At 44.3% G+C, this 139,468-nt stretch overlaps 1 protein-coding gene across 2 annotated transcripts; it reads right to left on the bottom strand.

Annotated features, from left to right (window-relative positions):
- Positions 1-17,931: 17,931 nt before the first annotated feature.
- KCNIP3 (potassium voltage-gated channel interacting protein 3) lies at positions 17,932-131,748 on the bottom strand. Of its 2 annotated transcripts, none has more exons than XM_075858550.1 (9): positions 131,605-131,748; positions 112,229-112,403; positions 38,952-39,076; positions 30,852-30,921; positions 28,293-28,363; positions 26,214-26,321; positions 25,176-25,280; positions 25,022-25,081; positions 17,932-22,591 (listed from the first exon to the last, which is right to left on the bottom strand). In XM_075858550.1, exons 1-9 carry the CDS (start codon positions 131,608-131,610, stop codon positions 22,544-22,546), a joined length of 768 nt encoding a protein of 255 aa, XP_075714665.1. In that variant the 5' UTR covers positions 131,611-131,748; the 3' UTR covers positions 17,932-22,543. The 2 variants fall into 2 exon arrangements, with proteins under 2 accessions (XP_075714665.1, XP_075714664.1); XM_075858549.1 differs by having other exon boundaries at positions 25,022-25,084; positions 131,605-131,744.
- Between the last annotated feature and the right edge of the window lie 7,720 nt (positions 131,749-139,468).

Here is a 139,468-nt window from a genome sequence, read left to right as displayed (position 1 = left end):
GATCCTGGGTTAGGGTAAGCAGGGGAGCGGCGGGTTCGGACGCCTGAGAGGATTCGGGGCGTGCCTCCTCTTGCGAGTCGTCAAGATTGTCGCTAGTTCTATAATAATACAAACGTTTGATGAGTAACACATTTTACAGAAGGAAAACACAGCCTCTTTGGCCTAGATTACATTTCAGCGAGGTAACTTTTTAAAATAGGTGAAAGGTCGATTACTTACTGTCGCATGTCCATTATGTCTCGCAATAACATCAGCTGGTCGTAGTACATGTACCGACACTTCTTGCTGGCACCATCACCACTGCGACCACTGGAGCCATTTTCCCTGCGGAACTGGTCGCGTGTGCTACGCCACCGTGTCTTTACATCATCAACTGTAGAAGGAACCCAAAACAAAATGGTTACACATTCTGTTACTGCACACACAGGCACTGTTTTAAACGAGAGGAATACACCTACACAGAAGAACAGACATTACTGAAGTTGCTAAAGCTGCGACAGAACTGAAACGTTGGGCATGTGAGGAAATGTTACCACAGGGACACACTAGTGAATATGGATGACATTACATATATCTAAAGACATCGACTCACCAATCCGTTTACGGTCGCGGTTGCTGCTCTTCGACCAATCCTGCTGGAAGAGCGCCTCCTCAATCTGATCCCATGCCAACTCTTTCGATGTCCGGTCATGGTATGACTCCGCGCGGGTGTCCCAGACCTCAGGCCTCTCCTGCACTAAAGAGATCAGTTGCTGTACATCCATGTTGCGTGGCATGTCTGCAACTTCTGCTTCTGGAGTACTTTAAGCTGGCTTTAAACTAGGGCTATAAACCACTTCCTGGTTTGTTCTTGTTTGGACAAGTTTGCTCAAACTCATTAACATAGAGTCAACCAGTCTGGCGTGAAAAACGCGCGTTCCATGGAGGTGCCTCCGTGTGGCATGCGTGATTGTCACGCACCCATTGACTTCAATGGGTGCGTGATGCACGAAAAACGCTCAAATATAGAACATGTCGTGAGTTTTACGCAGCGGACTCACGCTGCGCAAAAATCACGGACAGTGTGCACGGCCCTATAGACTTTCATAGGTGTGAATCCCCCCTCACTCTAGGTCTCTCTAGCACTGTTTAATAGGGGGTACGTTATTGGGGGTGACCAGTATATGAGGATGACAATTCTGTACACAAAAACACACTACAGACTTCAGGGAGTTCTCAAGAGTGATAGCTCAACACAGTCTTCAGCCATGAAGAAGACACCAGTGAATCTCAAGAGTGGAACGTCTCAGGGTTGTTTGAAATTAGAAAAAAAATGGTCTCCTTTTCTTTTCCAGAAACAGCGCCACTTTTGTCAATGGGCTGTGTATGGTACTGCAGCTCAGACCCATAACATTTGACCACAAACCTTTTGTTATTACTAAGACAACGCCTTTTAAATTAAACTCAGGAATTATATAAGGGGCTATAACTTGGTAAAAGGTGAATTTTCACTTATTTTTACACTTTAAGCAATAGTCATAATGGGTATTGATTAGGGATGCACGATGTATCGAAACTTCGATACTGTGCATCCCCAAACTGTTCGATACCGTTATTTAATGTATTTCGATACTTAGCTGTGCGGCCACACAGCTCAGTATTGTAACACATGAATGTATGACAGCTGGGCTGCGTCTGTTGCCCCGCTCCTGAGTCCTGACAAGTGCGCGCCGTCAGGATGATGCGATGCGGCCAGCGCTGTACTAATAAGCGGTGGCACTGAAGTCAGAACATGGCGGGCGCACTGCAAAACACCCCCATGATCTGTCCTCAGTGCCTGAACCGCCGCTCATTAGTGCAGCGCCGGCCGCATCACCTCATGCTGACCGCGCACGCACTTCCTGTCAGGAGCGGGGCAATGGCTGTATTACACAACCGAAGCCCCGCTCTATAATGGTGGAGATCAGAGAAACCTCTCATCTCCGCCGCTATTCCCCTGAATGCTGCGATCAAAGCTGACTGCAGCATTCAGGGGAGAATGAGAAAGGGGATGCCCCTTGGTTCGCATCACAGGAATCCCTGTGACGCGATTGAGGGACATGCCATATATGGGCAGACAGCCCAGAGTCCATTGAAGGACCCCAGGGCTGTCTGACCAGATTTCCTGTTAGGGCATACTTAGGTATGTCCTAACAACTGCCTGTGTACTATCAGTACACTGGCTAATGTACTGGCATATATCTGATATATGCCAGTACATTAAAGTTTAAAAATAAAGTAAAAACATAAAGTAATATTAAATAAAAACAATACACATACACATTTTTTACAATAAACATTAAAATAAGTCTCAATACATAAAATATACACATATTCGGTATTGGCGCGGCCGTTAAACCTGCACAACTGTTTTTTTTGCATAATTTATGATGTGTACGCTGTAAAAAAATTAAATAAAAACTGCTTTCTTTCACTTATTGTGAGGCACGAGGTGTGATGAATTTAACCTCCATGTGCCTCGCATTAATAGTAATTAACCCCATCATGTACCTCACACATTAAAACATTATGACTGAGAAACATGATGGGGTTAATTACTATTAATGTGAGGACTATTCAAAATTCATCATCACACCTCGCACCTCACATCAGAAAATGAACTTTTTTTTTTATTACTGTTGGTAAAGTATCGAATTAGTATCGAAATCGCAATACTACACGAAGTATCGGTATCGAAGTCCAAATTCTGGTATCGTGGCATCCCTAGTATTGATTAAAAGTAGCACAGCCGGATCGAGATAAATATTGGGCCTCCCTGCCACAAACAGCTGGGTGGTTGATTGAATGAAATGTAATGGCGCTCTATTTAGAGGGCTATGTGGGAGATTGTCAATGTTGGAAAACCCTGGATGTTATACACTGAATGGCCACTTTATTAGAGACATCTGTCCTTTCACGACTGGAGCTTCCCTATATCATACCTCCCGACTTTTGAATTTGGAAAAGAGGGACATTTTAAGCCACGCCCCTAACCACGCCCAAATCACAACCAGATCCTTCTGCAAATAACGCACGCACATTGTCATTGCGGATCTCTAGACTGTCTTGATATCACAGATACTATGGATCCAGTTATGTCGTCTTTATGTTACTTTTCCTCATCTTAGGTATAACATTCGCTCATCACGGCAGCAGCTGCAGGACAAACCAAAAGGCTGAGAACAATGAAAGTCAAGAGGGAGACCCTGTGGTGGATGACTTTTCAATTGACAGGTAACAGAGTTACATGATGGGGATTTTTTTTTTCCAGTTGTGTAACTCTTCTACCGGTCAATGGAAAAATTATGCACCAGAGCCCCCACTGTAGTTCGCTCCACACACAGCCCCCTGTAGATAGCTACACACACAGCCCCCCTGTAGATAGCTCCACACACAGCCCCCCTGTAGATAGCACCACACACAGCCCCCCTGTAGATAGCTCCACACACAGCCCCCCTGTACATAGTGCCACACACAGCCCCCTGTAGATAGCTCCACACACAGTCCCCCTGTAGATAGCTCCACACACAGTCCCCCTGTACATAGTGCCACACACAGCCCCCTGTAGATAGCTCCAGATACAGCCCCCCTGTAGGTAGCTCCAGATACAGCCCCCCTGTAGGTAGCTCCAGATACAGCCCCCCTGTAGATAGCTCCAGACACAGCCCTATGTACATAGCACCAGATACAGCCCCCTGTAGATAGCTCCACACACAGCCCCCCTGTAGATAGCTCCAGATACAGCCCCCTGTAAATAGTGCCACACACAGCCCCCCTGTAGATAGCTCCAGACACAGCCCCCCTGTACATAGCGCCAGATACAGCCCCCTGTAGATAGCTCCAGATACAGCCCCCCTGTAGATAGCTCCAGACACAGCCCCCCTGTACATAGCGCCAGATACAGCCCCCTGTAGATAGCTCCAGATACAGCCCCCCTGTAGATAGCTCCAGACACAGCCCCCCTGTACATAGCGCCAGATACAGCCCTCTGTAGATAGCTCCACACACGGTCCCCCTGTAGATAGCTCCAGATACAGCCCCCCTGTAGATAGCACCACACAAAGCCCCCTGTACATAGCACCAGATACAGCCCCCTGTAGATAGCTCAAGATACAGCCCCCCTGTAGATAGCACCAGATACAGCCCCCCTGTAGATAGCGCCAGATACAGCCCCCTGTAGATAGCGCCAGATACAGTCCCCCTGTAGATAGCTCCAGACACAGCCCCCTGTACATAGCGCCATATACAGCCCCCCTGTAGGTAGTGTAACACACAGCCCCTTATACTTTGAGCGGAGAGCAGTAAAGGTAGCCGGCCCTACTGCTGCCACTCTCCGCTCTGCTTTGACGTCACTCACCGTCAGAAGAAGGCAGGAGTCTTGCAGCAGCGTTCTCACTGGAGTCGATGCTGGCCCGGAAGTGTACCAGTCCAGTCACCTGACAGGTGAGGTCAGATGACAGGTCAGGTGACTGGACTGGTCCACTCCCGGGCCGGCATCAATCCCAGTGAGAACACCTCCGCAAGACTGCTGCCTTGTTCTGATCGCTGCTGCAGTCAGCAGCGATCAGCTGTTTTGATGCAGCGCCCAGCGGGACATTTTGAAGAACCTCCGGGACAGTGGTGAGAAACCGGGACTGTCCCGCCGGAATGGGGACGGTTGGGAGGTATGCTATACGGAAATTAGACAGGTGACCCAGGAGCGCAGCATAAAATCAAGTCAGCAAGTTTTCTGTGGGTCACGTTCGAACAAGGCATGATCATCGGTGTTAGACTAGCCGGGGCCAGTATTTCAAACTTGTGGGGTTTTCTTCTGCAACAATGTCGAAAGTATATCGAGCATGGTGTGATCGCGAAGAAACATCCAGCAAAAGAGGATCCTGCGGACGTAAACAACTCGTCGATGAAAGGAATAGGAGGATGTCAAGAATCGTTCTGACAAACGGGGTGCACAGTCAAGTCGCCATCATTCCTTAGAATGGACGGGTTATAACAGCAGACGACCAGTTCAAGTGCCATTGCTGTCTAAGGGAAAAAGAAAGGCAAGAGTCCAAAAAATTTTATTCAGTGCGATTGGTGAGCAGTGGAAAAACATTGCCTGGTAAGATGAATCAAGATTTCTGTTGCACCATGCTGGTGGGAGAGTCAGAATTTGGCGCAGGCAGCATAAATCGATGAACCCTTCCTGTCAGGTGTCAACAGTTCAGGCTGGTAGAGGTGGCGTAATCGTGTGGGGAATGTTTTCTTGGCACGCCCTGGGACCTGATTCCTGTGGATTGACTTTTGAACCGCAGGGCTAGCCTAAGCATTGTGCCTGACCAAGTTCATCCCTTCATGGCAGCTGTTTACCCTATGGCAGAAGGACACTTTAGCGGAAATTGCGAGAAGCTATTCTACATGGGCCAATATTCCTACAGAATAATATCAACACCTAGTGGAATCTATGCCACGACAAATTGCTGCGGTTCTGAAGGCCAAAAGAGGTCCAATGTGCTTCTAGATGGATCTCTAATAAAGTGTCCATTCGGTGTATCCAATAATCCTGAATATTTTATATTTGTCATATGTCAGATTCCATTAATTCAAGGCATTGAAAGTTAGTCTTACTTCAAGATGACTGTCACGGGGCATCGTGAGTGACATCGTCTTACAATAATTCGTAACTTGTTTCTGTAATGATAGGCCATCTAATTCTAAGATGGCTCTAAACCCTTTAAGAGTTATTCCAATTTTGTATCACTCATTTAAAAAATAAAATTTGAATAATCAAAAACAAGATTAGCATGAAAAATTCCTGTTCTGAGGTCACTTGCACATGGGGGTCATATGCACATTCTGTAAATCCGAAACAACATCCACATCAATGTCACCATTTACACACACAACTGCTATTATCCAAGCCATTTAGGTAGCAGATATTGAAATGGTTGAAGATTTGGATCCACACAATAAAAATTATCCAGTAGTAAAAACTTTGACCAGTCCATGTAAATCATGGTAAGGGTGGATTCACACACACACACACACACAGCGTTTTTAGTGGGGTTTTCCTGTTGTTTTTTGTTACGTGTTTGAGGCAAAAAAACATCTGCAGTCAGATGTTAGCTGAAATATAAAACGCACTACAAACATAGCGGTTCTTAAAGTGGTTGTCTGTTCTTTTGGCTTGCATTTTTGGCTCAGTGGCGTTTTTAAAAAATCGCAGCAAGGCTGAGTTTGGTGTTTTTTCCAGTGTTTCTCTATCATAGACTTCCATAGAGTTTTGTACTTCAATGGTAATGTGTTTTGCGTTTTTTTATAGCGTTTTTGGTGGCGGTTTTTCAGAAAAAAGCATGATTGCACAGAGAAATCTTAGCATCCTTGAATCACATAATTTGCAATGTGAAAAATGCCTCCTTAAAAAAAACGTTTTCTTTTTCCTGAGTTGCGATTTTTTTCAGCAGAATTGCAGCTTTTCCACTGCAAAAATCGCAAACATCCGTGGTTCGCGCAACAGCTGTCAAACTCTGAATGTAAACAGAAAAGCACCACGTGCTTTTCTGTTTACAAACATCCAAACGGAGTGTCAAAATGATGGCGGCTGCGAGAAAATCTCGCAGCCGCGCATCATACACTGATGACACACGCAGCTGTTAAGTGCCTTTTGCGCACGCAAAATGCCGCATTTTTTGCGTGCGCAAAACGCACACGCTCGTGTAAATCAGGCAAAAGTGTGTATGAAGGAGGCCTAAAATAGAGTCACTCTCGGTACTAAGGGTCTGTTCCAGTGGAGTAACTACACCGGTAGCAGCTGTAGCGACTGCTACGGGGCCCGCGGCTTGAGGGGGCCCATGCCGCCAGCTGACATGCCCCCCCATATGCCCGGTGGCGCCGCTTGCAGCTGTTACGGCTGCTACAGCGGTAGCGATGCTACTACGGGGCCCACGCCACCGAGCCCCTAACTTGTATGGGCCGGGCGACACAGGCCCTCTCTTTCCCGGGGGCGTCCCTAGCACCGGAGGGGGCCCCGGTGCTAGCGACAGTCACCCCCTCTTGCAGTAATTGTACCTGCGTCTATAGCACGCAGGTACAAATACATGCATTAGCACTGGATAGCCGGGCACGTTCTGTGCCCGAACATTCAGCGCCTTACAAGGATGCTGCTTGGCGGCGCAAAATGACTTGCCCCGCCAATCAGCGCCTTTCAGCGATGCTAGCGTTGCGATGACGTCATCGCGCCACTTCCGTGCTTGAAAGGCGCTGATGGACAGGGCAAGTCATTCTGCCCTGATAATCAGCACCTTTGAACGACGCGAAGGCTTGCGTCGTTAGCTCCAGCAGGCCTGCTCAGAAGAGAGCAGATGTGCATTGCCACCGGACAGCGTGGGAACGGGATCAGGGTGAGTATGTAATATTTTTTTTTTTCTACTAAAACTGAGTGGCGTTATCTACAGTGGGGGCTCATATATGTATGAGTTTGGTTCTGGAGCTGTAATTATACAGGATATATTTATAATAACAAAATTGCAGGGCAGATGGAATTGTTCTCAATTCATTGTATATTTCATGGGAATCTGTCTGGTAGTTTTAACCCATTAAACCGCAACCATGCGGTAATACATGACCTGACAATATTTCCAAATATATGTTTTTTTCAGATGCAGCAAAATCTTTAAAATCCACTTTTAAAACGGCGCACACTATATGCTAATTACTCATTAAAGGGTCATGGGGCGGTGCCGCTATCCTGAAGAGTCACATAGTCCTGCCTCCAAACCCACCTTTCCATGTTTGATTGACAACCCCCTGGCTGATACAACTTTCTCGGATGCGCCATTGCCTTGTGGCACTATACACAAGGGGTGGGGCTGTGTGGCACTATACACAAGGGGGAGCTGTGTGGCACTATACACAAGGGGGAGCTGTGTGGCACTGTACACAAGGGGGAACTGTGTGGCACTATATACAAGGGGCTGTGTGGCACTACTAAGGGGGGTGCTGTGTGGCACTATCTACTAGGGGGCTGTATGGCACTATTTACATGGGGAGTGCTGTGGCTCTATCTATAGGGGACTTTGTGTGGCACAATCTACAGGGCGCTTTGTATGGCACTATCTACTAAGGGGGGGCTGTGTGGTACTATCTCCTAAGGGGGGCGGTGTGGCAATATATACAAGGGAGGGGGCTGTGTGGCACTATATACAAGGGAGGTGTAATGATGGGGTAGGGAGACAGACAGGTGAGCCCTAATCTACCCACCACTCAGTCTCTGCCTACTTGCAACGACCCGCCCTAGGCGACGGGATACAACTGGGCGACGGTCCCTACACTCAATAGGTGCACGACAGACAAACAGACAAGGGTACAAAGAAGCCGGGGAAATGGGGAAGTTGCCCACGGGAACACCGTGAGCAACAAGCGAGCTGAACGAGCCGAGTCAAAGCAGGAGATGAGCGAGGTACAAAACGCAGAGCAGAAGAGTGGTCAGTAAAGCCAAGGTCAATAACAAGCAGGGGGTCAGTAGTTCAAGAAGCTGCAGCAGGGCCAGTAAACCAGCAGAGAAGAATCACATGCAAAGGAGGAACAGGAAAGGCAGGTATAAATAGACAGAGGGCGGGAGCTAGCTCCGTCTGGCCAGGCTGTGAAAGGCTCTCCCACTCCTAAGCCTGCCATCCTGAGTGGTGGAAGATGGAGTCAGTCTCTCAGACATAGAAGCAGGTGCAGACTGATTACCTATGGGCGTTGACACAGAAGCTGTGTCTGGCAGATCCTTTACAGTACCCCCCTTTTATGAGGGGCCACCGGACCCTTTCTAGGTGGACCTGGTTTATTGGGGAAACGAAGGTGGAACCTCCTGACCAATACCCCAGCGTGAACATCCCAGGCGGGAACCCAAGTCCTCTCCTCAGGCCCGTATCCTCTCCAATGGACCAGGTACTGGAGGGAGCCTTGGACCATCCTGCTGTCCACAATCTTGGCCACCTTGAATTCTACCCCCTCAGGGGTGAGAACAGGGGCCGGAGGTTTCCTCGAGGGAGCCAAAGACGGGGAGCAGCGTTTAAGGAGGGAGGCATGAAACACGTTGTGTACTCGAAAAGACGGGGGCAACTCCAGTCGGAAGGAGACAGGGTTGAGGACTTCAATTACCTTGTACGGCCCTATAAACCGGGGAGCAAACTTCTTGGACGGGACTTTAAGGCGCAAATTTTTTGACGATAGCCACACCAGATCCCCGACCGCAAACAAGGGGTTAGCAGAACGTCTTCTATCTGCCTGAGTCTTTTGTATGCTCTGGGACGCCTCTAGGTTCTTCTGAACCTGGGCCCAGACTGTGCACAGTTCCCGATGAACGACCTCTACCTCGGGGTTGTTGGAACTACCAGGTGAAATGGAGAAGAACCATGGATTAAACCCAAAATTACAGAAAAAGGGGGAGACCCCTGACGAGTTACTGACCCGGTTATTAAGGGAAAATTCGGCGAGGGGAATGAATGAGACCCAATCATATTGACAGTCAGAGATAAAATACCTTAAATATTATTCTAGAGACTGATTAGTCCTCTCAGTTTGGCCATTAGTTTCAGGATGGAAGGCAGAGGAGAAGGACAGATCAATCTCCAACTTTTTACAGAAGGCTCTCCAAAACAATGAAACAAATTGTACCCCTCTGTCAGAAACAATATTGACAGGGACCCCATGGAGACGCAGGATGTGTTTGACAAACAAGGTAGCTAACGTCTTAGCATTGGGTAGTTTCTTGAGGGGCACAAAGTGGCACATGTTACTGAAGCGGTCTACTACAACCCACACCACCGACTTGCCTTGAGATGGAGGCAAATCGGTGATAAAATCCATGGAGATATGGGTCCAAGGTCTCTGGGGAATGGACAAAGAACATAGTAAGCCCGCTGGTCGGGACCTGGGAGTCTTGGACCTAGCACAAACTTCACAAGCGGCGACGTAGGCCTTAACGTCTTTAAGCAACCCAGGCCACCAGCACTGGCGTAGCTATAGGGGTCACAGCGGTCGCAATTTCGACCGGGCCCGAAGCCAGGGGGGCCCACAGCCCCCCCGCACCACATCAATAAAAAGTTACTATAGTAACTCGGGCCGCGGGCCCCTGTTACTATAGTAACAGACTGCACTTACCTTCTTGGTTCCGGATCGCAGCGAAGGTCCTGACGTCAAGCACTGTGCACAGCATCGAGACGACAGAACTACCGCCGCGGCTGAAGAGGAAGGTAAGAGTAGCCCTGACTGGCGGGGTCTGACTCCCGGGACCCGCCAATCAGCTGTTTTGAAGGGGCCGCAGCACTCGTACGAGAGCTGCTCCCCTTCATTCCGGTCACTTCATTCCGGTCACACAGATTGTGTGATCCTATCTGCTGGGCCCTGTATCTAAGCCAATCACATGGTAGGCTTAGATACATGGCCCATGCGTGATCCTGTCTGCTGGGCCCTGTATTTAAGCCAATCACATGGTAGGCTTAGATACATGGCCCATGTGTGATCCTGTCTGATGGGCCCTGTATATAAGCCTACCACACTGTAGGTTTAGATACAGGGCCCCAGCACACAGTAATCTTATACTATATAAGATTACGGTCTGCTGGACCCTGTATCTAAGCCTACGTTGTGGCAGGCTTAGATACAGGGTCCCACAGACAGTATCACACATGGGCCCTGTATCTAAGCCTAACACATGTGTTACTAATCGTTTTTTTTGTGTTTTCTTACAGGTTCGGTCGTTGGACTACGTCGGATTCCAGGACTACTTCGATGACGGCTTTTTTTTTATTATCAATAAAATGGTTAATGAGGGTTGTGGGTTTTTTTTTTTTATTTCAATAAAATATTTTTTCTATGTATTTGTGTTGTTTTTTTTTAAACTATATTACTACCGCCTTAGTAATGGCCGCCGGCTGATTGACAGCGTCCATTGCTAAGGCGGGGCTTAGTGTTAGCCGGTGCAGAGGCCAACACTAACCCCCATTATTACCCCGGTACCCACCGCCACCAGGGGTGCTGGGAAGAGCCGGGTACGATCCAGTACCTGACCATCTGTAGTGATGGTCGGCCACTGGGGCGGCCGCAGGCTAGTATTATCAGGAGGGGAAAGGCCAGATACAGTGGCCCTTCCCACCCTGGTAATGCTAGGCTGCTGCTGCTTTATTGTATCTGGCTGGTTATGAAAAATGGGGGGGGGCCCCACCTAATTTAAAAAAAATAATAATAATTAATTGGAAAGAACGATGTGTGGTCCCCCCCAATTTTCATAACCAGCCAGATACAACACAGCAGCAGCAGGCAGCATTACCAGGGTGGGAAGGGCCACTGTTTTTGGCCTTCGCCAGCCTAATACTACCAGCCTGCGGCCGCCCCGGTGCCTGCCCGTCACTACAGATGGACGGCTACTGGTTCGTACACGGCTCTTCCCAGTACCCCTGGTGGCGGTGGGTACCGGGGTAATAATGGGGGTTAGTGTTGGCCTCTGCACCTGCTAACATTAAGCCCCACCTTAGTACTGGAGGTTGTCAATCAACCAGCGGCCATTACTGAGGCGGTGATAATAAAGTTTAAAAAGATACAAGCACATAGAAAAAATATTTTATTGAAATAAAAAAACACAACCCTCATTAACCATTTTATTGAGAATAAAAAAAACGCCGTCATTGAAGTCCTCGAATCCGAAGTCCAACAACCGAACCTGTAAAAAAACACAAACACACAAAAATAATCAGTAACACATAAAGAAGCAAAATTATTATTCTTACCTTTCCTGGGTGCAGCTCTGGAGCCGCAATGTCAGCGAGCTGGGCCATGTATCTAATCCTATGATGTGTGATACTGCCTTCTGAGCCACTGTCTCTAATCCTATCATGTGTAATACTGTCTGCCGAGCTGTGTATCTAATCCAATCATATGTGATACTGTCTGCTGAGCCGGTGTATCTAATCCTATCATGTGTGATACTGTCTGCTGGGCCCTATATCTAATCCAATCATGTGTGATACTGTCTGCTGGGCCCTATCTCTAATCCTATCATGTGTGATACGGTCTGCTGAGCCGCTGTATCTAATCCTATCATGTGTGATACTGCCTTCCGAGCCACTGTATCTAATCCGATCATGTGTGATACTGTCTGCTCAGCCGCTGTATCTAATCCTATCATGTGTGATACTGCCTTCTGAGCCACTGTATCTAATCCTATCATGTGTGGTACTGTCTGCTGAGCCACTGTATCTAATCCTATCATGTGTGATGCTGTCTGCTGAGTCATTGTATCTAATCCTATCATGTGTGATACTGTCTGCTGGGCCACTGCATCTAATCCTATCATGTGTGATACTGTCTGCTCAGCCACTGTATCTAATCCTATCATGTGTGATACTGTCTGCTCAGCCACTGTATCTAATCCTATCATGTGTGATACTGTCTACTCAACCACTGTATCTAATCCTATCATGTGTGATACTGTCTGCTGAGCTACTGTATCTAATCCTATCCATAGTTGATAGGGTCGTAGTGCTATAGATATGCTGTCTCCTATACACACATTTGTTTTGGGCGGACACATATGTATTGGGGCTATTTCCCCTGACATTTTAAGCCCTGAGGGTATGTTCACACGGCAGCGTCCATTACGGCTGAAATTACGGTGCTGTTTTCAGGAGAAAACAGCACCGTAATTTCAGCCGTAAAGGCATGTGCAGGCGTCTTTCGCTGCGTCCATTACGGACGTAATTGGAGCTGTTTTTCCATGGAGTCCATGGAAAACGGCTCAGTTTACGTCTGAAGAAGTGACAGGCACTTCTTTGACGTGGGCGTCTTTTTTACGCGCCGCCTTTTGACAGCGGCGCGTAAAAAAAATGACCGTCGGCACAGAACATCGTAAGACCCATTCAAATGAATGGGCAGATGTTTGCCAACGCTTTTGAGCCGCATTTTCGGACGTAATTCAATGCTAAAACGCCGAATTACGTCCGTAAATAGGGTGTGTGAACCCAGCCTTTGTGACGCCCCCGGCTGTTAGTGCTGCATTGTTGGGTCACTTAGGAGACCCAGTGATGCAGCTGAAAGCTGCGGAGCGTCGGCCATGAGGAGTTTGCAAGGGGGGGGGGGGGTTGCCCATTAAGAACTTTTGCATCGGGGCCCATTAGCCTTTAGCTACGCCCCTGGCCACCAGTAGTTTCTGGCAATGAGGTGCTTGGTACCCAGGATGCCTGGATGACCAAATAGTGCGGAGTCATGATTTTCCCTAAGTACCCTTAGCCGGAATTGCAGGGGAACAAACAGCTTGTTCTCAGGAAGGTTCCCGGAAGCTGAACCTTGATCAGCCGCAATTTCAGAGACTAAATCAGAATCAATAGAGGAAATGATTATACCTGGAGGCAAAACACAAGCAGGATCTTCCTCCAAAGGAGGGCTGCCTATGAAGCTACGCGACAGTGCATCAGCCTTAATATTTTTAGACCCAGCCCTACCCTTAGGGAGCTTAGCTCCTGGTACCAAATCAATTGCGCAATCGTATTCTCTATGAGGAGGTAACACTTCGGAGGCCTCTTTAGAGAAAATATCAGCGAAGTCCTGAACAAACTCAGGTAGAGTGTTCTCCTCCTCAGGGGGAGAAATAGAATTAACAGAAAAACATGACGTCATGCATTCATTACCCCATTTGCTAAGATCCCCAGTATTCCAGTCAAACGTGGGATTATGGAAGGCCTAAAACCAAATCGGACGATAATTCCTGCCTCACCAGTACAGAGCACTGCTCCAAATGCATGGAGCCAACAAGGAGTTCAAAAACAGGGGCATGCTGTGTAAAATAGCCATTAGCAAGAGGAGTGGAGTCGATACCCACTACCGGGACAGGTTTAGGCAAATAAATCAATGGCATAGCTAGAGACATAGCAAATTCCACAGACATAATATTAGCAGAAGACCCTGAATCCACGAAGGCACTGCCGGTAGCAGACCTACCAACAAAAGAGACCTGAAAGGGAAGCAAGATTTTATTACGTTTCATATTTACGGGAAATACCTGTGCGCCCAAGTAACCTCCCCGATGGTCACTTAGGCGCGGAAGTTCCTCCGACTGGTTATTCTTATGCCTAGGACATTTATTCACTTGATGCTTGTCATCCCCACAGTAGAAGCAGAGACCATTCTTCCTGCGGAACTCTCTACGTTGTTGGGGGGACACGGAGGCCCCGAGTTGCATAGGTACCTCCGAGTCTTCCGTGGAAGAACGAAGCAACGGAACCTCGGGAGGCATCATGGGGGAGTCAGAAAACACAAAAACGTTCAAGTCGTCGTTCCCTGAGACGTCGGTCAAGTCGTACCGCTAAAGCCATAACCTGATCTAGGGAGTCAGAAGAGGGATAGCTAACTAGCAGGTCTTTCAGGGCGTTCGACAGACCCAATCTAAACTGGCACCTTAAGGCAGGGTCATTCCACCGAGAAGCTACACACACCTCCTAAAGTCAGAACAATACTCCTCAACAGGTCTCTCACCCTGACGTAAGGTCACCAGCTTTCTCTCGGCAAAGGCAGTCTTGTCACTCTCGTCATAAATGAGCCCGAGAGCAGAAAAGAAAAGATCAACGGAGGAAAGTTCAGGGGCGTCAGGAGCCAAGGAGAAGGCCCATTCTTGGGGCCCATCCTGGAGCCGGGACATAATTATACCCACCCGCTGGCTCTCAGAACCAGAGGAGTGGGGCTTTAAGCGAAAATAGAGCCTACAACTCTCCCGAAAGGAGAAAAAAGTCTTCCGGTCCCGTGAGAACCGGTCAGGCAACTTGAGGTGGGGTTCAAGAGGTGAGGTGAGGGGCACTATCAGGGTAGCATCAGGCTGGTTGTCCCTCTGAGCCAGGGCCTGGACCTGTAGGGAGAGGCCCTGCATTTGCTGAGCCAGGGTCTCAAGGGGGTCCATAGAGTGTCAGGGACCAGGGTAGACTAGGTATATGGGCTTGTGATTATGTAATGATGGGTTTGGGAGACAGACAGGTTAGCCCTAATCTACCCGCCACTCAGTCTCTGCCTACTTGCAACGACCCGCCCTAGGCAACGGGGTACAACTGGGCGACGGTCCCTACACTCAATAGGTGCACGACAGACAAACAGACAAGGGTACAAAGAAGCCGGGGAAATGGGGAAGTTGCCCACGGGAACACCGTGAGCAACAAGCGAGGTGAACGAGCCGAGTCAAACCAGGAGATGAGCGAGGTACAAAACGTAGAGCAGAAGAGTGGTCAGTAAAGCCAAGGTCAATAACAAGCAGAGCGTCAGTAGTTCAAGAAGCTGCAGCAGGGCCAGGAAACCAGCAGAGAAGAATCACAAGCAAAGGAGGAACAGGAAAGGCAGGTATAAATAGACAGAGGGCGGGAGCTAGCTCCGTCTGGCCAGGCTGTGAAAGGCTCTCCCACTCCTAAGCCTGCCATCCTGAGTGGTGGAAGATGGAGTCAGTCTCTCAGACATAGAAGCAGGTGCAGACTGATTACCTATGGGCGTTGACACAGAAGCTGTGTCTGGCAGATCCTTTACAGGAGGGGGCTGTGTGGCACTATATACAGTGGGAGCTGTATAGCTTTATATACAGGGGGGGGGGGCTTTATGGCGATATCAACCAGGGGGGGCTGTACTATCTACAAGGGGGAGGTGGGGGCGCTATCTACAAGTGTGGTGTCACACTGTCTATAGGCGGGGCTGTATAGCACTGTCTACAGGGGGCTGTATGGCACATTCTGCAGGGGGCACCATCTATAAGGGGCTGCTTGTGGGGCCCCAGTCAAGAGTTTGCTATGGGGCCCAGTTTTTCCTAGTTACACCCCTGTTCTGTTCACATCACTTTTGGCTATCCTGTTAACAGATCCATTGGTTTTCAATGAGGCTTCTGTAATGTCAAAAGTGTCCATTTGACTTGATTCTGTCAGCATCCATTTTTTTCACAGGAAAGAAAAATGGAGACTGTCCTATATTTCTGTCCTTTTTATTTTTATTTTTTTACAATAGAACTCTATGGCAATAAAATGCTGCAGTATGGAAATCCTGTTGCACCCTCCTGTTTAACATTCAGGTATTGGAGAAATTCACATTACCATAAATAAAATGTGTTTTTTTTAATACTTTGTAGAGAATTCTTTTCAGGCAATGACTGACTGAAGTCTGGAACCCATGGACATCACCAAACACTGGGTTCCCTCTTTTGTGATGCTTTGCCCGGCCTTTACTGCAGCTGTCTTTAGTTGTTGCTGGTTTGTGGGTCTTTCTGCCTTAAGTGAAATGCAGCTTGATCAGGTTGAGATTTGGTGATTGACTTGGCCATTACGGAATATTCCACTTCTATGCCTTAAAAACTCTTGGGTTGCTTTCGCAGTCTGTTTTGGGTCATTGTCCATCTGTACTGTGAAGCGACGTCCAATCAACCTTGCTGCATTTTGTTGAATCTGAGCAGAAAGTATATCCCTGAAAACTTCAGAATTCATCCGGCTGCTTCTGTCTTCAGTCAGATCATCATTAAATGCTAGTGACCCGGTGCCTTTGGCAGCCATGCATGACCATGCCATCACACTGCCTCCACCATGTTTTACAGAGGATGTGGTGTGCTTTGGATCATGAGCCGTTCTAAGCCTTCTCCATACTTTCTTCCTCCCATCATTCTGGTACAGGTTGATCTTAGTTTCATGCTGTTCCAGAACTGGGCGGCTTTTTTAGATGTTGTTTTTCAAAGTCTAATCTGGCCTTTTTATTTTTGAGGTTGATTAATGGTTTGCACCTTGTGGTGAACCCTCTGTATTTGCTCTCATGAAGTCTTCTCTTTATGGTAGACTTAGATATTGATACACATACTTCCAGGAGAGTGTTCTTCACTTGGGTAGATGTTGCGAATGGTTTTTCTTCACCATGGAAAGGATTCTGCGATCATCCACCACTGTTGTCTTCCGTGGACGTCCAGGACTTTTGGAGTTCACGTGATCACCGGTGCGTGTTTTTTTTTCAAGAACGTACCAAACTGTTGATTTGGCCACTCCTAACGTTTGTGCTATCTCTCTAATGGATTTCTTCATGTTTTTCAGCCTAACAATGATCTGTTTCACTTGCATTGAGAGCTCCTTTGACCTCATGTTGTGGGTTCACAGCAACAGCTTCCAAATGCAAATGCCACACCTGGAATCAACTTCAGACCTTTTACCTGCTTAATTGATGATAGATTAACGAGGGAATAACCCATGCAGTCCATTAAATAGCTTTTCATATAATTGTCCAATTACCTTTGGACCCTTGAAAAAGAGGCAGCTACATATTAAAGAGCTGTAATTCCTAAACCCTTCCTCAAATTAGGATGTGAATACCCTCAAATTAGAGCTGAGAGTCTGCACTCATTGATTATATAACTGTATATTCAATATGTTTTGGTAAACAGCTAAAATGGCAAAACTTGTGTCACTGTCCAAATAATTCTGGAGCTAACTATATTTGACTGCGACGTGTGAACCCAGTCTAATAGAAAAAAGGCAAACCTGTTAAAACTCTAGCTGGAAATGTAACCCTAACTTGCCTTCACTGCTGTGGGGTGGTTCCTTCTTCTAAGATTAGCCAAGTTCTTCAGGTGTAAGCCTTTGGTCTTCCACTGTTACTGACCAGGTTGCAAAGGTCATGGTTTTCGTACCCAACTTCAGCAGTCCTGTTTTGCAACCACTAGCTTACCTGTACAGCCCAAACTGGCACTGTAACTTTTTTCACCTTCAATCCCCAGCAAAACTAGTTTAGTTTTTAGTGGACACCTGTACATTGCTGGATGATTGCAGTCATTGCCTATGAAACCTGTGGTCCAGTAAGGATTATAGAACTGGTTAGTAATACAGTTTTTTCCTCATTTTTACATAGGCACATCTATGTACATAACGTTTTGAACCAAGTACAATTTTATAATTTTTTTATTTAAAATATACAGTGATGAGCCATCAGGTGCTGCCATACACAGACACATCATGTAGTAGTGAGGTGAGTGCATATAAGAGAGAAGACTCCCCTTTTAACATGCATTCATTCTTATACATGCCTCTCTGATCTAGTGCAAATTTTTAGCAATCCCAGGATGAGGGAAGGTTCCTGGAGCCTGTCAGGAGAGCACCTGCTAATACATGCGATGAGAAAGAGTTTGTGATCATTGTATGGTCCCTGTCCTATCAGGGATGACAGAAGATTCATACACACTACACAAATTCTTAAAAAAAAGTGTGACAAAGCATAGATATGGGAAGCGAGCCGTTAGAGAATAACCCAAAATGCAATTGTAGTAAAAGAGGATCTGTCAGATCTCCTGACATGTCTGTTTAATTCTAAATAGTTGTATTCCCCATGAAATAACAATTATGAAGCCTCTTTTCTTAGAACTCTATGTTGGGCCGTTCCTCTGTAATTCCTCCTAGAAATGTATGAATAAATTGACAACTAGGTGTTACCAGTTGGGGGTGTGTCCCTACACAGACTGACTATGTCCAATCAGTGCTGATAGTCTTAGGCCTTATTCAGACGAATGCGGGGAAACTCGGACGTGAAAAACGGTAGTTTTTCACATCCGAGTTGCCCCCATGCGGGTCCTGTTTTCACTGATCCCCATAGACTTGAGTCTATGGAGGGATCCGTGAAAATGGAAGAAAATAGGACATATTTTTTAAACATACCTTTCACACCGTCCGTTGAAACAACGGCCGTGTGAATGGCCCCATTCAAATACATGCGTCCGTGTTATGGCCGTTGTTTTAATGGCTGTCACACGGACGTATTCTATATACGTCTGAATAAGCCCTTAGGCCTAATTCAGACTATTGTTGTATACGTCTATGTGCTGTCTGTTAAAACAACGGATAGCACACTGACCTATGCAATTCAATGGGGCCTTTCAGACTTGTGTGATTTTTGACGCAGCCTGTTTCCGCTGCGTGAAACTCACAGCATGCCCTATTCTAGTCTGTTTTTGCAGACTGTGCACCCATTGAAGTGTATGGGTGCATGAAAATCATGGACAGCACACGGATGTCATGCGTGTGCTGTCCGTGTTTCACGCAACAGTTGCTAAAGAAAGGCTGAGAAAGAAAAAATAAAAAATGTGCACTAACACTGACAAAAAACTGATGCCACACGGAACAAACTCTGAAGGCAGACGGAACTGTAACGCATGAAAAACACCGTTTTTTTATGCATGCAAAATGGACGCTTTGGTCTGAATAAGGCCTTAGACTGTACACACCCCATGGCAAAGGGAATAGTAACACCCGGTTGTCTGTATATTCATACATTTCTGGGAGGATTAAAAGAGGAATAGCACAACAAAGAGTACTAAGAAAATATGTTCCAAAATTGTTATTTCATGGGAGAATGCAAGTATTGACAAAAATAGACATGTCAGGAGAGGCAACGGGTGCTCTTGTACCATAGAGAGAAGTTAAATTCCAATAAGGAGAAGACCTAGCTATAAAGGAAAGTCACATTAAGTAGGACCAAATTTAGGAAGAAGAGCTTATAAAGAACAACTACAATCATTTTTTGCTTAGTAGACCCAACCAAGACGACCAAGGGGAAGAAAGCTTCATGAACAATCTCCACAGACAGAAATTTACTTGGAACTTTGAGCTGTGGTACAGCCTAGTACAGTTGTTGGCATTGATGGGTTTCTCTAAGCTGTAAGGACCCTGGTCGGATAAATGGTTTACTTACAAAGAGTAAACTGAACTGAAGTTCAAGAGGAACTCTAACCATAGACTGTACGTCATTGAATAGGGACTATGTAAGGACTGCAATTATATATTCAGAATAAATATTTAGGTGGCCAGTGGGTGAGGAGAGAATGCAGAAAGGGCATATAAATCACAAAGATAGAGCTGCTATGGCAGTCCTGGAGAGAGGGGGCCCATTCCAGGTTGGTCTTGTTCCCATTTTAATCGGTGGTGAGAACTTGCACTGAGCTGTAATATCCAAAGATGCTGTACTGTTGGCAGAGAAGGAAGTAGAAAATGTACCAGAGTCATGAAAATGGGATGAGGACAACAGCAAATGTCCCAGTTTGGAGAGTGATAGTGTCAATCAGCACCTAAAAAAAGGCCCTCATTTTTATCTTTGCTATGAGGCCTGTCCTTATGTACAGTATATCACCACTTAAATGATGTACAGTCCAGGTGTGTGTATATAGTATATATTTTATGCATGAAAAGTAAAATATGAGTTGTAAGGTGCACAGTTATATTTGGAATCAAATAAAGAATTAAAGGTTTTTATAGAACAAGAGGAAATGTATTGGGAAATGCCAAAAGCAATATCATAAGAGGGAACTAAAAGGCCTTTGGTAATGAATATCTCATGACATAACTGGTTTGCGATGTCTGTAGCAGGCTCCATTGTGCCTTCCACTCTCTCAGGATGTCCCATGCCTTTATCAAGAATTGTGCTTTTGCTTAAGAAGAGGGTGACGGTAACCCCCAACTCATTATTCAGTGATGCTACATTTGACATCATGTGTTTGCACCAAAAAGTACAAATAAAACTTGTACAATTCAAGAAAGTAAGGTTTTTGAAATCATTATACAATATCCTACAATTTATAATCTCCCTCATCCTCAGAATAAACATGTGTGCATGTTCTTTACAAGAAACGCGTGGCGATGGTAGTAAGTGGGGACCTGTTAGCGTGAAGGACAGTACAATGGGGAGAGTTATCAAACAAATTAAGGATAAAGATGACCAACAAGCGATGTAGTCAAACGGAGAAACATTTCTGGGCTGTCTTGCTTGTCGACCTCATTTTAGATTGTAGGTCCTCCCAAGATCAGCTGAATGTTGGGGCGTCCCATTGCTGGGTGCCCCCGTGATCACATTTTATCATTGTACATTGCTCATATTCTCTACAGTGCAGAAGAATAAAATGCAGAATAGAATAAGGATGTGGAAACAACTCTGAGCCGGTGAACTATGGGGTCTAGATTTACATACAGGTTGCGATTACCATAATAGGTGAGTGAATACAGTACAATATGACTAAGGTTTTGAAAAGATAAATACTTTAATGAGTACAAGAAGTGAAGTGGTGGCTTACCAGGGAAGATCTATTCAGAGTGTGACCGGCCCCATAGTACAAACTATGTTCTTATTACATTGTCTTACCTGGTCTTTGATTTTGCAAACCTCTATGCCTGTATTATAGCCTAGTCTATTGTAGGGGCACAACATTGCACTCTCATAACTCTTTTTATTCGGGCACATACAGCCATTCATATGTCTGTTGGGTAATAGAATTGTAGCTACCTACATTTATTTCCCATTCGTTTGGGTTACCACTGGTATTATTGCATCATCTCCCATTTTCATCCTTTTTTAATATTCTACATTCATTAGGATTATATATCCAATAAGCGGTTACGGCATTGATCTTGCACTATCAGAGTGTTCACTGGCTCAGAGTTGTTTCCACATCATTATTCTATTCTGCATTTTTAATTTATTCAATAAAATGTATATTTTAATTCATAATATTCTGCTCTTTGTGCATTTGTGGGTTGCTTGACTTCTATCTTTTTCAATTGGGTTTATATATATGTATAAAGTTGTTTAAAACCACTTTCAAATATCTTGGGACCATTGTGTAAGTAGTGCAGAAGAATAGCATGTTTCTGGGGATTTGGAAGTATTTCAAATGATACGATGGTGAGGGCTGATATTTTTATGGACTTTCAGAAATCCCTTTGAAGATCCCTATAGTCAGCCTTTCCGCAGCCACTGCTTTTACATTGTCATATCTAGACATAGGTCCCAATTTCTGATCCAAATACAAGATAAGGCTCAAGATTGCCTGTAAAAGGTTGAGTTAGCACCGGGTCATGAATGCTCTATTGGTATTCCTGCTCGGGGTCTTGTAGAGAACATGCACTCAAATACTTATAGGTTGTTCCACCAAAAAAACACAAAAAAACAAGAAGAACAAAGTAATGGAATGCTTATGCATAACAACCATGATATTTGTATCTGGTCTAAGCTCTTCTAGAACCGGTAAGTTACATTGCTACCAACCGGCAGAGGAAGACACCATCATATTTCTATGACAGGCGAATTTGGCAGGTTTTCAGGAAGCACATAACGCATATCTGTAAAGAATTCATTGTTTGTTCTTAAAACCATCAAATATATTTCTTCTTTTTGTTTTGTGGGGTGGGGTGGGTGGGTCATATGTTCTCATATCTGACACAGGCAAGAGCGGTTTTCTGTAGAAATCCCTGATTTAAGAATCCTGGCTCTTGCAGAGACAAATGTGCTTTTTTTCTGTAATAATATAAAACGTCCTTATAAAGGTGAGTTTGTAACGGTGAGGAGTAGGAAGGGATCAGTGCAAACAGGCAGGCAGTAAGTAGGATTGTCTGTTCCCTGGGAGAAAGATTACACCATCCATGGACTGTTGGTGACACAAGGAAGAAGGGCGGTGGATGTGATCCAGTCTTGGGCATACTCCGTCGAATGAGTCCTTTCTAGTGCTGGCATGGGTGGAATGCAATATTCTCTTCTAGATCACATTTTCAAAGAGCTGCATGGATCTCATAATATTTTCATCCTAAATGAAAAAAAAGAGGGAACTTCGTGATAATTTCCATAGAGTTATCCCTATTCTCCTAAATGATAACTACTGCTGGTAGCCATTGCAGTGCCCATGTATGTTTTTACCAAGCTTCCCACAGACCCTTAATAGTTTATAAGTCTGCATGGTTGTACCCCTGAGGCTGGGTTCACACGACCACATTAACGTCCGTAATGGACGGACGTATTTCGGCCGGAAGTCCCGGACCGAACTCAGTGCAGGGAGCCGGGCTCCTAGCATCATAGTTATGTACGATGCTAGGAGTCCCTGCCTCTCCGTGGAACTATTGTCCCGTACTGAAAACATGATTACAGTACGGGACAGTTGTCCTGCAGAGAGGCAGGGACTCCTAGCATCGTACATAACTATGATGCTAGGAGCCCGGCTCCCTGCACTGAGTTCGGTCCGGGACTTCCGGCCGAAATACGTCCGTCCATTACGGACGTTAATGTGGTCGTGTGAACCCAGCCTCACTGTGACATCTCTGCTCTATCTCCTATGTCAGTCGTCACTGTATTTCTGGCTTTTTAAGAGCCAGGAAGATCAGTATGTACAGAACTACAGTTCATGCCCAGATATATTGGACAACAATACACCAAATCTGAGGTGGACATAAATTATCAGATCTATTGTGACTTCTGGAGTAGCTCTGCCCAGTGTAATTATTTACTAGTCTATACAGTATACATTAAATAGCCTACACCAAAAGATTGAGACTTTGGGCGCCTCATTCTTGACAAGTGTTTTTCCTATTTTGCTTGCTTATGTTTTTCGTGTTTTTTTGTTTGTCTTAAAGGGAACCTGTCACCAGCATTTAAAAACAAAGAAAAGGGAGGACCCCTAGTGGTTGGCAGGGATATATTAACAATAAAGAATAGAGTGCCTAGGCACAGAGTCCCAATTTCCCAACCACCATAGGAATAGTATCGGTTAAAATGTAACTTTTATTAATGTATCAAATGAAGACAAACAACAAACAAGCAAAAGTTAAAATTGTTTTCAAAGGACGGCCAGTGTGTATCACAGAGGATAGAACAAATGTATGCAGCACATCGCTGTGCACTGTGTGAGAAACTGATTCGGCAGCTGCAGACTGCCGTAACAAGAATACAGTCCCACACTAGTAGAGGGGATCACTGGACCGTCGGTGAATTATTAAAATGGCGATAGCCCCCCCGACATGTTTCGCTGCACAAGCAGCGTCCTCAGGGGATAATTCGGGGCTAATGAGAAATTAGCCCCGAATTATCCCCTGAGGACGCTGCTTGTGCAGCGAAACATGTCGGGGGGGCTATCGCCATTTTAATAATTCACCGACGGTCCAGTGATCCCCTCTACTAGTGTGGGACTGTATTCTTGTTACGGCAGTCTGCAGCTGCCGAATCAGTTTCTCACACAGTGCACAGCGATGTGCTGCATACATTTGTTCTATCCTCTGTGATACACACTGGCCGTCCTTTGAAAACAATTTTAACTTTTGCTTATTTGTTGTTTGTCTTCATTTGATACATTAATAAAAGTTACATTTTAACCGATACTATTCCTATGGTGGTTGGGAAATTGGGACTCTGTGCCTAGGCACTCTATTCTTTATTGTCACCAGCATTTCACCTATTGAACTTTACTTATCCCTCACTGGCCACTGCTATCAAAAGATCATTGCCATTATCCCCTCTCCTAAACTCCTCCTCCGACTGTAAATAACGGTCTGCAAACATTTTGCGCCCTTTTATCGTAATAATCCGGTTTCCCTTTGTGCGCACACACCAGAAGAGGACATCAATGCACAAGTGCGGGATTTAGTGTGCTGGGGAAGGCGCGGAGCTGTCAATCAAAAGTAAGGAGGCGGGGTAAACTCTGAAAGACTCGAGGAATGAAGATATGACTCTTTTCAAATGAAGATTTGACTCTTTTATGCTCATTTGTATACGTTGTGTGGAAACACTAAAAAGCTGAATACTAAAGCTACAGAGCCGACTCAGGCCCCATGCACACGACAGCAAAAAAACTCTGTTTTTGCGGACCGCAATTGCGGTCCGCAAAAACGGAGCCATTCACTTTCATTGAACACTGACACCTTTCCGTAGCACTACGGAAGGGTGTCAGTGCCGTGGAAATGTTCCGGGAATTATGGAACATGTCCGTTCTTTCGCATTTTGCGGGCCGTGTTCCCATACTTTGTATGGGAGCACGGCCCGAAAATGCGGCTGTCAGTCAGCGGCCGGCCGTGCCCGCAATCACGGGCCGTGATTGCGGGCACGGTCGTGTGCATGGGGCCTAAGAAGACAATTATAGGTTATATAGAAATTATTTTTCACCCACTACCACCAGGTATTGCTGTTTTAATAGCTGAAATGCTGGTGACAGGTTCCCTTTAACGATAGAGAAGAGTTTTTCTTAACTCACCTTTTGACAAGTCTCCAAAAATTCATCAATGGTTACTACTCCATCATGATTTCTGTCCATCTTCTGTAAGATAGATCAAAATGAAAGCAGCCTAGCATCAAGTGTCATGTAGGGAAAGCAGCTGCTACTAATGTGGTTGAAACTTTAATATTACCTGGAAGAACCTCTCCACATGCTCGATGGGGGCATCATCTTGTAGCATGGGGTATGTGTAACGTCCCATCATGTCATAGATGGATTTCATTATTGCCAGCATCTCCTAAATTTAGATGAAACAGTTCACCTTAAAACATCTGCTTACTTATTTCCAGCTTCGCTAGAATGTTCAACACAAAATTAATTCCTCCTATATTCCTTGGTTTACATTTACCGTTACTTCAAATTGTACTCATCCATCCAGTTTTTAACAGTGACAACAGTCTTTTTGTCACCCCCGATACAAAAATTATCCTTTGACAAGACATCTATCAGAATATTGTGGTGGAACTGTCCACGCGTTGCAGACTATTTTCACTACAGATTCCATAGCAAGTCCGCAACAAATCTGTAACCAGATCCGCATGTGTTTTTCTATGCAGATTTTACCCTAAGCATTCCAAAGGGTGAAATCTGCGACAAATTCGTGATAGAATTGACATGCTCTGAAATTGAAAATACGCAGCACACCCTAAATTCCATGCTAATTTTTTCCACTACATGTTGAGGGAGTTTTTAAAACCCAATCCACACGTATTGTACAATAAATTCATCCAGATTTTTAAGTCGGAATTCACACTGAAAGTCTGCAGCAATTCCGAAGCATGTGAATTCACCCTTATATAATGTCATTTCTGTTTATACATCTATAAATACATATAATACATCACGCCCATATGTGCTTGCTGAGCATTATTGTGTAGAGTTTTAGTGAGGCCGGACACTGATGTTGAACGCTCTCATCGGACCCACACAGCTGCCCGTCAGCCAGGGAGCCTAAGATCTTGAAGAGGTCATTGACCGTAAGTGTTAGTAAGACATCTGACCTTGTATGGCCAGTTTTAGTGACTTCATTACACATTAGAAGACAGGTAGCTGGTGGTTGGAGAAGCGAGTCCAAAAATGTGATCCAGTCTAGAGCCTCTCTTTGTCATGATCAATCTCTATGGGGTGGGTAGCGTTATCCAATTCACATTACCCATAATGACTGACTCACCTCCTTGGTGATGTATCCATCCTTATTTATATCGTACAGGTTAAAAGCCCATTTTAATTTTTCATGGACAGTTCCCCGTAGTAGAATAGACAGTCCAATCACAAAATCCTGTGAATCAGAAGGGGGGTGGGGAATTAATCCTTTGCTATGGGTGACATCTTCATGCCCTTTCTGTATGTACAGTGTGGGGTGCAGATGAAATGTATTACATAACTTCTACACTTGTCTGACAAATATGTGACCCCCACAGCTTAGCTCTGTTTACCTGTCACCTGAGCTCCCACAATGCACTGCTTCCTAGTTACAGCAAATCATCATAAGTCTGAATTTAGTTTTGGATGTGAATGGAAAACGTTATGTTATTTCAAATTAGTATAAGAAAAGTAACATTTAGAGGTGTGACTTGAAGCTCCTGGGCCCCAATGCAAAATCTGCAACAGGACCCCCGACTTATCATGTGCCATTTATAATACTGGAGTCTTCTTATATAGTATAGGGGCCCTTGGACCCCATTAGCACCAGACCCAGGTGCGACTGTTACCACTACATCCATGATAGCTACTCCTCTGGTAACATTATTTTGTTGAGATTTACAGTATGTTGTGAATTGTTGTTAAAAGTATAGGTATGTCTTAAAGGGTACCTATCACTGTAATTGTTTTGTTTTTGTTATTTTTGCATAAATCCGTAGTACATGTGGATGCAAGAAACGTTATAATATGCAGTATCTTATAAGGGGAATGCAGCATAATCCTCGCCTTACAGCAGCCTGTTGTCTCCCGTTCCCTGTTTACAGGTTCTCAGTAAATATTCACAAACCTCCTCAGTCCCCCCATAAATTGTCAACAGTAACAAAATAAAGTAGACAGGGAGGAGGGGATTCAGCTGCAGATTCTCTGTCTCAGTATTTTAGTAAAACAGCAAAAGAGGAAGAAGGGAGGTGAGCAGCAGGAGGGAGACATCTGATAGGCTAAGAGCTTGTCCACACACAACGGAATTGCTGCAGAAGATTTCTGAAGCAATTCCGTTGAAAGTCATAGGCTTTCCGCTGCGGCAAAACCGCACCATTTCCTGCGTTTTTCACAATGTTAGGAGATATAGACATCTCCCCTGAAAAACACAGCAATTCTGGACTCTTTCCGTAGCAGGAATTGACATGCTGCGGTCCAAAAAAATAAGCACCGCAGGTCAATTTAGGCTCGGAAATCGTACGCAGCATGTGGATGAGATTTGTTAAATCTCATCCACTATGCTGCTACTGTATTCTGTAGCGTTTTTTCCGTCCGAAATTCCGTCTGGAAAAAACGCTGCAAATCCGGAGCGTGTGGACGAGCCCTAAGGCTGGGTTCACACGAGCATGTTACGTCCGTAATGGACGGAACGTATTTCGGCCGGAAGTCCCGGACCGAACACAGTGCAGGGAGCCGGGCTCCTAGCATCATAGTTATGTACGATGCTAGGAGTCCCTGCCTCTCCGTGGAACTACTGTCCCGTACTGAAAACATGATTACAGTACGGGACAGTTGTCCGGCAGCGAGGCAGGGACTCCTAGCGTCGTACATAACTATGATGCTAGGAGCCCGTCTCCCTGCACTGTGTTCGGTCCGGGACTTCCGGCTGAAATACGTTCCGTCCATTACAGACGTAACATGGTCGTGTGAACCCAGCCTTACAGTGCGGCGGAGCACAGCTCAAGCATCACGACCAGAAAGAGCTTAACCTACTCTCCACATATGAAAAGATAAAATAGGCAAAGGTTTCCGATATGTTTACTACAATAGAAAAACAGTGATTGCTGGCACTTCTACTATAAAAAAATAATTCTTCATTAAATTATATATTTTTTTAAATCCTGAATTGCTGGTGACACATTTTGTGATGTTTTTATTATATTGTATGCCTACATTTTTTTTTTATACATGAGTAAAATTACAATTACGGTTTTTAGTGGTTATGGTCCTGCACCCTCAAAGAGCCATGAGACAGTGCTGGATAAACACAGTTAACTTTCTGGCTATGTATACTAGACAGGAATAAATCATTTTCTTTTTTCTCTTTTTTAAACGGTTAGTGTCTTACCTCAAAGCGGATTGCACCACTTCTCTCCATATCAAAGGCATTAAATAGAAAGTGTGCATACATTGTTGCATCTGCAAGGATAGGACAATTAGTCATTGTTACAGAAATAAAGTGGTATTCCCAATTTAGACATTTATGGCATATCCTGCCTTGGGACCCGCACCTATATTGAGAACGGGCATTACCCATCACCTATTTTGCCTGGTGAGGCGGCCACTGGGTGTGGAGACTAGTGTAGAGGGGCTGTGCATACGCGTGGCTCTCTCCATTCTGTTTTATGGAAGTTACGGAAACAGCGAGCAAGTGGTGCTCGGCTGTTTCCATTATTTCCATAGAACAGAACGGAGAGAGTCCTCTTCATTAGTCCACGCCTGGAATCGGCACCCAGTGGCCGCCTTACCACACAAAACAGGGGTTACTCTTGACATACAGTAGGTGCGGGTCCCAGAGCTGTGGGTATCATTGGACTATGCATCTATCAGACATTTATGGCATATCCTGTGGGTATGCCATAGATGTCTAATTTGGGAATACCCCTTTAAATTCTAGACATTACTGACTTGTATAAATCACAGGTTTGAAGGGCCTGTCCGCTTTTAAAAATCCCTTTTTGTTAGAATGGCCCCCACAAAATAAGCTGATCACAGGTTGTCTTGCTGCTGGGACTCCCGACGATCTGCTGTAATCTGTGGGGGAAACTGGAAGCAAGTGCTAAATTCCCCTGCAGCGCCGTCACAGTTAAAATGTAGCATTACATGGTTCCTATTAAAATCAATGGGGACACTAACTTTCATCTGAAACCATATTTGGTCTGCAGTTATCCCGTTTTTTCAGGTGCAATGTATCTCCTAACCACATTTCCAGCCATATATTATCAGAAATATTAGACTCTCTCTGCCAGGTGCCTCAGAGAGTAAGGGTATGTTCACAAACAGTGTTTTCAGACGTAATTCAGGCTTTCAATGGGTTTTACGGTGTTCTGTTCCCACGAGCCTTAATTTATACGCGTCGCTGTCAAAATATGGCGCGTAAAATGACGCCTGCGAAAAAGAAGTGCATGTCACTGCGAAAAACGAAAAAAGCGAAAAATGCGAGATGCTACAAAAAACTTCTGAAAATCAGGAGCTGTTTTTGCCTGAAAACAGCTCCGTATTTTCAGACGTTTTTGATCACTGCGTGTGAACATACCCTTAGACCCAAAAACACAAACTGAATATTAGTTTGTGACCAATAGTTTTGAGTCCCTTCACCAGCTAAAGGGCCTAAGTCTACATAAAAGCATTCTTCATTTACCAGGACTTCCACAGGAAATGATTTAGATAAAAAATGATTACCTTCCAAGAGGTCAGGAGCCAAATCCCACAAGTACATTAAATGAATCTTTTACAAAAAATACTGTTCCTTCTAGATTCAGTGCTCCACAATGTCCTGCTTCATGCATCTCACCTTATTGATCTGATCTTGAATTTATGAAGTAAAGTGCTTTTCTCTATTTTATACCAAAGTCAAGGAACATTCCACATTTTTTTTTTATGCTTTGAGGGTCAGTAGGATGGAAGTTAATGTCAAAGGGTCTCTTTTAGGGTGAAGACACAAGCATTTTCTATACAAACATTGGGGGAAAAAAGATGCGAAAATGTTCTATATGTGTCCTAGGAGGAATCCATTTTGTCTACTGCTACTAACGTTATTAGAAAGAAGCCTGCAGCTGCAGGAGTCTGCTCCCTCCCACTGTGATATGTTATCAGGACTAAAACCAGTCCCTTTAGCCTAGAGATTTCAATTTGATCCCATATGAAATGGAGGGGAGATTGGCTTTTCTTCACCCTCCCAAGAGACCTGACTAATGGTAAAATATTTAAAAAATTATATGTAAAGTGTAGCTCCACATTTCAAGCCATTTGCTTATGTTTTAGTCAACGGCTTAAATAGCGATTATTTTACGGCTTCAAAGAACAAAAGAGCGACTTTCTGTGTCATACACTTCCACCTCAGGCCCTATACTAGATGTAACACATTGGTTGCTACTGAAGTTAAAGAAACAAAGACCCACCGTGGACCAAGTGCCTATTAGGTAATCCATTTTGAGACTATGTTTGTCTCATACTTGATTATCAAGATTTCTGGACTATAAGGGCTGCAATTAAAAACAGTTAATTACATCTCATAGCGGTGCCCCATAGTATTGCATCTTTATGTTGTCCATAGACAAAACAATGTAATGCCACTATGACAAGCTGTAGGGTACTGCAGCCTAGTTTCCGTCCTCCGCAATACTACAGGACAACCTGAAAGAATAGGTAGGTTCAACGACATTGATGTGTCACCCCAGTCTAATAAACAAGTTCTAAGATTATACAGATGTTAATAAAATTTACAGAGACAAGCCAATAATTTAATCAAAAGTAGATACAGTAAAATCCCTTGAAATGGGCATGATCTAAAAAGTATTTTTCTGGTCGACATATATTCTGCAGCTTCTACGGTGGTGTAAGGAACGTCCTCCTAAAATGATAGTTGCTGAGACTGGACCTAAGGGAATAATGATAAGCTACTGACCTCCTTGAGGGAAGAACTGTGAGTAGATAAGCTTGAAGGTATCCTCATCCACCAATCCACTAGGACACTCCTGAAAAGAAATGAAGGCTGCAATGAGATGGCTGATGATCAATACACAAAATTACACCGTGGTTGAGAATTGCCACCTGGTACTATAGACTGTCTCTACCCAACAGAATATAAACTGATTTAACTTGATACTTGGGTGAATTTCATCCAATGTTACTGTCTAGATGATTCTTATTACTGGATTGACCAATGAACTGTTACTATTAATGTATTCATTGAATTTCATCAGCATATACTTCTGACTAGGAAATAAGTCATCACTACAAATATATTGTCTCAGTTTCCACCACTAAAGTCAATGTTATTAAACATCTCCAAACTGACACTCCGCCACTAGAAATAGAGGATAGAAGGGCCGGATCCAGACCGCAGGACAAAGGAGGAGGCCACATGACCGGGTTGATAGCAGGGGAGAGGTTATGGGGCGGAGCCTGAGGATTATGGTGGCGTGAAGGCAGTGCCGGCACCATTAGGAGGAGAAGCACACGCAGGGGAAGTTTGTTTTGCTGTGACTCTGCGCACTCCTTCGGTAATGGTGGACGTGGAAGCGGTTTTCGAGAGACTCCGGTTTCTGGCTGGTGAACGGGGCACGGACTGGCTTCATGAGCAGCTGGCCTGCAGTTGCGGTATTCCCGCCTGGGGAGACTGATCCGGCAGCTCAGGTAGTGGCTGCACAGGAGGTCTCGCAGGTCCTACACGGCCGCCTTAGCCCTGATGCTACACTTAGAGTCCAGCACAGGGACCATGCAGGGCGGGGTCCTGCGTCCTCTGCAACTGGGCGCAGGTCCCGGTCTGGCAGGAATCCCGCCTCCTGGCCGAACTCTGCGGAGCTGGGGGGGTCGTTCCCCCTGCCTCGGGGGTCGCCCCCTGGCTCTAGTTAATGGATTCCTGGCATTGCGGTGGGTCGTCCTGGTGATATCCCAGTCGGGCATCCCACCAGAGAACGTGATGACGGGCCGGTCGGGGCCGAGAGGACTGCTTTCGGTAGTGGTGCAGAGTGTCGGTGGTCGGCGACGCCCCACTGACCCAGGGGGTGTGGTGTCGTTGTCCAGGCTGCGGGTGAGGGACGAAGGCTCCTGGGATCTTGCTTGTGATGTCCCTCCTGTGGTACCAGCTCTGATTTTCCCATTAGTGAGTAGTGGGATGGCGATTGGAGGGTCGTCGCGAGTCACAGGCTTGGCGGTTTTGGTTCAGACTAATAAGGATGGGGATGTGGATAGGGGTCGATTAGACGATAAAGTGAAAGTGAAGTTTATGTGTGCTTAGAGGGCCCGTTGTGTGCCCATCTGAAGCAGGAGGTGCGTGACAATATATGGAAGGACGAGTAAGTGGAAATTTTCTCCCTCCTCCCACTTGAAAAGTTCAATCTGGATAAGAGCAAGCGGTTGGAGAGCAAGAAGAAGGAGGAGGAGGTAAAGCTGAGGTACAGGTTGAATCTGCAGACCTTCCAGAACTGGCTTCAAGTATTTGCCATTCTGGCAAATGTTGTTAGTAAGAAGGCACCGTTAAGTTGTTCAGCCCTTTTCTGCTATATGGATGCCATAGGGAGGTGTACGGGGGTTTGACAAGGCTCAGATATGACGAGCAGTTCAGACAGAGGAAGGTGGTCTGTCCTAGCATCAGATGGGATCAGAAGGATATCGGGCTCTGGTTGCGAGTTATGGCTCTGGCACGATTCGGTCAGTCCTTTCCAGGGGGGGGACCCAGCAAATCGGGTCAGGCAGGTCACAGGGGTTCCCAGGCCGGCGGTAAGGCGGGACTGTGTTGGCAATTCAATGAGGGCCAATGCAAATTTGGGGCAGGTTGCAAATTTAAGCATACCTGTTCCACCTGTAATGGAACTTCACATGGTGCGGCCAAGTGTTTTAAAAAAGGGAAGGGCAGGGTCGGAGGTGCGGGTTGCCAAGGGTGTGACTCCGTTGATACTGTCAGATATGCTGCCGTACCTAAGTAGATTTCCTGACCGTGATAGGGCTTTATTGTTGGAGGAGGGTTTCAGGGATGGTTTTCGTATCCCTTGCCCCCTCATGTAGTCCCTTTTTCCCTTCGTAATTTGAAGTCTGCTCACCAATTCCCATTGGTCGTGTCGGAAAAGCTAGTAAAAGAGGTTTCCAAGGTAGGATGGTGGGTCCTTTTTCATTCTCTGCCGTTTATTGATTTTGTGGTTTCCCTTGCGGGTGGGGTCTCCAAGAAGGTGCAGAATAAGTTCCGGCTCATTCACCATCTCTCTCATCCTAAGGGTTTGTCGGTTAACGATGGTATCGACCCTGAGCTGTGTTCGGTGGTTTATACCTCGTTTGATGCGGCAGTGGAATGGTCGACATTTAGTCTCCTCCCCATGCACCCGGACAGCATTCGTCTGTTGGGATGTTTCTGGGACAGGGCTGATAGGTGTTTCCCAAAGGGCTGCTCGATCTCCTGCACCTATTTTGAGGCTTTTAGCTCGTTACTTGAGTGGGTAGTGCGTGACACGGCTGGTGTTGCGTCTCTTATCCACTACTTGGATGTTTTTCTCTGTGTTGGCCCTGCGGGCTCCTCGGTTTGTTCCCTACAGCTGGTTACTGTGAAATGGGTGACACGGCATTTCAATGTCCCTTTAGCCCTGGAAAAAACAGAAGGTCTGGCATCTGAGTTAGTGGTTTTGGGAATCCTGATTGATTCCAATAGGATGGAATGTAGGCTACCAGCAGACAAGCTGTCGGATCTGCGGGAGGTGGTGTCTCGGGTCACGGGGCGTAAGGTTTGTTTGAGGGACCTGCAGTCCCTGCTTGGGAAGCTGATCTTTGCCTGCCACATCATGCCATGGGTAGGGTTTTTTGCCGACACCTGGCTGGTGTTATGGCGGGCTTTAGGTCTCCCCATCATTTTGTGTGGTTGACGAGGGATCACAGGAACAATTTGGGGGGTTGGGAGGAGTTTTTGGAGAATTACAATGGTCGGTCGCTCATCTTGGCCCCGGTGTTGGACAATTTTGATTGGGAGTTGTTCCCGAATACATCTGGGAGCATAGGGTACGGTGTGTACTGTCAGGGACAATGGTGCGCATCACGCTGGCCTCAGGAGTGGTTTGGGGAAGGTCTTGTCAGGAATCTTGCTCTTCTGGAACTGTTCCCATCTTGGTGGCAGTGACTATTTGGGGGGGATCGGTTCCGAGACAGGAGGATTCGCTTTCATTGTCACAACATTGGGGTGGTGCTGGCGATTAATAATGTGTTGGCGTCCTACCCCTGTTATTCGGTTATTGAGATGCTTTGTGCTTCTCTACCTGTCCCTGAATGCATGGGTGGTGGCTGTTCACGTTCCAGGAGTTAAGAATTCTATAGCCGTTTCCGTTGCTTGGCCCCAGACGCGGACGCAGTTGGAAACTATTGCCCTCCAAAGCTCAGGGACTTGGTCTACGGCGGGTTTGATTCGCTCGTCCCTGGCGCCTGGGACTTGGCGTTCTTATGACTTGGCATGGCGCGAGTGGGTTGACTGGCTGTCTTTTTTGGATGATGTGTGTTCGGATGCTAATCATGTGGTTGCCTTGTTGTTTTTTTCCGGTCATGTGTCGTTTGCGGGCTGGTCGATTTAAAAGGTTAATCACTTTGTGGCGGCCCTGGCCTTTGGTTTTAAATTGGTCGGGGTCCGGGACATTACAAAGTATTTTCTGGTCGGCCAGGCCCTGAGGGGATACCGGAGGGGTAGGTCGTCTCCTGACAGTCGTTGGCCTGTGTCTTTTGCTTTGCTTGAACGGCTGGGGGTAGTGTCGAATGTGGTTTGCAGTTCCCAGTTCGAGGTTCTGTTGTTTCAGTTGGATTTCTCATGGACATTCTTTGGCGCATTGCGGATTGGTGAGTTAGTTGTGCCCAATGGTAAGAGACAAGGGGGTTTGCTCTCTGAGGGCGTTGTGGTGCTGGGAGACAGGGTGGAATTTTGAATCTAATGTTCAAAAACTGATCAGCTGGGAAGGGGAGACGGGTCATATTGGGTGTTTCTCCTGGGGCAATGATGTGCCCCATGGATTGCGCTTGTCTTTATTATGTCGGGCGCTCGTTGGCGCCCAATCAATTGTTGCGTCATGTGGATGAGTCTTTTCTCTCCTGTTACTAGTTTACGTGGGTTTTTTTGCAAATGTTTGCAGGAACTTGGGCTCGATGGTTCAGTTTTTTCACACCACTCGTTTCGCATTGGCGCTGCTACGAAGGCTGCTGGTTTGGGTCTTGGTCCGGATGTAGTGCGGCGGATTGTTAGATAGGAATCTAGACGTTATATGTCCTACGTTCGCCCCCTCCTTAGTGTTTAAGGGGGGGGTTATGGTTACATTGCTTGGGGATTCATTAGTTGTGTGGGATGTTTGTGGATGTATTAGCTGATTGTGCTAGTTATTTTCATTTTGAGCTTACTTTCCTTACCCCACCTCTCTGTTTTCTTCTTTTTTATGTTCTGTCCTTTTTTTTTGCTTTGGTTTGTGTCTTTTATATAGGTGGATCTCCTTGGCTGGTGTGGATCCTGGTACATTCTTATGTCTACTGGGGAGCCCTTCATGCGGACGTTCGCCCGGATGGCAGACAACTGGGTTTACCCAGGGATGTGGTGGTGCGGCGGTGGTTGGGGCATAGGAGGTTGACATGGAATCGCCTCCTGTCAGAGTTTTAACGTTGTGTTGGCTTGTATAGGGTGCCGGAGATATGGGTCTTGCATGTGGGGGTAACTATCTGGTAGTTCGGCCGTTTATGGAGCTTATCAGGGACATTAGTTACGACCTGCTACGATTGTGGGCCCAGTATCCTGACGTGGTGCTGGTACGGTCGGAAATTGTGCCTCGTAAAATGTGGCAGTTGGCTCGCTCGGTGGCTAGCCTCAGGGGCATAGTTAAAGTCTCATGGGCCCTGGTGCAAGAATTCAGCTTGGGCCCCCTACCCCTCTCCAACACCACCAGACCCCTGCGCACACCTATACCCAGCAGCCTTGCCCAACAGCCCCTATAGTATAATGCCCCCCCATAACTGCCTCCACACAGCATAATGCCCCCCATAGCTGCCCCCATGCAGTATAATGCCCTTATAGCTGCCCCCACACAGTATAATGCCCCCATAGCTGTCCCCACTGTATAATGCTACCCATATCTGCCTCCACACAGTATAATGCCCCATAGCTGCCCCCATACAGTATATTTCTCCCCATAGCTGCCTCCACACAGTATAATGCCCCTCATAACTGCCCCTACACAATGTAATGCCCTCCATAAATGCCCACACACAGTATAATGCCCTCATAGTTGCCAACACACAGTATAATGCCCCCATAGCTGCCCCCACACAGTATAATTCCCCCCATAGCTGCCTCCACACAGTGTAATGCCCCCATAGCTGCCCCCACACAGTATAATGCCCCCCATAGCTGCCCCCATGCAGTATAATGCCCTTATAGCTGCCCCACACAGTATATTTCCCCCCCATAGCTGCCCCCATACAGTATATTGCTCCCCATAGCTGCCCCCACAGTATAATGCCTCCCATAGCTCCCCCCAGTATAATGCCCCCATAGCTGCCCCCACACAGTATAATGCCCCCATAGCTGCCCTCACACAGTATAATGCCCCGATAGCTGCCCTCACACAGTATAATGCCCCCATATCAGCCCCCCACAGTATACTGCCCCATAGCTGCCCCTATACAGTATAATGCCCCCTCCATACAGTATAATGTCCCCCATAGCTGCCCCCATACAGTATAATGCCCCTCATATCAGCTCCTCATACAGTATACTGTCCCCCATATCGAATAATGCCCCCCACATTAGCCCCCCCATACATTATAATAGCCCCACATACAATATAATGCCCCCCATCATATCAGCCCCCCATACAGTATAAGCCCCCCTCATGTCAGCCCCCCATACAGTATAATGCACCCCATATGTGCATAATAGAAAAATAATAAAATTACTTACCTATCCCTGTTCTCACGCCGGGTGGAGGAACCTCCTCCTCCTTTGGTCCATGCTATGTGTGAGTCGGCGCAGACTGGAGCGATGATGTCACTACATCGTGCCTGTCTGCGCCGAGCCGCTCATGGCTCAGGGCACAGTAAATGCTGGAGCAAGGAGTCGTCAGCTCCTTGCTTCAGCATTGCATTAAACAGGATGTCCTCACATGACCCCCCAGGGGGTGGCGACCCACAGTTTGTATTGTATTGTATTGTGCAGTTTGAAGTGGAGAGAGGAGGGGTGGGGGCTGTGATTTAATAGCCCCCCTCTCCTCTCTCCACCGAGAACACAGACAGTACAATACTTACACATTTTGGCCCCCCTCTGCAGTTCACCTGTAGTGTTCCAGTATCTTCCGCACCGGCTATTCCATGATGGCTGGAACACCCCTCACATGACATCACAGTCACATGGTACACTGAGTGTACCATGTGTCCGTGACGTCTAAGAAGCCCAGACCATTACTAGGAAGTGCCGGCGTCATGGCACAGAGAATGTATTTAATCATTAGCGCGCTGTGTGGCAATTGCGACCGCTGCAACCCCTATAGGTACGCCACTGGCCAGCCTGAACCGGGCCAGAGGGAAGGTCAACAGGGTGCTTTGTTGTTCAGCGCGGTGGTGTTTTTGTGCGTCACTATGACTTTGAAGACGGTCAATGCCAATTCTGGTTGACAGATGGCGTGCACTTGAATGCGGTGGGCATTGGCCTTTGGGCGCTCAGGATACAGGAGGGCATTGACCGTGCGTTGTTGGTGTGGGGTAGCTCGCATACTTGAAGGTGTTCAGAGTACACTTGTTGTGGCAGTTTGGAGGTCCTTGGAGTTGGTGTTAAATTGGTGGGGGAGGGACTCATCCTCGGTATGGTCCTTCCCAAATTGTGCAATATGGAGGCTTTGGCTATTTTTGGCCTCCTGTTGGGTGGTGTCCTGGGGAGCAAGGATGAATTATAGGCCATCTGCAGTTGGATACGCTGCCCCTGAGCTTGTGGGGAATTGGCTGGGGGTAAATACTGCACTTATGGGAAGATTGGCTGAGCAGACCTCCTGCTTAGCTCCAAGGATCTCTTTCCTCTGAATATTTGTCATTAATGCTGTTTATTTATATTTGATGGTAATATTTTTATTTGTGGTTATTGTTTGTCAATAAAATGGCTGCTGTGGCCAACTTTATCCAATCATGAGTCTGTCCTTATTGGGGGAAATAGGAGTACAAGAATGGGATTGTCTGGTTGGCCTCCATAGGGGGTTTGGAAGGGTTACTAGGACCGAACTCTATCATCCCTCAGTCATGTGACCACTAGGGCAAACTCCTCCAAATGTTACTGACAAATGTGGACCTAAATGATGCCAGGTAAGAACTTCAGCTCAGGTGACACGTTTCCATGCAGAGGGCAGTATTTTGGTAGATCTAAAACCCATCCCTGCACCTTTAGATCCCCAATTTAGAGAGGTGGGGTCTCATTTCACTTTTCATCTCAAGTAGAAAATGCTTTGGAAGGACCTCTGGTTACTTGAAAAGCATTTACTATCACCACCACTTTAGATAGTGACCACCAATAAACCACCAATTCGTTCATCAGACTATGATCACTTGTCACCGACCAGATATTTCTTCTACATGGCATGATAACACCAGCAGAAATATATTTAATCCCGTATAGAACACTATAACCTGAACTTTCTGCTTAGAGAAACAATAGATTGCAGTCAACAGTAAATGTAGACGTGATAGACTTTATGTTTAGCGTTCATTTAAATAAGATCTTTCACAGAAGAACAACTTTACTCTGGAGCTCTTTCAACCATCACTGACATACTGACCATGAAAAATATCTCCCGAACTTGTGGCGCCAGGTTTCCACCAGATCACATATCTGTATGGTCATCATTCCAGCATGGTCTAGCCAGTATTAGGTTAGACTTCAGCCTAATATAGATGATTACTAGAGATAAAACAACCAAGAGGTTGAACTCTATATGACCGATCTGTCTTAGGGTTATGGCAGATTTGTAAAATGTCAGACAATGTGTGGTGGCATCATCATGGACAACGTGCTCACATTTTTAAATCCTCTGTATAAAGACTGAAGCTCCTTCTTAGTGAATTTGGTGACAGATTGAAGCTGCTCCAGTCCCTCTGGCTGGTGGCGCACTGTCGATAGCTCCAACTCACTGTCACTGCTATCTGCAAAACAGGATCACAGTGTCACACCCTAGACAGTTTACCTTCAATATTAACCATTTAAAGGGGTTTTCATTATGTATATTTTAATTCAGGATACATTCAGATTAACTGTTACCTACAATTATTTCTTACCATGCACCTTTTGCAGGTACTTTACAATTAACCATTTTATTTTTGACCCTCTTCATATTAAAAACTCAATAACTGATCCTTGAGTTATGATACAATTGTGGCATTACCGTGACTTCAATATTATCCTATGGGAAAAAAATAAGGTGCAAAAAATTTGACCATGCTGGATTTTCTAAAATGGTCGCAAGGCTGCTTGCAACTTTGTTCCCTATAGGGCAACGTTACCATGATGTACAGCCGACACCATGGAGCTCTGGTATAAGGCCTAATGTACATGACCATAGTGGTTTTGTGGGCTGCAAAACCAATGATCCGTTGCGGTCCATTTGTCCACATAGAAACCTTCCGTAGTGCATCCGTGTGTCAGCAGTATCCACGGATCCACAAAAAAAATAATTATGTTACCAGTTTGTCAAGCCGCTTTTTTGTAAGTTTGCCCACTGTCAAAGACATGAACAGTCTAGAATTTTTAGGCTAGGTTAATTTTACCAGTGAGAGATAGATTATATTAAAAAAAACAACTAAAAATCACATTGTCACAATTATATATATTTATTTGCATTGTGCACAGAGAAATAAGTATTTGATCCCCTACCAACCATTAAGAGTTCAGCCTCCTCCAGACCAGTTACACGCTCCAAATCAACTTGGTGCCTGCATTAAAGACAGCTGTCTTACATGGTCACCTGTATAAAAGACTCCTGTCAACAGACTCAATTAATCAGTCTGACTCTAACCTCTACAACATGGGCAAGACCAAAGAGCTTTCTAAGGATGTCAGGGACAAGATCATAGACCTGCACAAGGCTGGAATGGGCTACAAAACCATAAGTAAGACGCTGGGTGAGAAGGAGACAACTGTTGGTGCAATAGTAAGAAAATGGAAGACATACAAAATGACTGTCAATCGACATCGATCTGGGGCTCCATGCAAAATCTCACATCGTGAGGTATCCTTGATCCTGAGGAAGGTGAGAGCTCAGCCGAAAACTACACGGGGGGAACTTGTTAATGATCTCAAGGCAGCTGGGACAACAGTCACCAAGAAAACCATTGGTAACACATTACGCCGTAATGGATTAAAATCCTGCAGTGCCCGCAAGGTTCCCCTGCTCAAGAAGGTACATGTACAGGCCCGTCTGAAGTTTGCAAATGAACATCTGGATGATTCTGAGAGTGATTGGCAGAAGGTGCTGTGGTCAGATGAGACTAAAATTGAGCTCTTTGGCATTAACTCAACTCGCCGTGTTTGGAGGAAGAGAAATGCTGCCTATGACACAAATAACACCGTCCCCACTGTCAAGCATGGAGGTGGAAACATTATGTTTTGGGGGTGTTTCTCTGCTAAGGGCACAGGACTACTTCACCGCATCAATGGGAGAATGGATGGAGCCATGTACCGTCAAATCCTGAGTGACAACCTCCTTCCCTCCACCAGGACATTAAAAATGGCTCGTGGCTGGGTCTTCCAGCACGACAATGACCCGAAACATACAGCCAAGGCAACAAAGGAGTGGCTCAAAAAGAAGCACATTAAGGTCATGGAGTGGCCTAGCAAGTCTCCAGACCTTAATCCCATTGAAAACATATGGAGGGAGCTGAAGATCCGAGTTGCCAAGCGACAGCCTCGAAATCTTAATGATTTACAGATGATCTGCAAAGAGGAGTGGGCCAAAATTCCATCTAACATGTGTGCAAACCTTATCATCAACTACAAAAAACGTCTGACTGCTGTGCTTGCCAACAAGGGTTTTGCCACCAAGTATTAAGTCTTGTTTGCCAAAGGGATCAAATACTTATTTCTCTGTGCACAATGCAAATAAATATATATAATTGTGACAATGTGATTTTCTTTTCTTTTTTTTAATATAATCTATCTCTCACTGGTAAAATTAACCTAGCCTAAAAATTCTAGACTGTTCATGTCTTTCGGTTCTCAATGCACACTGTCTCAGACACTGTCGCCGACAATGTGCATCGCGAACGGCAGTGACGTCCTGTGACTCTGACAGGAGTCTATCAGGAGGCTGGTCCTGATAGGCTTCCGTACATGACAGACACGGAGGCCATTACTTGGCCTCCGGTCGCCATGCTAGCCATCTGCAAACCTCACGATTTCATTGTGAGGTCTGCCGATGTGCTAGAAACCCCTAAATTGCGGCGATTGCAATCAATCACCGCAATTAAGGGGTTAATTGCCAAAATCAGCGGAAATAAGCCGCTGATCGGCATACAGTGGAGTGTCAGCTGACAGGGTCATCAGGCCTCCCGATTCCCAGTGCACACTATCGCCAACAGTGTGCACCGGGAACTGCGCAGTAACTGTACGTCCCCGTGCGCTAAGACACTGGCCACCCGGATGTACAGTTGCGTCGTGGTGCGCCTAGGGGTTAATCTAAGTTTCGTAGGACTCTGGTCTTAGCAAAAGATACAGCTGCTTTCTATACAGAACACAGAATTTGTGTTGTGCTGTGGGACTGGCAAAGAAGCAGCCGTTGCAGAGAGCACCGAACAACGGTTGTTACTCCGATCGCTCGTCCCCATCCATTATTATCATGTCGGCAGCCCGTCTCCCTGTTTACACAGGGAGATGAGCTGCCGACAACGATAAGCTTTTACTTTTTTTAAACGATACAACCGGCAGATGAAATGGTGTTTGATAGTTCATCTGCTGATCATTCCCGTTTACACAGGACAATTATCGGCAACGAGCGTTATATTAACGCTCGTCTGCCCGATGATCGTCCCGTGTAAAACCCCCTTTAGACATTGCCTGGTTAATAGATAAGGAGTTTCCAGCTCTGGAATTCCCTGTATAAGCTTAAAGCCGAGAGCAACATCCAACATGACTCTTGTTTTTCAGGGACTCCGACTTCGAGCACTCACTCCAAAAAATAAATGTGATGGACGTCAGTGATTTCAGAGGGCACCCTCTCCTGCATAGTTTTAAAAAATAAACCCATACATTGGGGTTCTCCCAATAAAACTAGCTGATTTTGAGGGCTCCCAGTAGTAAGGCTCTTGCTATTGGCTTCTAGTTGGGGAGGGGGGGGGGGATCACCAATTGTTCTAATTTGTAAAATTACACATTACAGTTGACTATACGACTTGTTTTATTGTGAAACACTCCTCAAAGTCTATACACTGTGTGATACCTAGTTCAGAGCTTGAGACGATGCTATTGATTTGTGAGAATTTATGATTTTGGGAATACTCCTTTAATGGAGATCTGTACTAGTAAATTCATGACTACCATCCAAAAGGTGCTACTTTTGTCATGGGCCGTGTTAACAGTAAGCTACATAGCAATCTATAGTTCACTATAATGGAGAGTGACTACATCTATGTTGACGATATTAAAGGGGTGACAGCGGTTTTAAAGGGGTTGTCTGGGAATTTTATATTGATGGCCTATCCTTGGGATTATGGAAGTGTATTAAGGAAAAGCCCCTAGTAATTTATAGGAAAATTTAAATTTATAGGAACTGGTTCTATGTGGCAAAACATAGCATTACAGTAGTAATGAATGACCAAAAACGTAGATAGCAAAATACTTATTTAATCTAGAGTGACAAAACAATCGATTTGTATCAGTATAGCAACAACTGACTTTCGTGTGACTTCTAATGCAATCAAATACATTTTTGCTAGGAGTCGAATGACTTTCTGTAAGAAAAATGTATATCTTTGCATGTGTGCTGTATTTAGGTGAAGATTTTGACATAAATCAACTTTAGAACCTTAAGGCCTCATGTACATGACCGTGTGCTATTCGCAAATTCGAGGCTAGCACATGGACAAAAAAACTACGAACCCATTCATTTACAGTGAAGGAAATAAGTATTTGATCCCTTGCTGATTTTGTAAGTTTGCCCACTGTCAAAGACATGAACAGTCTAGAATTTTTAGGCTAGGTTAATTTTACCAGTGAGAGATAGATTATATTAAAAAAAAGAAAAGAAAATCACATTGTCACAATTATATATATTTATTTGCATTGTGCACAGAGAAATAAGTATTTGATCCCTTTGGCAAACAAGACTTAATACTTGGTGGCAAAACCCTTGTTGGCAAGCACAGCAGTGAGACGTTTTTTGTAGTTGATGATGAGGTTTGCACACATGTTAGATGGAATTTTGGCCCACTCCTCTTTGCAGATCATCTGTAAATCATTAAGATTTCGAGGCTGTCGCTTGGCAACTCGGATCTTCAGCTCCCTCCATAAGTTTTCGATGGGATTAAGGTCTGGAGACTTGCTAGGCCACTCCATGACCTTAATGTGCTTCTTTTTGAGCCACTCCTTTGTTGCCTTAGCTGTATGTTTCGGGTCATTGTCGTGCTGGAAGACCCAGCCACGAGCCATTTTTAATGTCCTGGTGGAGGGAAGGAGGTTGTCACTCAGGATTTGACGGTACATGCATCCATCCATTCTCCCATTGATGCGGTGAAGTAGTCCTGTGCCCTTAGCAGAGAAACACCCCCAAAACATAATGTTTCCACCTCCATGCTTGACAGTGGGGACGGTGTTCTTTGGGTCATAATAGGCAGCATTTCTCTTCCTCCAAACACGGCGAGTTGAGTTTATGCCAAAGAGCTCAATTTTATTCTCATCTGACCACAGCACCTTCTCCCAATCACTCTCAGAGTCATCCAGATGTTCATTTGCAAACTTCAGACGGGCCTGTACATGTACCTTCTTGAGCAGGGGGACCTTGCGGGCACTGCAGCATTTTAATCCATTACGGCGTAATGTGTTACCAATGGTTTTCTTGGTGACTGTGGTCCCAGCTGCCTTGAGATCATTAACAAGTTCCCCCCGTGTAGTTTTCGGCTGAGCTCTCACCTTCCTCAAGATCAAGGATACCTCACGAGGTAAGATTTTGCATGGAGCCCCAGATCGATGTCGATTGACAGTCATTTTGTATGTCTTCCATTTTCTTACTATTGCACCAACAGTTGTCTCCTTCTCACCCAGCGTCTTACTTATGGTTTTGTAGCCCATTCCAGCCTCGTGCAGATCTATGATCTTGTCCCTGACATCCTTAGAAAGCTCTTTGGTCTTGCCCATGTTGTAGAGGTTAGAGTCAGACTGATTAATTGAGTCTGTGGACAGGAGTATTTTATACAGGTGACCATTTAAGACAGCTGTCTTTAATGCAGGCACCAAGTTGATTTGGAGCGTGTAACTGGTCTGGAGGAGGCTGAACTCTTAATGGCTGGTAGGGGATCAAATACTTATTTCTCTGTGCACAATGCAAATAGATATATATAATTTTGACAATGTGATTTTCAGTTTTTTTTTTTTTATATAATCTATCTCTCACTGGTAAAATTAACCTAGCCTAAAAATTCTAGACTGTTCATGCCTTTGACAGTGGGCAAACTTACAAAATCAGCAAGGGATCAAATACTTATTTCCTTCACTGTAAATGAATGGGTTCGTAGTTTTTTTGTCCATGTGCTAGCCTCGAATTTGCGAATAGCACACGGTCATGTACATGAGGCCTTAAGGTTCTAAAGTTGATTTATGTCAAAATCTTCACCTAAATACAGCACACATGCAAAGATATACATTTTTCTTACCGAAAGTCATTCGACTCCAAGCAAAAATTTATTTGATTGCATTAGAAGTCACACGAAAGTTAGTTGTTGCTATACTGATACAAATCGATTGTTTTGTCACTCTAGATTAAATAAGTATTTTGCTATCTACGTTTTTGGTCATTCATTACTACTGTAATGCTATGTTTTGCCACATAGAACCAGTTTCTATAAATTTAAATTTTCCTATAAATTACTAGGGGCTTTTCCTTAATACACTTCCATAATCCCAAGGATAGGCCATCAATATAAAATTCCCAGAGAACCCCTTTAAAACCGCTGTGACCCCTATAATATCTTCAACATAGGTGTAGTCACTCTCCTTTATAGTGAACTATAGATTGCTATGTAGCTTACTGTTAACACGGCCCATGACAAAAGTGGCACCTTTTGGATGGTAGTCATGAATTTACTAGTACAGATCTCCATTAAAGGAGTATTCCCAAAATCATAAATTCTCACAAATCCATAGCATCGTCTCAAGCTCTGAACTAGGTATCACACAGTGTATAGACTTTGAGGAGTGTTTCTCTTAGAAACCGTTGTGCCTGAAACTTTCATATTGACAATGAAACAAGTCGTATAGTCAACTGTAATGTGTAATTTTACAAATTAGAACAATTAGTGATCCCCCCCAACTAGAAGCCAATAGCAAGAGCCTTACTACTGGGAGCCCTCAAAATCAGCTGGTTTTATTGGGAGAACCCCAATGTATGGGTTCATTTTTGAAAACTATGCAGGAGAGGGTGCCCTCTGAAATCACTGACGTCCATCACATTTATTTTTTGGAGTGAGTGCTCGAAGTCAGAGTCCCTGAAAAACAAGAGTCATGTTGGATGTTGCTCTCGGCTTTAAGCTTATACAGGGAATTCCAGAGCTGTAAACTCCTTATCTATTAACCAGGCAATGTCTAAAGGGGGTTTTACACGGTACGATCATCGGGCAGACGAGCGTTAATATAACGCTCGTTGCCGATAATTGTCCTGTGTAAACGGGAACGATCCGCAGATGAACGAGCAAACACCATTTCATCTGCCGGTCGTATAGTTTAAAAAAAGTAAAAGATTATCGTTGTCGGCAGCTCATCTCCCTGTGTAAACAGGGAGACGGGCTGCCGACATGATAATAATGGATGGGGACGAGCGATTGGAGTAACAACCGCTCATCCCCATCCATAGATCTGTGTGACAGAAACAAGCGAGCTCCGATCACCGATGTCTCGTTGTTCGGTGCTCGCTGCAACGGCTGCTTCTTTGCCAGTCCCACAGCACAACACAAATTCTGTATTCTGTATAGAGAGTAGCTGTATCTTTTGCTAAGACCTGAGTCCTACGAAACTTAGATTAAGCCCTAGGCGCACCACGACGCAACTGTACGTCCGGGTGGCCAGTGTCTTAGCGCACGGGGACGCACAATTACTGCGCAGTTCCCGGTGCACACTGTCGGCAATAGTGTGCACTGGGAATCGGGAGGCCTGCTGTACCTGACAACTGACACTCCACTGTATGCCGATCAGTGGCTTATTTCCGCTGATTTTGGCAATTAACCCCTTAATTGCGGTGATCGATTGCAATCGCCGCAATTTAGGGGTTTCTAGCACATCGGCAGACCTCACAATGAAATCGTGAGGTTTGCAGATGGCTAGCATGGCGACCGGAGGCCAAGTAATGGCCTCCGTGTCTGTCATGTACGGAAGCCTATCAGGACCAGCCTCCTGATAGACTTCCTGTCAGAGCCACAGGACGTCACTGCCGTTTGCGATGCACATTGTCGGCGACAGTGTCTGAGACAGTGTGCATTGGCAACCGGGACATCAGCTGTCCCTGACAGCTGACACTCCATTGTTGTCGATCAGCGGCTCATTGCCGCTGATTTCGGCAATTAACCCGTTAAATGTGGAGCTCGATTGCGAACACCGCATGTAGGGGGTTTGCAGCACATCAGCAGCCCCCATGCAATAGTGGGGGCTGCTGATGCTTGTGATGGCACCCAGGGGCCAGGCAACGGCCTCCGGGTCCGCCATGTATGGAAGCCTATGAGGACCAGCCTCTGGATGGTCCTCGTAGACTCGTCAGAGTGACTGTGACGTCACAATGACAGTTGGAATACGTTACACTACCTAGGTAGTGTAATGTATTCTAGCAGCGATCAGATACAGCTGCTCTCTATACAGAATACAGAGAAGCTGTATCTCAAAAAGTAAAAATAATTTTTAATAAAAAACTAATTTGAAAGCTGCACAAAACACACTGACTGACATTTTTTAAGAAAAACAAAATAATACCCATAGTGTAGGTAATACATTTTACAGCGCTGGTAGCCCCACTGCTGGGGCCCCCACCCAATGAAAAAATGGGTTATAAACCCCCGAGATCCTCCTCACTACACCCATTGCAGTGAGGAGAAGCTAGAATACAGCGGTGGTCGAGCATGTGCATGTCGCTCCATTCAATGTCTATAAGAATGATGGAAACAACAGAGCGCTGTACTCGGCTGTTTCCATAATTTCCATAGACTTTGATTAGAGCGGCGGCATCGCCCATGCTCGACCGCTGCTCCATTCAATGTCCCCCTCACTGCAGTCGAGCCCCAGTTCTGGGACCCCCAGTTCTCACGATCGGTGGGGTCCCAGTGGTGGGTCTCCCAAGATCATCCTACCCCATGGAGCTAGAATGGATATTCCAGACCTCTGTCATAGAGTCCTTTGTATCCATTTCTCTCTGCTAACTTAAAGAAAAGCTGTCATCTATCCTTATGTTTTCAGAAATACTTACATTCTATATAAATAACAATTCCGGAGCAAACTTTATTAGAACTCTGTGTTATTTAGTTTGTATGTTAATCCTCCTGGAAATGTATTAATAAATTGCCCCCCTGCCATGTAAATATAGATAGAACAATGACCTTAATGGCTTAATCCACATGGTTTCAGTCTATTCAAACATAGAAGATCGAACCTTAAAATTTATAGAATTTAAGGATTCTTTAGTCTATTTACAATGAACCATTATCTATTATTGGATGTCACCACGATTTCCAACGCTGAATGAAAGAACGGCCGGAGCTGAGCCCTGGGCGTAAGAGGAGGCCACATGACCGGGGGAAACAGGAAGGGGAGGAGCTTCTGACACGAGTTTTGAGCACCAGTCTGTCCGGAAACACAGTGAGGAGCAGTTGTCTCCTCTGCTCTCTCCGTCCTCCGGCTTCCGTGGACATCTAGGTAATCCTGGATCAGCTGCGTTCTATGGCCGGCGAGCGTGGGTCCGATTGGCTAAGGACCCAGCTCGTTGGTCTAGTCGATGGCCCGGCTGGGGGAGGAGGAGATTGCGGGGGGGGGGGGAAATCGCAGGATTGCGTTTCCGATGGCGGGAGGCAGCGTCGGCCGCCGTCCCATTTCAGCCCGGACGTTACTCCCCAGGTCCGGCGCAGGGTTGGGAGCCCCTCCAAGGACCCTGCAGGCCGCAGGCCCCAGTCTGGCAGGAATCCCGCTTCCCGGCCGGATCCATCGGCAGCAGGTGGTTCTGTTGTTTATAGGTCCTTTGACGAAACGGTTGAGTGGGTTCAGCAGTATGGTCGGGGAGCTCTCATGGCAAAAACGGACGTGAAGTCAGCTTTTCGTTTGCTTCCAGTGCATCCCGAGAGTGTTCGGTTGTTGGGCTGTTACTGGGAGGGTTTGTTTTTTGTGGACAGATGTTTTCCGATGGGCTGCTCCATTTCCTATTTTGAAGCCTTCAGTTAATTCTTGGAATGGGTAATTTGAGAGGTGGCGGAGGTTGTATCCGTCATCCATTACTTGTATGATTGATTTCATTTGTGTGAGGCCGGCGGGCTCACCTGTTTGCGGGAACTTGTTGGCAAAGGTGGAGTGGGTGGCTGGTCGTTTTGGAGTGCCGATCCCGCCAGCCAAAACATAGGTTCCGAGGTCGGTCCTAGTGTTTGTAGGAATCACGATTGATTCCGAGAGCATGGAATGCAAGCTCCCCCAGGAGAAATTGGAGGATTTGAAGTTGTTAGTAGGCAGGGCGTGCCACTTGAGGAAGATTAAGTTGCAGGGTTTGCAATCTCTCCTGGGGAAGCTTAACTTCGCTTGCCGCATCATGCCTATGGGGAGGATTTTCTGTAGACGTTTGGCGAGGGCTACGGCGGGAGGGAAGGCCCCACATAATTTTATTCGGTTGGGGAAGGAAGATCTGGAGGATCGGAGAGTGTGGTGTGACTTCCTGGGGCAGTATAATGGGAGGTCAATTATCATGGCCCTGGTGGTTGAGAATGTTGATTGGGATTTGTTCACGGATGCTTGAGGGAGCGTGGGCTTCGGGGCCTAATGTGGGGGGCAGTGGTGCGTGTGTCAATGGCCTGTTAAGTGGGTGGAAGTGGGTTTAGTACGTAACCTGGCATTTGTTCCCTATTGTGATGGCGGTGGCTGTTTGGGGGGACAGGTTTAGGAATAAGAAGGTACGTTTGCATTGTGATAACATGGGGGTGGTGATGGCAATTAATAATGTTTCGGCATCATCTCCCCCTGTTGTTTGTTTATTAAGACATTTGGTCCTACTTTGTCTGTCATTGAATGCTTGGGTTACAGCTGTTCACGTCCCGGGAGTGGATAACTCAATTGCGGATTCTCTTTCTCGCCTGCAGTGGGATCGGTTTCACCAGTTGGTCCCGGAGGCAGATGCGATAGGGTTCACATGCCCTCAGCACTTGTGGGAGCTAGCCTAGGGGGAGCGAATCGACTGATCTGGTCTTAATTGGCTCCGGGGACGTGGACCGCTTATGAGACGGCCTGGCGCGAATGGGAGCCTTCGCTGGATGTGTTGGATGGAGTGGTTTCTTATGAGGATCATGTGGCGGTGGTGGTGTTGGCATTTTTGGGTCATGTGTCTGCTGCGGGCTGGTCGGTGGCGAAGGTTAATTGCTTTGTGGCAGCCCTAGCATTTGGTTTTAAATGGAGAGGTTTACGGGATGCCACTAAGGAATTTTTGGTAGGCCAGGCCCTGAGGGGGTTTAGGCGGGGGTGGGTGGCACCTAATAGGAGTCGCCCGGTATTATTTCGGCTGTTGGAGAAATTGGGGATGGCAGCGAATGTGGTGTGCATATCGGTGTATGAATCTGTGTTATTTCAGTTGGCGTTTTCTTGGGCCTTTTTTTGGTGCGCTACCGGTAGGGGAAGTAGTGTCACCCAGTGTGGTTCAGCCGTGGGAGTTGTTGACGGACGACATGGTGCACTTGGGGGATCGGGTGGAGTTTTGGATTTGTCGTTCCAAAACGGATCAGAGGGGGAGGGGGCGGCGAGTGTTATTGAAGGAGGTCGTGGGCGCGGTTATGTGTCCGGTTCACTCGTTGGGGGTTTATTTCTGGTATGGCCGGTTTAGGGGTGGGTCTTTGTTATGTCATGAAGATTGTAAGTTTTTGTCGCAGTATCAATTCACCATGGTGTTCCGCAAATGTTTGTCATGCGTGGGTCTGGATGAGAAGGCTTTTGCGCCGCATTCGTTTCGGATAGGGCGAGTGCCTGATGCAGTGCGTCGTATAGGGAGGTGGGAGACCCACCGGATCAGGCTGTATGTTCGCCCCCATCTTGTTTGATCTTAGGGGAGGGGGGAGTGTCGTTGCGTGGGTGTTAGGTTTAGTTAGGATTGCGTGGGACAATGCTTGGGGGTTATAATTGCGTATATATTAACGGCTGCTGATTTTTCTTTCAGATTCCTCCCCGTGTCTGATTTGGATTTTTGGGCATTCTTATGTCCATTGGGGCGCGTTGCGGGCCGACGTTCGTCCAGAAGGGTGGCAGCTGTGGTTTTCCATGGCGATGGCTGTTGTGCGCTGGCTTGGTTTCCGTTGTACGTCTTGGGGGAGGGTTCTTCCAGAGTTTCATCGCTGTGTGATGTTGTACCGTGCTCCTGATGTATTGGTTCTGCATATTGGGGGGAATGATCTGGGGGTACGGCCATTTCGGGAATTGATCCGGGACATAAAGAACGATCTCCTGCGGTTGTGGGCTGTTTTCCCTCGGGTGACTGTAGTGTGGTCGGAGATGGTGCATCGACAAACGTGGAAATTGGTGAGGTCGGTGGGGGGTATTAACATGGCTCGTGTGAAAGGAAACAGGACTGTGTCTGCATTTGTGGTGCAGAATGGTGGAGTGTTCGTGAGACATTATAATTTTGAGGAAGGTACGGGCAATTTTTGGCTGGCTGATTGGGTGCATTTGACTGCGGTGGAAATTGACCTGTGGGCATTACGGATTCAGGAGGGAATTGAACGTGCCAATTTGTTGAGGGGGAACTTTCATACTTGAGGTGGTCAAGGTATGCTCGTCGTGGCGGGTTTTGGGGTTCTGTCGAGTTGGTTAAAATTGGTGGGGTAGGGATTCATACTGGTGATGGTCCCTCCCAGATTATACATGGTTGGGGATCTGGCTTATATGGGCTCCTGCTGGGTGGGGTCCCGGGGAGCAAAATGGAAATGCTTCAGCCATCTGCGGTTTGCACGGTGCCCCTGAGCCTGTAGCAGGACAGCTGGGAGTAAAAAATACAGATATGGGCAGAATGGCGCCAGATCCTTCTTATTAGCTCCAAGGACCTTCCCAATTTTCCGTATGGGGGTGTATGGTTTTCACGTGAATGATGTTTGTATGGGGGGGTTTGCGTGGAAAGGTAATTAAGTTATGGTTATTTATTTGGTATTTGTTACTGGTATTTATTAATGTGTTGTTTTTCTGTTTTTGTTAATACAATGGCTGCTGTGGCCAATTCATTCCAGCTCTAAGTCTCAGTGTCATCATTTGGTGAAAGAGAGGTAAAGGGGTAGCTTAAGGGAGTTGGGAATGTCACACGCAGTTAACGTTTTAAGGGTTACAGAACCGTACTCTGTTTATCCCACGGTCATGGAAACAGGGTTATGGAGAATGTATTAACCCCTTCCCGCTCCTGGATGGTTCTATAGAGATCGCGGCTTTTTAGGGGTTAAGCTGCCATCGCCGGCCTGCTACACGATAGCGGCCGGCGATGGTGACTATGGCAACCGGACACCAAACAATGGCGTCCGGCTATAACATAGACGGAAGCCTAGTGGGTCCTGACAACGTCAGGACCCACTATGCTTGATGTCAGTGAGTAGCTGACAGCTCCAATACACTGCACTACGCATGTAGTGCAGTGTATTAGAATAGCGATCAGGGCCTCTTGCCCTCAAGTCCCCTAGTGGGACAAAGTAATAAAGTTAAAAAAAAGTAAAAAAAAGATGTGTAAATATAAGAAAATTAAAGTTTTAAAAGTATTAAAAGTAAAAATCCTCCTTTTTACCTTATCAGTCATTTATTATTAATAAAAATATATAAACAAACAAATAAATTTATTTTAGGGTAAGTTCACATGTGGCGTAAACACTGCAGATTTTCTGCAACGGATTTCATTGTGAAAAATCTGCAGTGCCATACAGTAGCAGCAAAGTAGATAGAATTTGAAAAAAATCTCATCTTCACGCTAAATTAAAAAAAACAGTCAAACTGTCCATAAATTGACCTGTGGTGCATTTTTTTTTAATCCGCAGCATGTCAATTTATGCTGTGGGATCATTGGTTTTCTGTTTCAGGTTTTCCCCATTGAATTAATTAGGGATGTAATACCCGCATTAGCACATGTTTTAATTTTTGTAGCGGAAAAGCTGCGTTATTGGTGGCGTCAGCACTAAATGTGCCTAGTGCAGCACCAACTCCAAATATAGCCCTGTTTAGGTGGGTTAGTAGATGGTGGAAAAACAAGGAGCTCAGTTTTAGAAAAATTCAGTTTCAGACAGAGAGAGGACATGATATTAGAGACAATCACTGGTGTTTTGTATTAAAGCAGTAGTGATGTCATGGGAAGAGGTATATAATTGGGTGTCATCAGCATAGAGATGGTACTGGAAGCCAAATCTGCTGATAGTTTTTCCAATAGGGGCTGTATAGTAAGAAAAAAAAAAAAAAGGAGTGGACCAAGGACAGAAACCTGAGGTACCCCGAACAGCAAGGGGAACAGGAGAAGAAATAGAACCAGCAAATGACACACTGAATGAGCGGTCAGAGAAATAGAAAGAAGAAGCACAGTGCCCATAATGCCAATAGAGTAGGAGTGGGTGGTCTACAGTGTCAAACGCTCAGAGAGATCCGGAAGAATCAATAGAGAGTAGTTGTTGTTAGATTTAGCCATCGGGATATCATTTGAGACTTTAGTACAGCGCAGTTTCTGTAGAGCGTAGAGTGCGGAAACCAGATTGTAAGGGGTCAAGAAGAGAGTTAGCAGAAAGAGAGCAGGTTAGGCAGAAGTAGACCAAGCATTCCTGGAGTTTAGAGATGAAGGGGGAGATTAGAGACAGGTCGGTAGTTAGTAGTGCAGGACAGGTCAAGAGTTGTTTTTTTTAGTAATGGGCTGTCAAATCTCCCTGCTCTCAGCTGCCAGACGTAGCTGAGGGCTGGGAGCGTCCCTGCTCTGCCGTGTGAGATCGATATTAGTATCGATCTCACCCATTTAACCCCTCAGATGCGGTGCTCAATAGCGAGCACCGCATCTGAGTGGTTTTGGAGAGAGGGAGGGAGCTCCCTCTCTCTCCCACCGACACCCGGCGATACGATCGCCGAGTGTCTGTGTCTCCGATGGCAGCTGGGGGCCTAATAAAGGCCCCCAGGTCTGCCTGTAATGAATGCCTGCTAGGTCATGCCGCAGACATGACCTAGCAGATGCCTGTCCGTTTTAAACGGACAGGCAGTAATACACTGCAATACAGAAGTATTGCAGTGTATTATAATGAGGATCGCATAGTGAAGTCCCCTAGTGGGACTAGTATAAAAGTAAAAAAAAGTTGAATAAAGTTAATTAAAAAAAAATGTGAAAAAAAAATAATGAAAAACCCACTTTTTCCCCTTACAAACTGCTTTACTATTAAAAAAAAAACCACAATAAAGCAAAAAAGTTGCACATATTTGGTATTGCCGCGTCCGTAACGACCCCGACTATAAATCGATTACATTATTTAACCTGCACGGTGAACGCCGTAAAAAATAAAATAAAAAACTTTGGAAGAATTGCTGTTTTCTGTTAATCATGACTTTAAAAAAATGTGATAAAAATTGATCAAAAAGTCGCATCTTCTCCAAAATGGTACCAATAAAAACTACAAGACGTGTCGCAAAAAACAAGACCTTAAACAGCTATGTCGACGCAAAAATAAAAAAGTTATAGCTCTTCGAATGTGACAATGGAAAAATTTAGAAAATGGCTTGGTCATTAGGGCCCAGAATGCAAGCAGGGGGAAGGGGTTAAAGGAGAAGAGAGAGATCCCAGAATAAAAATAAAAAAAAAGGTTAAATATTTTAGTCAGGTGACTAGCGACAGCTGTGGAGAGGAACTGGACGAGGGGCACTGAGAGATAATATCATGGGGATGTTGTCAATTTTAACTTTAAAATAGGTAGCCAGATCTTCAGCGCTAAGATCCGTGATTGGTTTCTGCACTTTAGGACTAAGGAGGGGACGAAAAGCATCAAAGAGTGGTTTTGAATTATTAGAGAGCATGGAGATGAAAGAGCTTAAATAGACATGTTGGGCACGGTGAAAGGAAGAGCTGTAAGTTTTGAGCATGAATTAGAAATGGAGGAAATCTGCTGACATATGCAATTTTCCCCACAGCCGTTTGGCACATCTTGAGCACTGCTGACGAAAGAGATTGAGGAGTGTGGCAAGGTTGTCGCCGTCTGTGTCGAAGGTTCGGCGTGTAGGAGGCGTTGCTTCATCCAAGGCATTTTTGAGAGTTACCTTGTAATGTTTAGCAGCCTGATGGAGACAGGAGAGGAAATAGATAGGGGATAATGAGGACTGTAGACTGTCTGAGAGGTTGAGTGTTGGTGGCATGTAGATTTCTGTATGTCCCGAGGAGGCAGAACATTTTTGATAGTAAAGGAGAGAAGGTTTGTGGTCAGAGAGCGGGAGAGGAGAGTTAATAGTCAGAAACTGATCAGAGCCGGAAGAAGACCAGGTCAAGTGAATACCCATATTTATGTGTAGGAGAATTAGTAAGTTGTGTCAGACCTAGGGAGGAGGTTAAAGATAGAAACTGGGATGCAGATGAGTAGATTGGGTTATTAATGGGGATGTTAAATTCACCCAAGATGAGAGTGGGTATTTAAGAGGATAGAAAATGTGGGAGCCAGGCAGCAAAGTGATCAGGAACTGGCTGGGTGAACCAGTGGGGAAGTAGTCAACTGCCAATTTGAGCGAGAATGGGCAGAAGAGTCTGAGGGTTGTTGACCTCAAAGTAGGGGAATGTGAGTGAGGGTACCGGGGAGAACAACCTGGAATGTGCAGTGCGATTAAAGAAGTTTGCCTACTCCACCACCCTGCCTGTTCTCAGGCCTGGGGGCATGACAGAAGTGGAGACCACCATAAGATAGAGCAGCAGGGGAAGCAGTGTCAGACTGGTGCATCTATGTTTTTGTTAGAGCCAGAAGATTGAGAGAGTTAGAAAGGAATAAGTCATGAATAAAGGGGAGTTTGTTGGACCGAAAGTTCCAGGGAGCACAGTTAAAAGAGACAGGAGAAGACATACAATGAATGATAAGAAGATTAGCAGGTTTTGTACACGTGGCAGGTACGGGGTTGAGCTCTGTGGGGTGAAGATGGTCAGCTACGTCTTATTGAAAAAAACGTTTTTTTATTTTATTTTCACTGCCCAATTCTAATAAAAACTATGAAACACCTGCTCACTACACCCCTGGATGAATTCCTCAGAGATTATGTCCCCTGCAGATGTCCCCTGCAGCTAATAGCAGGAGAATAGAGAGAGACAGCAGATTGTTCAGTGATTTATGAGATCAATTTATGTGTTGCCCAGTGGAATCAGATGGCTTACAGACAGTGACTAGTGCATGTGTATATATATATATATATATATATCTCAACTTAAAAAATACAATATAATGTAATACATGTCTCCTATAAAGCCCTGTCTCTGGCATTAGGCCCCAGGCTGCCATGGCAAACATTGCCACCCTGCGATCGCGTCGTGGGGGAGCTGATGGACTGTCTGAGGGGGCCGTCTCTCTTTCTAACAGCTTAGATGCCGCGGCCGTTACTGACCGCGGCAACTAAGGAGTTAAACAAGCAGAATCAGAGTTATCTTCGATTCCACTAGTTACTTTGAAGTGTCAACTGTAACGACAGCCTAGACCCGCTTACTATGGAGCTACGTCAAATGTCGGCAAGGGGTTTAACCCATTAGAAATAGAAACTAAAGGCAAAAGATTGGCTCCAAAGTCAACTGCTGCCCGACATTTTGGGTCTATTATGTGTCAGAGCCTGGGTCTACTGGAGGATCCCCTAGTACTTTGGTGAGTTAGTCTGACTGGTCAAAATCACAGAAAAAAATGGCACAAAACCATCATGTGTATCCGAAAGCTGACTAGCATTTTTGGATAGAAAAGGTGGCAACCCTATAATGCACTATCTATCTATCTATCTATCTATCTATCTATCTATCTATCTATCTATCTATCTATCTATCTATCTATCTATCTATCTATCTATCTATCTATCTATCTATCTATCTATCATGACGGGGTAGGGAGACGGACAGGTGAGCCCTAATCTACCCGCCACTCAGTCCCTGCCTACTTGCAACGACCCGTCCTAAGCGACGGGGTACAACTGGGCGACGGTCCCTACGCTCAGTAAGTGCAAGACAGACAAACAGACAAGGGTACACAGAAGCTAGGGAAACGGGGCAGCTGCCCACGGAGACACCGTGAGCAAAGAGAGTAGTGAACAAGCCGAGTCAAACCAGGAGAGAACGAGGTACAAAACGCTGAGCAGGAGAGTGGTCAGAAAGCCAAGGTCAATAACAAGCAGATGATGAGTGGTACAAGCAGCAGCAGCAGCAAGCCAGGAAACAAGCATAGAAGAATCACAGGCAAAGGAGGAACAGGAAAGGCAGGTATAAATAGACAGTGGGCGGGAGCTAGCTCCATCTGGCCAGGCTGTGATAGGCTCTCCCGCTCCTAAGCCTGCCATCATGAGTGGTGGAAGATGGAGTCAGTCTCACAGACATAGGAGCAGGTGCAGACTGATTGCCCACGGGCGTCGACACAGAAGCTGTGTCTGGCAAATCCTTTACACTATCTATCTATCTATCTATCTATCTATCTATCTATCTATCTATCTATCTATCTATCTATCTATCTATCTATCTATCTATCTATCTATCTATCTATCTATCTATCGTCCTGATAATATTTTACGACCTTACTTATATACCTTTCTCTGTTCCACCCCATACAGATTTTTTAATCCAACTTTTCTCCCAAGACCTCAGCTCAGAAATGAGTGACGTCCCCGCTCTCGGATTTTAAGATGACCATTCATGACCAAAAGCATACAACGTTATCGTCATGTTTTGGGATAGCCTATAAACACCATTATAATCAGACATAGCCAGAGCCGGACTGCAGTGTCATCTTTCAATGATCTGTCTTTCTGAAATCTCTACCAACTAACCCCCCCTCCCTCCTAAATATAGACTAAGCTGCAGGCAGGGAATTGAAATATGCAGCACATAGATATGGATAGAGTTTCCGGAGTGGAATGACGCATTGTTAGGGGAGGTTTTTATGAAGGGGGATACCCTATAGTGTTTAACTGCATCCTTGCCATGCGTCATTTACCTTTTGAATCAGTGGAACCCAAACTGCTGTGAAACTTACAAAATTGTACCAAATATGTAGGACATTTGTAATGGAATGAATTACCACGGAAGTTAAAGAGGCTCTGTCACCAGATTTTGCAGCCCCTATCTGCTATTGCAGCAGATCGGCGCTGCAATGTAGATTACAGTAACGTTTTTATTTTGAAAAAACGAGCATTTTTGGCCAAGTTATGACCATTTTCGTATTTATGCAAATGAGGCTTGCAAAAGTACAACTGGGCGTGTTGAAAAGTAAAAGTACAACTGGGCGTGTATTATGTGTGTACATCGGGGCGTGTTTACTACTTTTACTAGCTGGGCGTTGTGTATAGAAGTGTCATCCACTTCTCTTCACAACGTCCAGCTTCTGGCAGTGCAGACACAGCCGTGTTCTCCAGAGATCACGCTGTGTCGTCACTCACAGGTCCTGCATCGTGTCGGCACCAGAGGCTACAGATGATTCTGCAGCAGCATCAGCGTTTGCAGGTAAGTCGATGTAGCTACTTACCTGCAAATGCTGATGCTGCTGCAGAATCAACTGTAGCCTCTGGTGCCGACACGATGCAGGACCTGTGAGTGACGTCACAGATCTGCACTGCCAGAAGCTGGGCGTTCTGAAGAGAAGTGGATGATACTTCTCATCAGAACGCCCAGCTAGTAAAAGAAGTAAACACGCCCCGATGTACGCACATAATACACGCCCAGTTGTACTTTTACTTTTCAACACGCCCAGTTGTACTTTTGCAAGCCTCATTTGCATAAATACGAAAATGGTCATAACTTGGCCAAAAATGCTCGTTTTTTAAAAATAAAAACGTTACTGTAATCTACATTGCAGCGCCTATCTGCTGCAATAGCAGATAGGGGCTGCAAAATCTGGTGACAGAGCCTCTTTAAGCAAGTTTGGTAGCTTGATACATAACATGACAATATGGCCCTGTTATTGGTGTTTTTTTGGCTGCCACTGTTATGAGAATAATGGGAATGTCACTGTAATGGGGGAACTTCTGGCTGGTGGGCAATTTGGTGATATAGACGCAGTAGCATCTGAAAATATTGTCTGTCCCATTTCTTTAAATGGGTTTCCCCTTCATTAAATGGGTTAAGCACAGGCCATCTATGTGTGATTGTGGGGGTCTGACAATGTGCACTGAAAGTGTAAAGTTAACAACATATTTAAAGGGGTTTTCCCATCAGAGACATTTATCACATATCCACAGGATACGCCATAAATGTCAGATAGATGCAGGTCCCACCTCTGGAACCAGCACCTTTCTCTAGAACGGGGCCCCCTAAACCTCGTTCTACTGCTCTGTGTTGTGGTTGAACACTTTTTAATAAACCACTCTTAGCCATGCCTCCTTTTCTAGACATTTTTCGAAACAGTCTAGTGAGGAGCAAAAAGTATCTAAAACACATAATAAAATATGTCACACAACATTTTTTTGTCACATTTTGTGCCAGAATTCAAGCAGATTTTACTTTGTAGATCTCCCCCATTATGTGTTAACATGATATAAACACGTTTTTCACCTTCCACGACAGTTTTATAAAGTGTCTAGAAAAAAAGGACGTAATATGTACCAGATTTATTAGGGCCATACACCATTTCTTTGGAGAAAAATATTGGTGTAAAGTACATCAGGCAAGAGGCAGTGTACGAAAAAAAATAAAAAAGTGCATAACATGTCTAGCAAGATGCATCAAATTTATCATACCGCATGTGCCACTGAGATAAATTAGGCACCGTTTCTGCCTGTTTTGTCTAGTTTTAGGACAAAATTAATACTCTGCGCCAATCTGCCACAAATGTTTTTTTTTTTTTCGTTTTTCACTTCTGCAGCTTCTATGTATCTCAATACATAGAAGCTAAAAAGAAGAAATAGTCACGACCATGTAATTTAAAAAATACAAAAAATCCTTTATTAATGTCAATTACATGCAGGTAGACAAAACTAGACAAGATAAAATAACATAACCCTCGCAGGATAAAAGGATGGAATCAGAACACTAAAGCAGCAGGACACCCAGATAGTAATCCGGTCACAAGATCACCCAGAGTGCTATAGTGCATAAATAGTAAGTTTTAAACAGGTAAAAGGTATGGTACGTTTGCACAGGTTGATACATAGACATAAATAAATGTAAGTACAATCAAAAGAATAACGTCTAAACGGCAGTATACCTACACCTGCAAAGTACGAGAATAGCCGGGAGATCAAGGCCGGGGGACCACTGCTGGACCCGACGCGCGTTTCACTGATTCTTCGTCAGGGATTGATGTCCAACTCACCCACGAAGCCCTAAACAGTCCCTCCTCTCAAGTGGTTTCATGTGGAGCATAAGTTGGTGGTAAGTGCCAACCGTTTCCCATAGGGTGGCTCGGTGTTCAGCGGCGGTCACCAATGACAGCCGCCGATACCCCCCGCCAGCCCACGATAGCGTCCTATCGTATAGCTCCGTGGTATAAGCCCCCTCCTCTCGTGCACGCCCCCAGCAGCCGAGCCGCGCAGGGCAGACAGGGAGCAAAAGAGTACTCCCCCGTCCCACGTGGCGCCGGCCTATACCACTGAGGCCAATTGTGGCTATTGATGCTTAGTTACTGGTATTCTCTCATACACGTTTGTTATCTTTCAGTATGGCTCCCTTTACACCATCCAACATGGAGTTTCCAGCTTTGCATCCCATGAGGTCTCTACCACAAATCCAGACCTATATCCCGTGGTTGCATCCATGACCAGTATCGATGTTGGCCCCCCTTTTTTGGTCACCTTCGCATTTGATCGGGGATGGCCTGTGTCCATCATTACCCACTAGACAGCAGTATATGACCACATATGGGGTATTTCCGTACTCCAGAGAAGTTGCTTTACAAATCTTGGGGTTCTTTTTTTCCTTATTTGTTGAGAAAATTAAAAATTGAGCTAAATCTATAACTTATTTAAGAAAAAGGATTGTTTTTATTTTCACTGCCCAATTCTAATAACGTTTATGAAACCCATGTGGGGTCAAAATGCTCACTACACCCGTAGATGAATTCCTCAAGGGATGTAGTTTCCTAAATGGAGTCACTTTTTGACTCTGTTTCCTGCTAAATTTGAGCTCCAAAAGCCAAATGGCGCTCTTTCCCTTCTAAGCCGTGTGTCTAAACAGCCGTTTATGACAACATGTGAGGTATTGTTTTAATCGGGAGAAATTCCTTTACAAATATTGTGGTGCTTTTTCTCCTTTAGTCCTTGTAGAAATGAGAAACAATTAGCTAAACCTACATTTTCTTTGAAAAAATGCTGATTTAAATTTTCACGTCCTACTTCCAATGATATCTGCAATAAACCCGTGGGGTCAAAATGCTCACTATACCCCTAGATAAATACCTTGAGGTGTGTAGTATCCCAAATTGGGTCACTTTTGGGGGATTTTCACTGTTTTGGCACTGCAAGAGCCCATCAAACCCTGCATGGTGCCTAAAATATATTCTTATAAAAAGGAGGCCCAAAATCCACTAGGTGCTCCTTTGCTTCTAGGGCCGGTGCTTCCGTCCATTAGCACACTAGGGCCACATGTGGGATATTTCTAAAAACTGCAGAATCTGGGCAATAATTATTGAGTTGTGTTTCTCTGGTAAAACTCTCTGTGTTACAAAAGAAAATAAAAAATGAATTTCTGCAAAAAAAAAAAATTTTTTTTTGTAAATTTCACCTCTACATTGCTTTAATTCCTGTGAAACGTCTAAAGGGTTAAGAAACTTTCTAAATGCTGTTTTGAATACTTTGAGGGGTGAAGTTTTTATAATGGGGTGACTTATTGGGGGTTTCTAATAGATAAGGCCCTAAAAGCCACTTCACAACTGAACTGGTCCCTGAAAAAATAGCCTTTTGAAATTTTCTTGAAAATGTGAGAAATTGCTGCTAAGGTTCTAAGCCTTGTAATATCCTAGAAAATAAAAGGATGTTCAAAAAACAATGCTGATCTAAAGTAGACAAATGGGGGATGTTAATTAGCAACAATTTAGATTTTGTGTGGTATAACTGCCTGTATTACAAGCAGATACATTTAAAATTAGAAAAATGCAAATTTTTGCTATTTTTTGCCAAATTTTTGTGTTTTTCACAATTAAATACTGAATGTATCGGGCAAATTTTGCCAGTAAAATAAAGTCCAATGTGTCACGAGAAAACATTTTCCTAATCGCTTGGATAGGTAAAAGCACTCCAGAGTTATTACCACCTAAAGTAAAACATGTCAGATTTGAAAAATGAGGCTCTGTCAGGAAGGTCAAAAGCGGCCAAAGCGGTAAGGGGTCCTCAGGATAGGTCATTAATAGCTGATGGGTCAGGGTCCGACTCCCGGGACCTCCGCCAATCAGCTGTTTTGAAGGGGCCACAGCACTCATACGAGCGCTGCTTCCCCCTCATTTCCCTTACTTGCTCACACTGTGAATCGCCGACATGTCAGTGTCGGCGATTCACAGTGTGAGCAAGTGACTGCAATGAAGGGGAGGTAGCCCCTACAAAACAGCTGATTGGCGGGGGGTCCCGGGAGTCGGATCCAACCTATCAGCTCCAGCAGACAGTGATATTAAACGTACCCTACTCTTCGGCCTGCAGTGGAGGTCCTGACTCCATCCAGGTTCGGGATGTTGTGCGCGCCGCACAGCGTCATAACGTAATGTGCTGCGCACAGCGTTGTGACGTCAGGAACTCCGCTTCGCTCCGGAACGAGGAGGGTGAGTACTATCAGTTACTATAATAACAGGAGCCCGTGTAGTTTTAAATAGGCCCCATTTACTATAGTAACTTTTTATTGATGTGGTGCGCGGGGGGCCACGGGCACCCCTGGCTTCGGGACCCGGTCACAATTGTGACCCCTATAGTTACGCCACTGCATACCTGTCTGGAATTTGCAGAAGTACCCATAGAAGTCTATGGGCGAGTCCGGTACGGACACACATCCGTAAATATACAGAGAGATGTCCGTGACCAATAGAAATGAATGGGTCCGCATTTGCATTCGTAATTACCAATCCGTAAATTTCATCTGTAAATGGGGCCTAAGGAATATGGTTTATAATGACCCAGGATCTTAGTATTTACTGCTGACTATAATAACGTAATTCTCTGGTGGCTTATACTGGCATTGTATCAAGGGCTGTCCTGCTTTGCGCAGTTCTCAGCTTCTAAGTGTTGTGGGTAAACATTGTCCCATAGGTGGTGCTGAACATCTCAAATACATTGACTATTTTCTGATGGAAGAGCAAAAACAAGAGCAGTATTAAATACAATACATGTGATCCCACTTACTAGACTTGTACTGGTAAACTGTATATAATCTGTATATAATCTCTGTATATAAACTTGTATATGTAGGCTAATATCATTGAATAATGTAGTCAGTGAGGAAAATTATTCTATACCTGATATGGGCAGGTGTACATTGACGCCAACATTTGCACCATTTTCTTCTAGTCTACATAAATGTGGCCTAAACTACAACTGCTTTGGAGACGAAACTTCCTTTTTAAGTCGCTCCCCACATTTGGCCATCAGTGGGGAAAGTCGCACATTTTGCTGATAAAAAGGAGCACATCATCACTTAAAAAAACATGGTGTAAACTGCCTAATAAACGTGCGCCATAATGTCCATTGTGCTTAAGTAGCTCCACACTATACACATCATGTTCATTTTTGTACATAGCATGACAAACCTCCCATGTCCACTGTACCAAAATAACATCACATGAAATAAGTTTAAAGCTCGATATTAGTGTTAGGTACCCTTCACGTGCCCTACGTTTAGCATGTATGTCGGGCTGGTATACATCAGTATACTTTTTTATTTTTTAGGATATCAGCAGACTAGGCTATTTAATACTGAGGGATCCCACAAAAAAAACAAAAAACGTACAGTATACCGGTATACGTTTTTTTTTTTTTAACATGGGAGCCTATGGGTGACTTATGCCACTATAAGGCATATGTCACAGGTATACATATACTGGGTAGATAACCCAGGGTCAGAGTTTCTGGAAGAGCATGAGGTAGAGCTCTGCCTGGGGAAGCTCCTGACGTCACTGTCCATTTATGGACAGTGATGTCAGGGGCTTCCACAGGGCCGGAGTACCTGGCCAGAGAAATTCTGGCATTGTAAAGCTTTGACATCACTGTTCATATATAGACAGTGACGTCAGGAGATTCCCTGAGCACAGCACTTCAGGTAGTGCTCTGCCCGGGGATTTCACTTTATGCCTATACAGTGGGATAAGTTATAGCCTTCCGTCAGAGATATACGTCGTAAGTCCCAACATATGCTTTAGATGGAAGGAAAATACGTGATGCGAAGGGGCCCTTACTTGAGAACTAATCTAATTAGATGGATCATTGAGATGGCACATGGTAGGTGGTGGCCGTTACACACTTCGCTTTGTTGCCCAGGAGCTTCAAGTTATGCTTCTAATATTAGTTGTATGTTAAAGTAAGTTCTGGGTCATTCAGAACGCCAGCACTGTTCTTTATGAAGCAGTGATTTTCTGACCACAAAGGCCTAGCCATGCAGCAATGTGAATAAGCTGTGATACCTTGCAGCCTTGTAACCTAAGATTAATGCTAGAGCGATGCCTCTACGTCTTACCACAGAAACTCGGCACCACATATTTGTACAGGTAGAGGTTTACCAGCAGCGTTGCTATGGAATGATGGGGAGGGCAATGCCACCTTTCCCTAATGTTGAATAACTGACTATTCATGCTTTAGAATATATGGACCTCATTTAGCAGAACGGTCTCGACAGAAAAGATGGCCTTCTTGCTGATGGAAACCAATCACAGTGCAGCTTTCATTTTCCCAGAATAGTTTAAAAAAAGAAAGCTGAGCTCTGATTGGTTGTTATGTGCAACAAGGCCATTTTTTCTTATTAGACATTTTAGATAAACAAGGCGCAATTGAGAAATTTATCAATAAATACATGCATTTAGGAGTCAGTGAAAATATATCATAAGGGGGATTCCCATTTTAGACAATTTTGGCATATCCTCAGGATATGCATATATGTCTGATAGATATGGGTCCCAGAAGTAAAACCCTCACCTATATGGAGAATGGGGGTCCCCGTATTCTGCTATTTCTGAAACTCCCAAAGAAGAAAATGGAGACCAACACCATCAGACATTTATAGCATATCCTATGGATATGCCATGTCTGAGATGGAGATACCCCTTAAAAGGGTAATGGTGGAAATGTAAACTATTTTACTTTTAAAGGGAGCAATCCCAAAAATGAGATACAATCTTTTGTCGGTTATATTTGTTCCTGAAAAATCTTGGTGACAAGAAAAATGGCATTACAGCTTCCTACAGGGTTGTCACCCATGCCCCATGCTCCTTAATGGCAAATCTAGCATGTTATGTAGTGTAAGAAAGAATATAGACAAATTTTATCCAATAAGATTTTCCTAAAAAATGCAATACATATTGCACGGTGCCATTTCCAGAAACATAACAATGTTATGTAGTGTGCCGATATTTCTGCATGACCAAGCAGATTTACCTTTGAGGACTTTGGAAAAGCCGGGTGACAATCCCTGTGGCAGCTGTAATGGCCACCATAGTGGACGTGATCACCAAGGTTTAGCAGGAGCGGATGTAGAGACACCTGACTATCATTTTTAATAAAGGAAGGGCTTACATTTACCAGGGAGTTTTATTATTTATTAAGAAGTGATTTTGTAATGTAAGACTATTATGTGGGCAGTTGGTTGCGGATAAGGGTTCCCTTATAGGGTATCACATGTGCCACACTAGCGCAGACCTTTTGGCAATGAATAATTCATTTGCCTGTGGACCACACTCTCAGTTGAGGATAACAGCCCTGTGGTATAGCCCTTTTCCTACCCTTTAGCAGCTGATGCACATCTCTCATCCTCGCAGATTGATTTACATAAAAGCTGTATCACAGATGCCAGTTCTCAGTGTTTCCTGCCCGTGCCACACAGGAGTAGTTATTATTTGAGTGCATCTGAGAACTCAAGTTCACATTCTAGAATTCCTTCGGGCAGTGGGCAAGACCCTACAAATCTTTTTCTACAGAAAACTTATTGAATCTATTCTCTCTTTCATGTGCAATTAATTTACTATTTTTACAGACGAAGTTTAGTTATACAGCTGTAGCAGAGCTAAGTTTATCAGACTTAACTGAGCTGGAGTTCTCATTTTCCATATTACAATGCATTATCTGTGGTTTTACATAGGACTGCAAGTAAATAGAATACATTATCTCAAATTAGAGAGAGTTATCACAATACATAAACTGGACAGTCTAAAGAGTTAAATGACAAATTCAGCTCTGCTATATTTGTAAAAAGTATTAAAAACACCCAAAAATACTGCATTAAAACATAATTTCGCCTGATTAATGACCCAGTCTTAACATATTTATATAAGGAAACATAGAATTGGTGATTAATTACCTTCCATAGACATAGGTTCCAGTACTCCAAATTGCTTGAGAACAGCTACAAATAGTAAAATAACCACAGCAATTGCAAACAGTTCCATTCCCTGTATCCCCATAATAGGCCAGTTTTAACCAATACGGGGTCGGTGGCACCAAGCATACAAATCAACCTGGCCTCCAGGTCTTCTTTTTCTTGATTTAGAATCCCTTATGATGCATCTGAAATCATACTTCCAGATATGACCAGTGAAAAATATCCTGATGGGGTAAAAAGGCTCCAGGATGGGTAACTAGACCCCTAAAACACCCTAAGCAGTAACCAAAATACACCAAAATGCAAGCCTAGAACTTGATAAAGTACGGAGGTGGGTTCAGGTCAGCATCGTTTTAGGTGGAGCAACTTGCAGCATCTAGAGAATCTTCTCAAGTGATCAAAAGTGGTCTCTTGTTTTGGGTCCCAAAGAAGCAGCGGGTCATCTGTACCTATAATGTTGTTGTGCAGTGGGTGTTAGCCCAATAACGTCCCATTAGAAGCTGAGAAACTAGCCGGCTCTTATCAACTCCCCCCTCCCTTCCCTATCATCCTCTCTCCAGTATGGGATGGGGAGGAGCGTGAGAGGAGTACCACTCTCTCGTTACATACATTGATTGAGATAAAGGTTTCCATAGAGACAACAGAGTGATGGTCTTCAGGAAGAAAAAGACTTACCTCAGCAAGCCCGCGGTTTTGAAAAGTGAGCTACAGGAATTTTCAGCCATGCACGTGAAGTAATGTGTACGAGTAGACGTGAAACAGGAGAGAGATATAGAGGCAGAGAAGGAGGGAGGGAAGGAAAGAGAAGAGCTGCTTGTGAATCCTTCTGTAAAGTTTAACCCAGAGAGTGATGCGGCTGCCCCTAAACATTGTATTATTGCGCTCAATTTATAATGTGTAACACGTTCCTTGGTGATTACATGCAAAGATGTTTCTTGAAGCTCCTGGACTACATTAAGGCCTTATTCACATGAGCGTTGAATACGTCCGTGTGGTGTCCGTTAAAACAACGGCCGTCAAATGGGACAAATGTTTTTCAATAGGGCCGTTCCCACGGCTGTTGTTTCAACGGACTGTGCAGAGGGTCAGTTGAAAAATAGAACCTGTCCTATTATCTTCCGTTTTCACAGATCCCTCTATAGGCTCAAGTCTATGGGGATCCGTGAAAACAGGACCCGCACGGGGGCACCTCGGACGTGAAAAAGTCACGCTTTTCACATCAGAGTTTCTCTACACTCGTGCGAATCTAGCCTAATAGTGTCTTATTTTGTGGGAGAGGGGCATTTGGATTCGTTTATGCATCAGGGCCTGGGTGCAACTTCTAACTCTTCACTTCATATAACTACGCCCCTGCTTACATGTATTACTCAGGCTCTGTTCACACGCCATCGGCACCCCTATTAGCAGTCCGAAACACGACGGACCCCATTGTAAGTCAACAGGGTCCGTTGGGTGGTGACAGATCTGACAATGCGCCGTGGTTTCTTTAATAAATGGAGACCCCGGTGCAAGTGTGAACATTGCCATACAAGTATTTTCAAGGAGCAACACCCAATATATTTGTTGAATGACCCAATATCGGCACCCCTGTCAGCAGTACAGTCAGATTTGATGGCAAGTGTATTGCTGCACGCACAGCAATTCTGTCAAAAAAACCAGCACCCGAACGAAACGCGACAGACCCCATTGTAAGTCAACAGGGTCCGTTGGGTGCTGGCAGATCTGACAATGCGCCGTAGTTTCTTTAATAAATGGAGACCCGGCGCAAGTGTGAACATTGCCATACAAGTATTTTTAAGGAGCAACACCCAATATATTTCTTAAATGACTGCAACCAAATATTTGTGGTCACATTTACTGGTATATTTAGTTATGATTATTATTTTGTTCATGACTTTTGGATATGGGATATCAAAGAGCAACATCAATCGCAGACAACAAGTCAATGAGACTTTGGAAACACCTCAAATAAGTCAACGATCATTGTGATACAAAGGCCGAAGTATAAAAAAAACAATCTAAAATGTATTACATCAATAGCTAAAGTAAAACATAGGTCCAATAGGTCTCACAGATAGAAGAAAAAACCCCAAAATATGAACAGATGTTAGGGATCCTTCGCAGCTAGACCAGACCCCGATCAGAGCAGAGTGCCGCCATATAGGACTGCTGTCTCAGTGACTTGTGTGATTGTTGCCATATGAGTTTGTTTGCATACTTGTCTATTTTTAACATCAGGACCATGGACTAATACTTTTTGTTTTGGGGATTTCCAGGGTGTTGCACCTGAGTGGGGTCACTCTTTTCGGGGCAGTCACCCGCATAACCTAGGAGGCCTTATAGGGTAACTAGGGATAGTAATGGATATTTACAATGCATCTCTAGATGTCTCTTTACATATTTAAATCTAGCTGCAGAAAATCCTTGACACCAATTAATATATTTGCAACTTTTTGGACCAGTGTGTCATTTTAGCTATTGATATACATTTTTGGGTGTCAAAGATCAAGTTCTGGTGCCTTCCACATTTTAAAGGGTTTGTCTCAGAAACCCATGACGATCAGCTCTTCTGATCAGGGAAAGCTGCAACCTGCCATATATTTCCTCTGCAGCGGCCGTGCAAGGGGAAATGCAGTATTACATGCTATTCATGTATATACATGTAAATACATGGATGGGCTGGGTGGGTCTGTCATGGGCTGGGTGGGTCTGTCAGAGTTGCTCTTTGTGAGTGGGTCTCTGCTCTGGCTCATAGAGGGGATGCTGTGTAATATTAGAAGTTCCCTAAAATAAAATTGTGAGTGCCCGCCACTTTACTTGGCAATAACAAATGATCATTGGGAAGAGGGACTACTGCATTTGAAAGGAAGTTGGAAAACTCCTTTACAGTCCAATGGGTCTATCAGAATAGAGCGTTGAGTGACTAGAACAACAGGTTGGAAGCAGTAGAGTGGATATCAAATCCCTATCAAAGACCAGGGCAATGTTTCAGGAAAGTAAAAATGTATAAAATGGTAGCATTAACTGGCACCATTAGCCTTGTACACCATATAAATTGATGACTTAACACTTTGCACAAGGGAAATGAATAAAGGCTCTTTTACACGGGCCAATTATCGGTCAAACGAGCGTTCGCAGAAGGCTGTTCACGATAATTGCCCTGTGTAAACAGGGCAACAATCAGCCAACGAACAAGCAAATGCTTGTTGCCCTGTTTGCAAAGTGGAACGATCGGGAACCAGCGTTCATATTAACACTTGTTTGCCCAATCAATGGCCTGGATCCTTGTCTTCAAGCCTTTGGGATCAGTCCTATTACCCTCTACAGTTCATTGTCTTTTACTTTCATTGTCTATACATCTCATGCATGCTTTGTCTCTGTATTTGTTTGACAACCTTAGAGTAAGCTCCGGTCGGTCTCTTATAAAGTTGGCTAAAGTTGTACTCTCTGCTGTTATATAGTTAAAAACCCTTAACTCTACCCCTTTTAAAATTGTGCTCAGAGCAAACCCCACTTTGTGACAGTAACTAAACTGGGGACTCCTCCTTCTGCGGGTTCAGACCACCACATCTTCCATCATACTACGAATACCCTTGATTAAATCCCTGTAATCCCAAATGATACAGAAGGGCAGTGGATCCTCAAACCAATTTCCCTTTAATTATTTGCAAACGTTGTGCTGCTTATTCTAGAATTCATGGTCTTCATGTAATTTTTGCTCTTTTGTTCTGTCTGTTTATTCTAATCTGCATTTTCCCATCTTTTCTTATATCTCCCTACATTTCCTCAGTGTTTGGAGAAAGTCTCAGACTCAACCCTAACCTCCCCCTCCCCATCAGGCCTATCATATACAGTATTTGCCTCCTCTGATTCTCTCTCTCAGCATTTCTGCCAGTGCTGTTATATGAGCCCCAGAATGAGAGCTAAGATACAGCGGAGATTGATTCCTCTTTCTTTCAATGTAAAATATTAAAGATGTTTAAATGGATAAAAGCTCTAGACAGTGGAATCTATTCTGCATTATACAAATAGGATCCCTGCTCCATTAAAAGCAAGACATTTAAGTCTTAATGCTGAGGAAGGGAAATAGTTTGTAGGGGACACTCCTGTTTACACATTACACAGCATGATAACTGTAGTGATTTATCTGAGAAAGCAGAAAGGAAATAGAAGAGCAGCATCATCTTAGGACAGCAAAAATAGAAAGGGAGGAAGTATGGGTAAGACTCTGTTCACATCTAGTTTTTCCAGGCACGTCAGACGTATACGCCGGGAGTATTCCCGATGTGCCCAAAGGTCTTCATGTGCCTGGCGTACTCCAGTAGAGTATCCTTTCGGCATACACTGGGCTGTTATGTGCATATCTTTTTTTTCACTGTATAGAAAAGCATGGTCTTTTATTATGCAGTGGGGCACAAGTTATACGTTTTTTGACAATGGCAATCAATGGCAGACGTATGCCATACGATGGCATACGTCAGAGGCATACGTCACAGGCATACGTCAGGGAATACTTCCTGTGTATACATTCGACGTACTAGAAATACGACATGTGAACAAAAAGTAAGATACCAAGCGGAGATAAATGGAAATAGTGATGACTTAGAAGCTGGCGAGAACTACTTAGGCTGTGATATATATATATATTGCTCATAGAAAAGCCACACAAGGTTCCCATGAGGCAGTGGCCATGAAAGGCGAACACATTCTCTAAAGGCCCTTTCACACGGGCTAATGATCAGCGTACGAGCATTTATACAAACACTTCATCCTGATCACTGTGTAAACAAAGCAACGATCAGCCGATGAAATCGTTTGTTCATCGGCTGATCGGATCTTTTATGCAGCCAAAAAAAATGGTCGGCAGTCAGCAGCACATTTCCCTGTGTAAACAGGGGATATGCTACCAACATGATGCAAGTGCATGGGGGGGGGGACGATTGTATTAACGATCGTTTGTCCACATACATTAATGATAGTTGCTCCATGTGAATTGAGCTAAGGAGTGCTGATCGAAGTGCTGTTTTTCTGGCCAGTATTACGCCTTGTAAAAGCCTCTTAAGTTACGTATTCGAAACCTGAGGAAAGTTGCATCATGTAACTAGAGTTGTGTGGCTCTGGGAGTTGCACATCTAAAGTAGCCATGTAATTCAGGCCAAACCCTCAGACATTCTCAATCTTTCTTTCTTTCTTTCTTTCTTTCTTTCTTTCTTTCTTTCTTTCTTTCTTTCTTTCTTTCTTTCTTTCTTTCTTTCTTTCTTTCTTTCTTTCTTTCTTTCTTTCTTTCTTTCTTTCTTTCTTTCTTTCGTCAGCGTTGCCATCAGTACCAAGCAAACCCAGGTAAAATGATTTTAAGATTCGGATTGGTGTTTGCAAGGGAGCTTGTGACTGCCTGCCTCACCATTCTTCAGGTAGGCCGCAAGCATCTTTTGTCCTGTGTTATGCATGGTCGCATGTACTTAGACTAGAAAAGCTATAGTCATACGGATACAACATGTCACAGAAAACAGGTAAGTTAGAGGTGCACTGTGTGAGGCACTATAAGTATAGGCGCTGTGTGGCACTATTTATATTGACACCATTTAGCTCTATTTATATAAGCACTGAATAAAAACACTCATAAAGAGACTGCATGCCACTATCTATGGGAGAACTGTACAGCACTATTTATATGGGCACTGTATTGCACTATTTATGCCGGTAGGATGTAGCATTATCTAGCGGTTAGATGTCCTTTTATTTCTTGGAACTCTATTTCACTATGTTTTCTGGGTATTCATTTCCTGTCGAGGCACTGTATGGCACTATTTATCTGGGCACTCTACTACTTCTATTATTTATAATTTAGGGTAAATTTTACTCACATTTTGCTCACCTGCTTTAATAAATACTGTATATGGTTTTACATGTAGTATCACAAGTGTTGATATTGAAGGGACCACTTTTGCTGCATATTAATACAAACATATATACTAATGTGCTAAACTTTACATAAACGCTTTAAATTACTATTTGGTGAGTGAGAGTCATTGTATTAATGACAACAGCCACTATTGACAAGAATGGGAAACATGCTCAGACCTGAAAATATGCGAGATAAAGTTATGATTATAAGTATATATGTTGGTAGTCCTATTGAAAAACACATTGTCAAGGCAAAAATACAGAAGAGAATTTTTCCTTAAAATAAAAGTATTAGTAGTGTGTTCGCCAGTAGACAAAAAAGCTAAAAATTGAGAGTCCTCAGTAGTTGATACCTTTCAATGGCTAATTTGAGCACTCTCAATTGTTATCTTCCCTACAATGAAAGACCCACTTGAGTTGTCCTCTTCTTTCAAGTTGTAAAATATTCTATTCATCAGTTTTTGGTAAAGCGAAGTGACAACCTGTATGGCTGCTAGTACAGCTCCAATGGACGTTGTCACCCAGCCTTACCAAACTACTGAACAGAATTCAAATCGGCCCAATTCCTATTTGGTATAGCGCACACGCGGTGTAAAGGATCTGCCAGACACAGCTTCTGTGTCGACTCCCGTGGTTAGTCAGTCTGCACCTGCTCCTAAGTCTGATCAAGTGACCCCTCCTTCTACCAATCAGGCTGGGAGGCTGAGGAGTGGGAGAGCCTATCACAGCCTGGCCAGACGGAGCTAGCTCCCGCCCTCTGTCTATTTATACCTTCACTTCCTGCTCCTCCTTTGCCTGTGATTCTCCTGTTTCCTGGCTCTGCTGCTGCTGCTTGAACTATTTGTCCCTGCTTCATATTGACCCTGGCTTACTACTCTCCTGCTCTGTGTTTGGTACCTCGTACACTCCTGGTTTGACTCGGTTCGTTCACTACTCTTGTTGCTCACAGTGTTGCCGTGGGCAACTGCCCCATTTCCCTTAGCTTCTGTGTACCCATGTCTGTTTGTCTGTCGTGCACTTATTGAGCGTAGGGACCGTCGCCCAGTTGTACGCCGTTGCCTAGGATGGGCTGTTGCAAGTAGGCAGGGACTGAGTGGCGGGTAGATTACGGCTCACCTGTCTGTCTCCCTTCCCCGTCATTACATAATCACAGGCCCATATACCTTTTCTACCCTGGTCCCTGACACAACTATGGACCCCCTTGAGACCCTGGCTCAGCAAATGCAGGGCCTCTCCCTACAGGTCCAAGCCCTGGCTCAGAGGGGCAACCTGCATGATGCTACCCTGGTAGCCAGGTCAATGTAGAAAAAAAAGGGGTAGCCAGGTTAGAGAGGGGTCAGACTATATTGGTGGGGGGAGAAACAGAATGTGGGGAGAGGACTAGACAACAAGATAAGGAGATCCTTTCGTTACAAAACATCAGTGTAAATAAAAAGGACCGATTAATGTCAAATCACATTTCTGATAATAAAAGTGAAAAACTGACAGGCAAGTTAAAGTGTATGTTCACAAATGCCAGAAGTCTAGCAAGCAAAATGGGGGAGCTGGAGGCTTTGATACTAGAAGAAAATATAGATATAGTTGGTGTTGCTGAAACATGGCTGGACTCTTCACATGACTGGGCTGTAAATCTACAGGGTTTTACACTTTTTCGTAAAGACAGGACAAATAGGAAAGGTGGTGGTGTATGTCTGTATGTGAGAAGTGATATGAAGGCGAGTGTGAAAGAGACAATAGTGGGTGAAGACTGTGAGGAGGTTGAAACCTTGTGGGTGGAACTAGAAAGGGAGGTAAACACTGAAAAAATTACTTTTGGTGTAATCTATAGACCCCCCAATATAACTGAGGAGATGGAAGGTCAGATATATAAACAGATGGAGCGGGCTGCACAGGCGGGTACTGTAGTGATAATGGGAGATTTTAATTTCCGGGATATTAATTGGTGTCATGGTTCGGCTTCAACTGCAAAGGGGAGACATTTCCTCAACCTGTTGCAGGAAAATTTTATGGGCCAGTTTGTGGAAGACCCGACTAGAGGTGAAGCTCTGTTGGATCTGGTCATTTCTAATAATGCAGATCTTGTTGGGAATGTCAATGTTCGTGAAAACCTCGGTAACAGTGATCATAATATAGTTACATTTTACCTATACTGTAAAAAACAAACGCAGGCTGGGAGGGCAAAAACATTTAATTTTAAGAAAGCCAATTTCCCCAGGATGAGGGCTGCAATTCAGGATATGGACTGGGAAGAACTAATGTCAAATAATGGAACAAATGATAAATGGGAGATTTTCAAATCTACTTTGAGTTATTATAGTGCAAAATTTATTCCTACAGGTAATAAGTATAAACGACTTAAATTAAACCCCACATGGCTTACACCTTCTGTGAAAGGGGCAATACATGACAAAAAAAGGGCATTTAAAAAATACAAATCTGAGGGTACAGCTGTAGCCTTTGTAAAATATAAAGAGCTTAATAAAATCTGTAAAAATGTAATAAAATTAGAAAAAATACAAAATGAAAGGCAGGTGGCCAAGGATAGTAAAACAAATCCTAAAAAATTCTTCAAGCATATAAATGCAAAAAAGCCAAGGTCTGAACATGTAGGACCCCTAGATAATGGTAATGGGGAGTTGATCACAGGGGATCAAGAGAAGGCAGAGTTACTAAATGGGTTCTTTAGCTCTGTATATACAACAGAAGAAAGAGCAGCTGATGTAGCCGGTGCCAGTGCTGTTAATATATCAGTTGATATACTGAATTGGATGAATGTAGAGATGGTCCAAGCTAAATTAAATAAAATAAATGTGCACAAGGCCCCGGGACCAGATGGGTTACACCCTAGAATTCTTAAAGAGCTTAGTTCAGTTATTTCTGTCCCCCTTTTCATAATATTCAGAGAATCTCTAGTGACTGGTATAGTGCCAAGGGACTGGCGCAGGGCAAATGTGGTGCCTATTTTCAAAAAGGGCTCTAGGTCTTCCCCGGGTAATTATAGACCAGTAAGCTTAACATCCATCGTGGGGAAAATGTTTGAGGGGCTATTGAGGGACTATATACAGGATTATGTGACAAAAAATAGCATTATAAGTGACAGCCAGCACGGTTTTACTAAGGACAGAAGTTGTCAAACTAACCTAATCTGTTTTTATGAAGAGGTGAGCAGAAGTCTAGACAGAGGGGCCGCTGTGGATTTAGTGTTTTTGGACTTTGCAAAGGCATTTGACACTGTCCCCCATAGACGCCTAATGGGTAAATTAAGGACTATAGGTTTAGAAAATATAGTTTGTAATTGGATTGAGAATTGGCTCAAGGACCGTATCCAGAGGGTTGTGGTCAATGATTCCTTCTCTGAATGGTCCCCGGTTATAAGCGGTGTACCCCAGGGTTCAGTGCTGGGACCGCTATTATTCAACTTATTTATTAATGATATAGAGGAAGGGATTAATAGCACTATTTCTATTTTTGCAGATGACACCAAGCTATGTAATATAGTTCAGACTATGGAAGATGTTCATGAATTACAGGCAGATTTAAACAAACTAAGTGTTTGGGCGTCCACTTGGCAAATGAAGTTTAATGTAGATAAATGTAAAGTTATGCATCTTGGTACCAACAACCTGCATGCATCATATGTCCTAGGGGGCGCTACACTGGCGGATTCACTTGTTGAGAAGGATCTGGGTGTACTTGTAAATCATAAACTCAATAACAGCATGCAGTGTCAATCAGCTGCTTCAAAGGCCAGCAGGATATTGTCGTGTATTAAAAGAGGCATGGACTCACGGGACAGGGATGTAATAATGCCACTTTACAAAGCATTAGTGAGGCCTCATCTAGAATATGCAGTTCAGTTCTGGGCTCCAGTTCATAGAAAGGATGCCCTGGAGTTGGAAAAAATACAAAGAAGAGCAACGAAGCTAATAAGGGGCATGGAGAATTTAAGTTATGAGGAAAGATTGAAAGAATTAAACCTATTTAGCCTTGAAAAAAGACGACTAAGGGGGGACATGATTAACTTATATAAATATATTAATGGCACATACAAAAAATATGGTGAAATCCTGTTCCTTGTAAAACCCCCTCAAAAAACAAGGGGGCACTCCCTCCGTCTGGAGAAAAAAAGGTTCAAGCTGCAGAGGCGACAAGGCTTCTTTACAGTGAGAACTGTGAATCTATGGAATAGCCTACCGCAGGAGCTGGTCACAGCAGGGACAGTAGATGGCTTTAAAAAAGGGTTAGATAATTTCCTAGAACAAAAAAATATTAGCTCCTATGTGTAGAAATTTTTCCTTCCCTTTTCCCTTCCCTTGGTTGAACTTGATGGACATGTGTCTTTTTTCAGCCGTACTAACTATGTAACTATGTAACTATGTAACCTCTTGAACCCCACCTCAAGTTGCCTGACCGGTTCTCAGGGGACCGGAAGACCTTTTTCTCCTTTCGGGAGAGTTGTAGGCTCTATTTCCGTTTAAAGCCCCACTCCTCAGGTTCTGAGAGCCAGCGAGTGGGTATAATTATGTCCCGGCTCCAGGACGGGCCCCAAGAATGGGCCTTTTCCTTGGCTCCTGACGCCCCTGAACTTTCCTCTGTTGATCTTTTTTTTTCTGCTCTTGGGCTCATATATGACGAGACTGACAAGACTGCCTTTGCCGAGAGTCAGCTGGTGACCTTACGTCAGGGAAAGAGACCCGTTGAGGAGTACGGTTCTGATTTTAGGAAGTGGTGTGTAGCTTTTCGGTGGAATGACCCTGCCTTGAGGTGCCAGTTTAGATTGGGTCTGTCGAACGCCCTGAAAGACCTGTTAGTTAGCTATCCCTCTTCTGACTCCCTAGATCAGGTTATGGCTTTAGCGGTACGTCTTGACCGACGTCTCAGGGAACGACAACTTGAACGTTTTGGTGCCTTCTCCTCTGACCCCCCCATGATGGCTCCCGAGGTTCCGTTGCTTCGTTCTTCCACGGAAAACTCGGATGAACCTATGCAACTCGGGGCCTCCGTGTCTCCCCAACAACGTAGAGAGTTCCACAGGAAGAATGGTCTCTGCTTCTACTGTGGGGATGACAAGCATCAAGTGAACAACTGTCCTAGGCGTAAGAATAAGCAGCCGGAAAACTTCCGCGCCTAAGTGATCATTGGGGAGGTCACTTGGGCGCACAGGTATTTCCCGTAAATATGAAACCTAATAAAATCTTGCTTCCCTTTCAAGTCTCTTTTGGGGGTAGGTCTGCTACCGGCAGTACCTTTGTGGATTCAGGGTATTCTGCTAATATTATGTCTGTGGAATTTGCTATGTCTCTAGCTATGCCATTGATTGACTTGCCTAAACCTGTCCCGGTAGTGGGTATCGACTCCACTCCTCTTGCTAATGGTTGTTTTACGCAGCATACCCCTGTTTTTGAACTCCTTGTTGGCTCCATGCATTTGGAGCAGTGCTCTGTGCTGGTGATGCAGGGATTATCGTCAGATTTGGTCTTAGGCCTTCCCTGGTTGCAGATGCATAATCCCACATTTAATTGGAATATTGGGGATCTTACCAAATGGGGTAATGAATGCATGTTTTTCTGTTAATTTAATTTCTCTCCCTGAGGAGGTGAACACTCTACCTGAGTTTATTCAGGACTTCGCTGATGTTTTTTCTAAAAAGGCCTCAGAAGTGTTACCTCCTCATAGAGAATACGATTGCGCAATCGATTTGGTACCAGGAGCTAAACTCCCTAAGGGTAGGATATTTAATCTCTCTTGTCCCGAACGTGAGGCCATGAGAGAGTATATCCAAGAATGCCTGGCCAAGGGTTACATTCGCCCCTCTACTTCTCTGGTAGGTGCTGGCTTCTTCTTCGTAGGGAAGAAGGATGGTGGTCTTAGGCCGTGCATTGACTACCGAAACTTGAATAAGGTCAATGTAAGGAACCAGTATCCCCTTCCTTTGACTCCTGATCTCTTCAATCAGGTTCAGGGGGCCCAATGGTTCTCTAAGTTTGATCTACGGGGGGCTTATAACCTTATCCGCATCAAAGAGGGGGATGAGTGGAAGACTGCGTTTAACACGCCCGAAGGTCATTTCGAATACCTCGTCATGCCCTTTGGGTTGTGTAATGCTCCCGCGGTCTTCCAGAATTTTATAAATTAGATTTTAAGAGACTACCTGGGGGTATTTCTTGTAGTTTACCTTGATGACATACTTGTGTTTTCCAAGGACTGGTCCTCCCACATTGAGCATGTCAGGAAGGTGCTCCAGGCCCTTCGGGAAAACAAACTGTTTGCTAAAACCGAAAAATGTGTGTTTGGGGTGCAGGAGATAACATTTTTGGGTCAAATCCTCACTCCTCATGAATTCCGCATGGACCCTGCCAAGGTTCAGGCTGTGGCTGAATGGGTGCAACCTGCCTCCCTGAAGGTGCTTCCTGGAGTTTGCTAATTATTACAGGTGATTTATTGCTAACTTCTCAGTCATCGCTAAGCCTCTTACGGATCTTACTCGCAAAGGTGCTGATCTCCTCCACTGGCCTCCAGAGTCGGTCCAGGCATTTGAGGTCCTTAAGAAGTGCTTTATCTCGGCCCCAGTGCTGATTCAGCCTAACCAAATGGAGCCATTTATCGTGGAGGTTGACGCCTCCGAGGTGGGAGTGGGTGCTGTCTTGTCCCAGGGTACCAGGTCCCTCACCCATCTCCGTCCCTGTGCATACTTCTCCAGGAAGTTCTCGCCCACTGAGAGTAATTATGATATTGGCAACCGCGAACTCTTAGCCATTAAATGGGCATTTGAAGAGTGGCGCCACTTCCTGGAGGGGGCTAGGCACCAGGTAACGGTCCTTACCGACCACAAGAATCTGGTTTTCCTAGAATCTTCCCGGAGGCTTAACTCGAGACAAGCTCGATGGGCGTTATTTTTTACTAGATTCAACTTTTTGGTCACCTATAGGACTGGGTCTAAAAATATTAAGGCTGATGCACTGTCGCGTAGCTTCATGGCCAGCCCTCCTTCGGAGGAAGATCCTGCTTGTGTTTTGCCCCCAGGTATAATCATTTCCTCTGTTGATTCTGACCTAGTCTCCGAAATTGCGGCTGATCAAGGTTCAGCTCCCGGGAACCTTCCTGAGAACAAGCTGTTTGTTCCCCTACAATTCCGGCTAAGGGTACTCAGGGAAAATCATGACTCTGCACTATCTGGCCATCCAGGCATCCTGGGTACCAAGCATCTCATTGCCAGAAACTATTGGTGGCCTGCGTTGCTTAGAGACATTAAGGCCTACGTCGCCGCTTGTGAAATTTGTGCTAGGTCCAAGACTCCCAGGTCCCGACCAGTGGGCTTACTATGTTCTTTGCCCATTCCTCAGAAACCTTTGACCCATATCGCCATGGATTTTATCACCGATTTGCCTCCATCTCAAGGCAAGTCGGTGGTGTGGGTTGTAGTAGACCGCTTCAGTAAGATGTGCCATTTTGTGCCCCTCAAGAAACTACCCAATGCTAAGACGTTAGCTACCTTGTTTGTCAAACACATCCTGCGTCTCCATGGGGTTCCTGTCAATATTGTTTCTGACAGAGGGGTACAATTTGTCTCATTGTTTTGGAGAGCCTTCTGTAAAAAGTTGAAGATTGATCTCTCCTTCTCCTCAGCCTTACATCCTGAAACTAATGGCCAAACGGAGAGGACTAATCAGTCTCTAGAACAATATTTAAGGTGTTTTATCTCTGACTGTAAATATGATTGGGTCTCCTTCATTTCCCTCGCCAAATTTTCCCTTAATAACCGGGTCAGTAACTCGTCAGGGGTCTCCCCCTTTTTCTGTAATTTTGGGTTTAATCCACGGTTTTCCTCCATTTCACCTGGTGGTTCCAACAATCCTGAGGTAGATGTCGTACATCGGGAACTGTGCACAGTCTGGGCCCAGGTTCAGGAGAACCTAGAGGCGTCCCAGAGCATACAAAAGACTCAGGCAGATAGAAGACGTTCTGCTAACCCCTTGTTTGTGGTCGGGGATCTGGTGTGGCTGTCTTCAAAACTTTGCGCCTTAAAGTCCCGTCCAAAAAGTTTGCTCCCCGGTATATAGGGCTGTACAAGGTCATTGAAGTCCTTAACCCTGTCTCCTTCCGACTGGAGTTACCCCCGTCTTTTCGAATACACAACGTGTTTCATACCTCCCTCCTGAAACGCTGCTCCCCGTCCTTGGCTCCCTCGAGGAAACCTCTGGTCCCTGTTCTCACCCCTGAAGGGGTAGAATTCGAGGTGGCCAAGATTGTGGACAGCAGGATGGTCCAAGGCTCTCTCCAGTATCTGGTCCATTGGGGAGGATACGGGCCTGAGGAGAGGACTTGGGTACCCGCCCGGGATGTTCACGCTGTAGTATTGCTCAGGAGGTTCCATCTTCGGTTCCCCAATAAGCCAGGTCCACTTAGAAAGGGTCCAGTGGCCCCTCATAAAAGGGGGGTACTGTAAAGGATATGCCAGACACAGCTTCTGTGTCGACGCACGTGGTTAGTCAGTCTGCACCTGCTCCTAAGTCTGATCGAGTGACCCCTCCTTCTACCAATCAGGCTGGGAGGCTGAGGAGTGGGAGAGCCTATCACAGCCTGGCCAGACGGAGCTAGCTCCCACCCTCTGTCTATTTATACCTTCAATTCCTGCTCCTCCTTTGCCTGTGATTCTCCTGTTTCCTGGCTCTGCTGCTGCTGCTTGAACTATTTGTCCCTGCTTCATATTGACCCTGGCTTACTGACTACTCTCCTGCTCTACGTTTGGTACCTCGTACACTCCTGGTTTGACTCGGCTCGTTCACTACTCTCCTGCTCTGCGTTTGGTACCTCGTACACTCCTGGTTTGACTCGACTCGTTCACTTCTCTTGTTGCTCACGGTGTTGCCGTGGGCAACTGCCCCATTTCCCTTAGCTTCTGTGTACCCATGTCTGTTTGTCTGTCGTGCACTTATTGAGCGTAGGGGCTGTCGCCCAGTTGTACGCCGTCGCCTAGGATGGGCCGTTGCAAGTAGGCGGGGACTGAGTGGCGGGTAGATTAGGGCTCACCTGTCTGTCTCCCTTCCCCGTCATTACACGCGGCACACCATATTTGCGCTAAAGTTTGTGACTTTTCTCTCCTCACCGATTTTGAAAACTGTAGTGGAAAGTAGGCGAGATTAACTGTGAGGGGCGGTACCAGCAGGTTTGACAGATTTAAGATTTTTAGACAGAAAATGGCTGAAATTGTAGCACAAATCTTTGCCTGCTCATAGAGTAGATTTCATTTTCTATCTTTAGGACTTTCTAGCCACACCTAATTTATTAAGAGGCTGCACACTCTGTAGGCGTGTGTAGAGGTTAATATAGTACTATATCGTTGTTAATCTGGCTAGATGTTTACCCCCTCCATTACATATATTGACAGTCTAGTCTAAAAATTTGGGCACCCATTTTCAAAACCTTTGTCATTTATTTTTACAAATGTCACATATACTGTATTTGGTGTTGCCATACCAATATCATACACTGTATACAGCTCTCCCAAGGTTTCAGTCATACTCCAGTTACCCATCCCTGAACACCCACTCATATCTTTATGTTCACAAGTACTTTCTCAGATTATAATTTTATTAAGCCTTATGAACATAACGTATTGTGGATCCCCATAGTGTGAATCTATACTACACTGCCCATAGAATACTATGGACACATAGAGTACCACCAAAGTGTAAAATTGGTGGCACATGGAAATGCCAACGCATGCAGCATTACAGAGGTATTGCTTGAAGAGGAGAATACAGTGCCTCATTGAGGCGCCACACAGAGGTCCTATTATGAACCCTTAGGGAGTTTGTGTGCTATGGTACAATGTTCAGGCAATTGCTGTGCGCATGAACCCTTTAAGGGGTTGTACAGGATTAAAAAGGGGTCTGCTTTTTCCAGAAACAGCAGCATGCCTGTCAATGAGCTGTGTCTAGTATTTCAGGTGAAATGGGACTAAATTGCAATACTAGATGCAACCCATGGACAGGAGTGGTGATTCACTGAAAACTATGGGTTGTGCAAGGGGCCATGCACTTCCTGACTGCAGGGACGGGTTAAAAAGGGGTCAAGGTGAAGGGAGTCAATGGTAGTCAAGGGTTTAAAATGGTTAATAAAGGGAGGGGATAGTTACGATTGGTGATTCGAGGTCAGGTGCCCCTTTCTGAATTGTATGAAAGCCTCTTCTCATAAGCCTTATTGCCGCCCGAGTCCCGTACATGACTGGTGGAAAGATAGAACTATCATGTGCCACTCGGATGCTGTGAAAAAACAGCCCGAGTAGCACTCGGTCGTGTACAAGAGGGCTAAGGGGTGGGCCTCTTTCAACCCTGGTGTGTGGAGAAGAGTGATGTGTCCCGTCCTCCGGCCCCATTTGTATGATTGAAAATAACTAGTGTTTCTTTTCTTTATATTGTTTGAAGTCACACTGGCAGTTTTATGGTATTGTGGTGGTTAAACCATTGAGTGTCTCACGCTGCTGGGCGACTGGCTACGGGCGTATATGACTCTGTTTACTGCAGTTGCTGCGGAAAATGTTCCAAAATAAATGCTGTGGGCGACCCCCACCCACTAAAAGGTAAATGGTGTCCGTGTCTTTATTCCAAGGAAATTGGGCCTATGATAGTTCGCAAGTGGCAAAAGGCTCCCTACATCCTTGTTTTGTTTGTCATTTGGTTAAACCAGTACGTTTTAGGTTTTCTGCTCAAGTCTTGTGTTATGTTTACCTGTACCAACGGACCTGAAAATCCATTATGTGCCTCCAACACCCTTTTTGCAAAGTCGTTAAAACACATGCCCTCATTTCTAATTATATAAACCTTTCCCCTTCTTGTCTTATAATCTCTGCTCCTTCCCTTGTCCTCAGAAAGCAATATGATACAGTTCTTTATCCCTTGCGCTGGTAGAGTGAGAGTTTAGAAACCGCAGTTTGAGGTCATTTAGCCAATGATTTATATAGTTATTTTGGGACTGCTAAGTGATGAGTGTCCCTTTAAATACCCTGGATCATTCAGTGATACACGTGGCATGGGTATGCAGAGCAGATTGGACCACAGATCAATGACAATGGATGGATAATTAGGGTTGGTGAAGAGGGAGGAGGCTGATGTCCATTAATAAAGTTAGAGGCACTTGTGCAATGGTCTTTCACAGGCAGATTTCCGGGACAGAGAACATAAATACTACAGAGGGAATCCCACAGATTGGATTCTCTTGATATCCTAAATGATTATTAATCAAGTCAATGTCTTATTGTTTCATTTATAGCAGCAAATAAAAATTACTGATTGCATAATCTGTACACCGTGATAGAATGTTACAGGGGTTTTCTACTATTGCAGCGCTAAGCCTTTATACTAGATAGAAAACGATAGAAACACATATTACTTTATAAACATGATCCATACAGTACATGATAGGGAGAGGGACCCATAGTAAGTGGCTCCCCTCCTGGATGCTGAAAGCTGATGTAGATATAGAGGAAAGGGATGCCACAAGATCATGATATTATGAATTCAGCAAATAAAGGTTACTTATTGTATAATGAAAAGTTGCACAATTTTCCAATATACTTTATGTATCAATTCCTCAACGTTTTAAAGATCTCTGCTTGCTGGCATTCAATCGGAAACATTGATTGTTTATTTTCAGTGGATGAAAATCTGCCCTGGTCATGTTCTGATGATAATATATTCTCATGGGAGGATTGATTTGAATGACTTATTATTATATATTTTTCAGTAAATTATATTTAGGACTGAATAAGTCTTAAAGGGGTATTCTAGCCACAAACATTTGTCACTTATCCACTGGGCATCACTCCATTCATACTACTCGCAGCAGTTTGGGAGGCAGAGGGCTGGCATGGATAGGGGATACATGTTTGAGACTGAAAAACCCCTTTAAGGGTTTGCAGGTCCCTAAAGGAGTCTAAAGGACTGACCAATCATATTCTCTGTTGCTCTGCAGTGAGGTCACAAGACTGGCCAATAAGCTGTCAGCTTCCACATGACCTGCCTAGGTAGAGTCGTGGGTTAACCTTAAACCATACTATCCCCCATCCCCATTTAGTAACGACACATGACACCGAGGTTGGATGTGAAATGGCCACAGCAGCCGTTTATTAATTTCACAGTTTTATAAAAACAATTTAAATCCGAAACATTCGGATAACTAGTTAGGAATCCACCAGAGAATTCCTCCTAATAATTCACATGACCCAACATGGGTCAGAATCATAAATAACAATTAAACGTTAACATTAACCCGAGCAGAGGAAGTCCTTGAAGCCCCTTCAGATGTTCCTTTCAAGAACACACCGAATTAGCCATCTGCAAACCACTAATTACCTCCAGCCGTAAACCAGCTCGGAAGCACCGTTCACCTCTGCAGATGGCTCCAACCACTAGAAGTCCACTTCAAGGGGATAACACCCGATGAAGCCCTCAAGTGATATACCGACCACTAGAAGTCCACTTCAAAGGGATAACACCCGATGAAGCCTTCAAGTGACATACCTTCTACCAGAAGACCACTTCAAAGGGATAACACCCGATGAAGTCTTCAACCATGTACCTTTTTTGGGGGACGCATACCCCCGATGCGACCCCCCCACCATTTTGTACTGACTGGCCTCAAGGACTCCCCCCGCCAGCTGCCATGACAACAGAACCTACTCCGGAAAAAAGAAAAACATGTTAAATAAGCACACAAAATAAAACACAACGCTCATAGCCAGACGTACATAAGACCTAAGGAGTAACAAAACAAGGGTGGGAGGGTGGGAGCTTTGCTTACTGTGTGTTACTCCTCCCGCTGCTTCCGGCTCAATGCCGAGAAACAGCGGGAAGCGCAGTAACGGCCCCCCCGCCCCCCTTAACTCCTCCCCGTCCCTCCTTCAGCTCCTTCAACTTTCCCTGACCTCGTAACATTAACCCTTTCCCTACCAGGACGGTCATGTCGGCTTCCCTTAAGCCTGCAGCTGCGTCCAGCCTCTTCTTGACCTGCCTAGGTAGAGTCGTGGGTTAACCTTAAACCATACTATCCCCCATCCCCATTTAGTAACGACACATGACACCGAGGTTGGATGTGAAATGGCCACAGCAGCCGTTTATTAATTTCACAGTTTTATAAAAACAATTTAAATCCGAAACATTCGGATAACTAGTTAGGAATCCACCAGAGAATTCCTCCTAATAATTCACATGACCCAACATGGGTCAGAATCATAAATAACAATTAAACGTTAACATTAACCCGAGCAGAGGAAGTCCTTGAAGCCCCTTCAGATGTTCCTTTCAAGAACACACCGAATTAGCCATCTGCAAACCACTAATTACCTCCAGCCGTAAACCAGCTCGGAAGCACCGTTCACCTCTGCAGATGGCTCCAACCACTAGAAGTCCACTTCAAGGGGATAACACCCGATGAAGCCCTCAAGTGATATACCGACCACTAGAAGTCCACTTCAAAGGGATAACACCCGATGAAGCCTTCAAGTGACATACCTTCTACCAGAAGACCACTTCAAAGGGATAACACCCGATGAAGTCTTCAACCATGTACCTTTTTTGGGGGACGCATACCCCCGATGCGACCCCCCCACCATTTTGTACTGACTGGCCTCAAGGACTCCCCCCGCCACCGCGAAACAGGCCTTGACCACCTTAAGCCTGTGAGTTCCTCCACACCACCACCGCCCTTTCTATGCCTTCTGCTATAGCCAAGCTCCAAATATCAATGCCAACCTCGGTCAGATGAACCCCATCACTCCTCCAGAAATTCCCCAATCCTGACTCCAAATCCCTATGCCTCACGCAAATGCCCCCGTTCTTCGCCACAAAACGGGACACCGCCCGGTTAACTTTTATCCGGGCCTTATTGACTCTCTCCACCGATCTAGCTAACCGCCAATGCTTCCTTGGGACTATGTCCGACCACACTACCACCAACTTGGGATAAGATACCCACAAACACAACAAATCATGTTTGATATCCCGCACCAACTCACGAAAAGGGCGGACTCCTAAGTCATTCCCACCCACGTGCAACACTAAAACCTCCGGAACCCTATCAAGCCGCACATATGTCTGGAATTCCGCCAACACCCTGTTCCACGACATACCTCTAAACCCCAGCCAATGCACAACCGCATCCTGTCGCGGAATGCGCAACTGGCGACCATCCGGGCGGACGTCCGCCCTCAAAGCCCCCCAATGCACGTACGAATGACCCATCAACCACACCAGACAAGGAGGCGAATCTGAAACGGAAAACACAGTTAGGCACCACCATATAACATTTGCAAGCATAAACAACAAAATTACAACATATGGGGGCGGACATAGGACTTAAACCTTTTAGACTCCCAACGACCAATACGCCTCACCCCCTCGTCATCCAACCCCCAGCGCCCTGCTTCCGTTGCTGCGCCAATCCGGAAGGAATGAGATGAATATGAGCCTGCCGCAACCCCAACTGCCGTCAAACATTTTTTTAAAAACAGCTCCAAACTGAAACCTGGACAAGAACGACCCGTCCACATGACGTAACAAAGGCAAATCTGGAGACCCCCTGTTTTTTGTAAAACCCCGCATGCACTCTACTGGGCACATGACCGACCCCGGGAGAGCGAACAAAACTATCAGTTTTCCCTTCCCTAATTGGTCAGTTTTTGATCTACGCAACCATACCTCCAATCGATCTGCAAAAAGGCTCACCTCCCCAAATCTCAGCCCCCCTGCCTGTTTAGTACTTGGCGACACCAACTCACCTATTCTAAATGCTCCGAAGAACGCCAACGAGAAAGCCAACCGAAACAAATCCATTTCATCTGAAGAACGACATACCGATGCCAATGAACCGCCCAACAAGCCCAGCAAAGCAAACGACACCGGCCTTCTACTATCCGCCTCCACCCTACCTCTGCGCAACCCCTTCAAAGCCTGCGATACCAGAAATTCCTTCGATACATCCCGCAAGCCCCGCAACTTAAGCCCAAACGCCACCGCGGATATAAACCGGTTCACCTTCGCTACTGAAAACCCCCCCTCCCAGGCATCCCCTAACCAATACAAAAGTGCCACCAACCTGTCTCTATCCGTATTGACATCACCCAACCCTCTTACCCACTCCTCCCACTGCCTCCAACAAGCAGCATAAGCACTCCACGTCGTGCGCGCCAAAGACCTTTGTAACAGCTGCTCTACGGGACCGATACCAGATCCCATAGATGATCCGGACACGCCAAACCGAGACGTTCCGCTCCCGGGGCCAATTGCCGAAACCGGTCCCACTGCGAGCGAGAAAGAGCATCAGCAACACAATTCCGTACACCCGGGACATGCACCGCCACCACCCACGCGTTCAACGACAAACACACCAACACTAAATGTCGCAACAATTGAACTACCGGAGGAGAGGACGCCGTGATGTTATTAATGGCAAGCACCACCCCCATGTTGTCGCAGTAAAAACGGACCTTCTTATCCCTGAGCCTGTCCCCCCAAATGGTAGCCGCCACCACGATGGGAAACAGCTCGAGCAGGGCCAGATTCCGCGTCAATCCACTGGACACCCAGCTAGCCGGCCATTGACCTGCGCACCACGGACCTCCCCCGTAAGCTCCAAAGCCACCCGCCCCAGCCGCATCCGTGAAAATATTCAGATCACTCGTATCCTGCGCTGGGGCCATCCATAGCGAGCGACCATTGTACTGGCCCAAGAAGTCATCCCAAACCTGAAGATCAGCTCGGTGCTCCTCCTTGAGCCTCACAAAATGATGCGGCGCCCGCACTCCCGCCGTTGCCGCCGCCAACCTTCTACCAAACACCCTCCCCATCGGCATAATCCGGCAGGCGAAATTCAACTTCCCCAGCAGCGACTGAAGCTCCCTCAGCGACATTTTCTTCCTTCTACAAGCCCGTCGCACCTCCAGCCTCAAAGCACCCAACTTATCCGCCGGGAGCCGACACTCCATTGCCACCGAGTCAATTTCGATTCCCAAGAAACAAATCGTCGCTACCGGGCCCTCCGTTTTTTTCGGCGCCAAAGGGATCCCAAAATCCCTCGCCACCTTCTGCAGGGCATGAAGCAAGTTACCGCAAACCGGCGAACCCCCCGGGCCAACGCACAAAAAATCATCTAAGTAATGGATCAACGAATCGACCCCGGATACTCCCCTCGTTACCCACTCCACGAAGCTACTAAACGCCTCGAAGTATGCACAAGAAAGAGAACACCCCATCGGAAGGCACCGATCCACGTAAAAGGCCCCATTCCAAAAACAACCCAACAGCCGTTGGCTTTCTGGATGCACCGGCAACAACCTGAACGCCGCCTCGATGTCGGTTTTTGCTAGCAGCGCCCCCGGACCCGCAGCCCGCACTAACCCCACCGCCTTATCGAATGAGGTATAAACTACGGAACACAACTCGTGATCAATCCCGTCATTTACCGACGAACCTTTGGGATACGATAAATGTTGAATCAAACGAAACTTTCCGGGCTCGCGTTTAGGGACAATACCCAAAGGGGACACAACTAAATCTTTCACCGGCGACTCCACAAATGGCCCCGACATGCGCCCCAACGAAACTTCTTTTAACAACTTTTCCGACACGACTTCCGCATGCAAGTAAGCCGATTTTAAATTTCTCCGCGTAACCGGAACCTCATAAGGAGGCGGAGGAATAACAAAACCAACACTAAACCCTTCATAAAGCAACTTAGCTGCCGCCCTATCCGGATACTCACTTAGATAAGGGGCCATCCTTTCCACCCTCACCGGCGACACCCCCTTGACCAGCCCCGTGCTGGTTCCCGGACCTCTTTTTTCGCAGACATTTTGCCGCCCCGTGTGATGCACCATTACACTCGGAGCACACGTGCTTGAACTTGCACGTGGCCCCAAACTTGCACTGGCCTTCATTGAATTGCCAGCAAAACCCCGCCTTTCCCCCGCCGCTTGGTCCACTCTGACTAGACTGGCCTCCCTGGCCACCGCTCCCGGGAAAGGGCTGCCTAACCGGAGCCGTAACCCGTAACCAGAGAGCAATATCCTTCTGGTCCCACCGAATCGCCGGCCGAACCGCCTTCCGCTGACGGAATTGCTCATCATATCGCAGCCACGCCTGACCCCCATACGCCCTATGAGCCTCCCCAATAGCATCAAAATAACAAAATAACGCCGAACAATTTTCCGGCGCCTTTTCCCCTATCACACTAGCCAATATGGCGAACGCCTGCGACCAATTAACGAACGTCTGCGGGATAAGCCTATACCGCCGCCGTTCCTCCTCGTCCTTTTTACTCTCATCCCGCTTGCTCTTATCCAAATTGAATTTAGCCAGCGGCAAGAGAGAAAAAATTTCAACGTATTCATCTTTCCAGATCCGATCACGCACCTCCTGCTTTAAATGCGCCCCCAACGGACCCTCAAAACAAACATACACCTCCCCCCGAGCACGATCGTCCATGCGCACTCGATCGCCGTCCTTCTGTGCCTCAGTCTGCACCGACACCGCGACCGCCTCTCTAACCGCCACCACAGGACGCGCCTGCAACGATCCCACGTCCCTGGGGCCTTCCCAAACTACCGCAGGGGACACTTCCGTTACAACCGGCGCCGCGGCCCTATCAAGGCGCCCCACCAGCTCCCGTAAGCAACCCACTAAATCTGCCAAACCCGCTCCGTCGCGTCCGCCCGCGCCACTACCGGCCCCCGATGCTATGCTAGCAGCCCCCCCGCCGACACCCGACATAAAAATCGCTGGATAAGACAATAATGGAGTTATACACTCACCGGGCTGCACAGGCGCTGTGTTCCCGTCAGCCGGACCATCCTGACCTCGACGATAGACGTCCAGTTCACCTTCCTCCAGTTCTTCTCTCGCCGACGACTGTCCCTCCCAACGACATCTTCGGAAAGGGGATGAGGACGCGCTGACCGATGGGCCGGCAACCTGCCGCCCGACCGCCGGGACCCAGACTTCCGACCGGACCTGTTGCCTCGACGTCGCTGCAGATCTAGTCGTCCGTCTAGACGATCCTGACGAAGCCTGCCCCCTGGCCGGAACATCACCATGCGGGGCGGCCGTACCTTGCTCTCGACATCTTCCATCTGATGGGGGAGGGGTGACAGGGAGCCCGGCCTGCGACTCCCTGCTTACCGCCGGACCCCGTCGCGGCCTGGGATTCCTGCCAGGACGCAGGGCCTGGGAAGGGGCGGTCCTCCCAGCTGCCTGGCCTGCAGCGTCCGGGATCGGGCTCCCTCTGCGACGCCGTGTCCGCGGGACTACCTCCGGACTAAGGCGCTCTGGAGGTCGGGACCGCCGAGAGGGACGGGTCGACACAGCCTGCATCGCCGTCACCCCTGCCACCGCTCTCTGCCTGCCCAGCGCAGGAGCGGTTGTTGCCGACTCCCCCCCCGCCGCCATAGCCATGCTCGTAGGGGGGCCGGGGGAGGGGAGCCTGTCCCTTACAACAGACCCCGAACGCCGTGCCCGACGTGGCGAAACGGCGTCCGGGATCCGCGTTAATGCAGCCACGGTCTCCTCCAGCCATCCGGGACCGTGGTGCACAGCAGCGGCGCGCAGCCGCTCTAAAATCAAGGCCTCTGCCATTACTAAAAAACCGGGCAACGGGGAGCTTTGCTTACTGTGTGTTACTCCTCCCGCTGCTTCCGGCTCAATGCCGAGAAACAGCGGGAAGCGCAGTAACGGCCCCCCCGCCCCCCTTAACTCCTCCCCGTCCCTCCTTCAGCTCCTTCAACTTTCCCTGACCTCGTAACATTAACCCTTTCCCTACCAGGACGGTCATGTCGGCTTCCCTTAAGCCTGCAGCTGCGTCCAGCCTCTTCTGAAATGATGTATTCTAAGGAGGATGTGGGGAAGGTAGAAGCTCTAACGAATATACAGTATATGAGCAGCCTTTATGTTTCAGGGATACAGATGAAATTTAGGAAGATCACAGTAGAAGTTATTCGATGGAAATACCAGCCACTGATCGGTCAGGGTCTGACTCCCGGGACCCGCAGCGATCAGTTGTTTTGAAGGGGGGTGCTGCATTTATACGAACGCTGCTTCCCCTTTATTTCTTCTTGCTCACCGTGAATCGTTGACACACATGTAGCGGCGATTTACCGGTATTGCAGCCATTTCTTCCATTCACTTCAATGGGAGAAAAGGCTGCAATACCTATGAATCGCCGCTACATGTGTGTCGACGATTCATAATAAGCAAGTAGAAATGAAGGGGAAGCAGCGCTTGTATGAGAACTGCACCCCCTTCAAAACAGCTGATCAGCGGGGGTCCCGGTAGTCGACCCCGAACCATCAGCTATTAATAGCCTATCCTGAGGATAGGCCATCAATGTTTACTGGCTGGAAAACCAAAGTGAAAACGTCAGCTTTGAGCCAGAAGTTAGCATAGAGTAGTCACCAGTTGCCTTCCCTTACAGGGCAGTGAATCAGTCTTCTGTCCCCCAACTAGGACAGGTTTCAGTTCCGAGCCCTGAGATGGGAGTATTTGGGAGATGAATTAAAAAGAGATAACACATGACGAGAATGGTAATGATGTCATTAGTCATGCTGTACAACTTATTAATGGGTCTGGGCCTTCACCCCAGTGTTGTCTAGTGAGGGGGATCTACTCTATGGACACTAGGGGAGGTAGTGAGGCCTGGATATCGAGCCGCAGGGTGGGAAACACAATCTGCCTGCTTTGCCATTTAAAATTCTGTATTTTAAGACAATTAGTGTTGTGAATTATTAAAGACAAAAGAGGGTTGTTTGTAATAAACTATGAGTAAGCAAGTGCCTTATCGCTGCGGTAAGCACTAGCCAAATCAATAAATTCACCTGATTTAGTCCTCATTTTAATGGCTGTAAATATTTTCATTTTATTGTTGTGTATTTGCCTCTATCACTGGGCCGGGGCCAGCCATGTACTTAGCACGGAGATCGATAATAATGGCAGCACGGAAGGGGGATGTCACGTAGAACAGTAACATGTAAACACAGGATCTTCATCTATCTATCTCTCATATCTATCTCATATATATCTATAGTACCTATTAATCTATCCATCATCTCTCATAATGTAAATTTTTTTCATTATACAGTGGATGTCAAAAGTCTACACACTCCTGTTAAAATGCCAGGTTTTTGTCATATCAAAAAATCAGTACAAGATGAATCATTTGAGAACTTTTTCCACATTTAATGTGACCCATAATCTGTACAATTCCATTGAGAAACAAACTGAAATCATTTAGAGGGGAAAATAAAAATAACAAAACTACAATAATGTGGTTGCATAAATGTGAACTCCCTCTTATAATAGGGAATGTGGTTGTGTTGAGAATAAGCCAATCACATTTAAACTCATGTTAAATAGTAGTCCGTATACATTTTCCATTATTTAAAGCGATTCTGAGTAACCTCATATAAAGTTCAGCTGTTCTTTTAAGATTTTCCTGACATTTTCTTTGTTGCATGTTACAGCAAAAGCCATGGTCCGTAAAGATCTTACCACACATCAAAGGGATTTGATTGTTGAAAGGCATCAGTCAGGAGAAGGATACCAAAGAATTTCCAAGGCATTAGATACACCATGGAACACAGTGAAGACGGTCATCAAGAAGTGGACTACATTTGGCACAGTAACATTACCAAGAACTGGATGTCCCTCAAAACTTGAAAAGACAAGACGAAAATTTGTCCGGGAGGCTACCAAGAGGCCTACAGCAACTTTAAAGGAGTTACAAGACTTTCTGTCAGGTACTGGTTGTGTAGTGCATGTGACAACAATCTCCCATATTCTTAATATGTCTGGGCTGTGGGGTAGGGTGGCAAGATGGAAGCCTTTTCTAACAAAGAAAAAACATAAAGCCCGGCTATGTTTTGCAAATACCTACATAAATTCTGCCAAAAGCATGTGGGAAAAAGTGTCTGATGAGACCAAGGTTGAACTTTTTGGCCATAATTCCAAAAGGCATGTTTGGCACAAAGCCAACACTGCACATCACCAAAAGAACATCTTACCCACAGTGAAGCAAGGTGGAGGCAGCATTATGATTTGGGGCTGTTTTTCTGCAGCTGAAACTGGGGCTTTAGTCAAAGTGGAGGGAATTATGAACAGTTCCAAATATCAGTTAGTACTGGAGCAAAACCTGCACGCCTCTGCTACAAAGCTGAAGAGGGAGAGGAATTTCACATTTCAGCACAACAATGACCCAAAGCATACCTCCAAATCAACAATAGAATGGCTTCACCAGAAGAAGATCAACGTTTTGGAATGGCCCAGCCAGAGCCCAGATCTGAATCCCATTGAAAATCTGTGGGGTGACCTGAAGAGGGCAGTACACAGGAGATGCCCTCGCAATCTGACAGATTTGGAGCGCTTTTGCAAGGAAGAGTGGGCAGCAATTGCCAAGTCAAGCTGTGCCATGCGGATAGACTTCTACACAAAAAGACTGAATGCGGTCATAAAGTCAAAGGGTAATTCAAAAAGTATAAGTGGTTTAAGGGTGTGCATATTTATGCAACCACATTAATTTTTTTCATTCTTTATTTTTATTTTTCCACCCTAAAAGATTTCAGTTTGTTTTTTAATACAATTGTACAGATTATAGGTGACATTAAAGGTGGAAAACGTTCTGAAATTATTCATCTTGGACTGATTTTGTAACATGACAAAAAAAACTGGCATTTTAACAAGGGTGTGTAGACTTTTTATATCCACTGTACTTATTTAATATCTATTTATTATCTACATTTTATCTATTTCTTCCATATCTAGCTATGTATTGGTTTGTCTGCCTATACATTTCATATGCCTTTTCTCCCTTGATCTCATAGTTTATTCTATATCAACAATTGGAAAATATTACTTTGTCATTCACCCATAGTTAAAGTGAATGTCCACCTTTGAACACCATGGAGTTTTTTGTTTTTTATCAAAACATTAATTCGCTGATTAATTTCACAAAATATGTTTACCTGTTACCTGGATCACTCAAGCTCATTTTGGGGTGATTTGTCGGTTAAGGCCCCCTTTGTGGGAAAGGTGCATCTATGGAGTTGTTGTGAACTGTAGGACCAAGTTAATTTTACGAAGGTCAGAAAATCAAATATAGAACCACATCTATTGCCCAGATGAGTAGAGGATTGAAGGCAGCGTTGTTGGTAGAGTGCACCAACACAGCGTGTCTCTGTATGTTTGGCTTTCCATATTACAGATACTGTATTTGGAGGCAGAAATGTAAATGCTTATTGTAATCTGTACTGGCCATCCTTTTTTTAGTAAAGTAAAATATTATATTAAATGGGAGATTACAGAATGTGGCTGAATAAATATGAATATTCTCAATGCAATAGTATATCACTAGCATCCGATTCCAGACTAGGGTTCATCTAAAACGGACGGTATATGGGTTTACTCCTGTTTCTCTTTAACTGGGTTCCTAAAATAGTAACACTACAGTTCTTGTGGCTCTTGAAATTGTGGACCTGGAGCCACAACTTAATTCTTCAAATGTACAGCTTCTAGGTATACAGGATACAGAGAGGCTGTATCTCAAAAAGTAAAACTTTTTTAAATAAAAAAAACAATTAAAAAGTTGCTTAAAAACACCATGGTACATTGTTTTTTTTTTTTTTTTTTTTAAAGTGTTCAAAAGGTTTACATAGCCTTTAAGTCCCAAAGAAATAAACAGAATTGGTTGACTTGTCCATCCATGATTATCAGTTCTAATAAGCATGTGCAAACAGTACAGTCATACTCAAGGATGGATAAACAGCCATGATAGATACAAAAACATCTAAAAATAGGACTAATATGGTTACCTGCTGCATGTTGTTCCTTGAGAGATATACTTCTCTGTATTTTCTCATTTACCCTTCTTTGGATGTTCATGATGCTCATAGCTGCTCCCATTGATAACACGTAACCTGTGTTGTTGTGATCTGCGTGTAGCAGTCCTTATTACTGGGTGATTCCACAACAGGGTCCCACATTTATAGATTTCTCCCTTTGAAAACACTCACACCCATCTTTTTCACACAGAGATCTGAAAGCACCTTTGTCTTCACGTTCTACCTTAGAACATCAAAGACAGGAGAACTTCAAACACAGGCCGAATCACATGAACTGACCTGTGCTCAGTTCTCTCTTTATTAGATTTTTAATATCATCATTTATATTGGAGGTTGAAGTTACTGCATGTTTACTGGAATGATTAAGCTGTAGTGTCACAAACCTGCCACAACATTTAGGATTCCTTTTGGCTAGACACGGAGTCTAACAGGCCTCCGGTTTTAACCAGGGACCACCGCAAGGCACTATGGACTGAGCTGCCAGGGACCTGTAGGTCGTGGTCCTCTAACTGCCCCCTTAATGTGGTTTGTTGGAGGCAGGCAGAAGACTGTATGAGGACGCAACGGCAAATTCAGATCCAAGGAAATAGTCAACTGAAGCCAAGGTCAGGGCTACAGGCAATGGTTTGGAAACAAAGTCACTAACTAAGGTTAGGTATATGACTAGTTAATCACAGTTTTTGTAGCCAAAAAATAGCGGTTAGCCGCCATACTGATGACAGCGCCAAACAACTGGATACGCCAGTGACCAGTAGGACTAAGTGCCTGATGTAATAGGGCCTCAACTATGACATGTCATTTATAATACTGGTCTACTCAGATGGGGCATTTCACCCTTTTGGGCCCCTTCAGACTTCAGGACCGGAGGTGATCGTAACCCATGATGCACCCCCTATAGTTACACCTCTTGGATGGGGCCTTTTATAAATATTGTCATGGAAACTGATTAAGTTGTTGCAAAGTCCTGGTAAAAAATGTAAAAAGTTGAAATGATCTTCCCTGCTGCTTCCCGCAAAGCCTTTAGTAACTGCTGATGCTCGAATGGACACTAATTTTCACACAATTTATGCTAATCCACATCATAAACAGTTAAATTTGAGATCACGTACTTTAAAAATTCCCATATTTTATACATAAAAAGTGTCCCGAGGTCACTGCCACTGGGTGTCTCCCTGAAAATATTTAGACTACAAAGAGGAGGAAAATAGGACACAAAAAAACTGAAGAAAGCAGAAATAAGAGGGTGTACGGTCATCGAAACGCTGACAGTGAGAATCAGGCATATAAGGAATTGTTTTGTCAGAACTCAGGTACGCTTTAATTTTGGAAATGTTCCGGTCTGATATGTTCTGCTATAAATTCCTATACTAGATATTTTAACCCACAATATCATTATCTTTCAAACATTGGAATATAGATCTCCGCTGGCATCCATTTCCTCCGTCAGCCATCCGTTGCTCATGGACTCCCATGTTAAAAAACTTATACGTTAACGTATAAATTTAAAAAAAAAATAATTATTGGATGGCGAGAGATTGTATTGTACCGGTGTCTTGACAAATTGTTTAACTTAAAGGGGTTGTCTAAGCACAGACAGCTGATGAACTATCCACAGGAGAAGTCATCAGTACATGATCGGTGGGGGTCACACACCCGGACCGATCAGCTGCCCCGGCACCAGATGTCCATGCCGGAAGCAGATGGCTCCGTTAATGGAATAGTGGCCGAGCTGCAGTACTGCAGCTCAGATCTTATTCAAGTGAATAGGAGGAGAGTTGCTGTTCTGTAGCACAGCCGCTATACTGTGTAAGGAGCCAACTACTTCCAGCTCCAAATACTGCATTCCCTGCATAACATCCAGCGCCCAGAGTAGCTGATCGTGTGGGGTACGGGTGTCACAGAATAAAGTTAACATGCTGTTTTTAACGCACGGTAAACGTTGTAAAAACGAAACCCACAAAAATGGAGGAATCACTGTTTTTCTCCCATTCCACCCTACAAATATTTTTTTTACAGTTTACCACTACATTATACTGTAGAATAAATGATTGCGTAAAAATCTACAACTCGTCCTGCAAAAAAAAAAAGTCCACATGTGGCAATATTGATGGAAATATTAAAAAAGATAGGGCTTTTGGAAGGTGGGGGAGGAAAAAAATGAAAAGTGAAAATCCGAAAAATGGCTGGGGAGAAAAGGGCTTATTTATACAAAAATAAAATTAATTTGCTAAAACTGGACAACCCTTTTAAAATGGGGTGCTCTTATCAAGTCAACACCTTTTTAAAGTGAAGCTGGCCTGGCAACCAACTGAATGCCACAGGTCCGACCCCTGAGATCTGCTGGTATCGCTTGAGGAAGTTGTTAATGGCTATACATTCCCGACATCACAAGGAAAGAATGAATGACCATGTAATACAGAGACGGCCAGAGCAAGAGCCATGCTTTGAAATTGGCTCTCCACCATGGGCTTCCAAGCAGGGCACCGGCTCTGTGATGTCGATAATAGGGTTAAAAAAACAATTCTATGTAGAGGCAATATACTGTACAGCAGATAGAACTTCAGGGCATGTCAATTCTATTTGCATACTTTGAAGATTCATTCAGTGGCAGACACAGACAGCTGAGGGCCCCTGTGCAAGATCAGTATATGGGCCCCTTGCTCTCCAATATCTCATCACAGATCGTCCCCTTATGTCTCTCTAACAATCCATCAGTACTTGTTAGCGATAAAATTCATCATCTCAGGCATTTACAGGGCAAACTAAGAGCAAAATAAGGTTACTATAACGTGACAGTGGGCCCCTTACCTTCTGGGCCCCTGTGCAGCTGCACAGGCTGCACCAATGGTATGTCCGCCCCTGGATTCATTTGCAGGGTGACTTATCGGTAGGATTTACATTACAAGGTCCATCTGAAGTACAGTTCATAACTACAGCCAAAAGTCCTCTATTAGCAGTGGCCATAAGAGTGGCCCCATAAACAGTGCCACAGCGTGCCTCCAATAAATAGTTCCAACAATCCACCATGCATAAATAATAGTGCCAGCAAAGAGCCCCACATAAGTATTAACACAAAGTACCCTACTAACCCACATAAACAGTGCTAGCAGAGTGTCCCCTAGCAGATTGTTGCCTATAATCTATAGTGCTAGCAAATTTCTCAGTTAAACAATACTGCCAGCAGAGTGCTCCCAATAAATAATAATGCCAGTAGTGTCAGCATATTGCTTCCCTTCACACAGTCATAAAATTGACAAAATGATAAAATCTATGCATACATATTTATACAGCACATTTTAAAGTCAACGGGAGCTATATAAATACATGACCTAAGGTATGTTTGATGCCTTCGCTATCTATGACCTCCCACCACCAGTAACCCAATAAGGGACCACAACTTGAATTGGTGTAAAGGCCACAGTTGCCATTTATTAAATACACAAAAATACTCAAATGCAATCAAATAGCATAACACATAATATAACAAACACTCCATAAATTAACATCCTGCTCTATTCTGCAACATTCCCCTATTAAAGGATCCTTGAAGGCACATCAGGCATCATATTTTCACTCCATCCTTTCCTTATCAGGTCTGGATCCTATTGCCCTACAGCCGTACTGCACCTGACCCGAGGGCACCAACCATCTCCAAGACCTACCCTTCCTGGGGACCCTGCCCATCAGGAATGTATGAAACAAGCTGGGTAAACACTCCTCAGCCCCTACGATACTACCCAGGGTTAAATGCCCCGAGTTATTTTCCAACAATGCCATATGTTGTTCTCCTTCTTCCCATTACATGCCTTCAAAGACCCCTCCTCCTACCGCCACGACATTCATGTGTGACACCTTACACATGAACGTCCTTCCACAACCGCAGGGCTTTCTCCAAGGCATCTTTAATGCCCAGAATCAACATGTCCAACCCTACTTCATTTAAATGGACCCCGTCCGACCGCAGAAAGCTGACCTCAGCCCCCTCCAACTCCCTATGATGCACCACCCCACCACCATTGCGAGCCACAAATTGTCCCACAACTTTATTCACCTTTGCCCTGGCTCGATTCAAACTCTGCACTGAACGCGCTTGCCTCCACACCTTGCGTGCAATGATGTCTGACCAAATGATGATCAGACCCGGAAATGAGGACCACAAACGCAAAAGGTCCAATTTGACATCCCACATAAGATCCCTGGATGACCTCATTCCTAAATCATTGCCCCCAAGGTGAATGACCAAAATATCGGGCGCCCTATCCAAACCTGCATAAAACTGGAATTCCGGCAACAACCTGCACCAAAGCATGCCTCTCAAACCCAAACATCTGACCTGAACCTCGGATTGGTCCAAGCCCAACTGTCGTCCAGCCGGACGAACAACAGCCCGCACACCTCCCCAGTGCATGTATTAGTGCCCCATTATCCACACCAAGCAGGGGCCTGCCCGTAGAACAAAACACAGAATAGTAAAGTAAGCAAATCAATCCCCCACTTATAACATAACTCACCCCAAATGCCCTAAAGCAAATGAGGCCGAACATAAATCCTATATCTTTTTGACTCCCACCTACCTATATTCTTGACCATTGCTGGGGATAAACCCCACCTAGCTGCTTCAGTAGCCGCGCCAATTCTAAATGAGTGAGAGCTATACCCTGATCCTACCCGGCCAGACAATAGGATACATTTTTTGAAAACCTGCACAAACTGATATTTCGACAAAGACATACCATCTGCATGAACCAACAATGACACCGGCCCCTCAGGCCTAACCGTAACAAATTCTTGAAAACAGCGAACCGGGCATACCCTCGACCCTGGTAACTCATGCAAGTGCACCCAAAAACCTTTCCCCGCTTGGTCTGTCTTTGATCTACGTAGCAAGCATGACATGCAGGACCCTTTCAATTCAACATCCGTGAACAATAAGCCCCCAGTCACCCGCTTACTTGCCGCCACCAACTCCGATATCCTGAAAACCCCAAAAAAAAGCTAAAGAAAAAGCCAGCGTAAACAAACGTACTTCAAACCCTGACACACGATCAAAAGATACCGGCTTCCTATAATCCCTAAACACGGAACCCCTCCTGAAACCCTTCATTGCTTGCCTGACCAAAAAGGACTTAGTCACGTCCTCCTCCCCTCTGAGTCTAAACCAAAAAGCTAAAGCAGACAAATGCCGAGAGACCCCTGAAGCAGACACCCCCTCACTGTAAGAATTCCCTATAAAATACAGCAAGCAGGCCAACCGATCCGCGTGCGAACTACCCACCTTTGCATTCCCCAACAAGGCTTCCCAAACCCGCCAAACTGCACTGTACGTCTTCCACTTAACCACACTAACTGACTTTCTAATTAGCGACATTGCCACAGTCATACCACCTTCCAAGGATGCTCCGGGCAAGCAAGGCCATGAGTCTCTGCCCCGGCGCCAGCAGACGAAACCTGTCCCACTGTTGACGAGAAAGGGAATCAGCCACTGAATTAAGCACCCCTGGAACATGAACTGCCAAAAAATGCAAATTCAAAACCAACCCCCTCAAAATCAAATGTCTCAATAATCGGACAACTGGCGGGGAATTTGCCATCTGCGCATTGATGGCCTGAACCACTCCCAAATTGTCACACACAAAATGCACTCTCCAATCCCTCAGACAATCCCCCCAAAGTTCCGCAGCCACCACAATCGGGAACAATTCCAGCAAAACCAAATTACGGACAAAACCAAATTTACGCCATGCACTAGGCCAAACACCCGCACACCACTGCCCCTGGAAATATGCCCCAAAACCACAAGCATCTGACGCATTCGTAAAGAGCTCCAAATCCACACTAGTCACTGGCCTATACATGAGAACAGACCACCCATTGTAGCTTTGCAAAAACTACCCCCACACCAACAAATCCGCTTTTAACTCACAGGGCAACCTAATGAAATGATGGGGAGAATGAACCCCTGTGGTGGCACTAGCCAACCGCCTACAAAAAACCCGGCCCATGGGCATAATCCTACATGCAAAACAACAACATAACAAACAAAAATTTTCCGGGTGCACCGGCAACAAACGAAATGCAGCCTCAATGTCAGTTTTCGCCAACAGTGAGCCCTTCCCATACTTGCGAACTCAAACGACCGCCGAATCAAAGGAAGTGTAACTAACCGCGAAAAAGGTTAGGATCGATGCCATCCTTCACCGACTCCCCCTTCCAGATAAGATAAATGATGAATAAGGTGGAATTTGTTAACCTCCTTTTTCGGAACCAAACCCAAAGGGGAAACCCACAAACCAAGATCGGGGGCGGGGAAAACGGGCCAGCCATGCGGCCCAAAGCCACCTCTTTCATCAATTTATCAGTAACCAATTCGAGCCACGCCAAGTCAGACGACAAATTGCGGACCATCCCATCCCATATAGCAGAAGTACAAGGAATCCGAAAACCCTCTGAAAAGCCCCAAAACAATAAGTCTGCCACTTTCTTATTTCGGTACGCCATAAAAAACAAGAAGCATCCTTTCCACTTTCACCGGCGTCGCCCCTCTTCTGTTCAGCATCTCCCTGCTTGCCCTTATGCTTCCTGAAGCATCAAAACAAACCATGGGCGCCTCCGCAACCGGAGTACTCGTGCTTGTACCTGCAATCAGAGCCGAATTTACAATGGCCCTCATTGAACTGCCAGCAACATCCTTTCCCGGATGAAGCCGATCGACCCTTTGCTGACCCCTGACTGCATCACGAAAGGGCTGGTGCCCCTGTTCTGGAGCCAACATTAATCGCATCCAAAGACTAATGTTCTTGTGATCCCATCTCAAGGAAGGGCGCACCGCCTTTCGCTGACAAAATTGTTTGTCATACCTCAACCGTTACCCCCGTATACCCTGTATGCCTCCCCCACGGAATCCATGTAGCAAAACAGTGCTGAGCAATTCTCCGGCGCCTTTTCGCCCACCACGCTAGCCAAAATAGTGACAGCCTGAAGCCAATTCGCAAACGTCTGAGGATTCAACCGATAACGACGTTGCTCTCCTTCCTCCTTTTTACTCTCATCCGGTTTCCACCGGTCCAGATGAAACATTTCCAGTGGCAACAGAGCAAAAATCTCTACAAATTCATCCTTCCATATCTTTTCTTTTAGTTCAGACTTCAAATGCGCCCCAAGCGGGCCCTCAACGCACACATACACCTTGCCCTTTGTAGCGTCAGCCAAACGCACATCATCCACCACTTTCTTGGACGTACCAGCCCCGGCATCAACAGACTTATCCACATCCACCACATCCACCACAGCTCCCGCACCAGGCTCAACTGCACTAGCAACTGCAACCCCTGCTACAGCCGCACTTCCATACACCTCACTAGCAGCACCCCACACCCTTGCCGGGGACTGCCCTACATCCCCCATACCCTTACCAAAAAATTCCTGCATACCCTTAAAAAACATCTGCATATTAGCCATAGAAAACATGCCCTCCACATCACTCCCACCCAGCCCAGGAACATCATCAGTGGTAGACTCACCCGGCCGTCCCTGAGGTAACCTCCCAGCGGCCGTATCCATAGATCCAGACGGTCTCTCCCTCAATCGCGGCATTCCAGAGGGGGGGATGGTCCTGCACCACCCTCTCCCCGCAGCTGGCTGACATACTGGCCGACGTAGCACTAGGCCTAGCCGACACCGGTCCGTCCAAAATGCTGCCACCCACCTCTGGCGTGGCATACATGGATAAACAGTCCAGGCTCCTATGATCCTCGGCATCCCCCATGCTGTCCTCTGACTCCTCAGCAGCCCTTTCAGGCGGGCAAGATGGCTACCGCCCCCCCCTCACCGCAAGGGGCGCGACGTCACTACAAGTCCTGGACCGGGTACTCCGGTCCCCGCCGCATGCCTCCCTGCTCCAGCAGGAGGCGATAGCATCCTCCGAGACGGGCCTGCCCGCCGCTCCCTGCGGGCCGCCCGTGAAGTCTCCGGCTCGGTCCGCTGAGCTCCTTCAGCGTCTGGAACATCGGCGTTGGAGAGGGCCGTCACATCCGGTCCCGCCGCCACTTCCGGTCTCGTCGATGAAGACAGGAGGAGGGAAGATGGCCGCGGTCCCACTCCTCTTGCCACCTCCAATCCCGCCCGCCTGCCGGGATTCCTCCCTGACCTCCTAGCCCCCAAGCATGGCGCCCGCTTAGGATCCGGAGGAGGATGGTCCCTGTGGGGGTCCCACGGCGCCGACGGGACTGAGGCGTTACCTCTGGTGAAAGCCGCTCTGGAGGCCTGGAACGCCGACTCCTGCGTCCCTCCACACCCGACACTGCAGCCGCCATAACAGGAGGAAGAGCCTCAGAAAAATGCTGCTCCAGCTAGGCCAGGCCCATTCAGCAGCACCGCATCACGAATCCTGGCCATCATGGACTCCAAAGAAACATCCATGCTGAAGGTAAGTGAATCCCTCACACTGCACTACACAAAAACTTTCTTCTGTTGTCCAGCGTGATAGAGGGCTGCCTCTATCCCACTAGGGCTTATATACACCATACTCCTCCCACCACTTAAGGATACACCCCTATGACCAATCCCCTTTTCCTTAACCCCTCAAACCCCTTAAACTTAGCCTACAACTTATAGCATTACCCAAACCACCTTGTCATGCGCTCTCTTCATTACGTCTGCGCCTACATTACGTTGGGCTTACTTATGCAGCAATCTCCCCCTAGATCTTTGCGGAAGACTGGTCTACTCTGTCAGTATTGCAGATGATCTACCCTATGTTGGGAGACCTGCACAATGCAGGAAAGTAGGCAAGTATGAGTTACTAAATGTACTCATATGGTGGTCACCAATACAGGTAGACAGGACAGGGTTAAGTTTGGTGGAGGCCCCTTTGCTGCCCAGGCCTGCATCATCTTCGCTGCAGACGCCATCTGACTACCTATTGCAGTCACAAATAGGAAAGGAAAGTAAAGGAAGTCGCTTATGCACTCTGCCCTCTCCACTGAAGTCTATGGCCAGTAACTCACATGCATGCGTGGCCACCGCTTTTTGGCTACGTAGGACCCCCGTTTTCCTTAGGGGTGGGTATCTTAGAGGTGAGCGGTGTATACACTACCCATATCAATACAGACTGCCAGGAGGGGGGAGCAAGAACATTCTGGGCCCCATAGTAAATGTAGAGTTGTAGTAAGCCCTGTTTATTAACACCTATAGTTTGGGCCATGTGAAAAGGGTATTTGCTAGTGAAACGGTATATTTGTACATGTGCTACAGTATATGTAGATTTGCACTGTGCTGCAAGTTAGTGATGCATATGCGTACCGTTATGAAGATTTGTTTTTCTTAGGTGGCGTTCTGCTGGAGGAGTAGCTACTCCGACCTGTGTACTTGTATTGCATTTGTATTGTAATGCACTGTAACGTCGGATTTGTACAGGTATAATCAGTGGCGTAACAAGATGAAGCTGGGCACAATCACCCACCCCTCTAGATCGGACATAGAAAAATAAAATGTACTCACTGCTCCTCTTCTCTTGACCACATAGGGCCTGTCTTGGATCACTTCATGCTGCCACATCAAGTCACAGTGCGTACAAGTCCTTGATGTTGGGCAGCGCCAGGACATTATATGCAACGCTAGCCTTAACGGCTTTCTAGTGGCGCCACCAGGCATGGGGTGGGGACTGTGTCGGCGGGTGGCACTGGCCCCCTCAAGCCACGGGCCCCGTAGCAGCTGCTACAGTGGTACTTACGCCACTGGTAGTATGTGTACCGAATGTAGACACAAATGCCACCTAAATGTTAAGACACGCCTATACTCTGGGGTATTTATGACAGACAGAGATAGTCAGGGGGTGGTCATCCAGGGAAACGGCCATGACACCGACGATGAAGACCACCAGGGCTAAGCAAGATGGAGACGCCAAGTGTCCCATACAATGATTATGTAAGATGATATCTTTGTTCTGTATTACAATTTTAGCTTTATTACAATATGTATCTGTCTATGTATGTATCTCTGCTATAGTATTATTTTTATTACTATATCTAAATAAACAAACCATTTTTTGTATACGTTTCGTGTTCCTCCTATTAAATACTGATCAAGAATATTGAAGGAAACACGGTCAATATTAACTATTTAGGGAGTCAGAAAGAACGAGATCTAACAGCTGCCCGGTGTCAGGACCTTGTATGCGCCGTGGCACAGACCTTTGCTGTGGCCTAATATGGCAGCTTGATGAGATCCAGGGTGGGTCCCTTACCTTCCGGACCCAGCTCTGATAGTTGCTGTGCTGATACCCAAATTGTAGGTGCTGAAATGTATGGCCCGGACGCCATTTTGTCTGTACTGCAGCACCATAAAAGCGCCAGGAGGACGGAGCACGGCTACGCTGCATCCTGACACTGGACACAGCACTTATTCTATAAAACAGTGGTGTCCCTGCCAGTCAGTGTTCAGATTTCTAGTTTGCAAGATTGAAAAAAAACCTGGGCTGTGTAACAAAGAGAGAGAGCGAGCTGCTGCAGAGCTGTGTAAGGTTTGTGGAGCTGCAAGCATATAACAGCACTTGAGTTGGACCTGAATCTGCGGTTCTAGGGCATGTTGTGGGTGACGGGCAGGAGCCTCCCTGTGCTTGTGTACGAAAGTCGTTTTAACAGTGGTGGGTTATGGGCAGCAGCCTTCCCACGTGTGACTGCAAGCAAGTACATTGCAGCCAGTTGCGGTCCTCTAGGTCTAATATTACTGGATCAACCCCTGTATCAGGGAAGAGTGCACTGGGCCCTGTCTGCAACAGAAAGCAAGACAGCCATTATCTGCCCATCTGTGCCTTTCATATTGAGAAGAGTTGTTGTTGGTTTTCCTGCTGTGGCAGGTTGTGCTGAAACCTCTGAATAGTAAAGTTTAAGTTTACAACAAATGTCCTGCTTCATGCCATCTTTAACACGACACACTGGCAAGGGCCGTATATCACCCAGGCCTCCACGTACAGACCAAAGTACATTCCAGTCCTTTAGTATTCCTAATGCCTTTAACTCATCTTAGCCCTGTGACTGTGTGATCTTAGTAGATCCTAGTGTTTGGGTGAAATTGTGTAACTTGGCAAACATTTGTGACCCATTCTCCGCAGCGTTAACCATCATTGGGCCATGCCACAAGACCAACCTCTTTAACATTACACCGAACATTATCATTTATTTAACATGCTGCTAACGCTTAACTTCATTGCCCATCCGAGCACACACAGGAGAAGTCATAAAACGCACAGTCTCCAGACTACTTTCACCCGCTAGACATGGCACTGTTACATTATTTAACCCAGCAGCATCGTGTCTCACTATAGAGAGCAATAGAGGAATAATAGTAAGTAAATATATATATATATATATATATATATATATATATATATATATATATATATATATATATATATATGTTAAAACTAATTTCACATAGTTAGCAACAGTACCGAATTTGCCGAGATTATCCCTATACTTTAAGGGAAATAATGGCTAATTTTTGTCCTGGACACTGTTTAGCAAATGCCCCAAACTACACCGCCATTTAAAAAAAAATTAAATATATAAATATATATATATATGTTTTTTTTAAATCCTATGTTATCTATTGGATCTGAATGTACTGTATAGTGGCTAATATCACTCACTGCTCCTTACGCCTCTTGTAGCTCCAGGTCTTCTCCAGGTGCAGCCAGCATCAGCGGTGCCACCAGGAGGTGCTGAAGAGTAGCCAAGAGTAAGTAGAGGTAAGTAAATAGAGGGGATCTGAATTGTGGTATAAATTTTTGGAGTCTACATCATGGGGTTTGTCCACGTTTAATAAAAATTGTATTTAAAAATAGCGTGAAAAGTTAATACTCCCTTTCTAAACCCCTGCCATTTCAGCGCGGCCTGTAAACAGTCCCACCACCGGTCTCTGTTTACATTGCCTAGAGCGAGGACCAGATTAACAAAGGGACTGATGGAGCTCCAGCTCCTGGCCTGTGTGGCTTTGTTATTCAAACAACGTAGTCCTTCAAAGCCGCCTCCCGAGCTCCACACCGTGGTTATTATCCACAAGGTGCACCTTGCCCAGATAAGTGCAGTGGCACGCAGGAGGGTCCAGCGAACCGGAGGAAGGAGAGACTGAGCCCCACCAATCACCACATAAAGTAGCTGAACCACAGGTAATCACGAGAGGTACAGAAAACTGAGGAGTCTACACATACATACATATATATTTATACTAGCTCATTGTGCAGAGGACTGAAGACAACGAATGGGTTCGATTATATAAACTCTGCTGAGATGTTCAGATAGGTGAAGTGGTGAGTATATATAACCACTTAGTGACCACAAATACGCTTTTTCACGGCGGTCACTAAGGGGCCTTAGGCTAGGCCGTCACCTTTTCACGGCGGCGCAGTCTATGTCCTGCATGGGTGTCCCCTGCATGCTGGAGCCGGGGCGCGGCTGTCTGATGACAACCGGGCTCCTGCTCCAATGGCGGCGATCAAAGTTTACTACGATCGCGGCCATTTAACCCGTTAAATGCTGCGGTCAATGGCGACCGCAGCATTTAACTTGTTTACAGAGCGAGGGAGCTCCCTCTCTCACACATCGGCGGCCCTATTGCGGGCCTCCGATGGGGTGCCATGGCAGCCGGGGGCCTGATAAAAGCCCCCAGGTCTGCCCTGGGCATATGCCTATTAGGACGTGACAGGCAATAATGCTTTGGTATACTAAGTATACCAAACCATTATAGCAGCGATCTAACGACCGAATAGCAAAGTCCCCTAGTGGGACTAAAAAAAATAAGTAATGTGACCTAAAAATTATTAATAAAAATTACAGTAAAATAAATAAAACCATTTTTTCCATAAAAAGTGTTTAGTAAAAGTGTAAAAAATGTAATAAAAGTACACATGTATGGTATCACCGCAACCGTAATGACCCAAACAATAAAGTTAATATGTAGTTTAAACCGTAAAAAAAGCAATGGTGAAATTGCTATTTTTTTCCATTGCCTCTCCAAAAAGTCATAAAAGTTAATCAGTAAGTCCCATGTACCCCAAAACAGTACCAATCAAAACTAAGTCTCGTCCCGCAAAAAACAAGCCCAAAAAATTACTACATTGACGGAAAATTTTTAGTTCAACAGTGTTTTTATTGTGCAAAAGTTGTAAAACATAAAAAAACCTATACATATGTGGTATCGCCGTAATCGTACCGACCCATAGAATAAAGGCAACGTGTTATTTACGCCGTAGAGTGAACAACGTCAATTTAAAACGCATGGAACAATGGCAGAATTTCAGTGCTTTTTTCTATTCCCCCCCCAAAAAGTTAATAAAAGTTACCCCAAAATGGTACCATTAAAAAGTACAAGTCCTCATACAGCTATGTGGATGGAAAAATAAAAAAGTTATAGCTCTTTGAACGCGACTATAGAAAAACTGAAAACTGAAAAAAATAGCTTGGTCATTAGGGTCTAAAATAGGCTAGTCACTAAGGGGTTAAATGGCCCTGTATATGTGACTGTTTCATACGCGTGTCTTAATAAACGACTAAGTGGTGTAAGAAGCAACACATTTTTTAAAAGGAAAACCCCTCACGATAAATGTGTTTTGCATCTTTTGGCTGGCTGTGCGCCATTCATGCCCCCCCCCCCACTCATGAGGCATAAAATAAAATAAACCCTCACCGCTCATTCTTCACTACCCCTCTGCGGGTTCCCTCAGGATGCCACAACTCATTCAAGGTTCTGACACCGATCAGTGTCATAGCCTTATATGCAGTGAATACATTTCCAATTGAGACAACAAAAGACTTGATACGTTATTAGGGTGCACACACTCACGGTCTACACTACCAAAAAATGTCTAAAGTAGTAGGTGAGAAACCAGCATCCTTTTTCAATGAATTTCTTTTATTGTGCCCATCATCATCGTGCAAAAAATAGAAGCAACGTTTCGACTAGTTGTAGTGATTGGGTGTTAAAAAGACCCAACCACTGTAACGGGTCGAAACGTTGCTTCTATTTTTTTATACAATAATTATGGACACAATAAAATAAATTAATTGAAAAATAATTCTGTTTTCTCAACTACTACAACGGCCTTCAGCTCCGTATTTTCAGACGTTTTTGAGTTTGTGTGTGCGACTGAAAATGATTCATGGTATTTTTGCACCATCTAGTGGTCATGGTGTGAATTACCTTTCTATAATCAGATTTTCATAATCCAGGCTAGGTCTATATTGGAACTAAAAGTTGCAAGTGGTGTTCTAAAATTGTTTTGGGCATTCTTATATTTTGTAGTAGTCACAAGGTCGCTTAGACAAGCTGTGAATGTGATTTTTGCAGGGCTCGCACCTTGTTTTTAGTCCCTATGTAGCCCCCCAACCTTATGTGCAACCACTCAACAACTGCTTCCGCTCCTCTGCATCCGATGAGCTATCCACATTTATAGACAACCGTAACACAATTATTTTTACTATTTTCATTTGAAGTTTATCACTTCAGGATTTGTGTACTACATGTAATTATATACAGCATTGTGTTTCCTTTAGGTGGATAGTGTTAGCTTTGTTACTTTGTAATTTTGTAACTTTTATTTTTTATTGCTTGTTTAATTAATGATCCGTTATAAACCTACTACACTTTAGACCCCAATATCACGCCCTCCTCATATCAAACGCACAGTTGAGGCTCTTTGAACATCTGTACTAGAATTTCCATTATTCCATACCGGATCAGACGGACACTAATGGTGCCCGACAGAACCCATTGACCTTTACGGGTTACCATCATGGTTTCCGTCACTTTGCCGGACAAATGAGGACTGCATGCTGCTCTATTTTGCCAGGCAAATATGACGTAATCTGCAACAGAGGCACCGAATATTGCCTATGACGCAGGTGTGAACAGATCCTTAAACAGATATTTCTATGAGAATTGAAATATTCCAATTGCATTAAAACGTATATTAAAAGTTTACTGTTCCAGTATTGGAACATTTATTTAATTGCACCAAAATTGTGGTCTAAGGCAAATTATCCCAACCTAAGTGCATACATTTGCTGTTTGTTTCGGTCAGTGGTGGTTAACCCACCACATTATTGATGTCTCTATACATCATAAACATACATACATTAAAGCCCAGTGCCTCCTCTACACAGTTTAGCCTCATACTCCATATATACAGTGCAGACTGCAGCCTAATGACCCCAATATACTGTACAGCTCAGCCACATATCCCATATATATATATATATATATATATATATATATATACAATACAATCACATACCCCATATATACATTGCCACGTTATGCCCCTTATAAACAATGTAGACTCGATACATATTTACAGTGCAGCCTTATCTACACAGTGCAGCCTCATGTCTCAGAAATAATGTGCAGCGTTTGACCATGTAAGTACCTGCATTTTCTGTCATGAAATCAGCTTTATGTTATACCAAGACATTCTTCATGACATAATGGTGTCAGGAGGAAGAAAAACAATTAGTCCCGTGTGCAAAAAGTAAGCAACAATGGGGCTTCTAGCGCTTCTCCTCAAGATATCGTTGTATTTACTCCCTTCTGTTGGGCACCAGAAAAGTGCTTACGTTTTCTCTTCTCTTGAGTAATGAAGACGATGGAAAAGAAAGGAAGGCATGAGTACTAAATGTGTGAAGCTGTACAGGGACCCTTTAGTGAAAAACATTTATCCCTGTAAAGAATTAGTAGGTTTATATGCAGAGGCTTTGGATTCTTGTCATCAAAACGGCTATAGGGGTGCCAATAATGTGGACAACTTGATTATGGTCAGATCTTTGTGTCTATGACTACCTTTGCTCATAGCCCTGTATGTAGGAGTTAGGCTAGCCATGGGTTTTTCTGATTGACAAATATCTCCCTATACACAAATAGGGAGAGACCTGTCAAACTGAGTTGGGCAGGGTGAAGCCAGGCCCGAGCCCGACACATAACACTGGCACCCACCCAACAATGTTTTCTCTAAAACACTCCCTTAGGATTTTGCTGACAAGTTCTCTTTAAAAGCAATGTCTACCTTTGCAACCAACTACTTCTTGCCAATGTTGACTAGACAGGGGTAGTCACAAGAGGTTTTTTTGTAGTCTTTAACCATGGAGACACATAGTTCTGCAAAGGAGTTGTATACACAAAAAGGAGCATATTTTTTTATCAAGACTATTTGTTCAAGTTCCTTCGTTTTTTTTTTGTTTTTTTTTCCCACCTTCCCGACCGCCCACTGTCTTTTGACGTCAGGCGGTGCGGGTGCCTTGTCTACAGAGACGTCTTTTGGCGTCGCTGTAGATCAGGCTGATGAGCGCTCGTCCTCTAAGCAGGAGGTGTTACTAACAGCTCCTGATCTTAGAGCAGCCTCCTGAACACAGCTGGGGTCGGCAAACTTTCGGACCCCAGCTGTTTAACCCTTTGATTACCGCGGTCCGTGACCGCGGCATGATCAAAGGGAATTCCCCTCTTTGATCGCATCACCGGGATTCCAGTGATGCGATCAAACACTGGGGAATCCCTCTGCAGTCAGCCCAGGGGACCTACAAAGGCTGTCTGTTCCGTGTGCCTGCTGTTCGGGCACACTATGTGCTGCCCGATCAGCAGCCTGCGTCATAGTGACACAGTGTAATGTATTAGCGTACAGAAGTATGCTAATACATTGCAAGTAAAAAATAAAGTTACAAATAAAGTTATCCCTTGATGGGATTAAAAATAAATAAAAAATAAACAAAATAAATTAAAAAAAGTCCCAAAAAAGTCTTTATTTTGCATTAAATACGTTTTATTGCCCCTACACTAAATAAAAACAAAAAACCTACACATATTAGGTATCTACACGACCGTAATAACCTGAAGAATTAATCTAATGGGTTATTTAGCGTCAAACGTGAACGGGATAAAAAATAAACAAAAAAACTATTCCGAGAATCGCCTTTTCCTATATTCATGGCGTAAAAAAATTTTTTTTTACCCCCAAACTGTGGGAAAAAAAAAATACTATTTATCTCGCATAAAACAAGGCCTCATACAGCCACGTCAATGAAAAAATAAAAAAGTTATGGCTGCTGAAACGCAGAGAGGCAAAAACAGAAAAATTGTGCTGGTCATTAAGGTCTTTTCAGGCCCCTGTCATTAAGGGGTTAAGATTCAATGGAGCAATAAAAAAGAAAAAATGTTGCACAGGTCGGCATACACTTTAAGTGGCAAGTTGATAAAAAAACAACACAAGTAGTAACTTCTTTACCAGGTGTGACTTTATGGTTTTACCAATAATAAAGTTTCATCTCTGACACAACTTCACACAAGAGGAGTTGGTTTTCTAGACCTCCAAAGTGTAGTCCTTCTAATGGGGGCATTAGTTAGGCTTCAAATGGCCACATTATACCAAGGAGAACTGGGTAAACATGTTAGTCCGGGTACCTGGACCTTGTGATGATGTACTGGACAGGATCCATTTCACCAGACAACATTTCATCAGAGTCCTGCGGGTCAAGCGAGGCTTCTGCCACTTCACACCGTCCTTCTCAGGAGAAGTTTGGCTAGGGTCACCAAATAAACTTCCATCGTTCTCCTTAATGTTCTCCTTAATGTCGTCCTGAAAGATAATGAAGACAGTATTTATTTTAGATTAGACCAGAATATGGTTTACATAAATTACCAATATTTCAGTTAACTTTCCAGGTAGTGTAGAAGTTTTTTCACCATTTTACCTAATAGAGCAGGGGCAGACACAAGCTTCAGGAGCCCCTGAACTGAATCTAAAACACTTTTTAGCATTGGTAACTTAGTAGTAGTTACTAATGCTAATAGGCATCTTATATTCTTTTTTGTTTTGTTTTTTTGTACAGAATTTTTTTTTCAACTTTTTTTTAGTTTTTTTTCACTTATTTTGTATGGTCGTTTTTTTTATTTTTTACTTCATGGTTAATATGCCACAACATTAGATGATTTTATTGCTTAAAGAAAGAGGGTAAAAGGGCTATACAGGGCAAAACATCTTGATTGTAATGAAAAAGTAGTAGGACTTCCACAGAAAAATTTCAGTCACTCATAAGGGAAGTTTAAAGTTGTATTTTATTTTTATCAGTATAAGGCCTTGTTCACACGGTGCTCCAAAAAAAAAAAACTACATGTAAATGTGTCAAAAATGCTAACGTTTTTGTAAAGCGCTTTTTAAAATCCACACGTTTTTCCATATTTTCAGCCTATTTTACGTGCAAAGATTTGACCCGATGCTTTTTTTTTTACACGATGCGTTTTTTAAACACGTGCGCATAAAAAAAAAAAAAACGCGTCATATGCACTACAATGTGTTTTTCCAATGATGTCAATGGGAAGCTTAAAGCATGCATTTTTTACACTTTTTTCGGTGTAAAAAATGTGTCAAGGCCTAACTGCACACAGTCAATGCGTTTCGTGATTGGCCCAGTCCCCTCATCAAGATAAAAACACCATATCCGGTACAGTGTCTTTATACTGATGAAGTGACTGGTCCGATGCCGAAATGCTTTGGCTGTACACATGATGCTAAAAATTAAAAAGAAAATGTAATACCTTATGAGTGACTGGAATTTATCTGTGGATCTCATCACCCCGATCTTCCTATATTGTAAAATATTAGATTAGATATAATAGTTATCCTGGCTAACATTACGAAGGTGGTTGCGCCAGGGTGATCATCCGGATTTTCTGCCTATCTTCGCCATGCTAATTCTAGACAAATTCCTGATCCAAACCGGAGCCTAGGCTGCAATTCTCCAAGACCGACTACTCATCGAGTTAATATACTCTCCGTCTCTTTGGATGTTGTGCTCCCAGCACTGCACAACCAGGTCAGCAGATTTGACCACCCTTGAACACCTTCACCTTTGTATCGATTGATGCACTATGTGCGCTTTGGGTTTCTTTTTTGTTTATATATATAACATTACAATGAAGTAACATATGCCCTAACATCAGTCATGATCAAACAGCGGGGATTTCTTTGTAGGGTTACCTGATCACGGAGGAAATGTAGGTTTTTTCAACTGCGGTATTTATTTTAGAAAAACAGTGGAAATCGCAGGCCTCTCTGATCTCTCGCCTAAAGTAAAAAATTTTGAATCTGGCATGTGACCGAAAAAATGACTGTCCTAGTAGAACAAATGTGCCCACCTGAACAACAGGATGCCCTGATGCATCAAATAGATTGTGTCATGAAGAGAACTCCTTCAATTTGATCAGACAATTGCTGCAGGTACGGCTTACAGTCAAATGAATGGCCGACTATATAATACATAGATGACGAGGGTACATCAGAATGAAAGCAACTTTTTGTTAGAGGCTCTTTGCTCTGGTTAGTAGAGGGGGGTCCTGGGCAAATCAAACCATGTAAAACCATTAGCACATTTTGGCTAGGGCTTAAAGGCTATGTACACTTTTGAAATGTTTTTTTTTAAATGTATTATTATTAATTATTCAATGTTGTATGGTATTTTAAAAAAAATAATTTATTGACTTTTTTAAAGATGTTCTTTAGTTTTTCAAATAAAGCTTTAATGTATCCTGTATACATAGAAGCTGAAACGTTCGCTATGAGCCGATTTAGTCAGTTCATCTGATCTTGCGGCTCAACTGAGAGCGGTTCCTGTGTGCGTCTAACACACTATTACAATAACATTGATCACATCTAAGTTCGTGGACTTAGATGTAATTAATGTTATGGTGGTCCTGTGTGTTAGAGACACAGATCACCTGCTCAAGGCCGGGCCGTCAGTTCAGCTGAACTGACGCAATCGGTTTATAGTGAACGATACAGCTTCTGTGTATGCAGGATACATAGAAGCTGTATTGGGAAAACAAAACAATTTTTTTAATAAAAGTCAATTTAAAAAAATCCCATAAAACATTTAATAAAAACAACAAAACAAAAAAGAACACACTTTTCAAAAGGGTACATAACCTTTAATGGCGACACAGGGTAGCCAACTAGTTGCGCTACCGTGACTCAAATGCAATCTCAATGTGTCCCTAAGGGGAGAAAAGTTGTGTGACAACGGAATCATTTCAACATGGTCTTTTTCTTCACAGGGATACATTGAGTTCACTCAGAAGTTACAGTAATGCTGTGATTTTACAGATGACCGAATGTGGCTTCAGAGTCCTATCCTACAGAGAATTTCCCCTCTAAATAATTTCCAGAAGATAGAAGTCCTTCATTTTAAGGGCTTGTCCACACGCTGCGGAATTGCCGCATTTTCTCAGCATGTCGATAACAAATCTCATCCACATGCTGCGTAAAAATTCAGAGCAGAAATTGACCTGCGGTGCGTACTTTTCAGACCACAGCATGTAAATTCTTGCTGCGGAAAGTGGCCAGAATTGCTGCGTTGTCACATCCCCTAACATTGTGAAAAACGCAGCAAACTACGCACCATTTTCTTCCATAAAAAACACAGGAAATGGTGCGTTTCTGCCGCGGCGGAAGGTCTGCGTTTTTAAAGGAATTGCTGCAGAAATTTTTGCAGCAATTCCGTTGTGTGTGGACAAGCCCCTACTGATTTTGTCAAGTTATAATTCTATTCAGCCCATTCATTGCTATGTTTGTCAAAGAGAAATCTGGAGGACAACCAATAGAGCTTCCACACAGGTTCTTACCCACCTTCCCTGAAGTCCTAAATGACAAATGGGACTAAATATTTTGAGAGAGTGAGACATCACTTTATACCTAGGTAGATTTGAGTGATATCCTCTGTGGGAATGCAGGCCTTATTGTCACCCAGCTTTTCCAGAAATAGATATAACTAAGAAACCAGACAAAATTCTGGTAAAATCCTGTGCAACGAAGAGGGCAACTCAAGTACATATATTTACTAATGATATTTGGGCTTTTGGTGGACAAATTAAGCTTATACAGACAAGAGATGTAAAGAGTCTCCTTTCTTTCTGTTCATTGAGGTGTAAAAGTTTCCGTCTGAAATAAGGCCAGTTTCCTCCTTGCTGTCACTGCGTATTACTCATCTACTAATCAGGAAGAGAGAAACAGCATTCATAAAGAACAAGCCTCTTGTCCCTCGAGAGGAAAGAGTTAATTTTTTATCAGGCTCTTGGTATGAATATTTCAGGCAGTTTAGCTTAAGAAAGGTTTGTCTTGCTCCCTTAGCTACTACTGCGTGCAGAGAAGTGGGCGCCATTATTCTAAGATCTTTCTAATGCTGGCTTAAGAAGGTGTTAAGGACGATTCACTTTAAAAAAAACAACGAAATCATTGGTAAATTTTAGCTTCTTTGTTTTCTTATTCTGATAAGTGTTTAAAGAAAAATTCTACCTTGCCAACCAATAATTATTTTTTTTAATTGTTAAACTGAATATAAAATTAACAAATTAAGCAATTTTGCAAATAGTCTGAATTCAAAATATCTGACCATTTTGTATCTACAGCTCCTATGCAGACCTATATGTCTCCATGGTAACAGACTACAACCAAACCCTGTGTAGTCTGATCCTGTAGTCATGCTTCCTTCCATCTGTCCCTTACTTCTTATTAACATACATTTGAAAGGTTTGCAAGAAATAAGGGACAGGTGGATGGAAATATGACTGCAGGATCAGACTACACATGGCTGTTTTTCGTTTTTTACTATAGAAACACAGATCTGCATAGGAGTTGTAGGCAAAATTTGTTTTTTTCTTCTCTTTTTTAATTGAGATTATTTGCAAAGTTGTTTCATTTAAGATGCATTAAAAAAATAAAAAATAAAACTGGTTCCAGAGATGGACCTTTCATTTAATTTTATGTAGGGACTGAAAAGTATTAGCAGTAGAGAAACTTGATCCAGCGCTGGGTTTAAAACGAAGTAATATTCCAACTTTATTCCAAATATATTAAAAAGTCCATATACACACGCCATGAGTAAGGACAAGTGAAACGCGTATGCCAGCTATCTGATGCATCCACCCCTTTGTATTTGGACTTTTTAATATATTTGGAATAAAGTTGGAATATTACTTCCTTTTAAACCCAGCGCTGGATCAAGTTTCTCTTTTTCTGCTTTGATCTTCATCGTGTGCCGCCAGGAGGATCCGTGCGCTGTCCGGGCTCGGACACAGGATCGGTGAGCTGGAGGATTCATCCCCCATTTACTTCTATTAGCAGTATGCTCACTGCAGTATGTGAGTACACTTGCTAATATACATTCCGGTCCCCCGTAGTGCGGATTATGAGCTTTTAATAGATTTTTCTAGCGCTGGCGGGGGACCGAATGTCTTCATGACAACATGACTCTTTGTCATGTGACTGGCCCCACTGTACTCTGTGCAATCACTGTAGCAGTAGTACATTGATTACAATAGACTTCCGGTCCGCCACCAGCGCTATAAAAATCTATTAAAATCTCATAATCAGCGCAACAGGGGACCCGAATGTATATTAGCGAGTGTACTCACATACTGCAGTGAGCACACTGCTAATATTTTTCAGTCCCCACATAACCCCTTTAACCATTCTTTTCAGAGATTTGCTATATCTGTATGTTGGAAAGCCAGGTGAAAACCAATATGAATCAGTCAACTCTGATTCCTTGACCCACCAGAGGACATTATTCTGAGGATCAACCCTCCATTAATACAGAACATGAGCGCGTCCACTTCTAATTTAATCTTGATTATAATTATAGCACACACAGGACATATCATCAATAAAGTCTGATAGGTTACTTATGAATCAACCCATAAGAAATGGACCTTTGTGGCTTCAAATTCAGTTGGACCTTTGTAGCAGAGTCTGGGCTACCAAAGAATGCTCAAAGTCAGACTGGCACTTAGTCTGACTGGCTGCCATTACAGCTCCCACAAGGGTGGTCATCCAGCTTTCCAAGTCATGACTGGCAACTCTGCTCTTATGCAGCTTCACTAGACTAAAGGATTCAGCTATGTTATTTGGCCACAAACCGTTATTTTTCAAGCTGATGAATAAGAAAACCCAAGTCGATCTGTCATGCGTGATTCTTCTGTATATTTGTTTGAGACTGTCTTATGTTTATGTAAGGAAGGTAATCTGATTTACGAAAAATGAACTGTCCCGCAACAGCTAAGGAGCTCAGAGTAGCTGTAAGGGGTGTGTCTGTCTATAAGCTTGTCAACTATTTCCATTGGTAATCATCAGAATTATGAATGCAGCTCTGGACTATAAGGCTGAATTCACAAGTTCAGGATTTGACTATGGCAAATAAGTCAAGCAGTTACCCAACTTTTTTGAGTAAGTGGCGCTAAAATAATATGACGACACCGATTTTAGTGTATATATTCCGCTTTGATATAGTGTATTATATATATATATAACAGAACATTACACAAACACACAACAAACCTGCAATAGGTGTTATATATTTTCAGCTTCCTATATCCTCACAGGTAGATTCTTATAAGAAGAATATAAACAGTTTATATTCTGGGATATTTAATATTAAAGGAGTTTTTCCACTTCATAAAGTAATGGCAGATCGCTAGGATATACCATCACTTTTTTATTGATGGGGGTCCGACTTCGGCGAACCCCACGATCCTGAGAATGCAGGGCCTCCATTGCTGCTTTAGTGCTGCGAACCCTTGTAAGTTTTCCCTGCACAATTGAGCTCTGCTGAGGTTTCTTGCACAGCCAGTGGTCAGGAGCTCCACTGTTCAGGGATAACTTTGAAGGACTGTGTCAGGGATTAAAATATGTTTAGATTATTCCATTTTGTGTAGCATCCATCTTGGATGAAGTCTCCATTTAGTATTTTAAAGAATGTATGAATAAGGAAAGGGAGGTAAGAAAAGTGTGTGTGGTCTTGTAATATATAACTTTTATTTATTTGATTAAAATAGACAATAAATGATAAAAGTTCCAATTAGCGCAACTGGGTGTGTGTGAGTGACCCCTAAACTCACATTTCCTATGGGCCAAATAGATAGTCTGTCTGAAAAGCGAGAGATCTCGCTCTGCTATGCCCAACCGCTCCAGACGGAGTATTATGCTGCAGCGGCGCCCCAGCGAGGCAGAGCTGGGGCGGCTATGCAGGACAACCGTCCAATGACGGTTCGCTGGAGTCCGGATGATGCAAATTCCCACAGCGGCACTCCACCATGGTCAGCAGAGTGGCAGTGCGGGGGGTTCCATCCCTCCTAGATGCCACTAGTGCCCACTCAGTGAACACTATTAAAGGGATGCCTAAGGGTGAATTTTTGCCCCTCAGACGCAATTGCTCTACTTTTCAACTTTTCAAAACTAGGGCAGCTGAATTAAAAAGCAGATTGTCAGCAAGAAATTATTCCAAAAGAAGCATTAAGCAAGAGTTCAATTGGGCCCTAAGAACGGAACGTGAGACTCTGTTAACCCCCAAGGTGAAAGTCCACAAAGGATGAGAGGAACCGCGATTCATCATGGACTTCCACGAAAATTGGGACGAGGTGAGTCTTATTCTGAATCGGCATTGGAAAACCCTACTCAGTCACCCAATCCTTAAAAATATCCTAGGTGATAGAGTATCCCTAGGGTATAGGAAGGGCAAAACGATTTCTAAAATCTTGGTACGAAGCCACTTTTCACGAGACAACAAGACCCATTTAACCTTGAATCCTGGTTTCTATCCCTGTAAAATGTGTAGAGCCTGTAGAATCCTAACAGAGAAAAAACAATTTGTTGATGCCTATGGAATCAATCATCGCATTAGAGACCACATCAGATGCTCCACGTCCGGTGTAGTCTATTGTCGTGAATGCCCCTGTGGCCTAACTTATATTGGCAAAATGGTGAGGGAACTACGTGTCCGTATAAGAGAACACATCAATTCAATTGCAAATTACAACAAAAACCAAAGTGACTGTCAGTCAAAAAACAAACCATTTTGCCCTATGCCATTAGCCATACATTTTAAAATCAAACATGATTTAAATTGGACTACTTCGAAAGGCTGGGTCCTGTGCCAAATACGCCTAGGCATTAGGAGGGGGAATTTGGACTTAGCACTCCTCAAAAAAGAGAGTGAGTGGATTTTTTATTTGAATACAGACAATCCATTTGGACTTAATGAGAATTTATGTTTTGGTTGTTTTCTTTGAGTATGAAAATAAGGAATTGTTGTGTCCTCACCGATCTGTTTCAATTCTTTCCCCTTTCTATGTTCAATAAGTACTCCACAATTTGGTGACAACTATTCTAGAGACCCATTCCTTCTACCAATAGGGACCAATTATGTTTGCCCTTGATTTCAAGAACAAAACCCATCTGATTATAAATGCACTTCTAAAATGGGTTTCGATAAGTTCTCACTATATTTATAAAATGTTATTACTTGATCCTTGACCTAACCATGGTACTCTACATTAGAAAAATTATTTATTTATTTAATTCAGTTACTTACTACTCTGACATGAACTTTACATCAATTTGTGTTTCAGACTCTCTGATTGGCCGCTTAGGCTGTCAATCAATTTTGACCCTATTTTTATAGGGCAGAGTAATGGTGGTCTCCCACCCCTAGAAGAAGCCAGAATGCTGGCGAAACGTGCGTCGGGTGCTCAGTACTTTAATATCCTAATGTGCAACAATATGACCTCTGGCTATCCAGTACATTACAATTTTGTATGCAGCTAACCTCATTGCCACAATTGGACAGGCCATCAGCTGTCCTGTATGTGAACCAGCGAGGTCTCGCGAGACCTGAGCATAACCTGTTTTTTTCCTAGCAGTAATTCAGTGCTCATCTGCCATCTCTGCCTGTCATTCCTGAGATCACCCTTCTAGCGTCCCACACTGCACGGTCTCTCTTGCATCACCGCCCCAGCTTTGCCCTGCTGGGGTGCAGCTGACTACCTGTCCGTAGTGATTCCGGCCGGGCACGATCTAGCGAGAATCTCTCGCTTCTGACAATTGAAGTTCCAGACGGCACCCCCTACACTGCCGCCCTGCTGACCATGGTGGAGCACCGCTGCAGGAGTTTGCATCGTCTGGACTCCAGCCAACCGTGACCGGATGGTTGTCCTGCATCGCCGCCCCCAGCTCTGCCTCGCTGGGGCGCCGCTGCAGCATAACACTCCGTCCCGGAGCGGTTGGGCATAGCAGAGCGAGATTTCTGACTTTTCAGACAGTGCTGCATGTCAATTGAACAATAGCACAGCACTTACGTGCTATTTACATTGTGGTTTACAGTAATAGTGACATACATATGTCTATTTGGCCCATAGGGAATGTGAGTTTAGGGGTCACACACACACACACACACACACACACACACACACACACACACACACACACACACACACACACACACACACACACAGTTGCACTAATTTGAACTTTTATCATTTATTGTCTATTTTAATCAAATAAATAAGTTATATATTACAAGGCCACACACACTTTCCTTTCCCTATTCATACATACTTACCTAGGTGGTGCACACCAATGTGGTCTATCTCTCACATACCTTATGTGTGATTGGTGGCCTCCCATTCTTTACCTCGTATTTTAAAGAATCCATTTTAGTGAATAAGAAGTCATGTTGCTTTAAGAAAAATATAAATTGAGCTAGAATTGTTTAAGCTTTCTGAAAAGACCCTGCATCTTATCTTTGTGTGTTACAAAAAAAATTAAGCTTTGACCTTGGGGGTTGCAATTCTATAAAAAGGACTCTTCATTGCGAATGGAAGAGAGTGAGATAAGAATTCATTCTAGCCCAAATAAAATGGATACTGATGTGGTCTTTCATGAGAAAGAACAGCTCATAAAGATAGTATTGTATTTTTGCCATAGAATTTGCAGGTGTTAAGTCTGACATAAGCATCTAATGAAAAAATAAATATATTACATTTGAAATGTATTGTATGTCTGTGCTTGGCTCAATATGAAATATTCTCATTGTATGCTATTGACTGAATTAGAGTTATAGGCACATTGCCTCTGATTGGTTAACCTCAAGCCTACAACCCTTTTATGCAAGATATTATTGGAATTGTTTGTTCAATAAATGTCAGAGGAGTATTTTGTGACTCTTCTTTCCTATATAACTATGGATTTGGATAAATACTCTGGGAGGGTCTCGATTGACATACCCGTCTAAAACTTCAGTCTAATATATATATTTTGGGCCATGATTGCATCAGTTACACAGCGCTAAACTTATGTTGTTTTCCCATCATTCTCAGGATTGTGGTGGTCCAGGCAATCAGACCCCCACCAAACAGGAAATGATGGCAATATTTTAGCAATATTCTCTCACTTCGATAAGATGGGAAAACCCCATTAAAGTGCGACTCCACTTCGTATTTAGTCAGCAATTATAAATTCTAGCAACTGAGGCTGGTGCCATTTCATTAGTATTAATATAGATGACACCACATGCTTTACACTGATCATATGCGCTGCCATTTCCATGCATGAATCACATCCATTGTCGTGGATGTGGTCTCACAATAAATAATAGAAAAGCTTCTTTGTATTGCTTTGTACACATTTTAATTATTTAGAGGAAATAGATAATTGAAACAGATAAATGAACCTGGCTATACTCAGTCATTCAGTTTAATTGTACGGTGGAGAGCACACAACGCTGAAAGTCTGATGAGTGTAGAGTAAAAGGGGTTGTCAACTAATAAATAATACTGTCTAATAATACTAGCACATAAAGCACTCACTCTTAGGCCTCTTTCTCACGGCAGTATTTCGCTCAGTATTTTGCTTCCGTATTTGTAAGCCAATACCAGGAGTGGATCCATAAGGAAGAAGTACAAATCTTTCCATTATACTTTTTATCTGTTTATATTCCACTCCTGGTTTTGGCTTATAAATACTGATGCAAAATATTGCCATGTGAAAGTGGTGTTAATGCTGAAAGTGAGTATGGAGATCAAGAGGATAGCAAGAGACAGGGAGGAAATCAGCTCATGTTCTTCCCTACATCTCTAAGGACAGGAGATCTATATATTCATTTTTTGTACAGAGACCCCGTCCTGAGAGCTGCATGGAAGGACATGGCAGGACTAATTCCTTTGCACCCCTGCTTGTCTCCTGTCCCCCTGATCTCCATACTTGCTGTCAGCATCATTACTTAAAAGGAGCTGCCTCATGGTGAAAACCATTTTCCATATGCCCTATTAGAATATATAGATGTTATAGAATAGTGTCTTCCCTGCTCATGACCACTCTATAATCCAAAACCAAATCCATCTATCTGCTGATCACCAGGCTAGCTTCTGTTATATAAAGGAGTTGTGTTTATGAGAATACCTCATTAAGTTTGAGCACTTTATGCGCTCACATTATAGAATAATCCTCTTAAAGGGGCTATGCGGTGTCGAAAAGTTATTAGCAGTGTACTCACTGAAGTATATTTGTACACACGCCAATATACATTCTGGCCCCCCGTCGCGCTGATTCTGAGATTTTCATAGCGCTGCCGGGGGATCAGAAATCTAGTTGCACAGCCTTCTTTGATGACGACACGACTCTTCGTCATGTGACCGATCCCGTTGTACTCTATGTACAAGCAGTAGTACAACGATTACATAGAGTACGGCGGGGTCGGACAAGTGACGAAAAGTCGTATCCGCATCAAAGAAGGCTGTGCAACTAGATTTCCGATTCACCGACACCGCTATAAAAAAATCTCAGAATCAGCGCGACGGGGGACCAGAATGTATATTAGTGTGTGTACTCACATACTGCAGTGAGTACACTGTTAATAATTTTTTCGTCCCCGCATAACCCATTTAATTCCTAAAAAGATTTTTCAATTATTTCAAGTCATTTAAACGGTTGTTTATATTGCTGTGTGTCTAACACCTTGGTCTTATAACGATATGAATGAGCGTCAAAGGCAAAACGTTCTTGCCATTTGCCAGGTACAGTGGCTCCTTCTCCTAAGAAATGAGAATCAGTGAGGGTCCCACCTGCCAGACTCCGACCATCAAAACCTTCTAAGATCTCAGAAAAGCCTAAAGTTTTAATGAAAAGTTTGATTTTATAGTGTGATCTGCAACTAATAATACCTTTAAAAGATATCAAAAATCAAAGTAGACTATAGCCATGGTGGCCTGATGCCAGAATATCAAGCTTGTCAGACAATATTAACACATGAAGTTCTTATATTAGACTTAGGCCTCATGCACATGGCTGTATTATGGATCCGTTGTATGATCCATAACGCAATGAACTTAGACAGCTATGGGCTTATAATGCCACTAGGTCATGTAAGTTGAACTGGTTAACTGACCTGAATAGCGCTGTTTTACTTTTTTCCCGAGACTCCCTTGTTCCAGAGATACGGCCCATTGTTGTGTTGGCTCCTTATAGGTTAATTTGTTGTAGTTAGTCAACGGGGTGGAGTTAGAGTCCCTGCCTCTGATGTGAACCAATCAGTGTGAGGTAGCTTGAGGGTAGCTTGTGCCGTGTTGGCTAACTACAGCAAATTAGCATATAGGGAGCCAACAACAGTGGGCAGTATTCCTGAAATGGGTGGGTCTAGAAAAAAAACAGCGCTGGAATTATTGTGACAGCGCTATTCAGATCCGTAAGTCAGTTCAACTTATGTGACCTAGTGACAGGTCCTCTTTAAGGAGCTTCAGGGACTACTTACTTATAGTCCAAGTAATCAGCTGTTGTGGAATAGCTACAATGTAAATGATCACAATGAAGGTTGAAAACAATGGGTGCCCACAGCATTTATCTACTTCAATGCAAGTCCTATGTAGCTCTAGCTCCAAGTGTAGGTTACTTCATGTTTATAGAAATTTGATAATGAACCCATACTTAAAGGTTAGTAAAAAGGGTCTGCTTAAGTGAGACTGAGCTGCAATACCAAACACCACCCCTAATCAAGTGTGGCACCTTTCAGGAAAAAAAAGAAGACCCCTTCTTCTAATCCAATTCACCCTTTTAAAAAAAAAGTGTAAAATCTAATTTAAATGAAACATGAACTTGCCGATATGTGGAATATTAGCCATGCACGCCCCACTCTGATCAACAATAGACACAATAAGAAGAAATGCAGCGAGAGTGCGAGAGAATTGGATCTATTCATCAAGGGTTTTCATTTATCTCATGCAGGATAAATAAGACTTATTATTATATTATTCTATGCAGCTTTTTCATCTAAGTGTTTAAAATAGCTCCCTTCTTCATAAGAGATTAAAAAAAATAGCCTTTGATGAACAATGAGAAAGAGAATAAAGTGAGAGTGTAAGCCATAGAGGGAGATAAACACTGGCAAATGAGGTTGACTTGGGGATTCAAAGAAGGGTAAATGAGAGCAAGGGGGTGGGCGAGACGCGGAGCTGGCACAAATGATTCCCATGCAGTGTTGTCACAGTATTAATGAGAGGTATAGTTTCCCATTTATGAGGTCATTTCTGGGCCAATTTGTAAAGTCAATTACCTGCAGGTAAAGATGCTGAAGTATCTGTTATTCTAAATTTGGTGCGCTTTGGATGTAGACTTTTTTTCATATTGAAGCAATTCTCATAGGAATTCATTATATGTTGCCTCTCCAAATCATCATTATAACATACTGCATGTCAGATATTTCACATAGAGTTGGCTGCTGCCCAGGGGCAGTCCCAGATTTCAAAGATGTGTCTAAGGGCTTATTCAGACGAACATGGGGAAACTCGGACGTGAAAAATTGTCGTTTTTCACGTCCGAGTTCCATTTTCACGGATCCCCATAGACTTCTACACGGAAGAAAATAGGACATGTTCTACTTTTCAACGGACACTTCGCACGGTCCGTTGAAACAACGGCCGTGTGGACGGCGCCATTGCAATATATGCGTCCGTGTGATGGCCATTGTTTTATCGGCTGTCACACGGATGTATTCAATGTTCGTGTGAATAAGCCTGAAGGCTGTGTTCACATTTGCCTCAGAGGCTTCGTTAGGAGCCTCCGACACAGATCCGGTTTTAAAATGCTGAAAAAAAATAGCGCAGACATTATGACAAAAGCCCGAAGGGTCAATGGGTCTCCTCGGGCGCCGCTTGTGTTCACCATGCGACTGATCACATGCTTCCGCCTTTTTTGTTGTTCTGCTCCTATGACGGAGCAGCACCCTGAGCGCAAATGTGAACACAGCCTTAAAAGGTTTTCCCACCTCAGGAAGTGATGGCGTATTACTTGGAAGCCAACCACTGGATGTGGCTGTGCTGCGGTTATCTGCACAGCGACTAGTCGGGAGCGGCACTGTGAAGAAAAATGCCAAAGGGGCATCAGCTTCTATGTTCTTGTGATCTATGGAGGTTGCAGCAGTCAGACCCCAAAGATCAACTAGTGAAGGCGTATCCGTGCAATATACTATCACTTGCTGAGGTTAATATCCCTGTATTCTTATTACACCTATGCTCTGAACATTTAGGCTGGGTTCCTACGTAGCATAAACGCTTCAGAACTTCCACAATGGAATTCTGTTTGGAAAATCTGCACCATTTACAGTAGCAGCAAAGTGGATGAGATTTGAACAAATCTCATTCACACGCTGCAGAAAAATTCAGCTGAGAAAACGTTCATAATCTTTGCAGATTTTCCCCGGGCACTGCTATAGAGAAGCTTTCCTCTGTTCTCTGTCCAGCCCAGCCTCCTGTGATGATGCTTCATCCCATGTCACTGCTGCAGCCAATCACAGGCTGCAGCAGTCACATGGGCTGCAGGATTATCACAGGAGGCCATGCTGCATGGAAAACAGAGGAAAGCTTCTCTATAACAAACTTAGTTTTTTTCTTTCTAACTTTGTTTTCCATAGTGGAGATTCCGCCCCGAAAATCTGCACCACAATTTGGTGCGGTTTTTCAGCCAGAATTCCTTGCCGGTTCTGGCAGAACTAGAGGAATCATAATTCAAGATAGGTGTAAGAAACATCTCCAATTTCAGTATAGTGATGACACTACTCCAAGCTGATACCGAAAAGGTGTAATTCCCCATGAAAGGAAAGTTAAAGAACATAGGGAAAAGATGGGAATTAGTTTCTTTTTCCGGTTGTGTTCCTTATATTTAACCTAACTTGGAGTTGGACACGGGATCAGTAGAGGTTGTTCAACCATTACAATGTAATAATCTACTACTCAAGGAAAATTATGTAGATAAAAAAAACCTAGAAAAAAAATCTTCAAATATAATGAGTGTCTATATAAACAGGGAACAGTGGTTTCTTAAGCTCTTTATGGATGTGAAAGCTGGGCAAGAAAGAAGAGGGACAGGACAACTTTTTTAAAGAGGCTCTGTCACCAGTTTATAAGTGCCCGATCTCCTACCTAATCTGATAGGCGCTGTAATGTAGATAACAACAGTGGTTTTTATTTTGATAAACTATAATTTGTGAGCAAGTTATGTACAATTTTGGATTTATACTAATTAGTTCTTTATGACCAAGTGGGCGTTGTTTTACTTTTTACCAAGTGGGCATTGTAAAGAGAAGTGTATGATGCTGACCAATCAGCGTCACACACTTCTCTTCATTCCAGCTCAGCTTGTTTCACTGCACAGCGTGAACTCGCGAGACCACACTGTGACGGGACTTCCTCCCACAGGTTCTTCATCGGAGCCATGACATGGAGCTATCCACAAGAGGGGGGCGGTGTGTGATGGTTTTGTGGTGTTATATACAAGAGGAGGGCTGTGTGTGGCGCTATCTACAATGGGGGGCTGTGTGTGAGGGTTTTGTGGCGTTATATACAAGAGGGGGGCTGTGTATGGCGCTATCTACAATGGGGGGCTGTCTGTGGGGGCAGTGTGGCGTTATGTACAAGAAGGGGGTTGTGTGTGGTGCTATCCACAAGGGGGCTGTGTGTGGCCTCTTTAATTTATTTTCTTTTAATTTATTGTTATGTTAAACTACCTTATAGAATTATATTGCTTGTAAAATATAGAAATTGTTTTATGCTCGAGTTACATTAAATAAATGGTGAAAAAAAAATGACGACTCATTGATTGGCAGAGAAAGCAAACATGGAGCGGGGGAACCCAGCTAGACCTCTCCAGAGCAGTACAGTACATGTAGAACAGGTAGAGAACAGGGAGGCCTTGACAAAGTGTGGGTACATGGAAAATGGCCGTAGGCTGGTGCTCCACGTCCATGCTGCCTTTACTCCCTTTTCCTCAATAAATAAGAAAAGTTTTTACTGAATGGGGAGTGGAATTTCTCTACCTATATTATAATACATGTACCGGTGGAGAACAGTAAAGTTCATGTAGTACAGGTAGATAGTAGAGAGCAATACAGTACATGTAGTGTAGGTAGAGAGTAGAGAGCAATACAGTACATGTAGTACAGGTAGAGAGTAGAGAGCAATACAGTACATGTAGTACGGTAGATACCAGTACAATACATGTGGTACATGTAGAGTGCAGTACAGTGCATGTAGTGTAGGTAGAGAGCAGTACATGTAGAGAGCAGTACAGTACATGTAGTACAGGTAGAGAGCAGTACAGTATATGTAGTACAGGTAGAGAACAGTACAGTATGTGTAGTACAGATGGAGAGAGGTACAGTACATGTAGTACAGATTGAGAGCAGTACAATACATGTAGTATAGGTAGAGAGCAGTACAGTACATGTAGTACTAATAGAGGGCAGTACAGTATGTGTAGTACAGCTAGAGAGCAGTACAGTGCATGTAGATACCAGTACTGTACAATACATGTGGTACATGTAGAGAGCAGTACAGTGCATGTAGTGTAGGTAGAGAGCAGTATAGTACATGTAGTATAGGCAGAGAGCAGTACATGTAGAAAGCAGTACAGTACATGTAGTACAGGTAGAGAACAGTACAGTGCATGTAGTACAGATGGAGAGAGGTACAGTACATGTAGTACAGCTAGAGAGCGGTACAATACATGTAGTATAGGTAGAGAGCAGTACAGTACATGTAGTACAGGTAGAGGGCAGTACAGTATGTGTAGTACAGCTAGAGAGCAGTACAGTACATGTTGTACAGATGGAGAGCAGTATGGTACGTGCAGTACAGATGGAGAGCAGTATGGTACATGCAGTACAGATAGAGAGCAGTATGGTACATGCAGTACAGATGGAGAGCAGTATGGTACATGCAGTACAGATGGAGAGCAGTATGGTACATGCAGTACAGATGGAGAACAGTATGGTACATGCAGTACAGATGGAGAGCAGTATGGTACATGCAGTACAGATGGAGAGCAGTATGGTACATGCAGTACAGATGGAGAGCAGTATGGTACATGCAGTACAGAACCAAGTCTGATTTTTCAGTTTTGCATTTTTTTAGGCTAATTTATTTGTTAGAAATTTGATTTAGCCACTATAGGATGGGGATAACGAGATTGTTAACTTTATATATACAGCAATACTTACAGATGTAATAGAGCAATTCTCAATTGGAAAAACTCACTGCAATATTGTTATATGTTATTTGTGGTTATGCACTATATGTCCAAAAGTAAGTGGACACCCCTTCTAGTTATTGAGTTCGGGTGTTTCAACCAAACCCATTACAAGCCATGCAATCTCTATAGACCTACATTGCTAGTACTATGGGTCATAATGAAAAGCTCAGTGACTTTAAACATGACAATGGCATAGGATGCCACCCTTACTACAAGTCAGTTCCTGATATGTCTGATGTGCTATTATTGTGATGTGGAAGCGTCTAGGAGTAACAACAACTCAGCCACAAAGCTGTAGACCACACAAGCTCAGAGCCGTGAGTGCTGTAGTGGCTTTTGTGCGGAGCTCTAATAGGGTTCCCATTCTAGTTCACGAGGCCTCTACCACACCTCACTATGCCTCTGGTTTCATATGCAGCATACAGAGTTATCTGTCTGTAAGATTCTGTACAAATCCAACAGTAAACAAATTGTTGTGTGTTCTATCGTACGTATGACATCTGACGGAGGATGTACGGCAGACTGCGTTGTTCTGCAAATTAATGTTAATCTTTATAAAGTTAAACATGTTTCCAATATTCTTTCTGGTTTCATGTTTTTCAAGATCTCCGCTTGCTCTCATTCAATAGGAATCTTCCTAGTTTACGCCCAGTGGATAAACTTTTGTTATAGATACAGTTATCAGAGATGTGTCTTTTAACGTACCATGCAGCTGTGTGTTAATCACATGACCAGGACAGATTTATATTCCCTAGGAGTAAATAATAAAGGTTCCTATTGAATGACAGCAAGTAGAAATAGTTAGAAAAGTGAGGAATGTATACAGAAAGAATATTGAAAAATTGAATAATTTTACACTGTACAAAAAAATAACGTTTATTTACTAAATCCGGAATACCTCCTTAACCCCTTCCACCTGCTTGCATTCTGGGCCCTAATGACCAAGCCATTTTTTACGTTTTTCCATCGTCACTTTCGAAGAGCTATAACTTTTTTATTTTTGCGTCGACATGGCTTTATAAGGTCTTGTTCTTTGCGGGACAAGTTTTATTTTTTAATAGCTCAATTTTGGGGTACATATAATTTATTGATTAACTTTTATAAACTTTTTTCGGGGGGGGGGGGGGTAAGACACAGACACTCGGAGACACAGACACTCGGCGATTTTATCCCCGGGTGTCGGTAGGATGAGAGGGAGCTCCCTCCCTCTCTCCAAAGCCACTCGGATGCGGCACTCACTATTGAGCGCCGCATCTGGGGGGGTTATACTAATATCGATCTCACTCGTTCGAGCAGGGATGCCCCCAGCCCTCAGCTACCTCTGGCAGATAAGAGCAGGGAGATTTAACGGCTCCCTGCTCTGTTTATTTATTCTGATGCAGCGCCGTAAAAAGGCGTATCGGCGATCATTAAGTGGTTAAATGAGAACTACAACATCTGCTATTTGTTACTTATATAGCGCCAACATATTCCGAAGGGCTGTACAGACATTATAATCAGTCCCTGTCCGGGGTTCACAATCGAAATATCCCTATCTTAGATACACACACCAGGGCCACTTTTTTCGGAAATCAATTAACCTGTCAGTGTGTTTCTAGAGTGTGGAAGGAAACTGGAGATCTCGGAGGAAACCTACACAAACTCGGGAGAACGTACAATATCTTTACCCATTCTTTGGGTCAAACCTGAACCTAGGACCCCAGCATTGCAAGACAACAGCGCGAATTACTGATCCTCTGTGCTACCCCTCCCTCAGATGATCCGGGAGCATCCTCCTGTGTATGACCAGTATACACTATTTATTTCCTATATGGGACATGTGCTCTTTAATATTAAAGACGTTTCACATCCATTAATAAACTAGTTTAGATCTTGCATTTGAAGCGGTTACTAGCCGACCATGGACAAACCCTATAACAAAACAGCAAAGAAAACTCAAGAAGGTGGTCGATTAGTTCCCAACTTTTCAGGTTTTAATAGGACTAAGATGGTATAGCAGGTGGTTGCAAAATAATATAAAAATTGTGTCCCATTGTCAGTATTTCAGCGTTATCTGCTGTCCTATGGAAAACCACATATATATATATAACGCATTGTGATATCACCATCTCAACTCTGCTATGTCTGTAGCTGGAATAAGGGCAAGTGACAAATACAACAGCTGCTCACTGAAGGCAATCTGCATGTCTGATCTTCACGATTCAATAGGGATGCATTTAATAAACGGAGTCTATAGGACAGACAAGAAGGGGATAGAGGAAAGAAGCGCGCCCTAGGTGTCTCGTTTATGGGAGTGTGAACAGACGAATACCAACGAAGTGAAAAGTGAGAACATATATGAAAGTGGCGATGAATGAGAAGTAACTGAAGACATAATAAGATAAAAGTACCTGGACATACACAGGACCCTGCAGGTGACAGTGGTCCCTTCTCTTACCTGCATGGTAACTGGAGATGGAGTCGCGGAAGGATGCTGCAAGCCCGTAATTGTGTGACAATGGGAACGCTGTGCTGTGTCTCCGCTCAGGCTCTTATCCAGTCTCCAGAAAAAAAAAAAATCTCTTTGGAGTTAACCGTTTGCTCACCGCAAGCCTTCAACCACTCCAGCTAATCTTGCTTCATTTACATAAGAGCACACTAGTCCACGGAGATAAAACAGATGTTTCTTCTTTTCTTATTCTCCGGCGTCTTTTATATCTAATGGGTGATAATTATGATCATGACCTAAATTTTATACCCAGTTTTGACTTTAAAATCCTATCTAAATATCCTCAATTTCATGTCGGGTAGTAAAGGAATATGAGAGTTTGTGCCTCTATGTGTGACCCATGGGATGCTCTGTGTGCACCATATGGCATGGTTACATAATGATCAGTGATATCAATGTTCTGCTCTGCAGCTTACAAGGAGTAATGCCTCATTGTGTGACCCATTAAATATTGCGTTTCAGCTGGGTTCACAAGTCGCCGTCAAAACGTGTTTTTTTTTTCTTCCGCAATTCCAAATTTCTTGTGGAAAAACACTGGGGACTTACAGCAGCCACGGCAAAAAAAAACAACAACACACCTTTTGCCCGCAACGTGTGATCCCAGCTTTAGGCCTCCTTCACAAACAGAATTTTTTGGGCAATTTAAACTGCATCAAAAAACGCTTCTAAAAATGCTGGCGTTATTAAAATGTTACATGCTTTTTTGAAGACGTTAGCGATTTCTTTTATTGTCATTTTGTACATGTTTTCTTTCTGCCATGTTTTAAGTTCTATAGAAAAGCCTATAGGAAAAAACGACTGAAAAACGCCATACCCAGAGCATGGTGCGTTCGAAAAAAAAGTCACTGACCACAAAATTGCCACAGATAAGCCACAAACCAAAACTCAGTCGTGTGTAGTGATTTTATATTTTATTATTGAGTTTAGTGTAACATGTGTCCGCACTAAAAAAGCGCATAAAAAAAGACCACAAAAAACGCTATTTAAAAAGCCACGAGAAATGCACAACAATGCAGCAAATACATTGAGAAACCAGCCTTAAGGCCCCATGCACACGACCATACAATTCATCCGTAATTACAAAATAATTATGGACCCATTCATTGCTATGGCCGATGGACACCTTCCCGTATATTTACGGGAAGGTGTCCGCGCCGTAGAAATCTTCCGTAAAAAATAGGACATGTCCTATTTTTTTATTTTATGGACCATGCTCCCATACTTTATAATGGAAGCACGGCCCGCAAATTCGGACGACTGTCCGTGCCTGGAATTACGGACCGTGATGTGCATGGGGCCTAAGGCATGGCCCAAGGATAAATTACAACTGATGTCTTACCATGTGGGTTTTTTCACTTATTATTAATGGTAACTAATTAAATATTAAGTGCAGGTATTGCTGAGTTAGTAAATTACCAGAACTTTTCACGACTTGTTACATAGAACTGCGGGTAAAGCTGGTCATAGATGTCCTGGTGCTTATGCCCAGTCTTATGAATTTGGTTATGTAGTGGGCGCATATGACAAAGTATTGATGAGTGTGTGATATAATGCTTACAAGAGATTTTACAATCTCTAAGCAGTAGAGAGATAGAAAAGGGTAGGACCAAAGCAGGACGGCAGTACTATTGGCACAGAGTGGTTTTCAGCAATGGGCAAATTTCTCTGACACTTGGTTTTGTTGAGATGTGATTTTAATGACCAGTTTTATCCCACTGCATTCATAAAAGTGCCATCACAATGCAGAAACGATGAAGCCCCAATGAAGCGTTAAATGACAAGTTCAGCTCTGCTACATCTGTATATTGAATGAACTGTAAAGCTACTCACTAATAAGCATGTAGCTCTATCGTAAAGATATTTTGAATTATACACAAGACTATCACACTGGAAAATAATGTGGATAATCTGCAGCATCCTACACCCACCCTACATCTCCATGGTAACCGAACCCAAGTATTGAGACCCACACATCAAGAGTGGGGGCCCTAATGTGAAAAATGCCTTATTTACCCAAACCCATCCATGTATGCACGCTGCAGATCGGGTGCAGGCTCTGTGCACTGGGAGCTATTTTTAATGCAGAGACTAAAATAGAAGCAGAGTAACACTATTCGCTCAGTGAGTGAGGAGAACATTATTATTATGTTTTATCTCCAGAACTTGTGCAGCCTCGAGGACGGATAGACACGGGCACAGATTCATGGGAGCTAAAGGATTCAGGGATATTAGGGAATTGTATGTCAGAAGGTAGTATCTTAGTAAAACAGCTGTGCTCTGTAACATCCGATTAAATAGACGGGCATAACTGGCAAGGGCAAGCACCATTCATAGAGGGAAGAGTATAATATTTCTCTTTATTATAGATACATCATAGTACTCTACTAACGCAAAATATACAATACATACAATATACTAATATAGGGAGGGGACCGGAAACATGACCTTGAAAATACAATGGCCCACTTTACTAAGACTGGGGTATCGGAGGTAGTGGGCATCATGCCATTTTAATAATTCTGCCACATTTTGCACTGTCTGAGGCCCCATGCACACGACCGTAATTTTGATCCGCATTTACGGACTGTAATTGCGGATCAACCTAAGGACCCACTAATTTCTATTGCCCATGGACACCTTTCCATACATTTACGGAAGGTGTCCAGGCCGTAGAAAGGCTCTGCAAAAAATAGGACATGTCCAATTTTTCGATTTTACGGACCGTGCTCCCATACTTTATAATGGGAGCACGGCCCGCAAATGCGGGTGACTGTCTGCGGCCAGTCGTGCCTGCAATCAGCAGGGGGCATCAGAGGCAGAAATACAAATGTATGTATGGTATGAACAACTAAATTTGAACCATTTTCAGGAGATCTACTTAACTCCCTTAATGAGGAGCGACGGATACATCCATCACAAGCGGGTGCTAGTTCCTGCATCGTGACAGATATTTCAGTCACTCGTATCTTGTGGGTAGTGCCACTGTATCCACGAGATCAGCCAAGTTATATACAGTTATATACAGCCAGGCTCCTGCCGCAACTACCGGACTTGAAGAGTACCCTGTTTCCGTCAGTTTAACCTCTTAGATGCCTCTGTTTATAGCAACCGCGACATCTAAAGTGTTTGACAGAGGGAGGGAGCTCCCTCTGACACGCCATCAGCACACCCGCGACGTGATCACGGGGCTCCGATGGGTTTTCATGGCAACCGGGGGCCTGAACAAGACCATTCTTTTTTAAAAGGGTTTTTATTGTGCAAATGTAGTAAAATATAAAGAAAAACGATACATATTTAGTATCACCGAAATCATACCAACCCATAGTAAAAATGTAGCATGTTGTTTAAGCCGCATAGTGAATGGCATAAATTTAAAATGCAAAAAACAATGCTCGAATAGCTGTTTTTTTTCTCAATTCCCTCCCAAATAAAGTTAATAAAAGTTAGTTAATATACTAGGAGCACCCAAAGATGGTGCAATTGAAAAATTCAACTCGTCCTGCAAAAAAGAAGCCCTCGTACAGCTTTGTCAACAGAAGAATAAAAGTGAATGGCTGTTTCCATAACTGGCATTCACTACTATGGGAGTTACGGAAACAGCGTAGCTCAGCGAGCTACGCTGTTTTTTTCTTTATGTTCGGAAATCACACACTTCAGCCGAAATACAGAGCAGTAGAACGGGGTTTAGGGGGCGCCATTCTATAGATAGTTGCATCTATCTGAAATTTATGACATATTCTGTGGATATGTCATAAATGTCCCTGATGGGAAACCCCCTTTAACGTCCAAAAAGACCTGATCATCAAGGCATTAATAAACTTGATTAAAACTACATCTCCTTGTAGACCAGGCCCACTTTCACAGTCACTTTACAAATGTGGCAAGTGACGAGAAAAGTTGGAAATTTGACTGCAAATTTTCCACATGTTGCGATTTGCGACTTTTTTTGGTTGATTATATATGGGGCAATGTATTTGTGCAATTTGGACTTCAAAAGATATCTTTCAATAGGTCATAGGTTCTATCGTGATCTAAGCCCATTTTATTAGAACCTTGGGAGGTCCAGTTTTTGCAGTCGTAGTACCGAGGCCGTATTACAGCATGTGATTATTCCAATCGAACCTATTAAAGAATTTCTTTGTAAACAGTATTAGATCAACCAGCGTTTCAGTCCTCCCGGACCATTTTTTATGGAAAATACAGTAAAAGAATTGTGTAAATGTGTAAAATCAAACATAGTACAGTATAGGACTCAGATTATGTATTTATGATCATATCTAGGCAGTATAAACAAAACAATGTCTTATAATATAAGAATGTAGGGGCTTTACAAAGCATGAGTCTACAACACTATGGTGAAAGCACGGTGCCTGTATGATAGGACGCTGCTGTGTAATAAAAAATTATGGCAAAATCTTTAATAGCTTCAATTTAGGACAATGTTAGTGGCGCTACTATCAAAGGGGTTTTACAAAAATTTGCAATTATCAATTATTCACAGGATATGTGATAATTGTCTGTTCGCTGTGGGCCGTACCGCTGGGACCCACACCGATAGCGAGAACAGGGATCCGCAGTAAGGAGGAGCTTGAATGGAACGGCGATCGGGCATGTTCCCTGCCGATCCATTCAATGTCTATGATAATGACAGATACAGCCGAGTTTCCGTCATTCTCATAGACTTTGAAAGGAGTGGCAGCACACATGCTCAACCGCCGCTCTAATCAGTATCCACCTCACTGTGGTCGAGCAGTGATGAAAAACAAGTGGTTTGGGATCCCTGTTCTCGCAATCAATAGGGTTCCCATCCAAGAGACAATTATCCACAGGATAGATGATAATTGTTTATTCTGGGGATACCCTTTAACCCCTTTAGGACACAGCCTGTTTTGGCCTTGTGGACACAGAGGATTTTTTCAAATCTGACATGTGTCACTTTATGTGGTAATAACTCCGGAACGCTTTTACCTATCCAAGCGATTCTGAGATTGTTTTCTCGTGACATATTGTACTTTATGTTAGTGAAAAAATTTGGTCGATAAATTCAATATTTATTTGTGAAAAACTTCAAATTTTAGCAAAAATTTGCAAATATTACCATTTTTCTAAATTTAAATGTGTTTGCTTGTAAAGCAGATAGTAATACCACACAAAATAGTTACTAGTTAACATCCCTCATATGTCTACTTTATGTTTGCATCATTTTTTTTCACGTACTTTTATTTTTCTAGGACGTTACAAGGCTTAGAACTTTAGCAGCAATTTCTCATATTTTCAAGAAAATTTCAATAGGCCATTTTTTCAGGGACCAGTTCAGTTCTGAAGTGGTTTTGAGGACCTTCTATATTAGAAAGTCCCCATAAATCACCCCATTTTGAAAACTGCACCCCTCAAGGTATTCAAAACCACATTCAGAAAGTATTTTAACCCTTTAGGCGTTTCACAGGAATTAAGGCAAAGTAGAGGTGAAATTTACAAATTTCATTTTTTTTGCCGAAATTCATTTGTAATAAAATAAAATCTGTAACACAGAAGGTTTTACCAGAGAAACGCAACTCAATATTTATTGCCCAGATTCTGCAGATTTTATAAATATCCAACATGTGGCCCTAGTGTCCTAATGGACTGAAGCACCGGCCTAAGGGTATGTGCACACACACTAATTACGTCCGTAATTGACGGACGTATTTCGGCCGCAAGTACCGGACCGAACACAGTGCAGGGAGCCGGGCTCCTAGCATTATACTTATGTACGATGCTAGGAGTCCCTGCCTCGCCGCAGGACAACTGTCCCGTACTGTAATCATGTTTTCAGTACGGGACAGTTGTCCTGCAGCGAGGCAGGGACTCCTAGCATCGTACATAAGTATGATGCTAGGAGCCTGGCTCCCTGCACTGAGTTCGGTCCGGGACTTGCGGCCGAAATACGTCCGTCAATTACGGACGTAATTAGTGTGTGTGCACATACCCTAAGAAGCAAAGGAGCACTCAGTGGATTTTGGGGCCTTTTGGGGCCTTTTTTAGGAATATATTTTAGGCACCATGTCAGGTTTGAGGAGGCATTTTTCTAGGGGTATAGTTAGCAATTTGACCCCACAGTTTTTTTGCAGAATTTAGAGGAATTAGTCTGTGAAGATGAAAATCACCTATTTTTCTGTGGAAACATAGAATTTTTTAATTTTTACAAGGAATAAAGGAGAAAAAGCGCCCCAACATTTGTAAAGCAATTTCTCCCGATTACGGCAATACCCCATATGTGGTCGTAAACTGATGTTTGGACTCACAGCAGGGCTCAGGAGGGAAGGAGCGCCTTTAGGATTTTGGAGCACAGATTTTGCTAGATTGGTTTTCAGTACCGTGTCGGGTTTGCAACGCCCCGGAGGGACCAAAACAGTGGAAACCCCCCAAAAGTGACCCTATTTTGGAAACTACACCCCTCAAGGAATTTTTCTAGGGGTATAGAGCATTTTGACCCCACAGAATCTTTTTTAGAGCTAAGGTGACCAAAAAACAGCAATTTTGACGCTTTAAATTCTTTATTTCTTACAGCGTTCACCGTGCGCAATAAATTACGTTTTACTTTATTCTGCGGGTCGGTACGATTACGCCGATACCATATTTGTATAGTTTTTTTTTACGTTTTGCAGCGTTTGCACAATAAAATTAAGTTTCTATAAAATAATATATTTTCTGAGACACGCTATTCTGAGCCGTAACTTTTTTATTTTTTCGTCCAAAAAGCTGTGGGAGGTCTTGTTTTTTGCGGTATGGGTTGTAGTTTTTATTGGTAGTATTTTGGGGTAAATTCGACTTTTTGATCACTTTTTATTCTATATCTTGGGAGGGGTGGTGACTAAAAAATAGCGATGACATAGTTTTCCGTTTATTTTGTTTGCGGCGTTCACCGTGCGGAAAAATGAACATTATAGTTTCATAGTTTGGGTCGTTACGAACACGGTGATACCAAATATGTGTACTTTTTTTTTTAACGGTTTCATTTTTTACCTATAATAAATGACTTATTATAGGAAAACAAAAACGTATTTTTACACTTTTATAAAACATTTTTATTAACTTTTTTTTTTACTTTTTACACTTTATTTTTTTGTTTATTAACTTTTCTTTTACTTTTTACACTTTATTTTTTTTACCTGCAGCTCTGATCGCTGCTAGAATACATTACACTACCTAGGTTGTGTAATATATTCCAACTGTCAGTGTGACGTCACAGTCACTCTGACAGTTGGGTTACGAGGATCAGCAGAAGCTGATCCTCATAGGCTGACATACATGGCAGACCCAGGGGTCGTTGTCTGGCCCCCGGGTGCCACCACAAGCAACAGAAGCCCCCACGATTGCATGGGGGCTGCTGATGCGCTACAAACCTGCTACATGCGGAGATCGCAATCGAGCCCCGCATGTAACGGGTTAATTGCCGAAATCAGCGGCGATGAGCCGCTGATCGGCAACACTGGAGTGTCAGCTGTCGGGGACAGCTGATCTCCAAGTTCCCGATGCACACTGTCGCCAACAGTGTGCATCGGGAATGACACAATGACTTCCTGTCACTCTGACAGGAAGCCTATCAGGACCAGCCGAAGGTTGGTCCTGATGGGCTTCCATCCATGGCAGACACGGAAGCCATTGTTTGGCTTCCGTTTGCCATACTAACTATTGGCAAACCCCGCGATTTCGGACCGGGGTCTGCCGATATGTTAGAAACCCCCAAAATTCGGCGATTGCAACCGATCGCCGAATTTAAGGGGTTAATTCGCCGAAATCAGCGGCAAAGGACCGCTGGTCGGCAAGAGTG

This window comes from Rhinoderma darwinii, chromosome 3, assembly GCF_050947455.1.
Source record: "Rhinoderma darwinii isolate aRhiDar2 chromosome 3, aRhiDar2.hap1, whole genome shotgun sequence".
Lineage (NCBI taxonomy): Eukaryota > Metazoa > Chordata > Amphibia > Anura > Rhinodermatidae > Rhinoderma > Rhinoderma darwinii.
The sequence above is the reverse complement of the archived record's forward strand: the minus strand, read 5'-3'. Positions and strand labels throughout refer to the sequence as shown.

Excerpts from the sequence above, each read along its gene's own strand:
- KCNIP3 (XM_075858549.1), bottom strand. Across the intron at positions 26,322-28,292 it reads GTGGTGCAATCCGCTTTGAG|GATTTTGTGATTGGACTGTC; the intron begins GTAAGACACTAA and ends TCTGATTCACAG. Across the intron at positions 22,592-25,021 it reads TTTTGGAGACTTGTCAAAAG|GATGAAAATATTATGAGATC; the intron begins GTGAGTTAAGAA and ends TTTTTCATTTAG.